Below are 144,179 nucleotides of genomic sequence, written 5' to 3' on the forward strand. Positions count from 1 at the left end.
TGACACACAAGGAAAGTGCAGAAGTTAATTTTCTCTTTGGTATTAATTTCCCTCCTTCAAATGAATGAGATAGCTTTTTTTTTCCCCTCTATGTTTCGCCACCCTGCATACTCAGGAGCAACAGTGGATGACGAAAATGTGTAGCAAATTTGATAGGTAAGGAATATTTATAATTTTTTAATTAGACTGCTGTGATTCTTTCCCCATATTCAAGGGAAGAATAGTACATAGGAAAAGCTCTAAAACCAGATCCCATAATGTCTTCTACTCTCACAGGGTGAGGATTATTCATTCTCACACCAGTTGTTTTTGTTTGATTTTTTGTTTTGCTTCGTTGGTTTTTGGGGTTTTTTTGTGGGAAGCTCCTGTGGTAGTTAAGTAGATAAGGTTAGTGCATTTTTCCTATTTTCCATTTCATGATAACAAAAAATTAAAAATCTAATGTTCCGTTTCCTTTTTTTCTCCCAGTTGTGGTAAATATTAATTATATCTCAAACTACCTTTAATGTAGACTTAAAACTGACCTTATGGCATTCTTTTGTGTGTCATTATCAGAGACAATCTCAATTTTGTCCACAAAATTCAAATATAACTAGGGTGAAAAAGAAAGAGGAAACTGAAGCCCCGCAAGTTAAACGTAATATTTTGATTATTAAAGGGTGTCTGTAGGAACAAAGCTGCAAAAGGGTACTCTGGAATTTAAACCTTACTCCTTTCTTACTCTCCCTTATTGGAAGATGATGTTCAGATTCTTTTAAAATATATCAGTCTGTCTGACTTTCTATCTATAAGGGAAGAAATAAGTGTTGTATGATAATAATAATAAATGCTGACTCATACGGCAATAGTAACAAATGCTAACTCACAGCACTTGGCATGAACGTCCAAAGCACTTTGCATGCAGGTTACAAAGTTCAAATCTGATTCAGAGTAGGCCCAACCCTGAGTGCTGTTTCAAAGCTTATGTGAAAATAATTAGACACAGGAGAATTCGTAGTAAACAAGATACAAGATTAATACCACTAGCAGTAGTTAATTTGGCATTTTTAGGGTGTCAAGGGTTTTCCAGACATGAAATTTTAAAAGACAGCCCTGAAGCCTATTGATGAAACTCCTCAAGGATGTTTGACATGTTTTGGTCCTGTGGATGGAGGAGATTTTACTATTTAGAGCTTTTAATTTTGAGAACCTGTGATTCCTCCAGAACATTAGCTTCATATTTAATAAGCAAAAATTATGATACAAAAGTTTTTTAAAGTGGTATTTTAAATTAAATATGCTTGATATAATTCTATTGAAACAAGATTCTCATATGTGTGATATTAACTATGTCAGAAAGTTTTTCCACTCTGTCTTAATAAATAATTATTTTACTCATCTAAATCAGTATTAAAGTTTTAGAAGTGCATCAGTAACTGTGAAATCTAATTTACCAGTTTTTAGGTGAAACTTATTGTTTATGAATACTTATAAGCCCCAGATTTTTATGGGTAGTGCAGGATCTGAATTGAAAGACCTCTGGAGAAGAGGGAAAATTCAGAGTGGAAAATGATTGACTAGAAAACAGGAAAGCAATTATCTAAGCTTGTGAAGCTATTTTTATACTACTTCTACACTTCAGCTTGAGTATTATTTGCTGGTTTTGTTCCCGAGAATTTCGGAAGTCTGTGTGCAAGAATTTGCCTCGTCTGTCTGAAGTGTCAGGGAACGACATAAGGTGTTATCTGCGTATCTAAACTCCTGCCTAAAAAAAGACATGATCGAGTAGGTAACTACACGGTTTCTTAGAGTGGGACTTTTCGACTTCTTTTTTTTTTTTTTAATATATACACTTATTAGTTAAGTTCAACAAATATAATTGGTACTTTTATATTTGTTGGAACTTAACTAAGTAGCAAGAAATAGACCAACACTCGAGCTGCAGAGAGACCCACCTCGCACAGACCGAACAAAGCGGCGAAAAGCTTTTTTTTTTTTTTCTGTTTGTTTTGGTTTTTTTAATTACTTCACGCATTAAAAAAGCAGAAAACATCCGGCGTACAAAAGCCCCCATGGTCACGCAGCACCCACGTGAATTACCACCTCGTCACAAGGCCAGGAAAAAAAAAAAAAAAGAAAAGAAAGAAAGAAACAGAACAGGCAAAGCTTGTAAAAAAAAAAAAAAAAAAAAGGAGAGAGAGAAAGAAAACGCAATTTCAGCTCCGAGGCCGCTCCCTCAGCCCAGCCCCGCCCACGCCTCCTCAGCCGCCCCGGGGCGGGGGGGGCGCCTCGCGCGCCTCCCCTCGCGAGAGCGGGCGAGGTTTCCGGTGTTGTGGCTGCGGGGCCGCAAACATGGCGGCGACGCTCCGCGCCCGCTCGCTGAGGCACCTCCGCATCCGAGGTGAGGAGCAACCCGCGGGCCGCCCCGCCGCTGCCCCATACCCACCGGCACCCTCCCTGTCTCCTGTCCTCTCCTCCCTCTCTCCCTCTTCCCACCTCCCTCTCTCCCCCGGCGCTCCTTCCTTCGCCGCCCGGCTAACGCGCTTCTCTTCCCCCCGTCCCCGCAGGTCGGAACGACAGCGGCGAGGAGAACGTGTCCCTCGATCTCAGCCGAGGTATGGGCGGGGGCGCCGGCCCGAGAGGGCCGCCTGAGTCTCGGTGCGGCCGCGGCGGGAGGTGTGTGGGGGGGTCGGGCGGCGGCGTGGAGCGGCCTGGTGGGGCCGCGGGGCCGGGGCCGCTGGTGAAGTCGCTGCTCGGGCACCGCGGGGCCGCGCCGAGGCCGCTGGGCTCCTCCCGCACCGGCGGGCGGGCGGGCGCTGCGCTCCGAGTCTCCGGTGCTCGTGTTTACAGTGCCCGGCCCTCCGGCCGATCGCGCCCTGCGGCTCCAGGCAACACCGTGAGTGCTCCTGCCACCGTTCCGTGTGTATCCCTGCCTGTCCTGAATCCCTGCCTGTCCTAGGCCAGCTGGCTGTGAGCTTCTTGCTCCAAGACCGGCAGCCACTCGTCTCCCCTTTGCTTGTTAAATTGCTCCGAACATCCTCCGCTGCCCTCAGATGTGCGTGTGTGTGCGGGGGGGAGGTAAGAGGAAGGAAGCAGCACTGACATCTGCTACACACCGAGAGATTTTGCCGCAGGCGATCGGGAACTCTCCTACCTAAATGTGTAATTGGTCTTGTCTTGCTGAGCACTAAGGTAAGCGTTAGGCTCTCTCAAAACAGATGGGTAAAATGCAAAAAGTAAGCTAGAATATTATTGCTCTAGAAGCAATGATATTTCCTGGAGCAAAGGATCCTAGTCTGGGAGAAGGAATAAATTTGATGCTGGTGTATAACTGTTCTGCTTCAGGAGATTCAGGACTGCTTTTACCCTGTATAGATCAATTTTATGGGGAAGCAGGCAGGGAAGTGACAGAATCAATGAGATAAAAGTGAACGGTGAAACATAAAGGAAGTACAAACATTAGCAGTATAAGTATTGTTTTCTACTTAGTAAGATGCAGGATCAACAATTCCTTTTCTAAGTCTCTTTTCCTCCAATATGAGTGTTTAGAAAGGGCTGAAAGTTATCTCCATGTATATGTATCATATTTACAAGTATGTTTTAGTTCCTGGGAAGAGAGCTAGGGTTTTTTCAGCTTAAAGAAGTAGACTCTTATGTCTCCTCTCTCTCCAAATGGATATAATTGTTCCAGTGAAATGCGGTCTTTAAAGTCAAGACAAGGGAAACTTTTGCCAACAGAATGTGGGATGAAGGCCTTAACAGTTCAAACACGACACAATTAGTACTGTAAGCAGTGCTACCTGTTTATCTGCAGAATCAGAATTTTAATCAATGGGTTTAGTAACTTTTTTATGTTGTGTAGCATACTGAAGTGTTTTGATGTGAAAGAACAATACACAGAATTTAAATGGTGGAATGGTAATTTTTAGATGTGGTCTGTTTGAAATCTTTTACTCAGAATTCCATAGGCAACCATCATTGTGATACTGATTTTTGCCATGAGCTGTTTTCAGCCACCTACTGATTTCAAGAGACCTGTAGTAGTAGCAGTAAAACTACTTGACCTGTATGGTATTGAAAAGAGGCTCTCAGGTAAGATGCAAAACATTTTTAATACCATAAAAAATATTTTGCAATGTGACTATATAGCTCCTATTAACAACAGTAAAAAAAAATCATTGCAGTGGTTGCAGTTGAATAAAAAGATGCTTTAAATTTAAATGTCATCTCTTATCAAAAAAGTGAGAGTCTTGATATTTTGTTGGAAAAACTGCAGCTTACTGGTCAGTAATCATGTAGCACTGTATATCCACAGTAGGTATTAACATCATTTTAAAGAGAAAGCAAAAGTAGGAAGCTTAAGAGTTATAGCAAGACATTAACTAAGCTAGATGATAACTTGATTTCCACAGTGAACACAATGAGTATTTGTTTTTCCAGTTGTTAAAATGGTTATGTAAGCAATTAGTTCAAATATTTTGTTACCCTAATTCGCTACTAATAGTACAGTATTTTGGTTCACTGTGTTGTACAGATCGCATAGTTTTCCATAGGGCTCACCTTTGTATTAGCTTAAAAAAACATTCTAAGGTTTTTTGTTTCCCTGTACAACTGAACTTTGTGTTGATTAATATGGAATACCTAATTTGGGCCAAGTAGAGGATCACCATAAACAGTGTTTCTGCCATATGCTTCTAGTTACAGGGGCCTCTTTGTTACAAACACAAGAAGTTATATTAGCATTGCATTGTTTTGAGTAGGTTTCCATTAGTAATGGTTTGATGAGCACGACTTAGCATACAAGTCAGTCCTTCACTCGTCTGTACCTGTGGACTATATTCTAACTATGTTCTTCCCATGCAAGGAACCAGTGCTGTTATTAAGAATTTCAAAACTAATAGTAGATGCGGGGTGAGCACTACCCCTGTTTATGCTGCTTTGGGTCCTGCTTCTTCCTGGCTTTTTGTGCATTAAGGCTCAAAGAGTGCTTTGCTGCATATGGAGCCAGTCTACGTTTCTCTGCATGTGTTTGGTTTGCTCTTTGCTACAGTAGTTTCAGGGTTGCTGATGTTCTCTCACAAGATGCCATATTGTTTTTTTTTACTATGGCTACTTTAGTAGGGGTTTATTCTTTGGAGATCCTTCGTGCTCTGCCTTTTTAAAAATGATACATAATGATTCTTATTAATGAGATTTTATATGATAGTGGATGATGGATTGTCTGTGTTTGTGTAGGTGTGTGTGAATTTTCTATGTAAAATATTAGCCTGGCAAAAGATGATAATGTAAAGTAAGTATGTGGTTTGCTGTTTTGGGGCAGGAGGGTTTGCTTTTTTTTCATTTGTTTTTGAGTGGGGGATTGGTTCTTTCTTGGTGGTTTTGTTTTTGTTTTGTTTGTTTTTTTTTTTATTTTATTTTATGTCTGAGCCACTTGGCCCTGCCTGTACCCCATCTTTTAAAGGGATTCAGATAAATCTTCTCTTAAGAAAATCAGTTTGCAGAAAGGATGATCAACTGTGGAAGAATTGTCCCCAGGACAATTTTGGGCATAATTGCTGGTATAGTAAGAAAAAACTGTACAGATACAGGTTAAATTCATAGCTTTTGTCTGCTTAAGGTCATGTGTCATGTCTTCTGTTGATTATAAAATTGCAATTAATAATTGGGATTTAGAGCACTCAGGTTTTGGCCTCGTGTTATGTTACCTACTCAGAATAGAAAAGAAAAGGAAAAGGAGGGCAGACTTGCCACTAGTGCAACTCCCATTGCAGTCATCTGGAAGGAATTAGCAATGGGATGAGAGAGGCTGGTTTAATAAGACTACTGAAATCAAGCTCGTAACTCCTTAAGGCCAGAAAGGACAATGCAAATATTATATATTTTTAGTGTAATTCATCTTTGTTTCTGGATGTTTTATAGGTATTCCAAGCTGAATCACAGCAGCTCATATACCTCCCAGAGCTTTGGGCAAGCTCTGAAAGGCATGTGTAATCCACACTTGTTTTGCTCCTAAGTTCTTTCAGGGAGTTGGACTAAGTGACCTTGAAAGGTCCCTTCCAGCCCAAACCATTCCATGACTCTTTGCTCACCTCTGTAGCTGAGTTGCCTTATGCTGCTGGGTGATCAACACCTTTTTCCTTGTTGGAGTTTTAGCTGTTGCCTTTGGGTTGTGAAGGCTGAGGTAGTTTATAACTGGCCTAGTTGAGAGTATAGTGCATTATCTGTAATCAGGCTTGTCTTCCTTCAAGGGATCCCTGTTTTCGGGGAATCTTGTAGCTTAGAGCTTGCAAAGGCTATTAGGAACTTTACAGAGCATGTTCACTTACGAATAGAGGGGTGCCAGCTGCTGATGGTTGAGTGCTGTATGTGTTCATTTCCTCCTTTTTGAGGGTAACAGTCTTCACTTTCTGATACTGTACTCTTTAATCAACTGAAATGTACCTATCTCAAACATCAGTGCTTTCATTTATTATTCGTAAACACACATAAGATAATACTTTGGTTTATCAGCTTCTTCTGTACAACCAATTCTCTCTGTTTTGTAAATGTTGAGTTTTCTAGCTATATATAACACAGGACATGTATGAACAAAGTAGCTGAGAAAACTGGCTATTTTTTTTCTCTTTGAGAGCGAGTATCACAAAACTGACTAGTGTTATCTGAGAAAATACCCTTTTCCTTTTTTACCTCCATTGTTAATAATTTCCTCCTGTCATGTAGGTAATAATAAAACATAGAGAGGTTCCATATAACATCACAGGGTCTAAATGGTGTTACTTTTCTTACTGTGCTTGCATCGCTTTAAACCATGTAGTATTTGATTCCATATTCCCACATGGCAAATCGTAGTGCATTGCATGCAGGGCAAATATCTCGGGATGCTATTTGCAGTTTACAGCCCACAGAAATGTCGGGCATTTTTAAGGGTTATTTGTGGGATAGTCAAAGAAGGCTGGATGAATTTTGTTTCCAAAGTCAGCTTGAGATTTGATGACCACGCTGTTTTCAGCTTCCTTCATCAGTATGGAAGAAGCAGGGGAGGAATACAGGGCACCTGTCTGATACTGAAAGCTCAAAGTAGTGGGGGAAGGAAAAAACCCCTTTCGGAGTGGTGGGGAACCAGTGCTGAGATGGCAGCTGGTACATACTTTTGGTGGCTCAGAGGAAGTTCTTCCATACTAATGGAAAGACTGTTGTGGAAAGCCTGTAGGTTCTTCTTTGCGTACTCTTGGGATACGTGGCCTGGCTTGAAAATATGGAGAAGTGGGGCTCCACCACATCATAGAAACAGTATTTTAAAAATAGCCAAGTAGTCATAATGTGTGGGCACCTTTCACCATCACTTTGCAGTTTGCCACCATTCTGATGGGTAGCTATAGCAGGATGTTTTGTTAGAGCAGGTCACAGGGAGCAATAGCTGTTTTTTGCTCCCTTGTTTGTGAATCTGTAACTGAAGCTGTTATAGTAGCAAAAGGGTAATTAGTAACATTTTTTTCAGCTATTCTGAGATACAATGGAGCAACTTGAAAAAAGCTATCAGAGAGAGATCTTACTCTGCTTGCTGTCTGAGAAATGTTCTACTGTGTTATTCTTGTATGTTGAGGTTTTTATATAGGGGGACCAAAGGAAAGTGATAAAGAGGGTGGCCTGCTAACTTTTTTGGCAGTGTGCAAGCTTTTGATAGGTTTTAAAAGTAAGAGAGTTAGAAGGGCTGAGTACATGCACTCCAAAATTAAGGCACGCACTTAACTTTCCTGTCTGCACTTGTGCTTGCACATGGGCTTTAGTTGACTATTGCTTTGGAATTGTACAGTGCATTGGCCTGGTTAGATTAAGAACACTTGTGTACCTTTGTCTTTGCTTCCTAAGTGCTGCTTTTATAATCGTAAGACTTCTCAGAGCTACAAACATGGTGTGTGCTTAAAATATTTTCACTTTTCATTTCTTGAAAGTAGGAACAACATTTTCAGTGAAGGAAAAATATTGACAAAAGACCACTTTAAAACCTTATGACTTGCTTATCTGTCATTAAGGTATCTCTAGGAATTGGCTACTGCTATGTCTTTGAAGATCTGCACTCATATCTGTGTTTAAAGTTCTTGTGTGCAGCATCTCTAAATTTGCTTCTGTGTGTGGGTTCTTTGTGGTTCAGAGAATAAAATATCTTGTACTTTCTGTTTTGCAAAAGAGATTATTCTGCGATTTGCATCAGTATCAATATCGTCTTCGATGTTTAGGCAATGCTGTGTTTTCACAACATTCCACAACATGCTTCCTCCCTACTCACCCGAACCGGTGAAGTATTAAAATGTCTTGCTTCCTTCTTGATATGTTTGAATCTTTGTGATAAATGTTATTCAGGTTTTTTTCATTTGCTTCCCACCACCGCACTTTGAGGTTAGCGCAATGCCTGGTTTCGCCATTTTTTTCCGTCCGAGCCTATCCATTGTAGATACTGTGTAAAGAAACACGCCCCTCATCATAATTACAGTAAATAAGGAAGCTGTGTCAAGGATAGCCTGCCCAGAAAGAAATACATCACTTGCCAAACTGATGACCTTCATGCATACTTTACCAGTTACTTAGCAATCTTGGAAGTTTTCCCTTAGTAACATAAAGAGATGCTTAACATCAGGTAGGGATTTTTCTCTTTTAAGTGTAAAGTGAAATAGTCAGTTATAGTTATACGGTTATAGTTACAACTGCAGTTTTCCTACTGTTTATATCCATACAAACTCAAACCTGCAGAGGAGGGCAAGAGAGCTACAGGATGGCTTGAGAATTGATGTTGAAATGATGGCCAACTGGCCTGGGGGAATGTACTGAAAAATCAGATAAGTTTTTCTTAACTCTTGTACTTGAGATTTCATAATGGATACTCCTGTCTGAAACTTCTTTTTTAAAACAGTCAAGTGACACAAGACGTCTACTTTTAATACCGACTATCTTCTTGCAACTAAGACATAAGCATGTGTGTTGAGGCTTTGATAACTACACAAAATATGTTATAAAATAAGAGCCTTGCTTTTCATTGGAGGTGTTTTTAACTGCATACAGGTAGGCAGATGCTTGTACATCTGCAGGTAAATTTGTACACTGAGCAGCACTCCTGTGGTTAGTTATGATACAGAAGGGAAGGTGACGTAACGTTGCTACACCCGTGCTGGCTGATATTTGTCAGTTTTTTAACTGGAGCACTCATAACTGTCACAATCAAAAGTATTTATTCCAGTTTAAAAATCTGTAATATTGGATTTAATGCAGAAGTGATTTTTTTTTTTCATTTGCTGGTCATCTGTTTGGTGATGGAAAATTTGGGAAGCAGAACTTCAGAACACGGTTAGTGAGGAATGTTTTAACTAAGATGTTGTGTCTAGTGAAGAGGAGGAACACTGGTAAAGATGCATAAGGAGAAAATGGAGTTAAAAAACCCCAACCAAACAAAAAAACCCAAAACCCAACCAACAAGAGCAAAAAAAAATGTACTTACCACTGTATTTTTTAGTTACTTGACCAAATTTTACTTTTAGCACATATCTGAAAGCTTTCTAGTATGCACCTCAATGGTGTCCTGCATAGGTTTGAGTAAATAAGTGTAATGAGGAAGTCTTTTCACCTAAATTCTGTCTGAACAGCAGTAGCTTATGAATCAATGTTATTCATTAATAAATTAGTCTGAGTGATAGAGTGTTTATGTAAGTTTTCCCAAAAGGGGAGATTTTGTTTCTAAATTTACTGGTTCTGTTCTTCTCTATCTGGACTTCTCTAAGCTCACTTTAATTCAACTGCTACTTATTGCTATGGTTTTGGCTACATATCACCATTCACTTAGGTGGTTTCTCCTGCAGCATTTCAGAACAATACTTTTTAAATTATCTATTTTTTTATTTATTTGTTTGTTTTCTGACATTCATTGTCTGACATGTAAAATTAAAAGCACAAAGATTTTTAATTCTCTTTCAGTTGGAGAAATGGGTAGTTAACATAATTTAATGCTGTTTATAAGTGATATTTTCAATAACCTTTCAAGTCCTAGACCAAAAGGATGGCAGAATGGTAAAGATGAGCAAGGACAGTTACTTGCCCATATTTGAAATGGCTCCTGTCAGTTAGCACTTGTTTGGTTGAAACGAGGTATCTACATTTCTATGCCCTATTTGCATAACTATTCATTGTGAAATGAACTACAGCTGTTGATTTAAGACTACAGAATTATTAATAGGAGGTACTTGTGCACAGAGGTAAGGTATTTAAAGCAAAACAATATGGCCTTGATTTATGGAAAAATACACAATAATTGTAAGAGTAACAAAGAATAATTAATCTCTTCATGTAAAGATGTATGGTGAACAACACAGGGATTTTATTTGGGTTTTTTAGCGGCATAAAATATTTGTTTCCTGCTTGAAGGGTACATAGTCTATAAATAAATACATATATTTAAAAATAATTACTTCAGAAAAGTAGAGGACTATCAAGAACAGCTGTTGCCTGGAAATTACTTCTTTAAAAGCAAATTATTAAATCTGTAAGTAATCTTATTCCTTTGTTACCTCCTGAGCATCAGTGAAGTCAGAATTCAGCTTGAGCAACCTCATATCTAGAGAATTTAGAATGTGTTCATCTCTTTCTTTATGCAAACCATATGTGTGTGTCATGGGTAGACTTTTTTTTTTCATGAAATACAAAAAATGAAATGGAAAAAAATTTGCTGTTTTCATAAAAGTGATGTTTGCAGCTCAGATTTTTAGGTTAGTGTGTTACCTCAGTGGAATAGGTTCTCCTAAGTTGAAGCTGACCAACAAGTTGAGTGTCTTCTATGTTCAAAGAATTGTACCTAGGTCTTGTTCTGAAATTTATAAATGACATTCCTATACCTTCTCCTAAAATTACCTTTACAGGAGAAAGTATAGAAGTTTTGAGTGGTGGCGGCAATGTGACTTTATGAGCTGTGTGACACAGGGACCTGTCCCTAATACAAGGGACTGAAGTTCCCAAGCATCATCAATCAGCAGTATTCTGAAATCTTCTGGTTATAGCATTTTAAGGTGGGGTAATTAGCATATCGTGTATTTACCACAGTTTAAAGTTTTCCTGCTGAAGTTAGTGCTGTTTGTCAATTACTTGTAGTTTCTAGATGTCTCCATTTATTGTTTGAGTATGTTATTACTTCGATGTTTCCAAATTGCTCTTTGTGTCTTGATTGGCAAATTGGGTGATCCTACGTCTGCTGATGTTGCTGGACTTCTTACATGACTCTCTGAGTAACAGGATATTTCTGGAGACAGTGGCTACCTCCTGAAAGCTTAGAGTTTATCAGAAAGGGCCAGGTAATACTTACAAGTTCAGGTTCTTGAACAAATCAAAATGATTCAGAGAAGAATCAGAATGCTAATTGAGAAAATAGTCCTAGAATAGGATGATATTTCTCCCTTTCGTAAATTTTCTTCTAATGTTAGTTATATTAACTTGCTTCTCAGTTTGATAATACTCAACAAAGTAGGTGATCAGGATTCTCTTGAGTAGTTTTGAAACCAGATTTGCCTGATCTGCTCTCTAAACAATAAGCGAATGATGTGAGGAAGGTGCACTGTATGTTTTTGTTAAAACAACTAAAAATTGATCGCCCTGAATTTTCTGTTTCTAGAATTGGTGACAGAAAAGAAGAAAATGGGTTGGAAGAACTGAAGATAATTTTCTAAGCCATTACAGTAAACTTATGTACGTCATTCAAATCCATCCTTGATGTTCTGGGAAGTATTAATTTGATTTGTGTACTGACATGACCAGTGTTTTGTATCTGGGAAAGGCTTTTACTGACTTTGGAGCATAAGAACACTTGTACTGGGTCACTCCAACCTTGGCAGCAGCTGATAATTGTTGCAGAGAAGAGAGCAGAACAGGGCAAATAAATACAGTCACTCAGTTACAAAGTGTTTCTCAGCCTCCAGCATTTTGATCCTCTGTGTTTTTTGTCTTTTTTTTTCTTTCAAATATCTAAACTTCTGAAAGTTTTAGAGGAAGTTCTTCTTGAGTTTCACTGTATTCTGGAATACGTGTATCACTATGAAGTGGTAATGAAGAAATGTTGTTAGGAAACTGTAATCCTAGTTTGGCTTTAGTCATCATAGTATACAATTGTGTATGTACTAGTGCGGAGAGATGGCATTGTGGTGGTTTTTTTTGGAGAGGGATTGGGTATAAGTTTGTTACTCTCTTTGCTGACTGCCATGAAAGAGAGGAGGTGTGCTTTTTTCTCTATTAATGAGCCCCTTTCATCTATTCATAGCTTTCTTAATTAGTAGTCATGAAAATAATCTGAGTTCTTAGCTTTTGTTTGCTTTCTATTTTCATGAACCTGAGTTACTGGAACTTACATGTATTGAAAATAAAGTGCTCTTTGTATGGTTAAAGCTAGTGGAATCCCGTGAAAGCTATAGGAATCAAACTAAATAAATCACATGAATCACTAGGTTCATTCTTCAGAAATCTCACTTTTGGTCACCTACACTCTTCAAGGGGTTGTTCTCAATTTTTAAAACTTGATATACAATGTGGATTTTTTCATCTAAAATTTATAAGACTTATATGGCAAAACATTACATTATACCAGTGCAAAGTATTTCACACCTCACTGATTCAAATGTCATAATAGAATTTTAACTGAATCTTCAGTCTAAACATGTGTTATTATGTTTTTGGAAATCCTTGGTTGACTGTAAAGTATTCATGTGCCAATATTTTTTTTAATCTGGCAAAGTGGAGTTGATGTGTTAACTTAATTCAGGAGTGATCTCTGTGTCATGCAGTTTGCTTTTTTTATGTAGCTTTCCCTTCTGTAATTGTTCTTAGGTTTTCTGTGCAGTTTCCACCTTTTGAATTAGATGTATATAAAGAATACTTTCATATCACAAAGATTACGTAATTGCCCTGATTTTTTTTTCCCAACAAGTTGATAGTGGTTTGATATGCCTTCTCACTGAAATTTCATTTCAATATTAAAGGTCTTGATTAAAAAGTGGTTTAGCAGACTGATTACTTGTCATATAGTCTTACATAGACACCTTGAAGATATTGATTTCTAATGTTTCACTGCTTTTAATAACTGATGAGTTTTTCAGCGGAAATGGAGAACAGTGCATTAATGCTTCTAGTTGGTGTGTTTCCTTCAACTTCCTTCATTTTGGCAGCATGTATTTCAATTAAGAGCAGCTTGGCAATATGCAGTGGCATAGCATTTAAACTTTAAAAATCTCTTAATACATGTAGAGGTGTACAGAAGTTCACCAGGATCATCCGTTTATATTGTGATTCTTTCCTTCAGAAAGAGGAAGATATCTCTTGTGTTCTTAGTCAACAGTGAGATGCTTGAGTATAGTGAAGTACAACTTCCTTCTTTTATGTGTATTTAGTCTTACTTCACTTTTTGGCCCTGTGATTCTAGCAGGTGTGACATCAGCTGCTAGTGGAGTCTCTCACTTGAGAGTTTACTTACTGTACATACATTGACTGCTGTGTACAGCTACTTTTTTAGCATCTACCAAGTGATGCATATGAAATACACACTCCTCAGTTTAACTCATTATGCCTGACTTCAGAGTTACTGAATTATTTGTGTGCTAAAGCCTACAATTTTTTTTTTCTTTCTGTCTTTTTTATTCACATGGCCATAACAGAATAGCAAGTTGGCATGCTGCTAGCATACTGAATGTGGTCAAACAATGCTGCTAAATCTGTCAGGGGAAAGGAGTCGTCACTTGTGCTAATATAGCTGTTGCTGGTCCTATTTCATCCCTGCATTAGATGAAGCGCTCGCTGTTTTGTGTAGATGGACCTCTGTGGTGTTCTTTCTCTCTGGAGAATGGGATCTGTCAGAACGCATCATGATTCTCACTGGGGAAAAACAATGTCACAGTCCTGAAGGGGTGAAAAATGAGTCAAGCCCTAAAAGGTCATGAGAGTTTGAAAACAAACAACAACACAACATCGAAGATTTTTGATACACATGCATCTCTGAATTACTTTTAGGCATAGGAGGTCATGGAATTCTTGAGGCTAATGTTTTGAAAACACCAGCTTTGCTCTGTGCTAAAGATTATAATTTTAAGTACTGGGTGTTAGTACAGATAGTTGTGGGTGAGAAACTGTGTTTGGTGTCACAAAAGTAAACAGAACAACTGCTGCTACTTCAAAGTGTTTGCTGTCCAAAAAAAGGCAGACAGATATTCAGAAAATGAGATAGTAATGATTAGCAAGCTAAGCTGTTGCTGCAGAACACAAGTGGACTCGTTTGCAACTTCTATATATACCAACAAGTTTTATGATGGCATTTGAGCAAAATGGCTTTGTGTACAGTAATTGGGATGATTTGCCAATTGTAAAGTGCAAATAAAAAAAAAAGATAGTTGGACATTTTTCTACTGAGCGTCTTGTGGAACAGGTACATCCTGCTTTCATCACCCTACCTGTGAATGGCTCAGTGGTTCAACCACTTCTGTGTGGATTTTGTAAGAATTCAGTTTGAGTGGTAACTCACTAGAGAACTAAGATAGCCAAAAGAACACAAAGGATTCTGCTGAGTTATTTAACAGGATAATTTGAATGTAAAGTCAATGGGTGCTGAAGTAGTGTAAAGGATAGGATGTATCATAGTGGGACGGGAGAGGGAAGGGAAGAGGTTGTGCATCTTTGGCAGAAGAAAGCTGTAAGATCAGCTCAGTCATTTTACACAACTCCACCCTCAGAAGCACTATGGGAAAGAATGTGGAGATACTTGGTTGTTGCTGTGGGCCGGCTGGAGATCACAGGATTGTCTAGGTTGGAAAGACCCTGGGTCATCGAAGCCAACCATAAATATAACACTACCAAGTCCAGCACTGAACCATGTCCCTAAGTGCCATGTGTACACATCTTTTAATTACCTCCAGGGATGGTGACTCAACCACTTTCCTGGGCAGCCTGTTCCAGTGCTTGACAATCCTTTCGGTGAAGAAATTTTTCCTAATACGAGTCAGCATCTCAGTAATAAATGAAGTGAGTCAGAAAAGAATAGGCTTTTTGAGGGGTCTTTAATAAGTAGCTTCTTAGTCTTTTGTTTCAGATACGAAAGCAGGAACTTCTGAAGAGCTAAAGAGTAAAAGCTAAGAAATCTCTGCAGCAGTAGTCTGAAGTGGGGTCCTTAAAAAAAAAAACAAAAAACAAAACAACACACACCACCACCACCAGCCCCCTTACCCCCTCACCTTATGTTGCAGTTATTAACTTCTTTTATAAGATACTTTTAGTGAAAGAGTTCTGGAGTTTAAAACAAGACTTCAACTCAAAAAGTCTCCTTTAATTTTAGTTCCTTCTGAGGCAGGATGCTGTTAGAAGGTCTTTATTTCTTTACTGCCTTATTTTTCTTAAGCGGTAGTGGTTTTGATAGAAGTGTGAGACATCTAACTTGCTGTTAGATGTCTGGAAATGTCTGTCATGTTCTCAGTTTTCTCACAGGTTTGTAGATCTTGTTCTGGAGTTCCCACTTTGCTTCAAATTACTGATTTTCTAGTGAAACTTCTGGGAAATACCTGGCTGCCCTGCTAAGCGCTGCAGAGAGGGTTTTCCTCAAACTTTTCTGTTTCTAGAAATGAGAGTTTTTCTCAGCAGAAAGAGGACAACGTGAGGAAAAGTTGCTGTAACTACAGTTTTTCATGCACAAATAGAGGAAAATTATTTTAATGCATGTTTTAATTAGGCATCCTCATCACACAGGTCTGCCATAGCTACAGGATTGTTAATGTGGGAAATTGTAGTATCATTGTGTCCTGGTTTCTTCACATCCAAATTGACTGCCTTTCTCCAAGGCAGCGCAACTCACGCACTTCTGAATTAGTACCTGCTTTCTCAGATAGCGGAATAGGAATATTGATTGCCACTGAAGTGCAAGAGGTTTTCTGGGCTACTCTCATGGTCTTTCCTGTCCATACAGCAAACTTAGTTTTGATAGAGGTTTACTGGTTTACGGCTTACCGTGCTCATGTAGCTATCTGCACTTTCAGAAATAAAACTTTTAAACATACTTGCAGGCATTTTGGAAAGTTACTTTTGCTGCTTGTTCTCCAGGGATCTGAAGTAGAAAACTCTGGAAAGCTCTAAGACTGCTCACCTGGGATCTTTGTTGTGGTGTAAAGGGGTATGTTACAGGTCCAAAAGTGATGTGAGCCAGGGAAATTCCCACACGTTACCCAAGGCAGACCAAAGTATAAATGTCAGCCAAACTGTATTTTCAGAGAAGCCAAATTATGAAAAAGTTATTTTCCTCTCCTGTTATGTACCCCTGAAATCAGGGACTATGATATAAACTATTTGTGGTGCCATAACTATGCTTAACTACTTGTTTTCAGTGTGCCCTATCCTTGGAACTGTTAAAGGCCAGGTTGGATGGAGGTCTGAGCAAACTGGTCTAGTGAAAGGTTCCCTGCCCATATGACAGAGGACTTAGAACTAGATGATCTTTAAGGTACTTTCCAACCCAAACTATTCTATGATCCTATGGCTTGAGCTGTTGCAAACCTCTTAAACAGAATTAAGCCCTGGAAAAGCAAACTATTCAGAGGAATCCTAAACTTAAGATCTCGTAAAAGTCTTACTGTGTCTAATTTCTGTGATCGTATCAAAGATTTTTTTAATTTTTTTCTGGATTGGAGGTGGTTCAAAGATGTGCATGCCCATATTCCAATTTAAATTCAGAGTTATTGGATGTTTGGTTTTACTATGCTTACTGTTCAGCAGTGCAAGTGTGTCTGTACTTGAGTATCTGATTGTTGACTTTGCTTATGCTGTCATTAGATCTGTGGAAAAGGATATTTCACATCAAGCTGGTGGTAGCAGAAATTGATGCCCAAATCTAAGAACGTATTTGCCTTCCCAAAATCTCACTGATCCTTTGTCTGAAAATTGCCAGAATTATATGGTGTGACAGTAGCATGTCTCTACATGTACTAAAGTTTCATTAAACGGTATAGTCAATACAATTGATTCAACTTAGCCTTGAGTAGGCATCTAGCAGCTCATCAGGCTAATTGCTTTTGACTTCATTGGCTGATAGACAAGATATTCATTGGCTACAGTGGATTAACAGGTTTGTACACCTTAATTCGGGTGCCTACTTGTAGATGTCATAATCTTTAAATGCTGTCTTGATGCCTGATAGTGGTTCAAGTACATGATCTTGTCTTTCCAAATATGTTCTGGATATATCCTGACAAGATTGCTAGTTATGTTTGCTTTGTAGATCTGTTGGTTTAAGATTTTAAACTACAAGTGATATAAAAGCTTGGTTTATAGAGAGGTGGTGACGATGCTTTCTTTACGTTTCCATTTCCTTTGTATAATGAAAAATATACAAGTACATCTTCAGGAAGAACAGGAAAATAAAAGACTATGTATGTGCCACGAATTCAACTCCAGCTGTTCATTCTGCAGTAGGAGGCAAGTTTCTCTTGCTGAAGCTAGCGTGGGGCACCACACACAAAAATCCTTCTCTGTCCTGCATTCCAGGTGTCTGATGTTTGGACTCTTCAGGTGTTTTCTGAAGGCTTCAATTTATGTAACACAATTATTTCTTTTTTTTTTGGTGAGGTACTACTTTCACTAGTTTACATTTCCAGCATAACCTTGGTATTTCATTTATTTCAAGCTGCTGATAGTATTGTTGTAATACCTATCCTCAGTGTCTAAACCAAGACTGCATGAGAATCCTGCAGCCAAATATATCTCCCTTTGAAAACTGCCCTGTTGCAGTACCATGATGTGCAGAGCTTACTGCAGTTTCTGTTACAGGAGCTCCCTGTGTACCCAGCCCCATTCTGCTTGTTCCATTCTGCCTAATCTTCCAACCTCAGTCCCAAAAGTGGAACAATATTGTCTCTTCTCACTATCATAGTCCCTTTTCTGTTTTCCAGCAGAATGCGGGGTCGTCAACTGGTGTCTGAATTCTGGTTTGTGGGGTTTTGTTTGTTTGTTGGGATGGTGGACTCTTAGGAAGAAAGGAGAAGACATTCCTAGCCTCTCTGTTTACCTTGTAGTTCACTTCCCATGTCACTGGAAAGGTCTGGCCCTCTATTTAAAGTTTAGGGTCATTGTGGAAAGTAATAGGGAGAGCAGAAAAGAGGCCCATGTTTACAAAATTCCAGCCCTTTGTCTGGAAAAAAAGAAATAATGTGATGTGTCAGTAACATACGGTCCTTTTCCTTCCGTCTTTAAGCTTACATCTTGTCTTTCAATTGCAAGGGGATTAAGGATAAAGTTGTTCACTTATGAGATGTACGGATTGGAGTTTCAGACACTAAATGGATTTCTTTGTCAGCTGTAAATCTAAAATACTGATTAAAATCTGCTTTAAAATAAGAGTATCTCTCCTCCATGGCCTTTAGCATTTATTTTCCGGAACGCAGGTATGCCCGCTTTTGGTTCCAAGCATAAATCAAATTAATGCTCCTTGGAGCAAAAATGCTCTGTATCCCTAACTGAGGCCGAGAGAGCACCTATTATATTTATGAAACTGCATGTTGAACACATGTTTAGGGGTTTTTTGGGGGTTTGTGTTTGTTTTTTTTTACTGTATCTGCTAATAACCTGTTTTCTTTTGCAGACCCCTGTGATAATATGAGAGAGATTCTCCAAAATGTGGCCAAATTACAAGGCGTGTCAAATATGAGAAAACTAGGTCACTTGAATAATTTTACTAAGGTAAGAGCTCAAATGATGTCATAAAACTAGTAATCCTACAGGCAAAATATTTTGTATTTACTCTCAGACATTGGCTGGGAGATTAATGAAATCACTTAGTATCATGGAACAGTACTTGAGGTCTGCATACATACTATGGGAGAAGAAGGTATCAAATAAAGACAGGAATATATGTGAATGGAGAGTTATACTAAAGTTTGAGTACATGTTCTGCTGGCTGAATTTTTGTAGTATTTTAGTGCTTAGAAGATTGAAATACCTCCCAATTAATGGGTTAAGTTGCATAAATAGAGCTAAAGATTAGTTCTTGTGCCACAGAATTAAATCAAAAATGTGAAATGCCAAACTTTCTGGATGTAAACTGATTGAATATGGTGAGTGGGGAGGACTCATGCATTTTGGCTATTAAAAGGACTCCTTGTAAGATTAACAACTTCAGCGGTAGTGTATGACATTCTTTTAGCTGGTGGGTGAGTATTGGGAACAAAATCACAATAAAAAATAAATGTATCTTCTAATGCATTAATAGCAAATGTGTAAATGCTATTTTCTGGGTTGGTTCAGAGCATGTGTAGGTGCACAGCATTCACTGAGGAACTGAACTTAGACTGAAATCTTTTCTTTGGGTCATTGCCTTGTGTCTGTCAGGCATCACCCATTGACAGAATGCTGCTGTTTTCACTGGGATTCCAAACTGTGTTGCAAGAAAACCCTTTATGCTGCTAGAAAAGTCTGACGCATAGCTGTGTTTCCCTTTTGTGATAATCTGGAAACTTTTGAATGTGAATGCTTCCATATTCTCTAGTTGTGTTAAAGAACTGGATTAGGTTTGCAGATGCACAATTCCTAATGGAAAGTCAATATTTGAAACTATGGATCTTAAAACAATGTAAATTCTGCTATTGAAAATCAGATGTTAATCACCCATAACTGGTAAATTAGTAAATAAGCATACTGTAATTGAAAGAGGAACCAAAAATTCTTTTTAGAAGATAGTTTGGAAAAACTGAATAATTCCACAATTGAATATTTGAAGAATTTTCCATTAAAAATGGAAAACACTTACAGAAATGCAGGGAAGTTTTTCATAAATTGGACTTAAGACTGGCAGGAAATCATGAGTTTGTGAGAAGCAGCTTCCTAAAATGAAATATACCTTTGAAGGTGGAGACTGTAGTTCATAACCTGGTTTTTATCCTAAATCAGAGTGACCCTGTATAAGAGAATCATACTACTGTGTTTAATATTTAACACTTGTTCTGTTTGAACACTATTTCTGTTTGAACTGTAAATACAGTTATGAGAATAGAATAAAAGTGGCAAGTTGTACTGTATTGTCTGCCTTGTGGTTGGAACAATTCTGTGTCTTTCATTCCAGTGGTTAAAAGTGAAAGCCTGGAGCTTGAGGGAAATGGTTTTATTTCCTTTTTGCACTCTGTTCTTCTACCCTGGACTAGTATAGTCTCAGTTCCCCCTTTGCGAGACAAAAGTGTAAGGTTGATGTGCTAAGAGCTGAGGATGTTTGTGTCCTGTCTTGGAATTGAAGGTGAACTTGATTTGTTTGTAAATTCTTGCATTTTATAATCCATTTTTGAAGGGCTAGTTTTTATCTAGCATATTTGTACTATGGACGGGGGAGGGACCTTTGAAAATTTTTAATAGCATATTTTAGATGAAATAATATGGAAAATCGATTAAGTTTAACTCTCTTACTAGGAATTTTCTCTTATACTTAAGAGAAAATGTCTGCAGTAGTCATATTTTCCTTCAAAGACTGAAAATCTGGCTGTTCTAGTTCTTTGGTCAGGGGAAGCAAAATGTTCATATCATGTGGAAACAAGTGATGGAAGTTAACATGGAGTTTCCTGGTAGGGATCATAATAGATACCAAATTTTGAATTAATTTAAAGATGTCTGAGGTGCCTTAGATTTAGGTCTCTTTACTTGAAAGAGGGTGGGATTTTTAAGGTGAGGTTTGTTCCCCTCACCTCCCTTTATTTGAGGAGAAGGAAAGTATTCATACTTTAAAAGTTACTGAATTAGTACTGAACTAGACTCCGGGATTTTATGCAGAAGTTAAATACTTTGATTAAATTTTTTTTAATTTTTTTTAAAATTTTTTTAAATAATGGTGATCAGCAGTCAACAGGATTTATTACTTCATATGCAAGAATGATACTGTAAAGCAGATACTTTGTGCGTAGGTGATATAAATCCCTTTTCATTTTTATTTGCCTTCAAAACTAGTTAACTAGTTAACTAGTGACTTTCACGTCTCCACAATACCGTTATTACTGTGCAAAGTATGCTGTATGCATGATATTTTACAAAAACTTACATTTCATTCATCAGGTTTTAGCTATTACTACTACTTAGCTAAGTAATTGATGTTCATGTTCTTGGCTCTTTGACTGCAGAACGTAGGTTGTTCTTGTCCAACAGGTGTTTTAAGTTTTCTGATCCAAGAAATTAGCATTCCCAGTCTGGTGATGCACGGGCTATGGAAAGGTGTGTTTAGTTCTGAATTGCAGCAGTGGCAGACTCAGAAATCTTAGCTGCTTTGAATGACAGCAGACTCCTCCCCTGCTGTTTGTCCACCTAGTAAGTGGAGTTGCAATTTTTTGGGCAAAAACTTGCATTATCTCAATCTATATTCCTTTCAAACTACCTGTATCGCTATTTAAGCTAACCTAAATTCTGACCTGAAAACTGTTTGAGAACTTGACCTCTGGTAAATGATCGGTGACACTTTCAGTTGTCATAGCAGTTCACAAGCTTGGTATGTGCTTTTAGCTTCAGTAAGCTGAGTAGGATTACCCATCTTTCATTTATATGGCCACCTACGTAGGGCAAGAGCCTTGAAGTTTCCCAGCTTCTGCTGATTAATACCAAAACATCATGGTTACTTCTTGGGGGTTTTCCCCACCCCCATGAAAAGCAGTAAGTGATAAATCACTGAAAACCGGAAGAAACAGTACAATTGCAATTACCTAGTGGAAAATATCTTTGTGAGTTGAAGTATTTATTTATAATCCTGTATTATAGGAGGTTTATCCGACTGGGAGCCTCTGAGAGATCCTTTATACCATTGTAAAACTAAAAGGGTATTTTACTAATGAACTGAGGGAAAAAATCCACAGACAATGTAGGGATTTCTGTTTTTCTTTCAAAAAGGAAGGCGCTTCTTAAAGGACAAAAATCAAACTTAATTCACTTTAGCTTAAACTTAGCAATTGAATAGCATCAGTGATACAGTGATTTGGAAAATTATGTTTTCAATCTGCTCGGAACTAATTCTGTCATTATTTAATGAAGCTCTACTGTTCTACTCTCTATATCTCTTGGCTTTTAACCATGCTGCAGGCTTTCACTGTAACATAGATTGAGTACCTTGGATATGGATATGGCCATAGAGGCTTTCACGAATCGTGTCTTGATTGTAGTCTGTGATTTTAGAGTCTTAGATTTTGCAAAATCTAAGTATGTTAGAATCTGAATGTATATGCAGACTGTAACATTCATCCAAGTAGATAAACCATTGTTGGCAAAATGTGAAATGTTGTGATGATGTAGCAAATTGGAACAGAACGTGTGCTTAGGGACATTTGGCTGTGAAAAACCTGGAGAGAGTATGTGTCTAAATCTAGAGTCCACAATTTCAGTAGGGGCTTCTCTTAAGACTGGGATCTACAAAGTAGTCTCCTCATAAATATTACCAGCGGTGGTTCAAACTGTATTTCCAAAGTTACAGTGCAATAATTACATTTTGGATGCATAGAATAATGTAATATTTTTACCTAGTAATTGCTGTGGCTATTCTAAATATGAAATTGAATGGGCTCAGTGTGCACTCCCCTTGTATGAGCTGTTGACCTCCTGTGGTTTTGTTGTTCTGAGCTACCGTTTCCAAGACATGTTGATATGTTACTCATATTACTATGACTCATCTGAGTAGCATGAAAAACTCATAGCTGACAGTAAACATGAAAAAAACCTTCACTGTAAGTTAGTCACTCTCTGACCTAGTGTAAGTACCATTTTGTCCCAATATTAAATCTCACCCTCAAAGAGTCTTTGCTGTGCCTATTCATTGTCTGTTATATCACAAAATTTTAATTTTAAGGTTGACTCATTGGCACTTTTAAGTTGCAAAGTATACTCTAGTTTTGTTTCTATATATGTATATATAAAAATATATAAAATTTACAGTGTGTATAAAAATATATTTTATATATAAGATCTATGTATGGAAAAATATAAGAAATATAAAAATATAGAGAATTGCATAATTCCAAGTATGATATTGCTATTTTAATGAAATATGTCAGTGTATGGCTAAAGGTAGATTTTAGTATTCTGGTACTGGTTGCCTACAAACTTATGCTGCAATGTTATGTATGTTACAGTCAAACATAGGACGGTTACTTAGTTTTGTCAGGAATTCAGCCTCTACAAATATCACTACACTTCAGCCACAATCTTTGATCTGCTTAATGTTGTTTGAAGGTGAAATGAGAAGAAAGTGGCAAAGTTTTTCATGTCTTTAAGCCCAGACATTTATAACTCAGCAACACCCAAAGCATTAAGACCAGCAGAAGGGTATCTTCTTCATGACAGCTTCCATGACTTTTCCGCTTTCAAACATACAGCAGTCTGGCTTTACCTTTCTTTTTTTCCTGGACTAAATAAACCAAATTTAGTTTTGAGTGCACTTTCCCTCTTTATCTGCTCTTAAAATGTGGCACACAAAATTTTGTTCTTATGGTTTTGAGAGCAGCCTGTCAAATGGGGAAAACAAAGTCTCTTAATCTCAATCATAGTGCAGTCCTATTAGTATTCCCAAACATAAATCTCCTTTTTTCTCTTAAATTAACTTTATGAATGTTTTCTGGACATCTACTGTTTCTCTACTGGACTCTTTTAATTTCTTATGCATCCATTAATGTGTGGTACCCTGAAGGATGTGATACACTCTTCCTTTTATTTAATTGAATTTTTTTCTTGAGTTTGGTCACTCCTTTTAAGTCACTGAAACATTTTTGAATTCTGATCTTGCTGTCAATCTTTTAGATTCTTTTTTATCTGGAAATCCTGTTTGCACACTACCTTGTATAAATTGTAAAGAAAGCTAATGCATAAGTATTGGTGGCCCATTGAAGTGAGAAGAAACGAGTAGCTACAGTAGCTAACCTACATATTTTTCTTTAGCCAATTTTACCAGTTCATTCTCTATGAGAAATATTTTGCATTTATGCACAGACACTAGCAAACACCTCTATAATAACTTCCATCAAAGTCAGAAATATATATCTGCACAGCGGCTAAACTTGATGAAAATTTTAACTTGTCAGGTCTAACTGTTTTGGAATTTCAAGATTAGGTCTGATTTTTTTTCTGCATCAGTGAAAGTGTGTGCAGTGGGAACACATAGAGAGATGAAAACAGTTGGTGTTGAGGAGCTAATAACCACAGTATACATATTTGCTGAGAACAACAACTAGACTAGAACTGGTCTAGTAAACTGAATGCTCTTTAGCAGTTGCAGCAGGTTAAGTGGGTTCCTTGAACACATCAGCTGCTTTAGTTTCGTCTCAGGACTGCTCAAGATGCAAACCAATGGTGAGTGTGATGCTAGGAGAGCAGATTCAGAAATGCACTGATGCACACATAGCAACTTTTTAAAAAATGTTTTTTTCCTACATCAGAATTACAATTCTGTGGGGTTTTTTTAAATAGGAAAAATAGACTGTTGAGGATAATCTGGTATGTTAAATTAGGATTTCTCATTTGTGTCTGGGGTGGAATGCTGGGGAGAGGTTTACATGTATAAATGATTAGTCTAAACAACTACTGATGTAATTGTCTGAAACTGAACAATGAACTGTTTTTACTCGCTACCTTCTCACACTGTTTTGCCTACACTCTGCCAGCCAGTTTTTACAGTTCATAAGATGTCAATAGAAATGCTAGAGCAGCAGTGGTGGCCTTAGGCAGTCTAACAACATGGCACAAAAATAGATTGATGTTAGGAAGTGGCAGGCTGTCATAACCAGTTAATGCATCAATTGTCTAGTTTTATTATCACTTAAATTTGAAAGGTGGGGAAAAAGAGGTTATGTAAAAACTTTCCCTATGTTTTATAATCATCTTTGGTTAAGAAAAGTGCAAAATCCAAAATACTTCAATTAACTTAGATTATTTGAGCCCAAACGCGGAGCTGATCCAGGCCAATTTAATAATCTCTCATTAACAGCTTTGGATATCACAATTATAACTATGCATACAATTTCATAAAATGTAATGTGATCCTTGTACTTTTTGAGCATAAACGTAAGTATTGTTTGAGTCTAAATGGTCATGCTAATAAAATGGGTTTACTTAAAAGCAGAGTTTGTGTGCAATATGCTGTTTTTTTCAGTTAGCGGTGAACAGTATAGAACTGGAGCATGGGACATAGTAAATATTTTAAATTACAGTAGCCTTAACTTAGCTGTTCGTTTTGTTTATTATAAATTTCTTATTGTTAGCAGTAAAAAGAGTGTCCCACAGTGTGATATATTATAGTACTTTTAGAGCAGAGCTTTTGACTAGTTAGCACAAACACTTCCTGAATACCTCACTGAGGAGAAACTTAATACTGACTTAGAACTGAACACATGCCTGTTTTGAAAACAGAGGACAAAGTGCAAAGCTATTGCAATCAGTATTAGTCACTTGAGTTTTTGGAAGTGCTTGGAAAAGTGCTTTGGGATTTGGGCATGATAGTATTTTATAATTTTAGCTAGGAGGTGGTGAGATGACTAGGAATTTCTTTGCCGTTCTTGCAAAGGAGGATAGCATCACCTCTTCTCACAGAACAGATTTTCCTTTCCTCAAGAGGCTAAAACATTGGCATGCACTAGATTGCTCCTTTTGAGGTTGGTTTCAGACTTAAAACCTGCACTTAAAAATTTTTTGTGTTCAAAATTAATAGATATGGTTGAAATGTTCAGAGTTTGTGATAATTTACTGCTGTCTTTTTGTGTACATAAATTCAACCTTCGCACTGATTTTCTGGAGTTAGGAGTTCTGTGCAATGGATGACAGTCCAAGACCAAATGCCAGTTACAGAACACTTGGCAATGCCTTCTGATGTTTTGTACACCTCTGCTACTGTGGCAAAACATGGCATTGGACCATCTGTGTCAGTCTTTGCTTCAAAATCCTCACCTGAGCCTGCTTGGATCCAGATGTGCTGTGACTTCAGTCATTTTTTATCTCTGCTCAGGTTACCAGTTGCCCAGCCAGCAATCTGGAGCTTAAAAACTTGACCAGTACACAGCTTACACAACTGTGCAACCTTTTCTTTGTATGAGAGGCCACAACTGTGTCTCAGTGTTTGATGTGCATAGGAACAGAATATGGACAACAGAAATTCTCAGACAAGTGTGAAGTTGGTACTTTTTTAATTGCTATGAATGAAATTTCTGAGGTTTATTTGGAAACATTTCCCAAAATCTGAAGTTTTGCACGGTCATTTTTAAAAAGCTATAAATAACAGGCATTTTCTTTTATTTCCAGCTTCTTTGTAATACTGGCCATGCTGAAGAAAAGCTAGGTTTTACCTATGACAGCATCATAATATGGTAAGTAGTAAGGAGCACTAGAGCAGTCCTAGGGAGCTTCAGTTGTTTTGGTGCAATTCAATAAACTTCATTTGTGCTTTTGAGCTAGCATTTTGTATTTACAGTGTGTTTGAAATTTCATAATGTAAGCATTGCAATGCAAATAGTTTAATGAGTAAAATCAGAAATACATTACTTTATTATGTTACTCATATATGTAAAAGTACCTCTAAATATTTCAGTACTTACAGAAAGCACTTTTAGTAAAAATGTACACCTACAAAATATGGAGCATACTCTTGATGTAGAATCAGGATTTTAAAGATCAATATTTTGTTATTTTGTTATGTGTATGTCTTTGTAGCATTGCTTTCCCTGCTACCAAACTGCTCTGTGTTTATACTCTTAAATGAAATTTCTGTTTATTTTGTGGCCGTTTTTGACAGTCCAGTGATGTGCATGTTTCCACATAGACATTGGTAAATTTGTCCTGAGGCTCAGCAGTGGTGGCAAAAACAACCACAACAAGATCTAGTATTTAATACATTTTTTGTGTTCTTTCAATTTGTTATCTCACTTAAGAAAAAAAGCTTAGAAAAGCTAATCACTCTTTAGGTAAAATGTTGGGAAATCTTGTGTAATTGCTTATGGAAATATTGTAAGTAATTTTCCTAAATAGAACTGGTGTCTTTATCTTTCTGGCTGGCTGTACTGTTTTCATTACATATCTCAATATTTAAATATAGTGATACATCCCTTTTTGGTGGCTTATTCTTTTGAATGTTGGATCTCATGATTGTGTTGTCCTTTGTAGTGGTTTCACTTTAATTGGTGTACACTTTCCTCATAAGGGAAAGTGGAGGGGCAGACACTGATCTCTTCTCTGTGCTGACCAGTGACAGGACCCGAGCAAACAGCACAAAGCTGTGTCAGGGGAGTTTAGATTCAGAGAAGGTTCTTCACCCAGAGGTGGTTGGGCATGGGAACAGGCTCCCCGCAGAAGTGGTCACAGCACCAAACCTGACAGAGTCCAAGAAGCATTTGGCCAACGCTCTCACATGGTGTGATTGTTGGGGCTGTCCTGTGCAGGGCCAGGAACTGGACTTGGTGATCCTTGATATCAAGAATACCCCTGCTGTCAGTACAGACTGGGGCATGAGCTGATTGAGAGCAGCCTTGTGGGTTGGTGAGAGGCTGGATATGAGTCAGCAGTCCCATGTCCAGTCTTGCAGCCCAGGTAGCCAACCGTGTCCTGGGCTGCATCCAAGGCAGTGTGTCCAGCAGGTCAAGCGAGATGGTTCTTCCCCTCTACTCTGGGGTCCCCAGCACCTGAAGGACATTGATCCTGTTGGAGCAAGTCCAAAGGAGGGCCACCAAAATGGTTAGAGAGGTAGAGCACCTCTGTTACGAGGAGAGGCTGAGAGAATTGGTTTTGTTCAGCCTGGAAAACAGAAGGCTTAGGGGTGACCTAATTGTGGTCATCCAGTCCCTAAATGGAGCCTACAAGAGAGACTGAGAGGAACTTTTTTATGCAGACAGATAGGGGCAGTAGGTTTAGGTTAGATATTAGGAGGAAGTTCTTTGCTATGAGGGTGGTGAGGCCCTGGAACAGGTTTCCCGGGGAAACTGTAGATGCCCCATCCCTGGAAGTGTTCAAGGCCAGGCTGGATGGAGCTCTGAGCAACCTGGGCTAGTGGAAGGCATCCCTGTCTGTGGCAGTGGGATCATTTTATGATTCTATGATTGATTTCGGTCTACAAATTAAGAATATCTTCCTCTTGTGAGTTGTAGAACAAGCTCTCAAAGCATTGATTTCTGTTGAGGAACTGTTTGTCTAAAGGTTGTTTTGGTCTGCCATTCAAGAAACATTTTCCTCTCAAATATAAAAGTAAAGTACTCTACTTGATGAGGGGAAGAAAAAGATCCAGAATTAATTTTTGCCTGTCCTAATGAGAAATGACATGGATAGCAACAACACCACTTGCATGAGTAATGGGTAACTTCTGCCCTAAAAGGAAACTGCTGAAGAGTCTTAAACTGGCATATCCAGAGCAGTTGTAAACTGTGAGGTAGATGTCCAAACAGGAAAAATACCACTGACTCTTACATATTCATCCCTCAGACTTTCACCTCTTCAAACATGCAAATCTAGAAATAAAGCAAAATGTCTGATGTAAAAAATACCTATTATCTGCTCAGCACAACTGAAGTTACTTACGTGCTTTTCTTGAATAACTTTGGAAATAAATATCTTCTCAAGTACACTTTTTCTTACAGGAATACTTTTTCTTAATGTCACAATATTGAAAATCTGTGTCTTATTTGCTTACAGCTCAGCTTAGAGTGGCACTCTTTTTATGTAAAGAATCTTATTTCATGTTACAGAAAAGATGGTCTTCCTAAAATAATTCCCTCCTTGGTGCTGAAAGTAATAATCAGTTCATCTTTATCTGCATATGACATTGCAGACCTTCTACTTTGTGTAGATATCACCTGGAATTAGGCTTCTGTTACAGTGACTTACGTAGCCAATTAATCACCAACAGACTCAAGAGACTTTTTGCCTTCCAGTAGCTGATTACCACACATCATGACCCTAGAATAAGAAAAAAATAAGCCATTAGTATAAGTAGAAATTCAGTCTCACTGGCTGAAGTATTTACATTCTTAGGTGCACAGTGAAAAATCCTACTAGAATATGTCACTGGGGGGTTGAGGATCCCTCCCCCACCTTCATGTGGTCAAGAAAGAGGGATGAATCTTTTGAGGGCCTTCAGAAGGACAGTGTGCCACTTACTGCTTTCAAACTCCATTTCTAGAGGTCTTCCATATCTTATTTCTTCTTACCTACTTTACTCAGCCTGTTAATTTTCTTGGACTAATATTGTACTCCGCTGTTTTGTCAAATAGCAAGTCACATACAGGTTTTGGTCATGTGTCATTTTATGGATGTACAAGCTGTTCTTTGGGGAAAAAAAATGGTTTGTGGCTTTTTCAGATTAGTATATGTAGCGGGTTGACCTTGGCCGGATGCAAGGTACCCGCTAAAGCCACTTTCTCACTCTCCCTCTGCAGCTGGACAGAGGAGAGGAGAAAAAAGCAATGAAGGATTCATGAGTTAAGAGCTGTGAGAGGCCACTTACTGATTGCCTTCATGGGCAAAACAGACTCAAAATGGGGATATTCTAACAGGATAAGAATCAAAGAGTGAGAAATAAAACAGTCTTAAAAGCACCTTCCCCCCACCCCTCCTTCCTTCCATGTTCTCCCTCCTCCCCCCCCAGTGGTGCAGGGGGATGGGGAATGGGAGTTATGGTCAGTTGTTGTTTCTACCACTGCTCAGGGAGAGGAGTCCTTCCCTTGATCCTGTGGGGTCCTTCCAATGGGGACAGTCCTTGATGGACCTCTCCAGCGTGAGTTCATCCCTCAGGCAACAGTTCTTCCCAAACTGCTGTCCCCTGAGTCACTCCTCCGTTGGGTGCAGTCCTTCACAAATGAGCTGTACTGATGTGGGTCCCCCACAGGGGCCGCAAGTCCTACCTGGGAAAAACCTGCTCCAGTGTGGGCTTCCCTCTCCACAGGCCTCAGGTCCCTGTCAGGACCCTGCTCCATCTTGGGCCTCCCACAGGGTCACAGCCTCCTTCATGCATCCACATGCATGGGCTCCTCCATGGGCTGCAGGTGGGTCTCTGCACCCCGATGGTCCCCCATGGGCTGCAGGGGCACAGCTGCTCCACCATGGTCTGCACCACGGGCTGCAGGGCCTCAGCTCCCGTGCCTGGAGCACCTCCTGCCCCTCCTTCTGCACTGACCTTGGCGTGTGCATTGTTGTTCCCATGTTGTCACTCCGCTCTTCCCTGGCTGGAGTTTCTTCTGTGAAACAATCTTCTTTTCTTCAATATGTTATCACAGAGGCATTACTATTACTCCTGACTGGCTTGACCTTGGCCAGCGGCCGGAAGTCCATCCTGGAGCTGGCTGGAATTGGCTCCATGGGACAGGGGAAGCTTCTGGCAGCTTCTAACAGAAGCCACCCCTGTAGTCCCTCTGCTACCAAACCCAGCCACAGAAACCCACAGTATATTATCTATATCTGCTGACAAGGCTTCTAGGCTGCACATGGAAGTATCTCAAATGAGTAGGTAGTAGCTGCATGTCAGATGATGAAGTCTACCTACTGCTTATTAGTTATTTGTCCCTCTTGTTTTCTTCATTTTAGTCTGAGGTTAGCTTTACTGAATGAGGCAAAAGAGGTGCGAGCAGCAGGATTGCGAGCCCTCCGCTATCTTATTCGAGACTCCAGTATTCTCCAGAAGGTGCTAAAGCTGAAAGTGGATTATTTGATAGCCAGGTAATTTTTCTCTTTCTTCATGTTTTAAATTGCACAGTTGTGAATCACTTGCTTTTTCACGGTTGAGACAGGTGAGAAAAGTGTTTTCATATTTTCTTACATTCTTAATAAGCAGTTTTATAAAAGCCATTTTTCTTCAATAGAAGTCTATTTCATCACAACATCTAATCCAAATAAAATTTTGTCCTAATACATGATATACTACGAGTAATCTAAAGAATTTTTTCCATCATAAATGACATTAATCATAAATTAATGAGATTGAAATACCAATAATTTTCATGTCTTAAGTTGTTGTATGTGAGTTGTTTAATTCTTTGTATTATCACAGTGCTTTGGAACCTGCAGTACAAATTCAGGGCTAAAAAGTAGTTCATGCCAAAGAACTTGTAGTCTAAGTATAACCAATGACACAACGGAATAATACCAAAGGGCAAACCAATAGTGAGACAGTAAGATCAGCATGATGAATAGATGTAAATACTTGCAATGGTAGTGCCTTCTGTATTAAAATTTTTGGATTCAATATACTGATAGAGGTGTGTGTGAATTTTTGTTTGCAGATATACACATATAATTTTAGTGTGCTGTTTAATTTTGTTTGAGCAAAAGGCTTTTCTAATCTGAGAACTCACAAAATGTGTTGATATGAATCATTACAAATACTTGGTTTAGTCTCATTTGCAAATGACAAATGCTAGCTCAGACAAATGCTTTGCCATTGTATATTTGAGAACATTCTACTGACTTAATTATAATGAGGATAACTGAAAAAAAATAAAGCAAAGCTAAGTGACCTATCATAATGAGTACGTTTGCTGAAATGCATAGTTTTTAAACAGTAAGTCAATTCTTTTTCTTCTGTTTGTTCATGTGCATAAATATTAACATGACTTGTTAACAGTTAAGGTGAAAGTTACTGTTGTTATAAACAAAATGTGTTTTTTGACTTATTTTAGGTGCATTGACATACAACAGAGTAATGAAGTAGAAAGAACACAAGCACTTCGATTAGTCAGAAAGGTAAAATCTGATATGTATGGTGCTATCAGCTGTGCCAGTCCGTTGTGCTGACTTCTATTTTTTTCCATCAAGAGTGTTTTTTCACATACCTTACCTTACATGGGAAGAAATTATAGATTTAGATAATTTGAATATGGATAATTTAAAAGACAAAATGAAAGTAATGAAGAGACTTGTTTTGATTTTAATATTTTACCATTTAGAATCTTGCTGATTGTCCTTTGATAGAAGTCATACTGGATGAGATTTGGGAAAAACTTACCGAGGAGTGAATGCAAGGGCATAAGAACAATATTATGTTTCATCTAGTGACTTGACTTCATTGTAGTCTGTTTAAGCATCTGTGAGTCAAGGATGGGAGATTTTCTGCCATTTGAGGAATGAGACAAATTTGCATCACTGTGGTAATCAGTTAAAGAATGCTTATAGCCTTATTGCTTTATTCGTAGAGGTTGATGCTACCCATGGGCATTTTTTTCTCAGATAGTCAATAAGACATGGTTAGTCTATGATGGTTACTGCACTGTGTACCCATGTATACGAGATGTTTGAAGCTATGGTAGCTACATTTTCAAGTTCATCCTTGAGAAATTGGCGTATACAGCTACTAAATGTATTTTCTTCAGTGAAGAAAGTCCACGAAGTGCTGGACTTCACTATTCTTTATCGTTCGTACATTCTTCAACTGACCTAAAAAGATTCAAGTCTGAAGTAGTTGGAAGAATTGTTCCTTGGGAGCACTGTGTATTTACAGTATATATATATAGTTTTAAAATATGGAAGTTTTCTGTATGATTTCTTTTCTTGTAATAAGCTCCTTTGGTTTCTGTCTTACAGAAAAAAACCAGTATAGTTGATTAACAATTGTGCCAAAAAAGAGGGGTTTAAATCTTAAACACTGGCCTCCACCTCCAAACCCGAACAAATGAACAAGAAAACAACCATAATGGAACGGGTCCTTGAGAAAGTTTCAATTTATAAAAGTTTTTGCTAATCTACTTTGAAATAAAGAGTTTCAATGTAAAGTCAGAATAACTGAAATCTGAAGATGGAGTGGAAACACGTTTATAATCGGTTTTATTTGGGTCAGAAATTTGTCCTCATTATTCCTGGGCTTTTTTGAGTATTTCCTACTTGAGTAAAAGCTTCTGTCTTGCATGAAAGAAGAGACAGCAAGAGAATCAAATCCATTAGTTTCATTTGAAAAAATTATGTTCATAGATAAACATTAGAGAAATTATACAGCTGACCACCAGTCCTTTTTTTTGTCCATCATTGTGGCAGGGTACTGTGCGTGCACCAGGTGTGTGCATCAGATGTACCGGCTGTACAGGGATGCTTGTGGTTCCTTGACACTGAGAACTGTGTTGATGAAAGGTGTTTTCTGCCATCTCATGCTACCTACAACATTCTTTTTTCTTGAAAGACAATCTCAGACAAACGAAAACCCCACACAACCTGGCTACCAGTAAAGTTAACAGTTTTTTCATGTGCTATTTAGGCTACAGCAGCTAAACATGCCTTTGCCATAGGTTAGTCAGTACTTGAGAGACTCTAACAAGGAATACTGTGACACACTTCCTGGATGGCACGCTCTGTATTTTCACACTTCTTATTACCCTGCTCTTACCTTTTTGTCACCTCTGTCTTCATCTCCCTCAATTTCTCAGGCTCAAGTGGCTTGATGCCAGGATTCCTAAAAGATCATATAAAGGTCTAGAGGAGGAGAATGAATGGCAAATAAGGCAAACAAAGCTAACTTAATTTGTGCAGTAGATAATTTACTGTGAGCCATGAAGGAGCTGAACTGGGTTTTTTCAGCATCACAGAACTATTGTTTTCAGTTTTCTGAATGCAATTCTTTGGTAGCAAAAGTACCTATATGAGAATAGCAGAGATTAAATTAAAACATTTTCTCACTCTCCTGTCTTCATAGAGTAGAAGAACAAAATATAAAATATTAATACTCGTTTCTGAGTTTAGAAAAGGCACTTAATAATAAATTTATTTAAAACTGTGCAGGTTAAAGTAGTAGAGGAAGATAAAAACAATTTCCTACTAAGAGCTTTACAATTTAGTAATGTCTTCAACCATGAAAAGGATGGCATGAAGTTGCTCTGGGAAGTGTTTTTCTACCTAACAGAAGTCAATAACACAATTTTTTTTTTAAAGTAGTAGGCAGGGTGTTTTCCTGTTAAAGCAGAAGTCAGGGTTAGATGCAATATGAACCACCTTCTTTCTTCCTGTTTTTTAAAGGAATCTTAAGAGACCAAATTTGTAGTCTTTATTATTATTTCATGATAGCTACTTGTAAGTAGCTCTGCATTACCTGTCATTTAGTCTTTAGAACTGCATTCTAATACCTAGCGCAGATACAAATACAAAAATTTGTTATTCTGCTAATGTATTTGGAATTGATTATTAAAATAAGTCTTTCGTTCTCATGTCTTAAAACCGAAGAAGGCAATGAAGCAGAATAGCGTTAAGAGGCTGCTTGTGTCCTCTCACTAAGTACATGTCAGTATCAGTAGGAAACAGATTACAGTTTTACAGTACACCCATTTTATTACTAATTCTTGTTTCTTCATGCCATTGTAAAACTGAAAGACTGTGTGGGTGGGGAGGAATTTGTTTTTAATTTAGAGTCCTGTCTTAAAGCTTCCTGTTTTGTTGGCATTAACATTATGTATAACAAGAAATTTCTCAAAAACATGTCTTAAAAGTAAATTTTTTAAAACTCTTCCAATATATTGGTCATTGAGATTGATCTCATTTTAACATCCGTGCAAAAAAAGGTAAAAAATTAATCGCCTTTGAACAAGTATCTATAACACATCAAAGGCAGATGTAAAATGAATATAGGACAAAACATTCTTTTGAGATATAATGAAGATTTTGTTGTAAACGGAGGGGATGATAAACCCATGGAAAACTAGCCCTGAGTTTTTAGGTGCTTGATGGAAATTGAGTATTTTTGTACATCTCACTTTTAGTGGGAAAAAAAGTGACATGGTTGAGTGGGCTATAAAACATTGTGTTGTTCCCTTTTTAAGCAGTCAGACAAAAACCTGCTTCCTCCTTAGTGATACATCTGTTTAGTGGTATTCTTGTTCCATAGTAGAGAGTATATGTATATTTAATTTTCACAAATTGAAAAAATGTGGAGAAGCTACTCAGCCTTTGTAATCAAAGCCCCGCTTGGGGGATGGTGAAGAGTTGGTGGTACTGGTTGTTTGTTTTGGAGTGGTTTTCTTGGCTTTTAATGTGTGCACAGGGTCTTGGTCCTTCATCTGGTGTGAATTCTGAGTATACCAAACTAGTAGCTGAGGGTTTCCATGGCGCAGAACATCCTCAGTAGTATAAATGAGCATTGGCTATTAAATCTGTTTTTCTATTCTGTCTCAGATTTATTTTAAGTATTTTTTAGTTGAAGAACGACCTCATTAATGGACACAGGTGTTATTTCCATCTTTGCTTTTCCATTTAGCATGTTTAAAGTGTGTGTGGTCTTCTTTTGCTATATCTCTATAACTTATGATGAAGATTAATTACGTTGCAGTTCTAGGACGATCAGGTACTGTGCAAAAGAATATAGGGGTGTTACTGATAGTTGCATTCCAAATACTGTTAGCAGCTGCTTCTGTTGCCTGTCTTTTTTTTGATTTTGCAGCAGTCTAAGGATATCTCTACAATACAGGAGATGCTAGTCTTGGCTAATTAAACAGTTGAGTAGGTATTGAATAATCTGCTGCAGTATGAATGAATCTTCTACATGAATTTGTAATCTACTCTGTGTCATTGGATAGTGTTCTTTGTCATAAAGAAATTATCGAAAACAGCTATGCAAAATGTAGTCATAATTCTAATTGCAATAGTCATCTTTTAACTCTTTCTTATTAAGATAAAATAATATAAAAATAAACAACTGGAGCGAGAAGAGAATACTAAAGTAAATTGACAGATGAATTGGCATTGAAATTCAGTTTAGGAGCAAAAGAAATAGTTATGAGGATTCACCCAATAAACCAAGTAATAGACGGAGTGGTCTGTCTAATTGTATGTAGGAAACAGAATGCTGGTGAATTTATGAGTGTATTTAGAGAAATATTATGAAGAAACCAGAGGGCTTTTTCTTTCTTTTTTGGCAGATGATCACTGTGAATGCTTCATTGTTCCCCAGTTCTATAACTAATTCTTTGATAGCAGTTGGAAACGATGGTCTTCAAGAAAGAGATAGAATGGTTCGAGCATGCATAGCCATTATCTGTGAACTAGGTAAGGTGATTTTTCTTAATTAGTTTTCAGTTTTGATGGGGTTGTCATTAGCAGTATTTGTTTAATAATTAATTAGTTGTCAAGAGTTCTTAATGTCAGTTTCATGGATTTTTGCAATTAACATGATATGAACAAAAATTACTTAAAATCCCTTTAAGAATAGTACCTGAAGGTTTCAGGTGCTCTTCTTTGCATTAAGATATGCCAATTTTTTATTTACCCTAAAAACATTTCTGTACTGCAGTTAGTGTTTCTTAAACTAATGGATTGGAAGTAGGGAGAATTCCATACACAAGATGCTGACAAATTTACAGAAGTTCAGAGAATTACAAGACATTTTCTTTTAAAAAATTCCTGGAGTGGTTGCTGTAGTTAACTGGCTTCTGGAAGTCAGTATTTGTGTCCCTGTTTAAAGGCTATCTGGACAGTGGTTTATACTAACTCCCTAGACTTTCATTTGTGTGCTGATTTTTGAAGTTTTTCTATAGTCAGTCAGAGGGAAATAACTTCAGCAATATTTTCAAGATACGAACTTCTGTTTTAAAGAAATAAACGATAAGTTACTGTTATATTCTAGTCTGTCCAGTGGGGAAATCCAGAAACTACCACATGGAAACTTGGTTGGAATTAAGTTAGGACATGGCCACATGGTGGATACTGACCAGTATTTTTGTGTTTGATAAATTAATCCAAAATCTCTATTTATTGTCAACCAGTTCCATTAAAAGCTTTATATGTGCCTCAGCGGTGTTCAGGAAGGATAAGATTTATATACTGAAGTGATGACAAGTTTATCATATGCCATGAAATGTTTTCTTTCCTATCACTGGCCAAAATGACGTGTTTGTCTTTATTTAGCACTTCAGAATCCCGAGGTGGTGGCTCTTCGGGGTGGTTTAAGTACCATCTTGAAAAATGTGATTGATTGTCAGCTAAGCCGAATAAATGAGGCTCTGATAACTACAGTTTTGCACCTCATTAATCATCCAAAGACCCGACAGTATGTGCGAGCAGATGTAGAATTAGAGGTGGGTGCAGTTTTACTTGTTTAGAGACAGAAATTAAACATTGTATTGGTAATGAAAATATTTCATTTTGTCTCAGATTTCATCCTCTGTGTTAGTGCACAGTGTTTAAAATATAATATTTTAGGCTAAGAGCCTAAGAAATATAAAGCAGCAATAATATGATGGTTTGGAGTGGGACTGAGGAAAGGACAACAGCGATTTAACTGTATTTTCATATGAAAATAATGTATGTCTTTCTTTTGTTTAGCGAATTTTAGCCCCTTACACAGATTTTCACTACAGGCATAATCCAGACACAGCAGAAGGACAACTCAAGTAAGTGTTAGTGCTGCAACTTGTGCTCCCAGTTATATTGGAGTTAGGCTATTCTTCTTTCCAAATACTAATTTTCTTGAAGTTGAATACAGTAGCCTAAAGTGCCAATTCCTAAAATACTGTTAAGCATTTAAGAATTAAAAGGGCTTGATTTGCCTAGAGAAGAGAGGGTTGGGGGACACCCTCTCTGGAATAGCAGACTTTTTAATACTTATGAAGATGTTATCAAGAAGATGTAGTGTGGCCCTTCATGGTGGCGAAAGGTGGAAGGACAAGAAGCAACAGAGAGAAATTGAAGCAAGAGAGATTTCAACTTCATATGAGGGTAGCAGGGGGATTATTTTCTGTGAGGCCAGTCAAGAGTTAGAACAGGCTGTCCAGAGAGATCCTGCAGCCTTCATTGTTAAGAGTTTAAGAGCCAACTGGATAAAGCCTTGAGTGTTTTACTGGTTTCAAGCTGAATTACAGAAGGCTTATATAGTTCCCACAGCTCTAGTTACTGTAAAAGGCATGTGTAATCCACACTGCATTTGCTAAGTTCTTTCAGGGTGGTTGAGCTAAATGACCTTTAAAGATCCCTTCCAAAGCAAACCATTCTATGATTCTATAACCTGGCTTGGTTTGATAACTGTCAACTTCTTTGTGCAGGAATTTCGACTAGAGAGAGATCTGAGATTGCTTCCGACTTGAATTTTTCAGGCTTTTTTAATTGTCAGATGGGCTTAGAAGCGTAGGTCTGGGAAACTGAATAAGGTCCAATCTTTATGTCCCTTCTGTAGACCCACTGTCAGTGGAGGTGCAGAGTGATTCACCTGACCCCATATAGGTGTTTACTTTTTGATGTTATCCTCCTGTGGAAACTCCCCTGGAAGAGGAAGAGTAACAATACTTAAAAATTCTAAACTTTTTTGTGTGTATATACATTGTGTAAATACATATGCATACATGAAATATTTCTCTTACTCTGGATTTTGTCCCCCATCTAAAATATCAATTAACTACCTTTAACTTGCTATGTTAGTAACACTGTTTTCTAGTAATTACCTGCATTGTGACATTTGTTGTTTTAATTACAGAGAGGACAGAGAAGCACGGTTCCTAGCTAGTAAAATGGGAATAGTGGCAGCATTTCGATCATGGGCAGGTAAGATTTGTTTACTTGTTTGAAGCTGGATAATTGGAAGGGTGATTTTACTTTCCAGTATAAATGATGCAAAATCTGTGTCATTTGATGTTTCTAATTTCTATCAGTACCTTTCTACAATGAATTGATACTGTAAAATTGGAGGACACATAGATAGTTTTCTTTGACTATAACATGGCACAGCTTTTTCCCTCCCTGTATAGAATACCTTATGAGTTGTATCTTGATGGTCGTACTTGACATTTAATGGGTGACAGGATGTTTAAAGTAATATCATATTATAAAAATTTGCCTTTAAGATAGTTCTGCCACTGTAAATGAGAAATGTCTATGTTAAGAGATACTGACAGAATTTAGTTTCATTAGCACCTGCTTTTACGAGCTGCCATAGCTTAAGAGAATTTGCAAGTGGATATACGTTGCAATTTTTCATGTAGAAAACATTTCTAAATCAAAAAATAGAGTTTTTTAATGTTTTTAAATTCTTTCTCTGCAATATTACAATATCTAAAATGAACGTACTGCTTAGGGACTGCTAATTTTTTTAGTCAAGACTGTGTCTTGCAAATTTTAACTAAATCAGTTAATATAACCATTTACCAAAATTTTGAGTTGGAATTTTGCAGGCTATACTTAGAAAAGATTCAGGCTCTTTTTTCACACTTTTTGATTTAATTTTTAAAGCTCTGAAAATGATCACTGAGTTTAATTTTAATATCCCAAGTATCCTCCAAGTTTCTTATGTGTTCTTTCATGTTTGGAAGCTTGAGACAACTTTGAAACTTCTAGGAAACAGTTTCTGATAGGAGTGTTGCTCCATCTTCCTGTACTCAGGCACTTAGAACTTAAAGCCTGTGCCTGAAAGTGCAAGTGACTGAAGAAACAATTGTCCTGGAATATGTTACTTGTTGTGGCACTCGTGCTGTTAACATGTTCATCCAATTTTATATGATTTGTTATGTTGGAGACTAATGTCTTAGATATTCTTACTACAAAAGTGTCCTTATGCTGTCAACCTTTGAAAAGGACATGCTTTGGGGTGTTGTTGTTTTTGTTTTGACTTCTTCTGTGTGTTTTTTCACCTGTCTGTTTATTTGCCATATACTGCTGTTCTATTCTGCTTATTTACCAGTCTGTGTTCTTCTTCTGTGCTGATGGTTACAACATGCTTTATGCTCATGTGTGATCCTGTCCTTAGAGACAAAACTGGGGCATGGAGCAATGACTGCACGCACCCAAATCTATTCCTGCATTGCAGCTGGGATGTGGCTACTGTACGCTCTTGCAAAAGGCCTCTGAGGTGCACCATGGCCCTTAGTGTGTCTAAGATGCCACATGTGCATATCTGAAGTTTTTGTGGCTTGTAATTTTCAAAATTGAGAACTTTCTTCAAGTTCCTATGAAGCACACCGTGGAAGTTAAATTTCTATTAGTGAAAATAAGTAGATGAGTAGGTGATATTTTCATCTCTCAGTCCTTTTTAAGAGCTCTGATTGGCCAATGGTGATATGGGGATGATGGGGGACTTCCTGAGGTGCAGGTTGATGGAGGACCTATGTCTTCTTTAAGCTGACTTCCAGTCCAAAGAGCTCAGCAGCATCTGCAAAGCAGGATGTTAAACGCTGCAGAGCTGCTTCTGTGTGGGCAACAAGGGCGGCGTCATCAGCATAAAGCAGCTCCCGGACAAGATGGTTTAAGGTCTTAGTGTGGGCCTTCAGTCACCTTAAATTGAATAGGCTTCCATCAGTACGGTGTCTTGCTCTATGGTGAACTTGCCACTGGCTGCCGCATGAGAGGAGCCCCGAAGAAAAGATACAAGGACTCCCTGAAACAACATCTCAGCCTTGGCCAGATTGATCACCATAACTGGTCTACTCTGGCCTCAAATCGGGAGGCCTGGAGACACACCATCTATAACACAGCTGTCTCCTTTGAGAACACACACAGGATCACTCTTGAGGAAAAAAGGCAACGCAGAAAGAACCGTGTCTTGCAGAATACACCATCTAAGGAGTCTTTCTGCTGTGCCTTTTGCAATCGGATATGTCTGTCACGTATTGGCCTCATAAGCCACCAGTGTGCCTGTAGCAAATGTGGATAGAGCCTTCCCAAATCTTCGTTCGCGAAGCCTAGCCATGATTACTTTTTAAAGAATAACAGTTTGAGTTTGTTTATGGTATCTGAGACAAAAAAGTGGGAAAATCTAGATTATTTTTGTTAATTTAAAGTTGCATTTTGTAGAAATTTGTTTGTTTTTTGGATAGTGTAATTTCTGTAAGTTTAATTTGTTCTGTGAAATCTGAAGAGAAGTAGTCAAGGAAATGAACAAGGTTACTGTCTTTGCAGCCACCTTTAATGAAGAGACTGCATAAACTGAGGCTGAAAATCAGTGTGAGCTTTAAGTGATATGCTGTAACTTGAAAAATTTGAAGGTTCTCCCTATTAATATTGAAATTTTAAACTAACAGAGTAAAATAGAGTTTAAAACATGCAAATTTTAGGAGAGACTTTTATCTAATGTTAAATCTACTGTGTTGAAACATCTGGAGATGAGCACTGGTCTCTTGGGGGAATATTATTCTATATTTAATGTTTTCTAGGTATTATCAGCCTGTGCAAACCTGGAAATTCTGGGATTCAATCTCTTATTGGGGTACTCTGTATACCAAATATGGAAATACGGGTAGGTAGTAAATATTTATTACTGATGTAGGCATAATATTGAATGTTTTAATTTACATATTCTAGCTTTCTAACAGTTCAGTAAACACAGACTTCACAGTTATGAGACCACAATCCTCAAGTTCATTTAACTCCCGAATTCAAGTCTGTAATTCCATTACAAAATTCCTCCGAGAATGGGAAGCAGAGCATGTATTCTGAGAAAATGGAGGAGAGAAAAGTACAGGAATTAATCATTACTGTGCTCCCAAATCAAAGGAAGTTTGCAATAGCGCAGTTACAAGCTTAAAGCATAGTAATCAGAGTTGAATCCAAGGGAAATAAAAACATTTCTTCACAAATTAAAACTATTAACCAATGAAGTTGATGGTGCCAACTGTGTTCTAAAAATCTGCAATCCAAGTAGTCTGAACTTCTATAGAATTCACAGTGATAATAAGGTACAGTTCAAAAGTAAGAAAGCCACATCTTCTCTTCTTCAGATTATTTCAGTTTATGAAAAAAGGAACAATTGCACAAATACACAAATGCAACACATACACCAGTTTTAGCACTCTATAAAAAATCTCAACTTCAGTATTAATAGTGAAAGTAAGGACAATTTTTCTGTACATCTCTAACATGCATGTTGTGGGGTTTTTTTTTTGGTAGCGAGGCCTGCTTGAAGTTCTCTATGATATATTTCGCCTTCCTCTTCCTGTTATCGCAGAAGAGTTTATTGAGGCGCTTCTCAGTGTAGGTAGGTATTTAAAACAGGTCACTTAAGAATTCTGTCTATTAAGCTTCTCTGCAAATTTGAAACTTTCACTGTTTCCTCTGTATTGTCAATTGCCTTATTATTTTATCTCTGAATTCATTGAGTACTCAGAAGTCCTCTTTAAAATCCTTTATCAACTGTTAAGTGTAAAGTTTGATAAAAGATCAGCAGTGGAGTGTAGTTAGGCATTTACACAAAGGATTGTGTAAACATATCTCTACAAATTAGACTTCTTTGGACTGTCACAAGTATTTATAATGCAGATGTGTTAGTGAATGTTACAGAAAAGTTGTTATTCAATTTTTTCTATATACCGTGTATCTGCTAGCTATCCCCACTGCACCTTACCAAACTTTTGCTTTTTCAAGGGCAAGTGCATGTTTTTTTATGTCTTTATATTTAACTGAGTTAGTATTTTATCTTTAGAATTACTCCTTGTAAACCCAAGATTATTCTCTGCTTTGTCCCTCAGTGCGAAAGTATGAGCCCAAAAGGAGCAAGTTTCAGCCTTTAGTGTTCCCGCAATTCTCCTTTTCAAACTCTGATTACAAATGTTTTGTCATGCAATTGATTATAAAAACTTAATCCTTTTTCCAAGTTTATAAGTAAATAAATCATTCTTTGTTGCAAACTTGCTACTTCAATATATGGACATATACTGTAAAATTTTAGGTCCTAATCGTATTTTCTGTTAAACAAGTTTAATGGGTTTATGAATTGGAAATGTCATTATTTTGGTTGACTCTTAGATACAGTCTTTATCCTAGCTATCAAGGTATGCTTGCTTTGTTCAGGAATGTGGGTTAGATGTATTGTTAAAGATCCCTTCCGACAAAATTTTTTGATATTTGAAACTGAGGTAACATTTGCTGGCAAGGATTATTATTTACCTACTGACAGCCATTAAAATAACACTATGAAAGCCAGTGTTATAGTTACCTTTGTCCATATTTTCTTGTTATAGATCCAGGCAGGTTTCAAGACTGCTGGAGACTTTCTGATGGCTTTGTAGCTGCTGAAGCTAAAACCGTATTACCCCATCGAGCCAGGTCAAGGTGAGGATTTAATGAACTCAGTCTAAACATCTTTTCTTGTTTTGTTTTTTGGTGGTGTTGACGAAATACTTCCTGTTTTCTGGCATACTTTTTTTTCTCCTCAGACCTGATCTCATGGATAATTACTTGGCATTAGTGCTTTCAGCTTTTATTACCAATGGACTTCTAGAGGTAACTAATGACTTTGAGTTTGAATAGATGCTTGCTACTTTTTTCCTATAAGCATTCAAATAAGATGTTACACATTAATGTTGTAATATTTTTTAACTTTTTGAAGGGTCTGGTTGAAGTGATCACGAGTAGCGATGACCATGTGTCTGTTAGAGCAACTATCCTTTTGGGAGAACTTTTGCATATGGTAAGTAAAACTTGTTGTAATTACTTGCAAATAGATATTTACTATCGTAGCTATTATAATATTGAATTTGTATTTCAAGCCTGGAACATGTAGTTTTCATCTGAATAGTGGATTAGTTTACATTGCATCCTTTGCCATTTCATGTATTAAAAACAGTATTAATCAATAGAAAGACTGTTTGGAAAGAATCGGAAGTGCTAGGGGTTCTGATCCAAGGATAGTCTCCAGCTCTGCCTCTCACCACTGCTCTTCCTTGCCGTAGTAACCAGTTATATTTTAAGCTGGAATCCTGCAAACTCACCTATCGGTTACTGTGTTTGGGAAAAGGACCATTGGTGATTTTTCCTTTTCTTAGAATGATGATAGGTAGCCCTCTGACAGCGTGTTTAGCTTTCTGCTTCCCAGGATAGGCAAGTAAAACTTTTTTCACATTCAGCTCCATGTGGTTTGGGTACTTGGTATTATTCATTGAGGGAACTCCATCTTGGTGGAGTGCACTTTCAGCACTGCTGTGGGTATCTCCTGCTGCAGGGAAGCTTTTGCTTTGTTCTGCTTCCGTCTACCTTATGTGGCTTTTACAGTACTTCTCTCCTTTAACCTAAACTATTTTCATATGGAGGTGACATCATGTCCTCTCAATGATGAGAATAGCAGATGCAGCAGAGCACTTTAACCAGTTTTCTTGTGTTTTTTTTAAATCTTTTTTTTTCCAGATAAACTATTTTATAAGAGTTAGTAAGATTGTGAAATATGACTTTGTCTTGCAAAAATTTGAATATGAGTTATCAGATGTAGTCTGCTTCTTTAGACTGTTGACTCCTTTCGGTGGTATGCCAAAAAACCCAAAGTCACAATCTTCAGATATAGGATTGTTTATTACTGTAGTTATTACATCTCAGTTCAGCAGTATGGGTCAGAAACACAGCAAATCTTTTTTTTTTTTTTTTTTTAGTTTTTTGAGTTGTTTTTCTTTAAATAATTGATGGAATTGCATGGATGTTCAGTCAGTCATTACAAAGTTTAAAAAGAGGAATCTGTAATAATGTTTACTATTCTACTGGTTTCCAAATAATTTTGAAATGGTTGTGACGGTTACTCACACTGGCATATTCTGGAAAGCATAGGTATTTCTTGATTTTATGAAGAGGTGATTTATTAGTCAAATATGGCTTTTATCAAGAACAGAACAAATATTTATATTTTTATTTAGTTTATAGAGATGGAAGTAATTTCCTTATTTTCATTATTCTTTAGTTTCCAAAAATATTTGCAGAACTACTTATGTTTATTAAAAGCGGTTGAACATCTAGTACCTTATGTTAATTAATCAGTTGGAGTTTTTGTGCGTAGCGTTTTAGTAGAAATCAGCTTAAATTGTATTTCTGATTTTAGATTTTTTTTAGTACTATGTGCACATAACATAAGCATGTCTGATGCTCTGCAAGTTTTTGCATGTTAACACTTAAAAAACCACCAGTGCAAACAATATGGATCATAAACTTGTGAAATCTGAAATTGTCCTAAGTTACTTTCAAGTGTATTTGAGATTGATCAGTTAGATCACAAATTCGAAATTGTATGTGTAATATGCTCTGACATTAAGTGAAAGGTAGTTTCATTGTCATGATTTTCTGAAAGTCTTGTGAAAAGTGGTAGATTCTTCAAATGTTGATCCTAAAGAGATGGCTGAAATTGTTATAATAAGTTATTCTAAGTGGTCTTTTTTTGTTTGTTTTTTTTTAGGCAAACACAATTCTTCCTCATTCTCACAGCCATCACTTGCACTGCTTGCCAACACTGATGAATATGGCAGCATCTTTTGACATCATGAAAGAGAAGAGACTGTAAGAATTCTAAGTTACATTTAAAAGGATAAAGCTCTGTCACAAAATGCCGTCTTCTGGGTCCTTTACACAATTTAAACCTCCTAATGAAAGAAATCAAATAATTTGATAGATTCACATCTTGAATTGGTATTTCTTCAACTCAGTGTCTTTAGTTGCTTTTTTTTGTAGAAGGCAAACTGAGTGTGTTGGGTTTTTGCTAATAGGAAATATTTTTGTTAATTACTCTTTTGTTAATTACTCTTCCATGTGTCCTGTCAGATCATTATTCTGATAAATATCATAAAGTTCTGTTTTATCTTTCATTCTGTTGTTAGTGATAAATTACAGAATGTTTCCAAACTGCTACTGTGAAATGATAAATGCTACTTGTAGAGTGCTTCCTAAAAGTGTAGTGCTCTTCTGCTTTTTAGATTTGAAGATTTCATATCTGTCACTAGAAGATTTTGATATGCAAAAGCACCGTTAGTTTTCAAAAAAGACATATCTGAAAAACTTCATCAGAGGATATTTCAGGTGGTCAAAGCTATGGGATGAGAGGAAGGATGAAAAGCAGAAGAGATATGCTTGTGGATTACCTTCGGTTCATTTGCTTTTTGGCATTTGTGGACATACCTGGTAGAGCAGTAAGAATTCCCGTTTCAGTTGGAAGAAAGTGATTTATAGAAGTGGTACTTTTTATTTTGGGATCTTGATATTGGTCAACACTGCATTGTTTCATATGTTGAAAAACTGTAATTCCTGTTACTGATTGAATTTGCATAATTTAGATAAGTGACCAAATTCAAAGGTATTTGTTTGAAAACAAAAAAAAAAGCACTCTTCTATACTTCAAAAATTTTTGTTTATGGGGAAGGAAGATAGACTTAAGTTCTCATTTTTAGACTTCCTTATTTTTATTTTCTCAGCAGGTGGGAGTTTTTTTCTGCTACCACTATTTTGTAATTAACTGTTCTTGCCCTTGTATCATTTCTGATACTTCCTATCTTTTCCTGTAACCCTTGTTACATGCTGCTGCTGAATTGTTTAGATATAAGAGCAGGAAATGCACTATTGGTAGTCCTGCCACCCTCAAGGGACGGGGGAAGTAATAGAATGTAAGAGAAAAACTTCATTACTCTGAGTTGAAGCTAGCCCCCTCAGCTATCAAACAGCAGAATATCGATCTACTGTGGCATCTCACAATGTAAATCAACTTCAAACTTTACGATACTTTCTGTGAGCTGTGACAGACACCACTACTTGCAGAGTAGAAGAAAAGTTATCCATAAGGGTCATACTTCAGAGGCTCTGAAAGATAGTTTTCTGTATAGTTTCAGTGTGAGACGGAGGCTTACAGGTATATGAAAACTTGTCTCAAGAAAATAACTTTCTTTGCTTCTGAATTGTTGGTCAAGTCTTTCTTGAGCTGTTTACTCAAGAGATAGTGGTGCTCTTTAGTTTGATAACAGTTGCCAAATACCGATTATGGTATTTTTTTTTCTCTTAGACGAGCAAGTGCAGCACTCAACTGCTTAAAGCGTTTTCATGAGATGAAGAAAAGAGGACCTAAACCTTACAGCCTTCATTTGGATCATATTATTCAGAAAGCAATCTCAACACACCAAAAAAGGGATCAGTACCGTGTACAGAAAGACATCTTTATTTTAAAGGTATTACCATTATTCATTATTCAAAAATGAATTTGACATTGTATTTTGGAGACTTGGATCCTGCCCTCACCCAGGCTTCACTTATTTAATTCCGAGCCATTTATGTGATTTCTTTGTAGTATTTTTTTTTATCTGTTTTGTCTTTTGGATACTTGTAGATACTATATTATATTTCCAGGCATTGATGTGCAAAACTCCAGTAATTTTTAATGATTTTTGAGACTAGTTGTGATCTCTTACTTTTAGATTCTTAATGCAGTACTATAACCATACAATTTAACTTCAAATGAAAATTATTGTGAAGCATTGCCCTTTTAATGATTGTGACATGAACAGTAAGTATATCATGTGACAAGACTAAAAAATTAATGTGAGGAAACTTATTGTAGCTTTTTGTGTCTGTATTCCAGGATACAGAAGAAGCACTCATCATGAATCTTCGAGACAGCCAGGTTCTCAATCACAAAGAGAACCTTGACTGGAATTGGAATCTAATAGGGACCATACTGAAGGTGAGCTTACAAAGAGCATGATAATATTTTGAAGAAATTGTTTGGGAAAAAGTCTCTTGTTTCACATCAGAGCTTTGACTTTCTAATATTAATTCTGTAGTACATCCAATCATCCAATCAGTATCAGAGGGATACTGCTTTGTTCAGTTTCATAGCAGATTTTTAAATTATATGAGCTGAAAGTTAAAGCCAGAGATGGGTTCTAGATCAAACTTTAGATGCTTAGACTGAGCCACATATCAAAACTTCATTGATATGCAACCTCATTGAATGTTTTGAACTAATACAAATACTCCTGTAGCATCAGGTTAATTATGAAATTACTTTGGTTTTACAACATAAAGGTAATACCTGAGGGGGGGCATTATTTTAAATATATTTAATGCACAGGTTTTAAGATACTGCCTCTTTTTGTAAGCAGAAAATTTGCTTTCTTTGAGTAAGAAAACTCTGAGTACTCAGTATAGTTCAAACCAAAATAGCTCCTGTCATTCTGTGCATCAAAGCCATCCTTCAGCTGAGTAACATTTTCTTACTGTCTGTACTGTGTTGATATGAAGATGGTGAAAGTACAAAAAAGGATTAATGGTAACAATCATAATCAAGATTATGTGGGGTTTTGGGGGGTTTTTTTGTGTTGTTCATTTGTTTTTTTAAAAAATAAAAGAAATTAAGTATTTCTGTGCCTTTCTTTCAGGGACCGATAAACTTGAAAGAGCAAGAATCTTTCTGGTATAAAGACCTGTATATGTATATGACAGTAGCTTTGCTCCACCAGATTTCCAGGCTTTTTTTACAGCAATTACTAGATTTACTGGGTTATTAGATACCTATTATTATTAGTTGTAGATATTTTTACCTTTGATTCAATATTAAAGATATTATCAGGAAACTGTTTTTCAGAACCTCACTGTTAATTAGTCTATATAGTACTTTGACAGTGGAAGTTTTATTTAGTTCAGGTGTTTGAGTTTTATTGAACTGCAGTTTGCACCAAATGGTCAATTTTTCTGCTATATCAGACCTCTCCAGCAATGTATTTTCTAGTGTTCTGTCAAACAGTTGCTAATGTCTCAAAACTGGGGAGTTCTTACAGAATGAGAAGTGTATGTGTTTTCTGGTTCACTTTTAACCACTTCTGTTCCTGTTAAACTGCACAGCACCAGCATAAACTGAGATAATGTTATCAGAATGATCCATCTTTAGTCCTTAGACAAGCAGGATCCAGATTCTAGTGTTCCGAATCTGCTATCTCACCTGCCTCTTACATTTGTGGAGCATTAGCTCTCTAACCACCTCACTATGTGCATCTCGTGTGGTCCCTTACTGCCTTTTTTACTTGCCCAGGTTGCTGTGTAAGCTGCTAAAAGAGCTTAGACAAAAGTGTCAACCTCATCTGTATCTGACACTATTATTGTAGTCAGTTTTACTGATCATTGACTAGTGCATTTTATGTCTTAATGCATCTTACAAAGTGTCAACAGGGGAGTTTGAATTCTGTTTTAATAAGCAAAATTTAAGTGAGCTATAACAAAATAATGTTTATTTTTAAAACAAATCTTACAAATATTGGAAACAACAACCCAAAAATTATTTCCCTATTATGCATATCAGATTTTTTTTATTTTCAGAGAAAAAACTGAGCAAAATTGTTTATTTATTTTTCATCAGCTTTTCACGGTTTTCTGTTTTCATTAGAATTGTGGCCTCGTACATGTAGCATGTGACCAACATTCCTTGTTTTCTCTAGAAAAAATTAAACAGTTCTTGAAGCAGGAAGTGTGGGCTTTTCAATAAACTAAGTGCTTTTTACAGATGTAACGTTAGGTGCAAGGAAACTTGTATTTCTAATTAGGTAAATATGACTGATAGAAGTACATGAATTCTAGTGACTAATTAAGGACAAGTTTCACATAATGCTATATTTGCTGTTTTTCTAGTGGCCAAATATAAATCTAAGGAACTATAAAGATGAACAGTTGCACAGGTATGTAAAAATTATTTAGACTTCCTTTGAAGAAAGAAATTTGAAAAAAATGGTTTTTACTATTGCAATAAAATATTTCTTGGATATATCACATTTCTAAAACTTAATCTATAGATAGGCAGAGAATCTCTACTGAAAATTTATTCATGTGAAGCAAAACTCAAGCTACATTGCTTACTGTGATTTCAGACAGTGAGAGTCTGTGTTTGCAATCATTGTGTTATGTTTCAAAAATGGTTAAGTTAGGTGAATGAAAATGCTGTTGCTGAATGAATAAGACCATTTCCTGTCAGAACACAAAATTGTGTTTTTTATGGTAGCATTAACTGTTATAACTGGAGAAAACTCAGGTTGCAAGATTCTCTTTAGCTCTTTGTTAGTCTAGATAATATAGTCTTTGAAACTTGCCACAGGATATATTACAGCAGAATAAATTATAAGCATGAGAATGAGAGGGGAGCTATGTCTCCTAAGAGCATAGAGATTTTAAATTCCTTTGCTTATATTAAGTAATGGTTTAGACAACCCTTTATAAAACACAGTACAGCAGCATCTCTGATGTCGTCTGGATAAACTCATTGCTGTTACCTGCTACTCTTCTAACAGATTTTGAAAATTTATTGCCAATAAACCAATTTAATGATAACCTATTTTTTCTCCCAGCATTACTGTGTCTTGTGAGTCTGTCCTTGTCATACTGAAAAATAGCAAATTCTTTTTTACTTTCTGTAGGTTTGTAAGGAGGTTGCTGTATTTTTACAAGCCTAGCAGCAAACTCTATGCCAACCTGGATCTGGACTATGCCAAGGCAAAGCAGCTCACTGTCGTGGGCTGTCAGTTTACTGAATTTCTTCTTGAATCAGAAGAGGTAATATATTTTCAGCTACAGGACTGGAGGTAGAATGAGTAGTCTTGCTGTGTGCCACTTGGAGTAAAAACCTTAATTTTTGGTAAAGGCTTCTGAGACTTGGGATCTTAAATCTAAAGTGACAAGTGTAAATAAGAAATACAATGTAAAATACTGAGAAAGATGACTGTGATTATGTAGAAGTTTTATTAAAAACAGCTTTGTTAAATGCAACTTAGAGTTTGGAGGAATTTTTCTATTATTTTTGCTATGTATAGCCTTCCTTTTCTACGTCCTTTCTTCTTTAGTGCTAAAGACTTTTATGCCTCAAGTCAGAGGAAAACATCATAGAATAATACTTTTCCCTTTTACTGGAAAGAAAGAATTAATTCCTAAAATACCTCCAAGCTTAACTCCTTTTATTTGCCTTGAACCTTCTTCTTTAGTCTGAATTGATTATCAGCCTGCATTTCTATTTTGTGTCTGTGTTGTGCTTGTACATTTTAAGAAATTTGAAATTATGGGTTTCAGTACAGAAAAGAGACGCAGTTCTGTTACTTACAGATGTTACTCCTCTTTGTTTTGTTAGGATGGACAAGGTTACCTGGAAGAATTGGTTAAAGATATTGTACATTGGCTCAACTCTTCATCGGGAATGAAACCTGAACGTAGTCTTCAAAATAATGGGTTACTAAATACCCTTAGCCAGCACTACTTTCTGTTTTTTGGTACTTTATCTTGTCACCCTCACGGAGTGAAAATGCTTGAAAAATGTAATGTGTTTCAGTGGTGAGTGGTTTTTATCCTGTTTGAACTGTGCTTGTGCTGTAAGAGTTATGAAAATTGTAAACTGTGCATCAGGGCCACCATCTGGAAAGCTGGGAACTCTGAAGTTATTTTGGTTTACTTGCAGGTAAAGATCCTCCTTTTTTTTTTTAAGAGGGGATCTTTTAGTCTGTCATAATAAACAGATAGATATGATTGTGGCATAAACAGCTTATTTTTTCCTATCCACACCTGTCTGACAGAGATCAGTCTCAGGAAGGATTATAGTGTACTGAAAAGACAGGGGTAGGGAAATAGACAAACAAAATCTAAAACACACAAACCACCAAAAACTGATGTGCTTCATACTGCTTGTGAAATATGTTGATATGTGTTGTACCTAATGCCCAGTCCATTATACTGGAGTTAAGTTCTGAAGTTCAAAATTTTGTTCAGGTACAGATAAACTTACCTTCCTTTGGGAATGAATTGGTTAGTGACTAATACCAGTTTATTAAATATAGTAAACTACAAGCAGAAATGCAGGTGTTCGGATGTACTCCGTTTTTTCTAAGTTGGTTTTGTTGATTATTAGAAAGCAAGCTTTTTACTGCCTTCAGAAAACCTGATTTACAATAAAATCTAGACAGTTAATAGGACTAACTTTATGGCAAACTTTATACACAGCGTTTTGTAATGAAGAGTTGTTCACAGAGCTTCATGAACAATTTCTATACTCATAATCACTAAGTATGCTGACAAAATTTTTACAGAGCAGTTACAGAAAAATGTTAGTTTGGGGTTTACCCTACCCCCTTACAGTTCAGTGCATTATTTTGTCCTCATTTGACTTTACAGCTATAACAGTTTATAGATACTCCATTTCATATGATAATGAATTTTGTGATTATACCTCATATGGAAGGATAATTCAAAGTGCTTAAGTTTAAATTATTGCTTGAATAAATAAACAGGTTTGAGTGAGTTCAAGTACTAATTTTATTCTTCCTCCCTTTTCTGCCTCCAGTCTTCTTAACCTTTGTTCTTTGAAGAACCAGGATCACTTGTTAAAATTAACTGTTTCTAGTCTGGATTATAGCAGAGATGGATTGGCAAGAGTCATCCTTTCTAAAATCCTGACAGCAGCTACTGATGTAAGTTCAGTTCAACGTATGTTCCTTTAGATGCCATTAGACATTTATTTTGTTATTCAAGGTGTATGACTTTATTTTTAAGCTATTATATATACAGGAAGGTTTTTATTTTTGTATTCTGGGAAATGAAACTCCTACTCGTCTAGCTTTTGAATTTGTTGTGAACTTCACACCCTATATTGTATTTGTGCTCAAGAAAAGTCATTCAATTAGAGGTTTCTCTTGTGTGTGAAGGGGGTTAAAGTCTCAATATGTATAAACTAAGTGTAACATTATTGTCTAGGTCAGTGGACATCCTAAGTTAATTGTGAAGGCATTGTTATCACAAACAGAAGTCTATATTTCTAGCACTATTAAGAAGGTTAACCTTCTGGTAGTAGATACTGTTTTAGTAATGATTGAGGTTACTCAATGTGGTGGAACTGAGCAGAAGCTGTAGCTCCTGGAATGAGGGGTTGTCCAGAAAGAGTCACTGGGATTTGTTATCTTGAATCAAAGAAATTGAGTGGGAATAAAATAGAATTACATGGACTTGGGAGAGGAGACTCTTGAACTTTTAAGGTGTAATATTATTAGACAAGCAAGTGTTGATGTCAGGGAAATGACAATTAGTAAGTTGAAATATAACTAGGAAAACATTCATTACTTAAGGGGGGGTTGTTTCTGTCACCTGAACAGACAGAATGTATTCTAGAGTGGATATGAGAAAGAATAAAGTGCTACCTTTAAGTGTCTCATGGTGTTTTGGAAGAGAGGGAAGGGAATTCAGGATATTTCTCTGAGCCTGTCAAAGATAAGATGATTCTTATGGACAAACAGTGGAATCTGAAAGTAATGAAGATAGTTGAGGTTGAAGGGTGACTCATTGAAAGAAGAGGGTGAGGCTCCTTACTGACTACAGTTTTTTTAATTGGGTTCTCAATTCTGTTTAAAAGCAATAAAAATATATGGGAGTTGACATAATTTCTGAAAAGCTATATTTAGGAAGGGGGAAAGACAATCTCCAGTAGGTTTGTTTCTTTCAGAAGTCTTAATTCCCTGAGAGTGTCTCCAAACAATAAAAATTAGTTTCTCTTGTCAACTCGAAATTAGAAGGGGAGAGTAGCATTTTGGGGTGACTGTATACAACAAAAACATTTACAGAGCAATATCCTTACAGATCAGTGAAGGATAAGCACATCTTAACCTACTTTCAGATGTGCTTTGGTCATTCATGTTAAAACAAATTAATGCTGCCTCAGCTGCCTTTCTGCCAGTTCATGGTAGAAATAGCAGAGTAGCCAGTGTGTCCTCAGGTGCTGCAGTTCATGACCTCAAATTTTATCCTTATAGGTGGCTGGGAGAGGGAGAATTACCCTACATCTACTGGTATCTATGCTCTGCTGTGTGTAGTCAGATGAGCAGTGACTTCTGACTTGCTTCATCATTTCTAGGGGTCTTAAAGCCCTGTAATAGTAAAAGTAAGAACCTTCTGACAGATTAGAGCTTTATCTATGTTTTTCATGTAGTTCATGCATGAGGAAAAGAGATGTCCTCTGCACTGGTTTTCCTGTTCATTCCCATCAAAAGTAAAAACATTTTCAGTATTTTCCTTCATCTGGAAAGGCAATACTGGGCTTTCCCTCTCCGGTTTTTACCCTCTTCTCTTCTCCACACTGAACAGATAAACTGATCAATTTATGCTGTTTATTCAGTAAGTTTTGAACAGCAGTACAGAAATTGACAGGGTACTTGGTTGGTTATGCTGTCACTTGGTGATATGGTTTGAAGCTGGCTCCCTGCCAAGTCTCCAAACCTTACCACAAGAAGTCGTCCCCCCCCCAAACCTCAGGGAGAAGAGGAAGAAAAACAACCAAGAAAACCCGAAATGAGAGAGAGACAGCTAAAGTGATATATATAAATATATTTACACTTATGTTACAGGTATATTTCACAAGGGAAGGGGGAAGGGAAAAGGAACAAAACCAAAATAATATATATATATATCCCAATTAGCAACCCAATATCTATCCACTAAAAGAGTTAGCCAAGAAATATCTCACTACTCTCCTTGGGACAACCGAGAGTCGCTCTGGAACGATCACCGGCAGCCTCTGTCTCCCAAGGTCGACAAGGCCTTACCAGGCCTCGCTCCCCAACACACAGACTCAACAGCAGGGAACCTGCACCTCCAAGCCTCCGGAAGGAAAGAGAGCGAAGGCCTCTCCTCCTTTCTTCTTATAGCCTGGCTTACGTAAAAATCGTAGGGAATACTGAGTAAATCTGGACCCTTCCTTGGTTACAAACTGGTCACCAAGGAAGGCCTAGACCAAACCACCACACTTGGAGAAACTCATAGTAGGTTTTCTAAGAAGTTTGAAAGACCAAGTATTTTCAGGAAGGAAATCAAAATTTATAAAAATAAGTTTCCCAGAGGTTTTAGTATTTGATTTTTAAAGTCGTCTGCAGACTTGTTGCACTGGCCACTTGCAAGGTGTATTTGTTGCTAATTCTAATGACTTTGTATGATGCTCTCACATAAGGGCTTTCCAAGCAGACTCACAGTGACCAATTTACTTGTGATTTCAGACTTGATTTTCCTATTTGATAAGATAGAAATAGCTCTAATAAACTGTAATTTTAATAGATAAGGTGTTCATCACAGCTGCTTGCTACAAGATATGGTAATTGAAATGTCTTTGTAAAAGGTAGAAACTATTTAACTGCATGAACTGTTTTTCTTCCATTCAAGAAAGCATTTTCCTTGCTTTGCAGAGCTGCAGGTTGTATGCAACAAAACACTTACGAGTATTGCTGAGAGCTAATGTAGAGTTCTTCAGCAACTGGGGGATTGAGTTACTGGTGACCCAGTTACATGATAAAAATAAAACTATTTCTTCTGAGGCACTTGATATTCTAGATGAGGCATGTGAAGACAAGGTGAGCATCCTTTCCCTTTTTGACCTCTTTTTGGTATGATACTCTTAAGTCTGTTCCCCACCCCTTTCCCTGGTAGCAAAGTAAAAATATGTAAGAAGCTACTTATGGTTGCCTTTCTTGGTTGTCATTGATGGACTTAAAGTAGTTTATAGACCCCTTTGATGAAAACACTGCAGTAGGATTGACAGGAAAATGCAGACTTCTGGAGTCTGCGTATTTTAAATAAGAATTGCAAAAAATTCAGCTGTTTTGTTAATGATATTTTTTGTGACGTAATATATATTTAATGACAAAAGGTACCTAAAATTGGTAATATCAGGATACATTTGGTGCTGTTTAATACTTCCTGTTGTGAAAAACCTGCTGCTTCATTGCTGGCAGATTGATGTAGTTATTGTAGTTTTCAGAATAACATAGTGCTCAAATACTCCTTATGTGTTCTTAATTATTTTAGGCCAATCTTCATGCCCTTATCCAAATGAAACCAGCTCTCTCTCATCTTGGTGACAAGGGTTTGCTTCTGCTCCTAAGGTAAATGTTGAATACTGTGTTTGACTTCACACCGTAAAAACAAATAAGTGTTCCTTTTTATTCAAATTGCGTGATTTTTTTTTTTTTAAGTAGAGTGGTAACTGTCTGATGTTATTTTACAGATTTCTGTCCATCCCAAAGGGATTTTCTTATCTAAATGAAAGAGGTTATGTAACAAAACAGATGGAAAAGTGGCAAAAGGTAATGCTAAGAAGAAAGTGTGCTTGATATCAGGAGGGGGAATGGTGTGAATGTGGGTTTAGGCAGTCAGAGATCCTTAAAAATATTGTATATTAATGTATGTGCCTGACTAATGCAAATATATTTATTGCCTCAGTGACTTAACGGTTTTGCTGAAAAAGGTTGACAGGGGCTTAGAGTTGCATAGGTCCTCTGTACCTGTGGGCTTTTGATTTACCGAGGCCTTTATTTCAGCAAATATTTCAGAGTGTAGTGACATCCTAAAAGAGGTTGGTTTGTAAGGTCTTATCTAGCGGAGTGTGCAAAGGAATGCCACTTTTCAAGATAGCTGTTACCTCTGGTTATTGCTAATTATAGTTAAATGGGGAGCTCACGAAGATAGAATTGCTTTACTCTCTTAGGAAGTAAAGAGGAACACAAGACCATTAAAAATTCGTAATTGCCATAACTTGAATAAAACTCTCCAGACCCTACTTTGTTTTTGTAATTGATTATAAGTGGTTGGTCTCATTCCCATTTGCAATTTTTTTTACTAGTTTAACTGTCAGTTCTCAAGGAGTGCTGAAGTGCGTGGTGGTCTATTGAGATTATTTGAGTTTGTGAGATGTGAAGTATTTTCTTCCTTTTTTTAACAAATTCACTGAAATGGTTATGGAATCAATTGTTGACTCTGCAAACTCATTGTATGTATGAAGTGCATTAATTTTGGTGAGCCCCACCTTCAAATTATAGAAAAATTCAGCCAGCCTTAAGGAGCACTTTAATTATTTCTTCCTTATAAAGTATCATGCTATAAGACCATAAACCACTAAATGTATTGTGTCAACCTTTGTCTTCTTATAGGAATATAACCTAAAGTACGTTGAATTGATTGAAGAACAACTTAATGAAGCACTTACAACATACCGCAAACCTGTTGATGGTGATAACTACGTTCGTCGGAGCAACCAAAGGTAAGTTTGGGAAAGTGAGTCTTGAGGCATAAGTTGGTGGGACTGATCAAGAAAGCTGTAAACTAGAATGTATGAAGGAGGGGCATACTGACAGGGTTTCAGTTTACACTGCTCCTGGGAACACAGGGGTCTCAGGAGCTTATCTGAAATGCTTCTACAACATGGTAGAAGAAACAAACAGGATGAACTGGAAGTGCTGGTCAGTTCCCAGAGCTTTAATATCAATGGTATTAGCAAGACTTGGTGGAATGAGCCCCATGATTGGAGTGCTGGGATGGTGGGCTACAGGTTGTTCAGGAGGGATATACAGGGTGCGGAGCAGGTGGATGCGTCACCCTATATATAAGGAAGAGATTTGATTATACAATTAGTGATGATGTGATTGAGAGCCTATGGGTAGGATTAAGGGGATGGGAAATAAAGGAGATGTAGTGGGTGTCTGCTACTGATTGCTCAGCCAGGATGTTAGCACTGATGAGTCATTCAATAGGCAGTTAGGAGAAATTTCTGGATCTTGTTCTTATGGGCTTCTTACACAAGACTTCAACTTCCCAGGCAGAAACTGTCAATATCATACTGCAGTAACAAGCAAGCTTGGAAATTTTCAGAGTCTGTAGGAAATACCTTCTTGACACAGGTACTCAGTGAGCCAGCTAGGAAAGATGCCCTCCTAGACTTGCTGTTTGTGAATACAGGAGGACTTGTGGGAGATGTGATGGTCTTGGCCACATGGTTGAGTTGAGAATTTTCAGTGTAGTGAAAAAAGGGGCAGCAGAGCTGCTGCCTGGAACTTCAAGAGAGCTATTTAGCAAAGTACCCTTTTGAGCTTTTGAGGGCCCAGGACTCCATGAGTGCTGGTCTGTGTAAGAACTGCATTTTAGAAGCACAGGAGCAGACAATTCCATTGTGTTGTATGTGAAGCAAGCAGGGCAGAAGATCACCTTGGCTGAACAGGGAACTTCATGGAGCTCAAGTGGAAAAGAAAATGAAATTATCTCTGGAAGCAAGGTCAGGCTTCACAGGAAGATTATAAAGCTCTGATTCACGTAAGCAGGCACAAAAGGCCAGAGCTCATTCAGGACTGAAACTGACCAGTGTTCTGTCATACAATAAGAAAGGCTTTTTTAAGTGCATTAGTGGCAAGAGTAGCTCAGAAGAAAACATTGGATCAATACTATTCGAAGATGGTCACCTGACTTGTAGGGATGAAGGAAAAACAGGGATATTCAGTGTTTTGTGTCTCAGTCTGCAGCAATATTGATAGACCTTGGTCGTGAGTTGGAGGTCCACAAGTATGGGAACTGTAACTTTCCATTTGTGGACACTAAAATTGTAAGGGACCAGCTGTTATCAGCTGAATGTTCACAAAGCCATGAGGCCTGGTGGGATTTCTTCCAGAGTACTGAGGGAGCTAGTTGATGTTGTCACAGGACCCATCTCTATCAAAGGTCTTAGGAGCCTGGGGAAGTCCCTGCTGACTAGAAACTGTTATTCAAGTTTGCAAGAAGGGCATGAGGGAGACCCAGAAAACTGAAGACCTGTGAGTCTAAACTGGGTTCCTGAAAAATTATGAATAAGTTTACACTGGAAATTATTAAAAGGCATTTGTCGAGTTTGGAGAAAAGGAGGCTGAGGGATGATCTCATTGCTCTCTGCAACTTTATGAGAAGGGGAAAGGAGAAGGACATGCTGATCTCTTTTCCGTGATATCCAGTGACAGGATTCGTGGGAATGGTTTAGAGCTGAAGCAGAGGAGGGTCAAACTGGACATAAGGAATCATTTCTTTATCACAAGGGTTGTGAATGGTCACATGGTGGAACAGGCTTCCTAGAGAGGTGGTGGATGCCGTAAGTCTGTCAGTGTTCAAGCGGCTTTTGGACAGTGCCCTTAGTAACGTGTTTTAACTTTTGGTCAGCCCTGAAGTGGTCAGGCAGTTGGACTAGGTCCTGTCCATTCAAAATAGTCAATTCCTTTGTAAATGCCTCTAAAGAATTCTCTTCATTTGAAAAAAATCAAGAGTAACTCATTGCATTACACTGCAGCTTCATTTATTTTAAAAGAAAATATTATAAGTGCTGGGAAACCTACATATGATTTCTCTTTCTGCCAGATTGCAGCGACCACATGTGTACCTGCCAGTTCACCTTTACGGCCAGCTGGTGCACCATAAAACAGGCTGCCATTTATTGGAGTCCCAGGTGAGGATAATATTTGTTTATAACTTTAAAATATTTTTAAAGATCACTGTAACCCTTTTTAAATATGTCTTGAAAGAGATGGCATTTAAATGGTCATTGCAAAATAAGTCAATTAGGTTGTTGTTGATTAAGTTGTGAAAGTGTTTGCCATTTAGTCTCATGTTAAATTCCTTCCTGATGCCGAAATGTCAGCAAAGTACCTTGTAACATTTTTCTTAAAATGACTGGCAAAATCTTAGAATGGAAAGCAATTCATAAATGGTAAAAATTTTTCACTCTCTGCGAATTGTATATTGACAAATATACGTGCAGTAAAACTGTGCCTGTCCTTTTAAGCATGCAAAAATATGGAGGTGAGGAAATAGAATCTTTTGAATATTCTGAAAATATAAGAAGAAAAACCTTAAGTTCATAATTGCTTAAATTTGCTTTCAAAGTGGGCTTGATTATGATCATTGAAAAGTTCAAGAGAAAACTTATATATTCCAGTGTGTTAGTTTGACTAATCTTTTATCTTCATAAAATCTGAAATAATGTCATGCAATCAGTGATTTCATTTAGATTTTCTTCTTGCATTATCACGGCTGTTAATTTATGGTTATAATTCCAGAATTACCACTGTTCATCTTGGGGTACATGCTTTAAATAAGTGCTTTAACTTTTTCTATAAATGCAAGAGAACCTGTTTAACTGAGATCTCCTTTTCATTTTTGACTTAATTTCTTCTGTTTTTCTCCTTCAGAGTATTGTTACAGATCTAAGTTACACTGTTCGTTCCCCAATGCTGGATAAATGGGAAGGAATTAAGCAGCTGAAAGCAGCCCTTTGGGCTTTGGTTAGTAACAGATTTACAAACCTTTTGCAGTTGTTTAGTTATGACTCTTGGTTCTGAAATAACCAAGCAAAATTTCGTATAAATAATGAATTAGGGTTTTTGTGAAAAAGTATGTGATTTTTTCAAGTTGGAATCTGTACCATAACTGGACTTTGAGTTGAAAGTGGTTCACTGCACTTGTTTTGTTCTGAGGTTTTTAATAATCACTTTGTCTTTTTTTCTTTTTAACAAAAAAACCTCCACATTGCCATATGTAGCAACAATATTAGTATGGAACCAGTAGTTACAATTTGCTGTGGTCTGATTTTAATGTATTCACTGTGGTAGTCCCTCATTTTTTCGGAAGAAAGTTGGCTGCCAGTGTAGATGCATGAGAATATAGGCAGTCATGACACGCCTGGTACTTGGGACATGCAAAAACCTATTATTGGTGTAAATCCAAGCTACACTTCTAAATTTGCTTTGCCACCTCAACTGTTCACCTGCTTCTTTCTTGTAATAAAATGGCTGTGTAAGAGGAATATAAAATGAATAAACCCAGATCATACTGCAGAGTGTAGTAGAAGTGGTAAAGTGAGGGATACATAGTAGTTGTAACTGTGAGCTGATTGAGGTATTATAGATAGTGTGCTGAGTCCTTTTTTTGGATTTGCACAACTAGAAGATGCAGACAGGGTGCTCAAATCTTGTAATTGCTTTGAGAAGATATGGTTTGAAACTCTGTCAAAAAACAAAGATGTCAGAGTTTTACACTGACAGTGCTGCAGATCACGTCAAGATCAAAACTTACTTGACAAATTTTATTCCAGGGCAACATTGGATCATCAAACTGGGGTCTTAACTTGCTTCAAGAGGAGAATGTAATTCCGGATATAATGGCACTTGCTCAACATTGTGAGGTTCTGTCTGTTAGAGGGTATGTGTATCTGATTTATACATAAAATTTCCAGATGGTAGTTGCCATCAGTTTTCAAATAGCTTTACCTCATTTACATGAGTATATTTTTGGACTTTATTGGAAACCACCTATTAAAAATCACTGATGATTGATACTCAATCTCAGTTTGATGTAACAGTAGAATTGTATAAGAAGTCTGAAAGAAAACGCAGTAAACAAATGAAACCTATGAAAAAAGATACATACTACTCTTCTCCTTTTTTTTAAAAAAATAAAATATTTGCTGCTTATCTCTGTGAAAATTAATTTATCATTTCATTATTTTTATTGAACATCTTTTTGAATCTTTAAAAGCATAAATAGATGGTATCTTGCCTAATATTGCTATTGCATTAGTGTTTGTCCTTTTTTCAAAAGGTACTTTTCTACTTTATGTAATAAGGCTCTTGTGAGAATTAGTTTTTATTTTTGAATAGTTCTCAGATGCTTCAATGCATTTCTTAAGCTTCCAGTGATTTACAAATAAAAATTAACAGTATACTAGTTGGCAGTTTTGTGAAATTTCTGCTGAATTGTTTTGAAACTTTCAAGAGAGAAATAAGGTTAGTTAAATGAGATGCTATTATTGTTGCTCTTTTTTCTATATGTACGTTAAATACAGAACCTGTGTCTACGTGCTTGGTCTAATAGCCAAAACTAAACAAGGATGTGACATTTTGAAGCATCACAACTGGGATGCAGTTAGACACAGTCGTAGACAGCCTTGGCCAGTGGTCCCTGATGACATGGAGCAGCTCTGCAATGAACTTTCTTCTATACCCAGCACTCTTAGCTTGAACTCTGAGTCCACCAGTTCTCGGCACAACAGTGAAAGCGAATCTGCTCCTTCAAGTAAGTAACCAGAACACCAAGACAAGCAAACGAAAGAAAAGCAAATGGAAAAAAGCCCCAAACCATGATAAAATGGCATTTTGGTGTCCTTACCAACCTTCTGGCAGGATGAGGTTCAGGCAAATGGTGTAAAGGTGATAGTGCAGTAAAAAGAGTTGATAGTGCAGTAAAAACAGTGCAAGCAAGAGGACAGTTATGTGCATTCAGAGAGATGCAGACAAGTGAGAGGGATTAAACAGTATCTTAGCTTCACATTTGGGGTAGAAGAAAGAACTTTTAAGATTAGGGTAAGTTATTAATTTTTTATGTCAAGTCTTGGCAGTTTGCTATATCGTAGCTAGGCTTCGCGAACGAAGATTTAGGAAGGCTCTATCCACATTTGTTACAGGCACACTGGTGACTTATGAGGCCAATACGAGACAGACATATCCGATTGCAAAAGGCACAGCAGAAAGACTCCTTAGGTGGTGTATTCAGCAATACACGGTTCTTTCTGCATTGTCTTTTCTCCTCGAGAGTGATCCTGCATGTGTTCTCAAAGGAAACGGCAGCGTTATAGATGGTGTGTCTCCAGGCCTCTCGATTTGAGGCCAGAGTAGACCAGTTATGATGATCAATGTGGCCGAGGCTGAGATGTTGTTTCAGGGAGTCCTTGTATCTTCTCTTTGGGGCTCCTCTCATGCGGCAGCCAGTGGCAAGTTCACCGTAAAGCAAGATCTTAGGGAGGCGGTGGTCCTTTGTCCTTGAGACGTGCCCTGCCCAGCACAGCTGAATTCTCAGCAATGTGGTCTCAATGCTTGTGACTGCTGCTTGTTCTAGAACAGATGTATTGGTCACATAATCTGACCAGTGGATGTTTAGGATTGTACGGAGGCAGCGTTGATGGAAGCGTTCTAGGAGTCGCAGGTGGTGGTGGTAGATGACCCATGATTCAGATCCGTATAAGAGAGTAGACAGCACTATGGCTTTGTAAACACTGATCTTGGTGCTTTTCTTCAAGTGTTTATTTAAATCAGTCCAGCAGTTTACCTACCTAGGTAGCCTCATCTCCTCAGATGGTAAGATTGATGGGGAGATAGACAACAGGTTAGCAAAGGCATATAGTGCTTTTGGAAAACTCCATAAAAGAGTTTGGCGAAATAAACACCTGAAGAAAAGCACCAAGATCAGTGTTGCTATAGTATGCTGCAGAAAACTCTGTGCTTAGGTATAAAGATACACTTGGCTGTAGTCAAAGGAATATTCTAGAAAATAGATTCATGTATTCTCTAGGTGTAGATACATACACAAAGTATTGCTGTATTTAAATCATTGTGTATTTCGAGTATCTAATGCATTTTATTTTTGCTATGTGTAGCTGGGATTCAAATCCAGAAGTATATCATATTTAGATATCATTAAAGGAGTGCTTCTGTTGTAATCCCAGTAGGTGGTTATTTGCACTGAAATAAGATGGCGTGGCTTTTCTTTTGAAGCAGTGAGACCTTCACCTCAGATACTCCTCAAGTAGTTAATTTGCACTACAATATGCAGAAAAAAATTATGAATTAAAGTAGCAGTAAATTGCATAGATTCACACTTTAGCTTCTATAGAATGGCTTCCTATTTTGCAACATAGTTTCTACACTCTGAAGAAATGTTCATTTGCAGTGACAAAGTCTCCTATAATTTCAGGTATGTTCATCATGGAGGATGACCGTTTTGGTAGTACTTCCACCAGTACATTCTTTCTAGATATTACTGAAGATGCAGAACAAATATTTTATGACAGACCTGGACCTTCAAAGGACAAAGACCGTAGTCCCTTTCCTTTTTTTTCTTCTAGTAGACTTGTGAAAAATCGCATTCTAAACTCTCTTACTCTACCTAACAAAAAACACAGAAGTAGCAGTGATCCGAAAGGAGGAAAGCTGACATCATCTGACAGTAAATCAGGCCTGAGGCGAAATCGTACAGTAACAGAACCTAGTGGTAGCATAGACTTTCCTGCTGGGGAAGAATTCAACCCTGTTTTCAGAGTTCCAAAAATCCAGACTTTACGATTAGAAACTTCTTTTGTTGGAAGTAAACACGTAGAAGATACTGATAGTACCCCAAGTATTGGAGAAAATGATCTGAAGCTGCCAAAAGGTCTTGGAAATGAAATTCATAGGGAAAACACAAGCAAAGAAAGGCTGATAGGAGATGGTACTACACAAACACATTTCAAGAGTCGTAGCTTAAGTTTTAATACAGATACCACAACAAGTGGCATAAGCTCAATGAGCTCCAGCCCTTCAAGGGAGACTGTAGGTGTGGACACTACAAACGTAGATACTGACTGTGGAAGTTTGAGTACTGTGGTAAGCACAAAAACAGTTAAACCAAGTCACTGTTCAACACCACAGTCTAACCACCTGCCTCTCTCAAAATCCAACTCTGTATCCCTGGTACCGCCAGGGTCTTCTCATACCCTTCCCCGAAGAGCCCAGTCTCTTAAAGCTCCTTCACTTGCTACGATAAAAAGTCTTGCTGACTATAACTTCAGCTACACGAGTTCTCGAGATGCCTTTGGCTATGCTACACTAAAGCGCCTACAGCAGCAGAGGATGCATCCTTCACTGTCTCACTCAGAAGCCCTGGCATCTCCAGCAAAAGATGTGCTGTTTACTGACACCATTACCATGAAGTCTGGCAGCCTGGATTCTCGGCTAACCCCAAGCCGGTAAGAGATTATTATGTGCTCATTTCTTACTTCAGTGCTGTAAGAATCAGTTAAATCGGAAAAGTATCTTTCTAATACTTCTTTCTATCTGTGCCTAAAAGGGGCAGTTGTTGCAAGGTGATTCCTAATTCCACTGAAAGCAGTACCAGTATTAGGAGAAAAATAGAAGAATAATGATCAACTTTGTAAGTGCTGTCAAAGAAACCTGGCTTTCACAGCTCTGCCTAGCCCCTTTAATGCTGCTGGTGGCAAAGGAAAATGTTTCCTTTTATCACTTCCTTCCTGTTTTCCATGGTATAAAAATGCAATTGCACTGCTAACACTGTTAAAGTTGCAAACACACCAAATTGCCCCTGAAGTCAGAGCTGTATTTAAGAAGCAAATTTTCTTGATGTCACTGGGTGAGGTTTTAGGACAGGGACTCCTGCCAGTATGCTATATTTGTGTTCACTGTGGCATTGAGGCCAGTGATGAGATACTGGTGCCACTGATAGGAATGTCAGTTTGGCTCTAGCTGCAACAGAGCAAAGATTTACTCATAGCATTTATTTTTAGATGGCAGTGTCACCTCTTTATTTTTGAGTGATATTAGATGTTCTGAAGACTAATTAGAGAGTTACATAAGATGTCTGGCTCTTGACATTGACACTGTTCCCAGCTGCAGCAGTCAGTGCTTAACAACTTTCACTTGAAAGGCCTTGTGTCAGATTTTTCCTTTCACATCATCTTACCTCGTGTGTTGGATTTTCACACTACTGTTGAAAAGGAAAAGACACTCTCTATCTCTGTTCTTTCCTTAACATCATCTCTCAGATGAGAGAAGGCGGAGATGCTACCAGTACATGCGTCATCTGCTTATCACACAGATCAGCAAATGCCCCTGAGCTGCACTCCTCACACCCAACTGAGTGTATACAGTGCCTGCTTATTGCTCTGCATTTTTGGCCTGATAAAGAGCAACATTCATTTGTTGATATTTTCACATCTTTCTGAAAAGATGCCATAAAAGATAATTTCTTCTCTCTTTGTGCAGTTATGTTAGAACTAGACATGAGTGTGTTGATTAAATTAAGAATGATTCAGTAGTTAATGTGTGCTGTCCTGGAAATTGAAAGTGCTGTTCCTTGCTCTGTCATGGGCTTCCTGTGCTAATGCAGGAACAAATCGGTGTCATTTCAGTGGTGGTACAGGTTCTGTTATGGCTGTAAGTAATATTGTACCATTCCTTGCAGTCGTGCCCTTGATATGCAGAGCAGCCTTGCTGCAGTGGACTTTCATCCAAAGACTCTGCATGCAGTGTCATACTGACAATATTCCTGGTACTTAGCTGTTCATGTTCTCTTGTATCAGTGGATAGGCTCAAGGATTTGAGCTGACCTGTTTGACACTGAACTGAAATGTCTAGAGTGCTCATATCTCTCAGAAGGTTAAATAATTGCAAACATACATGCTAAAAGAGATTTTCAGATTGTGTTGGTCACTGATATAATTGATTGGAAGGACTGCAGTGTAACTAGTACATGTGTTTTTCTTACTGCTTACAGTTGAGTGTCACTGCTGAATAATTGTGGTCCTTATAATTTCAGATTATGTTTACTAATAATTTCAGAGTAAGTTTACTATTTCCAGCTAAAATTGTCCTTAACTGTTGTTTAAATAATAAATTAGAAAGAAATATACTGTCTTTTTTATCTACCAAAGCTATTTCTCTGTCAGTCTTCAGAAAACTTTTGTTTATGATTTATTGACAGATTTATGTGTTAGATTTATTGTTGTGATGATTTTAGTTGTTCTTTTCATTCAGAAGGTTAAAAAGCCTTTTTATTTGGGTGAATTATTTTGTAAGGCTAAATTTCCCACCTTTGACTTCAAAGACCAACAAAAATGTTAATGCACGTGTTTCAAATCCCGATCATGGCTCTCGCCCTATCACCTGCAGACATTCCTTCATGAAAACTTAGTAATGTTTATAAATACTAATGATATGTCTGTTAGCTTTTCTAAGAAAAGCAGGGACAAACATTTAGGATTAATACTTCTATCTTTAATTTTGAGAGTCATTGTAGCATGTTGTATTATGAAATAATTAATACAATTGGTAACTTTTTGAGTTTATAATCATACAATCTTTTTGGTAGGAAAAGTCCTTCAAGATTGAGTTCAGTTACTAACACAAGTCCACCATTAAACCATGTCTTTAAGGGCCACATCTACACACCTTTTAAATGTCTTCAAGGACAGTGACTCAGCTGCTTCCCTGGGCAGCCTGTTCCCATTCTTGACAGCCCTTTCAATGATGAAACTTTTCTTAATATCTAATCTAAACCTCCCCTGGCACAACTTGAGACATTTTCCCTCTCTTTCTGAAGTATGGCTTAACTTTTATTGGAAGTCCACTGCTACTGTCATTAGCAATGGTCTGAATAAGTATCAAGAAAAGTATTGATATCCTGTAAATTGTTTCATGCATTTTTATTGCTTAATAATGTCTTGAACCATACATGGTCAAATTTTGGTAATTTAATTTTATCTGAATATCTGCTAGTCTGTTAGGGATAAGAAGACTTTTTATTGCCCTTCTAAAACAAAAAATTGATAGAAAACTATTTTGAAGGCAAAAAAGAAAGCAAATGTTCACTGTACTTTACCTTCCAATATATAATGATTTGCAATAAAAGTTTACTGTTCCTGATGTATGTCTTGTTATTAGGAAGCTTTAATCCACTGCATATTGACCATCTACATTATCATCTGATTAGCAGAAAACATTTATAGATTTTTATCTTTGATGAGAAATAAAATGACAGATGGCCAAATGTGAGGTTTCCATTACTAGGGCTCTGATCAGCACTGAGGACTTGTTCTCCTGCCTCTTCTATCCCATCTCATTTTCCCAACCTCTTTGCGTCTTCGTTCTTTGAGGTATTTTTCGCAGTCAGCTCTGCTTACTGTACAGGTTTAAGTTTGTTCTTTGGGCATTTGTTGAGCAAATACTTCCTCCATGCTTTGGTGGCCTGGTGGTGGCACCTTCGGAGTACAGGAATAAAATATTCCCTGCATGCATCGCTGGTAGGCTCAAGGTCTGCCTTTGCAGGGATGTACCTGCTCAGCTCAGAGTTTGAGAATATCCAGGAAATACATGTTCAGTGTATAGGTACGTTTCAAAACGAGGCAGTTAGGCTATTAGCCTAAATCATTACTGGCTCCGTCTGGGCTGTAAATATTCAAAGCCTGGAAACTTGGAGAAAATTTATAGTTTTGCAGGATTAGTTTGAATTCCTGTACTTGGAATTACAAAGAAGAAATTTTTACTCTAGGAACTGCCAAACCATGCAATACGAGGCAGAAAAAGCAATGAGCCTGTAGCTGTAATTTGTTGTAACAAGCTCTGTGATCTACAACGGGATGATAAGGATAGTCTTACTTTTAATGTGCTAGAATGGGAGAGTTACTAAAATTGTGATTTATTGTTTCCATGTTGCAGGTTCATGAAAGCTTTAAGTTATGCTTCATTAGATAAAGAAGATTTATTAAGTCCTATTAACCAAAACACACTTCAGCGTTCCTCTTCTGTTCGCTCCATGGTTTCTAATGCTACTTACGGTAGCTCTGATGATTACATTGGCCTTGCTCTCCCGGTTGATATCAATGAAATATTTCAGGTATGTATGCATTAACTGATTTGGTTCGTATGCATTTTCGTACTGAAAGGTAGGTAGTCAACTGTTGCCTTTCCATCAGAATAGATTAAATCTAGAGAAATGAGCAAAAACGGATGTGGTACTTTCAAGAAATGCATTTCGGAGAACAAGAGGTTTTCTTCAAACCCTGTTTACGCAAGGTCACTAGTCTGGTTTGCATTATTAGGCAAATAATGAGACACACTATGTTAGAGGAATGTTAAACAATGGTGACATAAATATGCTGTCATAAGGTTTTTATTTGACATCTGACTTTTTTACTAAAATTAGCATAGTCTGTGGACATTTGTTAATGCCTCTTTAGCCAAGTAATTGATCATCACGATGACCATTTATGATCAACCATAAATTATGTGCATAACCACACAGTTAATTCCCTGCTTACCTTGATCTTGAAATATATACCAATATTTTATTATTTAATCATCATAGTATTAAATTATATTGTCTTTACTTAACCTTAAAGATACATATTTTTAAGTTAGAACGGGTTATTTTAAGTGTCTCAGCAATTGCTTTCCTCTTTCTACTTGGTAGAAAACACATTCTGGTTTAACAAACTGATACATCACAGGGTTTAATATTCTGTTACTTAATTATCAAAACCAGGGCATGGTCTATGTCAAAAGTAAATCAGTGGGCTTCCTTATGTTTACTTTACTTAGTTGTTGCCTTTCAGTTGTAAATCACTTTCTTACTAATCTTACAAAAATACAAAACCAAGACCAAAGGCAAATTTTTCTTTAATACCTGCTTCTATTTTCCCTTTGTGATATGATTACTTTTTCTTTCTCCTTCACAGTCTTTGTGGCACATTTATGTTGCTAAATTTCTTCTCTCTTAAGTGTTTTTGTAGTTGAGACATGTCTCAACTCTGCATCCTACAGACAGCATGTTAGATGTCCTGGTTGTTTTTGCACTGGATTTCCAAGATCTCCAGTGCTGTAGAGTCATCATAGGCAAATTATTAATAGCCATTGTGGGTCACTGGTTTTCTTGCACCAGCCTATCACCACTGTTAGAACATTTACTGACTGGTCATAAGCCTTACTTAATAAACATTCATTCACAAATGTATATTTTTCTCATTTGGCTTTTCTTCAGTACTTGGGAGCTTATTCTTAATTTTCTTCTCTAATTATATCTTCTTCCTGAAGTAAAAAAATCAACAACATTTTATTTCCTCATAAAATCTCTTTTTCCTTTGTGTTATGATTATCACCTGTGCTAATTTTAATTTTCATTTGAATATTCCAGGTAAAGGAAACTCCATATTTCCAGAAGAAAACTACACCTCCACTTGATGACCGTGGAGCTAGGGTCTTTGCTCCTGATGCAGGAGGTACTGGTTTTGTTCCTCTCCTGCATGTTTCTGTTGTTTGTTGGTACATTGAGTGGGTTGTTGATTTATTCGTTAATTTTTCATTAGAGAAAAGCGTATTTATTAGCTGTTAAGTTTTGAGAACTGCATTCTGGAATCTGGATTGCAGGCCATGAATTCCCTGTTTTATTTAGTTTGAGATAATACAGTATTGCATCCAAGTTTGGTCCTGCTCTAATGAAGGGAGGAGGAAAGTCTGCTTATCTCCGTGAGCTAATGCTAATCAAAGACTGGTAGTGATATTGAATTAAAGGAAGTAACACTAGATAAAATATGAATGCCACATTTTGAACTGTTACATTTTGATTTCTCTTTGATTAAAAATGAGTTTATAGGAACCAGTAATGGTGTTCAGTGTTTATTTCAGAAAGTAAATTTTGTCTTTCTGTGATGTGTCCATCACAGTTGATCAGTGAAGGTGATGGGACATGGTACAAGAGAACTGCAAGTACTCAAATGTGTGACTTGTTCTGGAATGCAATTTCTTTTTACTCCAGAGAAATTTGTAGGGTCTCAGTATGTCTGTTAAAAAGGACAACTGAAAAAAGAAGCCTTGAAACTGGTCCTCTAGTAGTATATTAGGATAGCTGTCGTCCTGCCTCCTGGCTTACTGGTGTTTCCTTACAACCACTTTGAGCATTCAAAAAGACACACTTTACTGATTTTTTTTTCTTTTGTTTTGTTAGCATTGTATATAAAGCTGATTTTCCTGGAAATGTTTTTCTGTAGTTTGCTAAGTTTCAGTGTAAAGTAACTCTTGTTCAAAATTGTATTTGTTTTTTCCCCCCAGGAAAGAGCATGTCACTAAAGTGTCTTCTGTTTGTTTCTGCATTGTTGACTCTAGTTTCTTCCTGTCATGACCACTAAGTTACAGGTTTTTAAATAGCGTTTCTATATGCATTAGTGCGTGTGTAATTTAAACATCTGGTATATTTTATTTATCTTGTTGGACACTATGAAAATTGGTAATGTGTTTAGTGTTACATAGGTATTAGTAATGTTGATACTATGTCAGGATTTACCACTTACCATCTTTTACAGTATGTGTGTTTAGAGGTTAAACTCTGTTCTTTGCAATGTTATTTTATGTCTGGTAAGTTGACACTAAAATGTGATGTCTACTTCTCAAATGCTAACAGTGTTGGGAGCTTAACCTCTCTCAAAAAAAATAATGTTACAGGTGTTCATGTGCACACACTCCCCAGCCTTAAAAGGCTTAAAAGTGGAAATTGATTGAAATAGTGCAGGTTGCTTGGTTTTGTGGGTTTTTTTTAATAACTAATTCTTATCTACAGGTCTTCCATCAGGTGCAAGTGATGTTGTCAAAAGCCCTTTCCAGATGCTACGACAGCAGATCAGTCTCACAGAAATCATGAATACCAGCCGTTCAGACGCCTCTCAGTTTTTAGAAAGTACAGAGGATACTGGTCTGCAGGAGCACACAGATGAGAACTGTCTTTACTGTGTCTGCATTCAAATTCTGGGTTATCAGCCTAACACCAAAGTGAACTCTGCATATAGTCGTACAGGTTAGTGTTCCTTGTGGAGAAGTGTGGTAAAACCAAGCGAACCTGTTGGATTTTGTTCATCTTTAAAACTAAATAATCTGTAGGAGTTTTTGTGTAACTGACTATTGACCTTAAAATTAATTCTCTAATAAGCTCACTCTGCAACCAGTGGTATTACTGTGGTCATTTCCAGCTTTTCGGTTTTTAGTATTATGATTAGATGCCTGCATGTATTTTTTAAGTATTTCTGAGTGTATGTTAAAATATAAATCTTGAAACCTTATTTGGTACTTAGAATCCGTTTCCTAAAAATTGACACCTGCTGTCCAACTAATGAAAAGTCTGACTTCAAGTCTGTATCCTAAAATACAATGAAGTAAGTCTGAGGAGTTGGTTGAAGTTGAGCTGTAATTTCTGGGATTTAGTCATCTTCCCTCATATTTTGAGTTTCGGATGAGACTCAGAATTATTTTTTGTAACGTCTTCTGCAGAGCTTGCATTTACATGCCTTTTTACAATGTCTGTGGAGAAAAGATAATCCAGTAATGGATGCTTAGTAGGAATCCTTACTGTTTGACATTAGTGTTACACATTCAGCTAGTAGCACATGTTGGCAGGGGGCATGATACACAAAATGTGAGGAATGGCTCAGAGAGCTGAGCTTGAGGTTGAGTTCAGAGGCAAGAAAGGATGGCAAATAAAATCCCAGCTGTAATTACAGGTGCAGCAGAGCCAGGCTCTTGTCAGAGACTTTTCTACAAACTGTGATAATTGTATGAAAAAAAGTATGCATATGAAAGAGCATCTGTATTGTCATATAAAATGGAGCTTCATGTGTGAGCATTTTAGGCTTCCATCAGTGTCTAGAAGAGTTGACTATTTTCACTGGAGTATTTTAAGATTCTAAAAAAGCAATTTTTAAAGATTTTAAGTATGATTTTTTTCAAAATGCAACATGTACTTTCCAGCTGTGCATAGTAATTAGTGCATCAGTGTCTTGCATGTTTACCATTGTTGAAAAATAGCAAAAGCATGTGAATTGAAGAAAAGTGTGAATAACAAAGATGCAACATTTTGTTTATGTCAGATTTTTCAGACATTCCATATACTGACTGGTGTGGGCAGACCATTCACAATCACTTAGACGTCCATTCCTCCAAATTCTCTGGAATTTCGGGCTGTAGTGATGCAGTATCCCATGGTTCGGCTAGCAGCACCAAGAGTACAGAACTTGTCTTAGGTAAGTTTGAAAGCCTTATGATTATTAGAGATTGTAACTCCTGAAGTATGTTTTAGGTATTGTGGAAAAATTATATTTCGCTTATATACACTGCAACTGATTAATGCTCATTATTAAACAAAAACTGAACAAATCTGGATAAAAACATCTCTGGGTGGGAGAACGTAGTTCTAGACTCTTCTTTTGCTATAAGCATTTCTACAGGCTATTCAGTAGCTCTGTATCTGATGTTACAAGCAAATTGATTGCCTTTTTTCGTAACTGATATTAATTTAAAAAAAACTTTCAAAAATGATTGAATTTCTGTAAAGAGACATTTTTTTTTTATACTTGCATATTACATTTTGACTTATCATTTCTTACGAAGTAGCTGGTTGCTGAATTCTTCAGTATCTGAGAGAAACTCATCCAGTTTGCTACATGATTTAGTGATAGAGAGAGCACTGTGACTTTATCTTAGAGGATATTCCAGTTACAAAGTTTTCAAATATTTGAAAAGGTTTTAAACTGTTTAAATTCCTGAAAATAGTATTTAATTTTAGTAGAAATATTTTTGATCACTCAGAATAATAAGTAAATACGGATGTGCATGTATGTGTATGGAGTGCTAAAACAGACTTTCGTGGCATAATATTAGCACAAAGACAATTTTGTTTAAATTCCATACTGTTTAATTTGTTTTTCCAGGAGTAAAATCAATCCCAGATGATACTCCAGTGTGCAGAATACTTCTGCGGAAAGAGGTCCTACGTTTGGTAATCAATTTGAGTAGTTCAGTAGGAACTAAAGGCCATGAAACTGGACTTTTGACGTAAGTTCGACACATTCCAGATGTTTTAGCAATATTTAGTCATCTGTATTCTCTAAGATGTGAGGGACAATGAATAATTTAACTTCTCAAAAAATTGTCAAGGAGGTATGATTTACTGTCATGTAAAAGCTAAACAAATAATTTTAGCATTTTTGCTCTGTGTTTAATACTGTACTCTTCACCAGACTTTTTAAAATCAGTGTCTTTAAAAAAGAAACTAAGTTTTTTTATTTATGCTGAATAATAAATAAGCACAATAACAAACTGAAAGTAACTTCTTGAGAAACACAACTCTGCTTTAGGCAAGAGTACAACTACTGAAATTAGTTTATTTTAAAAAATGTTATAACCTATAGGTTTCTGGACTAGTGACATTGAAAACTGGCAAATGCTAAAAGAAGAGTTCTACTTTGTTAATGATGATAATCTAATTGAAAAGTTTCTTTTAAAATATTATGGAAATCCACTCAAGGCTTATAAATTTTGTTTATTCTGTTGTTCAGAATTAAGGAGAAGTACCCCCAAGCATTTGATGACATTTGCCTTTACTCTGAGGTGTCCTACTTGTTAGCACATTGTACATTTCGACTTCCATCCCGAAGATTCATTCAGGAGCTGTTTCAAGACGTTCAGTTCTTGCAAGTAAGTGGAGGGTTCACGTGCACTGAGTGTACCAAAATATGCTAGCTCGGTGCAGGTTTCATGTTCTGAGTAAAAAATGCTTTCAGAGAGGAATGTCCTAAAGGAAACCAAAGTCTCTAACTATTAATACTTCCATCTTTTTCTTTTAGATGCATGAAGAAGCAGAGGCTATTTTAGCAACACCAACAAAACAGCCTGTAATCGATGCATCAGCTGAATCCTGACCTCTGCTCAAGCAGTGCATTTCATGCAGACTTTCTGAAATCCTTACACAACCTACGACTGACTGGACAAAAAAGGCTTGGAGCACCATCTTCTAGACTGTTCCAGAAGCTACTGGTACCTGAAGACTGAACTGAAAACATTTGCTTCCTCAACCAATTACTGCCACAGTGATTTGAGCCCTTTGGGGATTTATTAAACATTACATAGTTTTAATAATAGTAATTACCAGTATATGCAAGAGCCAAGCACTGAACGCCTCCACAAGTTTTCATTTCATTTTCTACCATACATTAAGAAGAAAAAAGACAACTTGCAGAGACATTATTAATTGACTTACGATTCTGTTCCAGAGAAGCAGAACGATGCCTTGCTTTTTAAACCCTGAATACCAGGAATCAGAGAGATGGGAGTGCATTCCACTGCCAGCAATGGGGAGCCATGCTGTAGTTGTGGGCACTAGGGGATTAATATTAGCCCTTCTCTGTTGGTTTTTGTACTGTTTATAACACTATGAACATGGGGATTTTTAACTTCAGACAGAAAGAAATGCCTCTGTGAATCTGAGGTTTCATTAAGTTATTTTAATATTGCTATAGTTGTAAGACATTTTATTAGCAGTTTCTTCAATTTCATTACATTTACGTACATGTATCTTGCCTGAACCAGTTAAGGATTTTCACTACAATTTGATTTTCAAAAAACCAAATAATTTAAATCTAAAATGCTGAAATGAGATTGTTTTCCCTGAATATTATGCATGTGTTTGCAGTTTCTACATTCATGCTCATATAATACAAATGTGCGTCTTACTCTTAACTACAATTGTTTAAAAAGCATGATTTGTATCAGATAAGCAAATATTGTATGAACTAAACTTGAAGACATTTAATCATTGTAGCTTTTGTGAGGAGACATAACATGAGTGTTTTCCAAGTTCCATGGAAACAACTTTTTATAAAAACAAAGGTTTATTTGAATTTTCAATGGATTAGTGATCAAGTGTCTGATAGTACTAATAATTGTAGTGAAAAGCCTTAAGTAACAAATTTTGGAGCAGCCGTACTTATAATTTTGTACTGGTATTTAAGACTTGTTGCAAAAGTTAAATGATACAGTGACTGATAATGACTGAAGTAGTTGCCTCAATCATGTTACTAGTTAGGTTTCTAAACTAATAAGTGCAAGCTTAAAAGAAAAAAAAAAAGAATCCCTGTCACTTTTGTCATGAATCTAAAGATTCAGAAGCCTTTATACAAAGGTAGTATAAATATATGCAAATGTGTATATATAGTAGCATGGCCACCTTTGTTAGAATGCCTGTAATAGAAGGGATTACCCTTTGATTTTGATATAGGTGAATAATTCAGCTGGACTGTACTGAGTAGAACGTATTTTTATCCATTCACTTCTACCATTTTTTATAATTGTCAGATTAATACTTAACTGAAACTTATCCTGATGCTCATAACTCTGTTCTTACTAGCTATGCTACTGGAGATTTCAAGAAGTAGTCCTGTGAACGGTAACACATGATTCCTAGTGAAACATAGAATTTATTTCTTCTTATTGGAAATTTCACCATGCCATATAAGCACCGCTTTGCAGCTATCACTTCACTGAGTTCTTGTGTGCACTGCATACCATCAGGTTCCAGTAAAGCAAATTGTAAGTTGCTGCTCATAGTCAAATTTAGTTCCTAAGATTATCTTTTCATGAGTTCCCACTGAAAGAAGGAGCAAAAAGAAACTGATTCAACTCTTCTGTGGTCGTTGACACAAATAATACATCTGTGTGTCAAGACATGTTTGAAATGTTCTGAAAACAGACCACACCAGTAACTATTGGACTTATGGTCATAAGAAATAAATGCTTCTGTAAAACCAAAATGTCAATCACAGTAGACCAAATAGTGATATAAACTCCAAAGGAAAATAATGTAGTTTTCCCACAAATGGGGATAGCGTATGTTATACAGTAGTTTCAAACACTACCTCAGTTAGGCTAGAGTAGAAGAGATTTGTTTTAATAACTAAATGGGGTTACATCAAACAACTCCATGTTATTTTTCTGCAGTTAAAGCAAAATAAACAAGTTTTATCACCTGTATTTAAATAAAACACCTCTGTTCATTTGTTAAGTTTAACCCATAGCACTTAATGTAGAAAGGCCTCTGATTATAAAAAGGTAAGCAAACCTACTTTTGAAAGAATTTCCATCCTAAAATGCTTATGCATTCTGAAGTACTTGCTTGCTTGTATGGGGATCCATGACAACAGAAACTTGACATAAATAATTATGGCTGCAAATTCAGTTATAAAGTGTGATTTTTCTTCTGAAAATGTATGAGTGTCAGTAATTTCAACAAGTATGCATCAAGGATATAAAGTCTGTACTGTACATAACATACAACATTTCTAGAAAATTAATTTACATACTGACATTAAGCTCATTGATGTTTCTGTTTAATTGGCAAATGAAGGGGATACTGTTTTTGAAGGAAATTTATATTGGCCTAGTTATAAACTGTGAATTTCTAAATATATAGATCTCTTTTTTTCAAATACTGTTTTTAAAGTCCTTGTTTTGGGATTTCGTTTGGTTCATTTTAAAGCTTCAAAATTAAAATGTAGTAAGCAATGATTGTGCTTGTATTAGCCCTAATAAAGAATTTCTTCCACTTCTCCTAGGGAAGCTGACAGACCACCCACTTTTATATTTCAAGTCTGAATGATACTGTTGAATAAATGGCAAAGTGTGTAATGTTCACCTACACTATATACCAATGCGATTGGGTTGCTGTGGCAAGGAAAACTTTCCCACATGCTCATATGCAGCTCAGAGACAGAAGCCGTTGTGGGAAGGAGAGGCTGCTTGTGAAACCAGTCACATTTAGTCTACTGCACTAGCTGTCCAATTTACTTTGTTGGCTTTTACAGTCAGTGGAAAGGGGCAGCCCTTTGCAAAGGGCAGTGAACTGGTGGGGCCCCCAGGTACCTCCCCGAGGGCCTCTTTCTCTCCAAGGAGGGAAGGAGGACATAGCTGGGTGCTGAGAGTCTCCTTTTGTAGAGAGAGACCTTTTCAGTTCTCTGAAATTCAGACATGCAGCATGCTCCCAGCTGTTGCAGACATCAGTTGGAGCTGGAGATGGTCAGGCTTTGAAGTGGTGAACCTGTATGTGGGGCCCCTGGCATATTGTGCTTCAATCAAGTTGCTTTTCCTCATCTGACCATTCTTATTTGACTGACATCTGACATACCTACCCAAAATGTGCTCTCATTGCAGGGTGGTGGTGTTTTTTCCCAAGTGGAGTTCTAAACGATTCGGATTCAGTAGTTTAGGGTGCAGTGGCTCAGCACGCTGAGGTAAGCTGCCATTATAAGGCACCAGTGAGAATCCTGCTGGGCTCTTTGTCGTCTTATTTTGAAACATACATAGTGATCTTGAATGCGATTTAATTTGCAGTGAGACTGAAAACAAAACCGTTAGCGCCTTTACTATGTGCCTGAAGAGTAAGGTAGCTATTCAAGAAACAGAGAATAATCAAAGCCTCGTGAGAGTTGGAAGAGTTGTTGCTGCTTCATAGTTGTGTCCTGGTCATGGTATTTGGCTTTTTGGGCTGCAGGAAGCTGGTGTTTCCCTGTAAGGGAACATAAGCTCCAGTTTAGCAATGGCAGTGGAAGGCTTGTTGCCAGTCTCTGGAACATCTCCCTGGTTCTGCTCACCTCCCAGCAGGGCGGCACACAAGTCTTGTTACTCTGAGCTTTACTGGAGCCAGTTGAAAGCAGGTCCAGTAACTACTTTTTTTTAATAGTTAAAAAAAAAACCTATTAGAACACTTCTATTATTATGTGCTTATTAAAGATATACTTGGTGAGAGTAAAACCTGAACTGTAAAAGAACTTCGGGGACATGCTAGAAACCATGTTTGTATTTTTCTAGAGGGCCTCCATCTCCTTGTTTTTTGTTTTAAATCCTCATGGTGGTTCCGTAGATAGTTTTGTTTTCAACGGATTTATATTCATTAAAGAATGCGGAGTTTCTTTGGGCTATTTTTGTAGCACAGATGGACAGCAATGCCACAGCATGCAGAAATTGCACATTTTGAGTTGCTTTGTAAAATACACTATTTTATTTGAGAAATGTGATTTATGCCAAAAAATGTAACATACCATTTTGCCACTGAATAGGGTGTCTCAGCACAAGATGCAATGTCTTAAGGGGATAAAAGGCAGACAATTTTTAGTTTTAATTGAAAAATTGTTCCAGTACTGGGCTGTCAGCATCCCTAAAACTTCATTACAAGAGATTATCTAAATTAATCATTCTGATCTGAGGAAAGGGATCAAGGAAAATCTCAATACTTATTCTCCCTGTCCTGTGTGGTCTTTTTTTTATTTAGTAATACGCTGCTACATATTTGGAGGTTCTAGTGTTTTAGGTCACTGAACAGACATTGAAATCTGATTTATATTGTATACCTGTAACATAGAAAGAAAAAGTATTTATATATTTTACGTAAGAATATTGCATTGAGCTGTGTATAATTTAAACAGAGGCTTGTCCCAAAATGGTATTGCCCATCTTGATTTTCTTCGTGTTTTTCTTTTTTCTTTTTCTTTTTTTTTTTTTTTTGTATACTGTGTACAGTTCATGTCAATGAGCATTAAAGGCCTCCTGAAGCGTAGTCTTATCAAAGGGATGCGTTGTTAATAAAATGTACTTAAACTTCTAATAGTTGTTCTGGTCTCTTATGTACCTCTCAGCACTAGAAATGGATTGGAATTTTATTTACATTTGTAAGTTACTAATCAACTAGAATGACCAGAAGCTTTCTAAATAAACTTTTTTGTCAAAAACATATTTTATATTAATGCTTTGTAAGATATAGAGACTCTTTAATAGTTTGCACACCATTTTTATTTTAAAACTTTATCATGCTGATACTGAGAATACTTTTCCATTATGTGATGGTTTAAGTATTAGCATTTCAACAACAGCTGTGAGAGTTGAATTATTAAAAAAAAAAAAAAGAGGATTACACTTTTGAACTCATTCAACCATTAATGCAAGACAGATGTCTTAGTATATAAAAATTATACATGCTTCCCCAGCCATGCAAAAATACTTTCCTGATCTTCAGTTCTGGCACACAGACTGCACCTTCTGACTGGCACAGGGGCATTATCCTCCCTGGAATCCTCTGTTTGTGCGCTTTTATGCACAGGTGGTTTCACGAAGCACCACCCATCAGGGCCAGGAACCAAAAGGGTTTACGGGGAAAGAGCAGTTGGCTTCTCCTTAGCTCACCCAGCAGTCTGGTACCCAGTCAAGTGTTTCATTGTGTCCAGATAATGAAATTTCAGCAGCGCAGGATCTCCCTAGGAAAGACCAAGGGAGCTGAGAGGTGAACAGGTTAATGTGTCTCACCCCACCATCAGGAAGGCACAACTGGCTGAACCCACACACACACTCACACTCCTCCATTCACTTCCTGGGCGGAATTGCTGCAGCCAAGCCCCAGTGACAGCAGCTTTTTCAAAGTAGGGATTTGTGCTTTGTTGCAGCTGTCCCCTCTGACACAAGGAATTGCAGCAATGCCAAATTTTAACATGTGTAGTGGGATGTTGACTGACTTGTCAGAATTCCTTAGCTACGTAACTCTTGATTTAGGGTACCTTTCAAACCTTTTTGAATAAACAGGCCTTTTTCTGAAATGCACAGCTCAGAAGTTTTATATCGATAGTGACAGAACAGCTCCCTTCTGTTTATTGGCCTTTTCTCCAGCAGCAAAACTTTTAAACTACACAAGTACATACAATGTGATGAAGCACTTTGGAGAAGGAAATGTTCCAAGCTGTAATGATACTGTGGTATCAAGGTTTCAAATGCACTGTAACCCAGAGGTAAAGGGAAGAAAAGTTTCTTTGGGATGTTTCCATTGAACAGCATCAGCCTCCTCCCTTACCTCCCTGTTCTCTTGTCAAACTGCCCTTCAGCAAAATGTGCCCAGCCACATTTCCTTACTCCACTGGCTGAAGGCTGACAGGAAGGACTCCTCTGTAATTTTTCTTTTCTTGTCAAATGAGTCTGTGTGCCATCTGTACACACACAGCACAGTGTGCGTGGACTGGACACCTGACCCCAGCTGGCCGTCCCTGTGTTTGTACCTTTGTCTGTACCTCGCCTTTTCCTGCCTGAAAACCTCTCTTTCTTTGTAGTGAGTGCTTGTCTCAACTATAGGCTAAGGTCTTACTGGTTTTCCTGTTGCAACATAGCTTGTGGACATTACAACAGTATCTGTAATCAACAGTGTAAAAACTAGATGTGGTTCAGTATCAGAACTCACTTGTGCCTGCAGCTGCTTTAGTTCCTAGGAAGTGTGATTAGCTAGCTAGTTAAACACAGGGAAGACAAGTGACTGCATTTTAGCGAACTAACTGAAGATCAAATTGGCAGAGACTTTCCATTTTTTTCACCTTTGATAACTGCTTATTCCATGCTCCTAAGTTGAAACCATGTGACACATTCCAAACTGCACCGTAAGGATGAAAAACTAAAGGGTTCCTTGTGCACTGAGGAGGTTAATCTAATGAGACTTTCAGTACAGTTCCAACTATACTGCATCATTACAAATTTATGATTTTTTGAAATCAAAGTGAAAGGCCAAGTTCACTGCTGCCTACTGTAGAGATTCTGAATGTTAAAATAATTTCATTAATGGTTAGTTTTTGTTTGGTTTGGTCTGGGGTTTTGGGGGTTTATTTGGGTTTTTTGGTTTGGTTTGGTTTTGGTTTTGTTTTGTTTTTTAACACATGCAAAAGCAGTGTTGGGAGATCTAGCTGATGCAGCCTGAATATGACATTCTTCACAAATGGGATACATACACCTATGCATCTGACTACCCTGTTTCCTTACATGGTTGGTGGTTTGGAGTTTGCTATGGAAGTACAGGAGTTAATGCCAAAAGAAGTTCAGTTCATGTGCAAAAGCAGAGAGACAATGCATGGTACCACCTCTGCAAACAGCTTTCCTGCTGCAAAAAGAACTTCCCACCTAGCTCCCCACATTTCTTTAGTGTATAGTTAAGACAATTTTACAGGGTCATTCTTCCAAACAGAGAAGGCAGAAGTGTGATGAGCCCCAGTGACAAGAAATGGAAGCAGGGGCTTGTACTATAAAATATGTTTTTTGTGCTCTTTCACCCAACAAGTGCCATTAGGACACAGGTGCAGTGAAAGCATGGCAATTACTGGATTTTGGTGCTCTGGGCAGCTCTCCTAGAGAAAGTCAAAGTTCCTTCAAATCTTCTAGTAATGTGCCACACTGTATGCAGGTAACCTTTCCATGATGATTCCTTACATCACTTAAGAGACAGAAAATAAAACCCACCCCTCACTATCACTGGGCTGGGTAATGCTCCATGCCCAGCAGCACAGCACCCCTGGCTGGGGTGGCCAGAGCATGTAGTAGTGTACTGCAAGTGAAATAAATTCCTTGAGCACAACAGCCTATCCCCTTGTTTAACTTGCTCCTCTATGAATAAATTTATCTCTGTCAAATACAGCAGTTCTCTGCATCAGGCTATGACAGACTGCTGTGATCTAGCTTTCTACACAATACAGGCCACAAAACAGCCTATAAATCTTATATAATCCCCATAAACTTGTAATGAAACCATAACACACATTGTTCCTGTGTGCAAGCCAGTACTGAAAACTAGTTAAAGTAGGGCAGTTGAGTTTGTGAGAGCCCTAATCAAAAGAAGTTCTCATCTATATTGTGTAATCAAACACTGGATGGACTGAATGGAGGAGAGTACATCAAAGCCTTCTCCCCAGGCAGTGCACATCTCTCTGTGAGATATATCTCAAACCATTCTTTCTGCCAGCTGTTTCTCTGGTTGCTGAGGCTGTGTCCTCATTAAAAATATCAATATAGCAGTGTGGCTGGTATAGCCCTACTACCAGCTCTGTCTCGTTCGCTTCCAGTGTCTCCGGTGTTTGATAGGGATCAGATTCAACATCAAGATGAGAAAAATAAGCAAAATTTTCAAACCAATTATGAGTTTGAGAGATAGGTGTGGGTGGAAGGTCTCTCTCTACATTTTCCTTAGGGTAAATCCAGGACGAATTGTGACCATCAGTCTTGTCTTCTGTTGGTACTGAAGACAACTTGCTCCATGGATGTAATTTCTGGGCTTCAGCCTTATTGTCCATAGCCAGCATGTCAGGAATGCAGTCATTTATTTTTAGCACTTTCTCAGAACCAATCTACAAGAGAACCATTCAACAAAAAATGAAAATAAAAAAAGTCCAGAGTAAAGAAAAGGGAGTGATCACTTCAAGGACTTCTAATATTGTCTTACACATATTTTTTTTGATTTGGACTTTTCAAATAAATGAGAATTTGAAGGAAAACCTATGGAGAGAATGTTCAGTGGAAGTGGTATTTTATGTTGAATCTATCAGACTATTTATTTAGAGAATTCTTTTTTTAAAGTAAATTCATTACAGCTGTATTTGAAGAAGGAACCATGCCCCTCTACTATGAAGACTTTGCCAGGTTTTTGATGCGGATTGGTTTTAGTCTTAACCAGAGGCAACTGGAAGACAGCGGCATGGGCTGATAGGTGTACTGACTCCTGGAGGCCTCTGACCAATCCTCTCCTCCCAGCAAGACCTGGCAGCGCCTGGCAGAACCCCCTGTGTTCTCCCAGGGGCCAGCAAGTGCATGGCTCTGCAGTGCCCTACTGCAGATGGGTGTGGGGCAGAAGGAGAGGCCGGACACAGCTCATAGACTGGCATGTGGGGGCAGGAGGAGCGGGCAGGCACAGCTCACAGGCTGAGATGTGGGGCAGGAGGAGCAGGCACAGCTCATAGGCTGCAGTGAAGTGCAGTATTGTCTGGTCTGCTGCATTCAGTGTGAGGGCTTGAACAGCAGTAGTGGAGGAATCACCTACTGTATCAAAAGATTTCCTTTATTCTCCAATTATGCACTGGCTTTTTGCAGTAACAGACTGCAGAATATAAGCTGGTCCCTGCAGAGTCACATGAATGCCAAAAAAGAAAATTCTTCACTAAAGAGTATTATTAAACTATGTTAATGTTTTTATAATGGTTAAATGAAGTAAACACAAAAATCAAAAATAAGTTAATTTTTAAATTTAATCAACACAAAAAGAATATTTTTTGAAACTTTGATTTTGAAATCAAAGAATGGACAAATTAAACACACTAGATTTTCAGTGATCTTACCTTAAACTCTTTGAATGACAGCACTTTGCTCTTGTTAGGACTAGGTATTGCAGGACAGCAGCACTCCTTCACCCTGGAAATAGGAGAGCAAAACAAAAGATATTTTTGTTCTCTTATAAAAGCACATTCTACCAGCAGAAGCCACACATAGATGTGTACAGACACAGCAGCAGAAGATGAGTGTCTCAGAAATGCCACAAGCCAAATACAACATCCACACAGTTTGACAGGCAAAGGAAGAAATGAATGAGACCTTACAGCAGGCTGGAAGCAACAAGCTGCAGCAGTGGTTTGTGAATTAGGTTAGTTACATTCTCTGTCTACAACAGAAAAATGCTTTATAATTTACCACTTCTTCTTCCAGTGGCATGCAGCTGCTACAAGGGTTGGAACTATCACGAGCAGGAATAGGAAGTACAGCATGTTGTCTGTGAAAGAAAAATACTTTTAAATTTTGCTTTTAATTCCTCAGATGTTAGAATCAATACAGCCTTTCTCGGGCAAAAATAACACCAAGCCCATGTGGGATACCTGCCACTAACTCAGCAGTAAAACTGTGTGGTCCATGGTCGAATTATTATTAGACTGCTTTTTATTTGCTCTCATATTGGCATCTTTACTGTGAGAGAAAATTTCCAAAACCTAAGGCAATGGTAACTTCACTTACGTATTGTTTTAGGTTTTCTCTTGGATCTCTAAAGAAGACAGATTTTTACTGTAAGAAGTGGAAAGAACATCTGTACTTCCATTTTGGATTGACTATAGCAAGAGAGACACTACACTGTGTTCAAATTTTCTAGGATTTATGTGGATACAAGGATCTCAGTATTTCCTCCTAGCTGGAAGACACAGCCTCAAGCTACACTGTTCACAAACACTTGAGGCTGTAAGTGGGCTGAGGGGGAACACTAGTTAGTGCCAGCTCTCCCTCTGCTCTGTGCCAGAGAGTTCGTGTGTTCCTACCACACACCACAGCAGGGAATGGGCACATGTTACGTTATCCTTTTATCTCTTTTTTTGGGTCAGTTAAGCCCTCATTTTTATTCTCTGCATGGCTATACAAATGTCTTGCTGGCTAATGGGAGCTGGAACATGGAACACAGAGGGATGCAGAGGCAGGACTGTGCCTGTGAGGTACCATGGGGGTTTAGACACTGTTCTGCTAGTTAGCCTAAAGCATGAAGTCTCCTTGCATAAGCCAATGCCTCCCCCTTTCCTATCCCTCCCCCTCACCTCCAACCCCAAGAAGTTTCTCAAAACCAGGCATCTCCAATTTGGATCATAAATTTCACAACCATGACTGCTGACTGGTATTTTCAAGGGAAAAGAATTACAGCCAAGGGATTTCCTCTTCCGCTGTGGTGATCAAATCTGCCCATTTAGCAAAACACAGTGCTTAGGCCAATAAACCTTCCATATCAGTTTATGAAGTAGTTAACTTGGCAATGGATTTAAGGACTGATGAGAATAAGAAGTTCCAAGAATCCATACAGAAATTACCTGTTTGCACACAAATCTGTAGTTTCCGTTTATTAGAAAACCAGTTAAATCCAAATACAATTCTTCAATGAGCTCTAACAAACAGGACTCACTAGGCATGCAAGTGTGCATATATTAAGCTATTTCCCAGAAAGATACAAAAGACTTAAATAAGGATATAAATTAATTTCATTCTAAATTTTTTTTAAAAAAACCTATCTACTTTAAATTATCAAAAAGCCATGTCGGTACGCACATGTGATTTCTCAGTTGGATTCTTTCTTAAGTGCACTTTGCATTGAATTACATGTTTTTCCTTGAAAAAGGGAGATTATTATCAATAATCTCATGAAAATTTTAAATCATCCCATCCTTCTGCTAGAAGACATTTTCCACAGCCAGTACTCACAGTTATATGGTGTCTCTATGTATATAAACTTATCAATGAGAGTCTCTCCTCCACCTGTATATGCTTTAACCCCAAGTTTGTATTTTGTGTTTGACATCAGGTGTTCCACAGTGTATCTCTTTTCTTCTGGATTTTCAATTGTGTATTTACATAGCTCTGAATTATCTAAAATGAAACATAAGATAGAATCATGAAATCACAAAATCAACAGTATGGGTTGGAAGGGACCCTAAAGATCATCCGGTTCCATCCCCCTCCGCCATGGACAGGGACACCTCCCATTACACCATGTTACTGAAAACCACATCCAGCCTGGCCTTGAACACTTCCAGGGATGGGGCATCCACAACTTTTCTGGGCAATCTGTTCCAGTGCTTCATTACCCTTATGGTAAAGAATTTCCTCCTAATATCTAATCTAAATCAATTTTTTTCAGTTTAAAACTATTACCCCTTGTCCTGTCACCAGGCCCTGGTAAAAAGTCTTTCTCCGTCTTTATCATAAGCCCCTTTTAGATATTGAAAGGTTGCAGTAAGTTCTCTTCAAAATGTTACAAACCCGCTTATGCATGGCCACTGAAATAAAGAAAACATTTGTAACCTGCCTTCTTTGTAACTTGCACACTTTCTTACGAGAAGGATGATGCATCCTGACTCACTGCCACAGGGCTGAAGTCACATCCCTTCTAGCTGGACTGTCCAGCATTGCCCATCCTCTCGCAGACACCCAATAACTTGTTGTCAAAGGCTGCAACTGTTTATTTTCATTTCCTTTCACTAGAGCTTTTAACATAGTAATTTGAGTTTTGCCATTTCCTTTTTTTTTTTTTCTGCCAGAATTCTGTAGCCCTTAAGCTTAGGTCAAGTTCTTTGAAGATAATCGAAAGCAAGAAACTTCTGCCTGAAAAAACCCGCTCTTTAACCTCTCTTGTGCAACTCCCAGACCCCAGGGAGAAATGGGTTAGCTTATTTCTCCAGTCACACCCCTTGTCTGCTAGCTCTGACAAACAGGGAAGCAGAAAAATCTTTGATTTAAACTTTTTAAAGTCTAACTGGGATTACTTACAGAATTATGGTACTTCTATAGTTAGTTTAGTTCTGACAGGAACTCCTACATAAGCTTCCCTCAGTTCAAAATATGCTTTTCAGTTTGGTACTAGTCTAATCAGCAGAAGGATCACGGGACATGACCCAAATGGAAGAAGAGGTAAAGAAAAAAAGATATCCTTTAACATAATGGAAACATCTGAAAATCATAATGGATCAAAGTCATCTGGAGCAGTTTTGCATGTGGAACAGGAGGGTCAGATATAAAAGTTTAAATGTGGCTTTGTGCCACTTTACAGCTCACTTCAGCTGAAGAAACTCCACTGTAGAACACAGACACGAATACTGTCACTGGAAAAGAATAAACTCCACTGTAGAATACAGACACGAATACTGTCACTGGAAAAGAATTTAAATGGGGAATTTACGCAGTGTTCCAATTCTGAAGGAAATAAATTGCATCCCATCTGTTTCTAAAATAGCCCAAATCCTAATAAGACTAACATGCTTCCTATGACTCTCATCCAAGCAAACCACAAATGTTTTTTGAAATTCATCCAGAACTCCCATAACAAGAGGCAGAAACTTACATCCTCCTACAGTACCAAAGGAATGTTTTCTGGAGCTAAAAAGGAGCTACAGACAACAGGACAGGGGCTGTAAATCTCTATAAAGCCAGGGCCCACTTCTGCCTGTCAGCACCTCAAGCACAGAGGGGAATCAAAAGCAGCAAGTGTTGAAATCTGTAGATGGCCAAATTAGCCAACTTGACTGCCTAATGTGAACCTTCTAAGATGCTGCAGTATGAGCAACCTGTATCAACGGCCCAACTTCCTACATTGCAGAGCTTGGTTACCTGGAAGAATGTGCTTTTTTGATCCTTTTAAACTGCAATTCTCTTGTATAGGTGACACATAGACATGGTAGCCTCTCACAAAACCAGGCTGTGACTCATTTGTGAGGTAAGAATCCCAAGACAGTGTTACTGCATTGAAAGTCAGTTCAACTTTGTCCACTACAGGGTCAAGAAGAGGAGCTGGAAGAAAGGAAATTCAAGTTAAACTCGCAATTATTCTTCAAGGATGTTTTTATTTGCACTTGAAAAATCTACACTCCCATGTGGTGTTTATGTTTATATCTTACTTGTATTTAAAATTTGAACAAGGCCAAAGTGCTCTACAAACACTGTCACCTTCACAGAGCCTTCATGCATCCTCATTATACACAAAGTAGTGACTGATAATCACAGCTTTGTTTAGGTCTTCTAATACACATGGACTCTACCTGGTCACTGCACTAGCCAGATATCCTCTATGGAGGGTCTGTATGTTGATATACAACTGATGGTTCACTGATGATATAGAAAGAACATAGAAAATAAAATTTTATGTAGCTGTGGGAAGAAGCAATTCTTCTAGTTGTGACAGGTCAATTTAGCAAATACACAAACCCTAAATATGTTGCCAACTTACGTAGCTCCCTGAGATAACCAGTCTTCTTTTCCAGTAAGGAGGCTCTATTAGCGACAGATCCATAGATGTGGAAGTTGTATCTCACCCCCGGAACAAAGGCAGCTAGAAAACAGTCAAACTGATTACAAAAATAGGTTATGGTTTGTATTTTGGTGTTGCTTTTGCTGAGCTGCTTTCTACAGAGGTCAATAATCTATTAGACGTCTTCTCCATGTGCTATTGTGCTATTAAAGCAACTGAAGGAGACAGAGGGTAATCCAATTCATGGTATGCATACTGTGAATTAAACAAATTTATTCTGTCTGAAAGAGATAATGGGGGAGGGATTTATATATTTTTTTTTTGTTGCCATACAGTATTCAAGGTGACTGCACAATAGACTCTGAAAGAGCAAGATAATTTCATTTTACATTTCTGATGCAGGAAAAGGTCATGTTTTGACTGTTTAATCCAGATGCATATCCGTGCATCAGGATTCCACATTATCCTCAGTGACATTCACTCCCATTCACATCAACCACGTGCAAACCATGAAGAATTGGACAGTCCTTTTCCCATGTGTTACCACACTCCACTAAGAGTGCATATTCCCACATGTTTGTGTGAATTACGGTGCAGTTCCTTTATTGCATATTGAAGTGTATTCAGTAAAATTTTGTTCAAATATGTTTCATTCCAAAATTAACTCTCAGTTTGAGAGACTCCAGAAAGGCTAAATTCTTGCAGCTGTGGAAGTAATCCAGAAAGGATTTACATCTATTGGCCACCACTGGGATAAAAAACCATGCAACTGATCCTAAGCAAGGACTGGTGCTGAGTCACATAATTTGTGGCACACTGACAGCACTAAACCACTGTGGGTGTTAGACTGCCTGAGTCTAAACTTCTGATCCATGTTACAGTTAAGGCAGAGCTCCATTTTGTATCTCTTCTGCTCAAAGATTTTTAACTCCTTCATTAACTTCACCATCCTCCTTCAAGATGCTACTACAAGCCACTCGGAAAAGGTTTTTTCTAAAATATTGTGCTAACTTTCCTAAAACACTATGCCGACTTCCAAGGCTTAATGGTGCTGGCACATTTGTGGTGTCTAATTAATTTGGTAGGCAAAAAAATGATGCCTCTGAAGAATTACACCTGGACTGCACAGACTTCGATATTCCACATGATTTGCTTCCCAAATTCAATTAATGCCCATAGCATGAAGGAGTGCTACACAGACATCAGAACGAAAAGTTGTTTGGCTTTCACCTGAGTTAATCACAGCACTGGAAGTGTTGGGCCCAAATCTCTTCCATTGCAAATCACAAGGCTGCAACTTTGGAAAGTTACACCACTCGATAATGTAACTGTCATATATATATCTGGGCTTCCAGGAAATAAAAATGCCATCATCTGTACCATTAACCTGTTCTTCCTTAAGCTCTTCAGTACCTAGAATGAACGAAACAAATATCTATTACTTTCATGAATGAAACTTACAGATTCATAAATGAAGATCAATATAGTTTCTATGCTAAATTGTGAAAAACAATAATAAAAGAGTTGCATTCCCTCACTACGTGACATATGGGCTCTTTCACATGTTGAAAGCTGATCTCTCTGTATGCTAAAGGCTGATAGCTCAGAACCCATCCAGTAAGTTACTACATATTCATAAAAAAAACCCTCAGCTGCAGAAATGTAGAGTCAGAGAGCCACAAGAGGCTGATCACACACAGAGTTCCCTGCAAGCACTGGCTGCACCTTCAAGGTATCTGCCACAGGTCTGAGGCCCTAGTTTTAGGCCAAATGTGTTTTGTTCTGTGGGCACTGTGAGCTTAAGGTTAACACACATACAATTATCACCCTGTAGGTGAAAGTACAGTAATAATTTCCAAACAGCACTGATGTGAGTTAAAGGCCAGGTTAATTTATTGCCCAAGATGATAAATTATGACTTCACTTAAAATAGGCAGAAACAAAACTATCACAATGGAAATGTAACTGAAAGTACTCTTACTGTTATCTGTAGCTCTAGAGATGACCAGTACTGAAGGAAGTGAAAAATTAACATCATTCATTGCCATGATGCTGATTTTATAGGAGTGGTTATCAATGAAAATCCTGGTGCTATTGTAGACTGATGACAAGGAGATGCTTTCAGGCCTGGAGCCATCTTCTATTTTTTCCCAAGTTACTTCATATGAAATACTTCTTCCATTTGCTCGAAAACCTGGTGTTTGCTGGGAAAAAAAGTTACAAAGGAAGAGAACAATAACTTCATAAATTTTGCTGAAAAACTACAAAAGGAGCATTTAGAATTTTAAATTACTAACCGGGTGTATTATTTCTATAAAAATATAAACCTTTTTTTCCATACACGCATACGCATACTGGTTGAAATGGAAGAAATCGCAGTAATGATATTTGTCATATTATAATACTTACAAGAACAGAATTATGTCTGAAATGCCAGGACAGCACACCATCACAGCTACATATGTTCTGAGATACATTATATATAATATCTGCCTTAGATTTATAAAAGACATTTTATACTGAACTGCTATTAAGTACAAACAAACTTACTAAAGTTTATGGGAAAAACTTCCAATCCCTTTATAAAGGGTTTTGTTACTATTTCTGTAGTGATGTCTCACCTTCCAGAACAAGGTCACATTCCTTCCCCCTAGAACTGGTGTAATTTCTCTCCACACGTCCAGTTTCCCTGACGGAGCTGCAATAAACATAGCAAAAAAAAAAAAAAAGGATGCTCTAGATCCAGAAAGAATAGACAGTTTAATTGCTTCCTTCCACTCAAAGAAATTCCACTCCCGACACCTCTTTTTCCCCATCACTGCCAGGTCTTGCCCAAACTTTATCCTTTAACATCTTTTCCCTTCATTCTTTTTTATGGATGAAAGTCTGGTTAATTTCCCAAGAAAATCTTTGCTTGCAATTCCCAGATGCTTGTTCCTACCTCTATACCACTCCTCCAGGCCACTAAGGGCACTGTAACTCTGTCTGTCCATCCTCCCAGTCATCTGGATTTCCGACTGTCTGCGCTGGATGAAATATCAGAGACTAGCGGGTAGAATCAGAGCTATTTAAGAAGTCACCTTCTGGAAGCTTGCCTAGTGTGCTTCTCTTTCATGCATGCAACAGGCCTCTGCTTTAGATACACAGCAGAAGAGTAACAACAAATAGCAAAGACGTGTGGCAAGAAAAGAATATCCCTCAAACTTCCCTTCTCAGTAGGTGGGACATACTTGCTTCCTTTGTTCTGATAGTCCGGGCTTCACTCCACTCACTCCACCTCCAAAAATGCTTTGCTGCCCCGCAGCGAACCCTTGCTGTGTATTCCGTGTAGGGCTGCAGCCCACCTACAGTGATGCTCCTGTGAGGGGAATGCATGTCTGAACTATTGTGCTGCAACACAGAAAAACAGAATAGTCAGAGCTCACTTCAGCCTCAGCAGCAAGATGGTTTTGTCTTAAAAAAATACTTTTTCCTCTAGGTCCTGCAGCAGCAAGTTAAGCTTGACTTGGGAAAGGTAATCATGAAACAACAATCAAAAAATAATAATAAAAAAAATGCATGAGATGAAGAGTCTGGGAGATCCCAAAAGAGGTCTGAAAGTCACCTCTATGTAACTGAGTAGGAGTCACAACCCTCCAAATGAGTACTCTTTACATCAAGGAGGGAGTTTACTGAGATCTTGCCCTCACAGAGCCTGAAGCTATTACTTTATGTAGCAAGATGCTGTTCCAGATCTAGGCAGAGCAATCTACAGCTACCTTTTCTTTCCATTTTTTCCCCAACCTTTTCCCATACTCCCTCCTAATAGAGTTTGTTCTAGTAGCTCAAAATAAGTGAGCATGCTTTTAAGCCTCTCCTCAAAACTGTCTCCTGCAATGGCCACATTTGATCTAGACCTCTTAAGTAATATTGACACAGAACACAGCTTGATTGTGATCTTCCCTATGCCTTTTTAATGTGCTAGAGGCAAGCTGCCTTTCTAAGAAAAGGACTACATAGAAGCCTCACTGTTTGTTAAAGAGGTGGAACAAGACACATGTTTTTGTGTATGACATTCAGGTCTCATACCAGTTCAACTTTCCCATCCGGGTGGACTACTTCAGTCTGACAAAAGAGTTCAATTCCATTGCTTTGATAATTCCAATGTAATGTGATTTCTGTATCTGTGCATTTTTGCCACACCGGGAAAGGTGCAGTGGGATAAACTGCAAATGGAAAATCTGAGTCAGCTCTTGTAAAACATAAAATATATGCAAAAGTATTTTAAGGTATTTTAGCTGAGCAGTAAAAGCAAATAAAAAATACATACTTAGCACATTAAAATTAGCAAGATTTTTTTTTTCCACTGATGAACTATTCTACCTCCCTTACAGTAGGACAAAGGACATTGCTGTCCCATATGAGGACCAAGACAGGTTAGCATCATCACTTCTTTCCTGGCAATAGCTGCTTACACCTGTATCACATCTCATATCATACCAATTCCCAAGTAACCTACACAGTTATTTTCTTAAACTCCTTATTTTAGATCCTTGCATCATGTTGCTTTCTATACTATGAACTAGCTTCAGCAAAGCAGAAGATTTTGAAGTATTAAGGGTCATTTCAATAACCAAATCTGACCTTTGGAGTGAATCTGTTTTCTACCATTAATATGACTTTCCAGAGCTGAAACTGAAGAGAGAGCAGATAACTATAGGGACAGGTAGCAAAACTGGGAAGTTAAAAATCAGTGGCCTCCATACTTTAAACAGGGCACTCAAGGTATCAAGCTTAGAAGGACCAAAAAAAAAGCCCTCAACAAAGATATAGAAAAGACCTTACTTCTGTGATTTACATTAAAAACATCCATGGCAGTTTTCTTTCCCAGCGGATTTTCCACAGTCACTGTGACATTCCAGATCCTCTGCTGGCCTATCTCCCAAGAACATGCACACGTCTTGAAACAACTTCGTGTGCACTGAACCATTTTCTGGGAAGATCTATCAAAGAAAGGGGAGGGTGGGACAGCGGCAAAGAGAGAGAAAGATGTTTTTCCATAATGTACAATCAACACAAATATTGAAATTTTTGATGTTCAACTAGAATGCAGCATCATTAAAAATAAGGCTGAGGAGGAATATAAAAAGCCAACCAGTTCTTTCCCTTAGCCTGAAGTAGGGTGAATAGATAGGTATTAGAAGAAAGTTTTCTTCAAAGTCTATGTTTGTCTTTTTACGATGCAGCTAAATTAGTGATTTCCTCATAGAAATTCTAAACCAGGGACTTATTTGCCAGGACCATTTACACATCCACCATTATGTTTTAAAATGAAGCTGTAATTTCACGTGCACCTTCTAAGCTTCCATTTTTAAATTACCATCATAATATCTTAATAGAAGTGAATGATGCAGAGACCATGAAGGTACGTGCAATGATGACCTGTCTTCTGCTGACATCTATTGATTAAAGTTTGCTGTGATGATGAGGTATCTGTCCCGCTTAATGAGTTTCTCTGCAGGCTCTGGGGTAAAGCCCCTCTTCTCATCTGAGAGCCATGTCTGATTTGCCACACCTTGACTCAGAGTGCTAAGAAAGAGCTGTGAGAAAGTCTGCAGAGAAATCTTAAAAAAAAACCAAAAAACCAAAAACAAACAAACAAACAAAAAGTAAAGAAGCCAGCTGAAATTACAGAAATTATAGACACAAGTAGTATTTTTGAGATAGGATTGTCACTAGCTCAAGGACTCAAGAAGGAAAACACGAGCACGTAAAGTCCTAAAATCCTAAAGAAAAAGAATTAGGGAGGTGAATCAGGCTAACTAGGAGGTAGCTGGGAATCATCAGTTTTGAGTCAGCATTATTGTCAATGGATTGTTAGCACACTAATAGTCAGCCTACCAGCTGATTAGATCTAGTTGTCTGTTGTGTACTCAATAATTATGCTACACTTTTAAGTTATCTATATCCTGATTTCAGGGTGTCTTCATACCTACTGGAAGATATCCAAACAAATTAACCCAAAAGAATGATTAGAACAAGCTTTAGCAGGCAGAACTTGGTCTAAACGACAGGCAACTTTATATAATTAGTCTAAATCAGAGCAGTTCTGCATCACTCAAGCTTTGTTAAATAAGTGATCGGTGAGGTGGAAAGAGGCAGGCAGCTAATTACAAAAAAGAAAAAAAACATTTCCACAGATTCTAAAGGAGAGAAGGTGACCGTTTTATACAACACACACCAGAGTTAATACAACAACAAGACCTACTTTGCAAACAAGGTGTAGTTTGATGAATGCTTTCCATAAAGATAGGTGCTTCTTCCTTGGCTCCAAGTACATGTTATTATTCTCATATCTTGTGTTTGGCAGGAAAGATCTTTAGGTATATCAGGTGCTCCTTGTCAGAGGGAATAACCAAAAACACACCAATAGCATGGCAGTCAAGGCAAAAGTCATCAGTGTTTAATATATTAACAAGCTACAAATAATGGATAAGTACAAAGTCTGGTTTATTACAAATGTTATTGAAATTACACTTATTCAATGACCAGTTTGCAAGATAGTCAGGATAATACCATAAATTAATAGCAATCCAAACACTTTTGTTATCATCTTTTGTTATATTCATATATCCACTAATTTAATCTGTTTTGTTTTCTATCTGTAAAAACCGCTACTCGCCTTCAAAATAGGGACTGTGCTGAGTTTTGCCACAGGCACACAGACAGTGAAGCTGAACTCCTAAATGGGTAGGTATATTTAAGAATCAATCACCTGTCCAAGGATCAATTAATGGGATTAATTTGCACATGCTTGATGCTATTCTTTAATGATTTCTATACATAAATTTACAGATCTCAAGTCAGATATTAACAGAGATCAGCTGGACAAGACAGGGCTATGACAACTTACAGAAGGCTTTTTTTTCCTCCCCCCACAGTCACTCTTGACTTAATAACAAAGGGAAAATAGATCCGTAATAACATGTTCACTTACTACCCACAAGGAAAGCTGCATGAGCTGGGCAGTGATCTTGACTGTAAGAACAGCAGACATGGATCTGAGGCCTTTTGTGATGATATCTCACATTTTCCATAGTGAGAAGTCCGAGTCGACTGCTTGTGCGATTGAAAACACGAACAGCTGGGAGCACAGAGAATTCTTTAATGATTTGACCTTTCCTTCCAATGCAACAAAAAGTGGTATCAGAGCCTTCCTCTAAAATTATTTTCCTTGGAAAGATTTGTGGTTCACTGCTATTTGAAGTGTCCAGGCCTGAAAATTAATACATAAAAAAAACCAGTTCAAGATCTGCTCAGGGCAAAAGCCTTCAAACAGAACACATAGCTAAGCATTTATTCAAGAAAGTGTTAATGTTTTATTATCCATTCACAGATTTTTATTTAGTATTCTTCCCCACAGAGAGATGAACTTCACGTGCAATAATACCTATATTTGTCTTAAACTCACAAACATATAACGTAGTCCAACAAGATGGAGACTAAATCTATCTCTCTGCCTTTCACTGGAGGCAAAAAAAGTGTGTGGTTAAGAACTGCCTTTACAGAGGAACATTACCTCCTGTACCTATGCCCAGACTGATGTTTTACAGCCAAAATGCCTGCTCTGGAAAACTATGAATAGGGGGCTAGAAAAACCTCATGTTCTGAAGCTCATGCAGAGCTCAGCTAAGAGGAGTCAACACTGACTGAATCAGATCAGTAAGGAGACACTACACTTGGAATGAGATTCCTATGGCTTTTAATGTTGGACTGCTTGCTGGATGTAAGAATTAGTGGAATTTAAGTGACTCACAGTCTTTTACACATGTTGCATGGATAAACTCTACTCTCGAGAATCTGATACAAAAATCTGATGACATCTAGGATTACTATGTCTCAGGGAGCTCTAAATCAGGTCTGTAATGCGGGATCATTTTGTGACTGAGAAATAGTATTTTTGAACCCTATCAAATTTCAATTGAAAAAGATAAGGTCTCAAAGACTGAGGTTAGTGAGACAAAAAGGGAGTCTTGCATCCTATTTTCTATTATATAAGGAGAGGGAGATGGACAACTTAAGTATCACAATCCAAGTCTAAAGACCTGTGATGCTCTTCCTACCATGATGTATCTCATCTCAACTAAAAGCCTTTGCTGCTCCAAATGAGAATAGTGTTTCATTATAAAATCACTGTACCAATTTTTTCTAAAGTAGTTACCTATTTTATTTAAACAAAATTCTCTGGAAATCAAACTGTTCTAGTAAGACATGGTAATCTTAAAAAAAAAAAAGTGTTTTCTGATATTATTAATTACATTATTGGTTCAGTCCCTGTTTACTCTCATAGAATTCATAAGACATTCATTCAAAGTGACATAAGGACCTGACTTGCTCCTTCATTCCAGGTGACATGAGGAGCTGACTCACTCCTTTCTCTCTGCTTCTGTAATACTAATCAAAGCTATGAAACCAGACAAAAGCAACACATGCATCAGATCATGTAGTCATAGCAATGCGCTTCATCTCCTCTCCATGAGTCTGGGGCAGGGATGTATTTGACCTGGTGATAGATTATGCTACAGCCTTTCCAAGATCCCAGGCCACTCCATATACTGCATTTTTAATGCATGAGCAAAAAAAGCTCTGAAACTTTTGGTCTACTAGTTCAGGAAGATAGTCTGCAAATTCTAACAATGACTGAAGCACTGCTATTATTGCCAACAAAAAGTAAGGAATTTGTTAGTGTTTAGAGATTAATGAGTTCAAAACGGATTCTTGATTTGATGTCACTTCTCCTGAACTGTCCTTCACAATTACAGACAATGGTGAATTACAAACTAGGTTTGTACTATAAAAAAATAAAGCAAATATTGCAAAATCTTGTTTTACTTACCCAAGACAGTCTCCCACAGACTCCACTCACTCCAGATTTTTGATGTTTCTGCTTTGGTCCTGATTCTCACTGCATGAGACATACACTCCAAAGGTATGTCTGAATACCATATCCAGTGAAGAGGCTTTCCTAATTTATCAAGTGTGACATTACGAAACTCCTACAAACAAAGACCAGGAAGGCAAAGTATTGAAAACACAGCAGTGTGTAGACACTCTGTAGACACAGTATTTGGAAACACAATCAAAGGCAGTGAGAGAGAGAAAGCTCAAAGGAGGAAAATGCTTTTGAAAAACGAAACTCTGAAATCCCACTCACTACCTATGATCTCATATTAAGTAACCATTAGCTAATTAACTACTTACAGATCTGTACTGGCAGCAGTAGGGTGACTGATGCGCTGACATATTTGTGAGTCAGGCCTTACCTCTCATGATGTGGATTCACTGCCAGAGACTTTAAGTAGGTTATTTGTGCCTGATATTACATGAGTAGTATCATGCACAGATGCTGCTGCCTACAAATGCATCCTGGGTTACATATCACCATTCCTGGAGTGATTTAAAACACACGTAGATGCAGCACTTAAGGACCTGGTTTAGTGGTGGACTTAGCAGTGCCAGATTAATGGTTGGACTCAATGATCGTGAAGATTTTTTACAACCTATAAGATTCTATGATTCTATATATTTTTGTATTTTTTAAAGCAACCATACCAGATTTTCATCACATAGACCCATGCTATTTGTATGGGTTGTACTGAAGCCTGGGCTCACACTGACCACTAGAGAATTGCTCTCTAGTACTGCTTCCCATCAGCAACACCTGCACTTGCATATTATTACTGCTCTGAGAAAAACTCTGCAATCAGTTCAAAATTTACTTTCTCAGTTACAGCCCTGAGAAATGTAGTCACTGATTTGGAAGTTATAGGGGCTGTTTGTGTTTTGGTAGGAGCAGACTCACGGAGTTTCTTTATTGGTACATATTCTTCAGAAAAACACAGAAGTAAATAGGTTCTTGTGTGGTAGTTACATCCAAAGTAACCTGTTTGTTTTCCTTGTCATGTTTATTACGAGTAACAGAACACACTACATCATTGGATTTGAAAAGCTCTTACTTCCTACCAGCAAGTTAATAACAGTTTATTGAAGGATAATCTGAAAAAAACAAAACTTAATTGTTTGTAGCTGTAAGGCCCCAGTTATTGACTTCAGGGTTAGATCTACTCATGGGGTGTTAAAAACCCTATCCAATGTATCAAAGTGGTAAAAATCTTTGGAACTGCACAGAGGTCATCTGCAGTGAAGATGTGGTTCTTCTGAATATTAGATCAAATACTACCAGCTAGGCTGATAAGAATAAATTGTGATTCTTAACAGTGCCTATCTTATTTTATTGATCACTGATTTCTGAAAAAATAAGCCCTTCACTGTTTTATGTGCTTTTTCATGAACAGCAACTTTAAATGAGCCAGAGCAGTTTTTCAGTTTTACTAAGTTTTAATATGCACGTTTCATATTCTTCCATAATCCAGGTGACTCATAATAGGTTAAAACATGACTAAAACATTGCCAAAAGATTTTGTCAAACTCAAAGGAAAGGAAATTTTCTTTGGAGACTGTTCTCACACTGAAGTCACAAAGAGGGGAAAACACCTGGAACAGGCCTAAGCCTATGAATTGGGTGATCTCCTCCTCTTCAGAAAATTTGGCAGATCTAAGTGTTAAGGAAAACTACTACGATAGGGACTTTGCAAAGAGACATCACTACTTCTTCCTTTCCCTTTAGCTTCCTTTATATTGTAAAAGACTAGTATACTTCTTTTCAAAGTACACTTACTGTCAACACAGTAGTAGAAGTAGTTTCATCTGTTCGATTGACTTGTATTTCAAAAGACATTGCCAGCTTAGCATCATGTGCTGACTTGACAACATCCCATTCCACTAGCAGCCGCTGGAGAGCCAAATCCTTGGAAACGTTAAAGTAAGTTACTGGAAACACATCAGATTCTAGGAGCACAAAAAGGACACAAAAATATTGCTGTTTAGCTAAATTACAAAGCAGATCTGAAACAACAGTGGTTAGAGGTATGATAGGTTCCACACTAGATGGTTCTGAAGGAAAAAACCAAAACTGATCAAGACCCATGCTGCTGATAAAAAAAGCAAAGATAATTTTTCATCTTAAAGAACCAGCAGGCTAAAATGAGAATCTCAGTAGTCCTTTCTACCATGACATTTGGTATGCTATTCAATTTCTTTATGCCCTCAATTTACTAGCTATTTTATGGGAATACAAATCCAACCTTTCATATTTTTATGAAGAGGAACAACATAATGTATTAATAGGGATTAAATTCCAAGAAATCCCAATCCCAACAAGCCTACTTATCATTAGGGCAGAAACTTTGGGCTCAGGTTTGATCTCTGATAAAATGCAGATTAAATTAGTTAATGCAAAACAAGTATTTGAAGAGGATAGATCAAGAGATTCCCTCCAGTAGCTAGCTCAGATGACATTCTAGTATTAAGCACATTCCTAGTTGTTCTACACAGAACTTAAGCACCTTAGTTGGAGCTGTGGATCCTTCTATTGGAATTAAACACCTAGTTTTAATGGCACATCCATCTATGGGTCTGGAGTTAATTCCCATAATAAAATAAAGTTTAAAAGTCAGACTAAAGTCTCTTTTGTTGCTGGGAAAGAAAAGGCCCTGTGAGAACATTATTCTGCTGAAAACTACAGATAACTTCATAAGTGGTTCCTCTTTTCAGATGTTTGCTTTGTCACCCCTCCCAAAAAAACCCTAACTCTTGGAAGAGATGAAATATAGTACTCGCTGATTTGTAACTTCTTTCCTTCCTGAAAAATAAACAAACACAAACGCCCTAAACTTGATCTGGTTGTTAATGAAGCCAGGGAGCTGGAACGGCCAACTAACTAGGCTCTTTCTTTTGCCACAATTGCTTTCCAAGGTGCTTCTGCTTGTTACAAATGACAGGGGCAGAATGTTTATGCTGACTGGGACACAGAAAAGAAGTCTCAGAATTAGCTGCATCTTTTGATGAAACAGAACTCATTCTGTGCATTCCTGCCACACCACAGTCCTCAGGGACACAACAGATTGAGAGACCTCAGCAGATCCTTCTCACAAAGTTGCCACCTCCACTCATCAGCCAGATGTGCTTCACCAACTGAATTACCTGAGCCTTTCACAGAGTATCACTAGCAGGAAACATGAGCATTCAGAAGATTTAGATTGAGAATCTGCATTTTGATAGATGCTTCTGGCAGACATCAGGTATCCAAACCACTCTGCAACTTATCTTGTGGTGTCTGCTCCGCACTAACTTCTGTGCAGCATTTTCCCTACATATGGATTTTTTCATTAGCTGTAGGGAATGAAAGGCTCAAGAGAAGCTGCAGTTCTAACAATCTGTGATCACTCAAAGGAAGCAAATAAAACTTTATAAACTTTATATATTTGTTAATTATGAGAATACAGACACTGACACAGCTTAGTTGCTTATACAAGTCCAGCCTATAATTGAAGAATAAATGGAGGAAATAATGTATTTTACTGTTAGTTCCAAGATACTAAAAAATGCTAGAAGAAAGGAAGAAACAAATACACCTAAAAGAAATGCCAGCCAGCTGGCAGAAAACACTTCCTTTTTCAGGGTGCAGCACTAAAACAAACCCCAGCATATCTTCTGAGTTTCCCCATCCTTCTTCTGCTCTTTCTTCAGCCAATTCTAATTGCAAGTGTCACTACTATGCCTATTGCACTGATGATGAACCTTCCTCTGTTCTCTACATCTGTCTCGTTTTGTCCAAACTAAAATATTATTGCTTTTTTCACGATGGAGAATATTTTCCCCTGCCACATTTAGTTAACTTGATAAAAACCACAAAGGTCTCATTAGTTTCTGGTTTTTAATCCATCTGTACAAGTGTCCCTCAACTATCTCTTTTCAGCTAGGTGACATATCACTTCAAACCTCACACAATTTTGTTTTCCACTTACTCTGGCATAACACAGTCTAGATCACCAGTTAGAGCTTATACACAGTACCAACAAAGAGAAGAAACAATATAGTTAAGGTTATATCCAAGATCTCGATGGCCATTGAGTTACAATGTGGATATTAAAGAATTTTTTAGCATAATTTTAAGATGCAGAAACATCTGTAGCATTCAGTTATAATATTCTCCTCCTAACAAACTGAAACTATCAAGGCCTCTTTAAGACTTGTTTTAACTTGAAAGCTAACTCAAGACTATGTGAATAGCTTAATGATTAACAACAGAGATGAATTTTATGCCTAAAAAATTGCATGTGAAAACAAGTGACCAAGTTATGGTAATGCAGTAACCGTTTGGACTTGCCCGCATTACAAAGTTTTGCCACTCTAGGAGCACGGGTAACAGAGCCTCAAAACTGGGAACTGGCACCTTGCATGAGTGGTGTGTGAACACACAAATTTCAAGGTTGAAGAGAGGCAAAATGTCTGAAACTCCCTTCAGTATTATAACAAATATATTTACACAAACCCCCCCCATCTCTCTTCTTTCTTTGCCAACTTAATTAAGGCAATAAAACTTCCATAATGCAGACTAGAGCCTGGTAAGGTCTGCCTTCTTAATGGTGGTCACAGAAAAGTCAGTGAAAATTTTTCATCTCTTTTTTTTTTTTTTTCTTCTAATGGAGTCATTAAAAAAAGTAAAAAAAAAGAAAGAGGGGAAGCAAATAAATAAATACACTTTGACTTCATATCTTTGCAAGTCATCGATTCAACAGGCAATTTTGCATAATGGGGTCACAAAAAGTAATAATACAAGTTGCTTTGCCACCTTAAAAAAGAAAATCATTTGATTAAGTGTGTAACATGTTGCTTAATCACAGACTTAGAAGTAAGCAAGTCCAAAGCTTCAACTGCTGTAGATTGGTTCCAAATAAAAAAAAATGTACGTTCAGACACTTACCTTGCTGTGAGTATGTAGCATAGCAAGTCTGTAGGGGGAGCAGTACTGCCAGAAGCATGAAGTGATTCATCCTTTGTCCACCTTTTCCTGCACAAGACTTATCAGCAAAGAAGACATTTTTAATTATTTGTCTTTTTAGGAGAAATGCATGCCAAACAATAGACTAGACAATATTACCGTATTTAAAAATGAAAAAATAAAAACCTAATCACATGAACTCCAGTTTAAGATAAATTCAGGAAGAACGGACAAAGAAAGATAGGGAATGAAAAAAACACTCTTGGTTTTGGGACCTGGTTAGACATAGAGAGAACACTACAATCAAAAATTTCAATTGAGTTCAAACTAATAAATCACTAAACTAATAAATTAAAGTTTTCCATCCACTTATTTCAAAGAAATATTGAAACAAAAGTTTCTCCTGATATATTTTGGCTTTCCTCCTGCACAAGAAACAAGATATCCATCCTAACAAGCCAAAAGAAGGTATTAAGTAGGACACTATATGGAGGGCTTTAGCTAAACTGGAGTTGAAATACACATATCAAAGTCTTAGCACATTCCATTCCCAGAAGGACCATCATCTCAAGCAACACAGAGCTCTATCTAGCATTCCTTTTGTAGCTTTTACACTCATATTTTGACAGTATGAAAGAAACTGTGTCTGACTTGCACAGCCCAGGTCTGAAGGACTGATTGTATGTCAGATCTCAGAAGACATGAATCACCTGCAAATTTCCCCATGCAGAAAAGAAAGGAAAATATTCAGCACCAGTACGGTTAAAGCTCTCAGGCACAGAGGGTACTGGAGTACAAACAACAGGAACAGGACAATGGATATAGCTATCTTTAGCTTAGAACTTCTACGTTTTACATTTCTGGAGCTGCGTAGAACACCGATAAAGTGAGTCTTCTATCACTGCTTTCATAACAGAAGTTGAAAACACTTAGCAGGAGATAACCAGAATGACCCATCTCCATAAAATTGAGCCAAGGACAGAACATTTACTGATTTCAGATGGGCCAGAAATTCTCTACATAATTTATTCCTAGCAGAAAACCTCCAATTTAATACCTCAGAGCTACAGACTGTTTAATAAGTTTAATTACATTCAATGGTTTTGAGAAACTCTGAATTTCTCCAAAGGATCAGAAGAGAAGATTCTATTTTTTTTTCAGTATGTTTTTAAAGGTTACACGAACACTGTAGAGAAGTCCTGCACGCAGCGCTGCAACCCAGGGCTCAATGGGTTGAGCTGCAGCATTCCCCAAATTCTCCTTGTGAGTTCAAATGCTTCACATGGAGGGCCCTGCACTTAACATGCGAGAGTTGTCTTGCACAATGTATAGGCTTCTGCAGTCTTTCTTGCCATTATACTAATATCCTCAAAAGTGTTTAAATAACGTTAAAATCAACACGTATGAAGAATCCAAATATTTTTGAGAAGCTAGGCCTAACTCACATGCAACTAACAGACCATTCCAAGAACTGATTTAGGGAAATCTGATTTTTTTCTAGATTTCTAAATTTAAACTCTTTTGTCACCTGATCAAATTTTGTATCTTAAAGGGAAAATAATTTGTTATGGTTTTTCTGGAATAAACAAGATAGAATGGCTCTTTCTTACAGAGCAGAGAGTGTGAGTGACACAAAAAGTAGATTATGTCAAAACTTCTGGTAGCTCTTCAGTAGATTGCTATTCTTTTGAATTGTTTGAAATTAATATTGAGACACTTTTTTCTTTTTTTTTTTTCCTTCTCTTTTCTTCAGAAAAAAAGGTGAAAATACAACTGCCTTGAAGTCAAGGGAGTCGACTTCTGCTCTAAGACTATTTAACACAAGGGTGGTCGGCTGGGTTCAGCAGCATATCTCCTGAGCTAATTACATCAGCATGATGAAAACCTGGCCCCACAGGACTCCTAATTTTGTAAACGTCTTTGGGGTTGGACAGACAAAATTTGCTCTATTTATTATGCATCATTTAAATTCAACAGCAAATACAGTGGGAAGGTATTGTGGAAGTAATGACATATTAGACTATTTGTTTAAATTACTTCCTATTTAGAAAACAAATCTAAACTCTTTTACACTCTTAAGAGGCATTCTCTACTGTTGTCATGAAACAAATGCCTAATGTAACTATCTTGCTCTAGTCATTTCCACTGTCAGTTCACTAACGACTCCACCTAGATCACTTTTATTGATGCAAATGCCTTATGCTACCAAAGGGCAGTGTAATATAATAAATGATTACCAAAATATAAACGTATTTTGGATTATGACAATGATTTTCACTATTCAGTATGTTATTATTCTAGTTTAAAACTGCATAATAAATGAATTGTGGTAATACGTGCAATTGTAGGTAACAAAGCAGTTGTCATCAGGAAAGTCCTAAAATCCACTAACAAAAAGTAAATTTAAATACATGAAACATTAGTTAAAAAAAAGAAATATGGTCCTTAATATATGAGTAATATTTTGCATTACATCATCTTTATGCAGAAATATCTGCCTGAGACTAACAAATTAATCACACGTCGTATTTACTACCAACTAATGTCAAGCACTTACTTTGTATTATAAATAATTAAGTACTTTTATAAAATAATAATTTAAAAATCTGCATCTTGGTTACAGCTTTATAAAATACATTATCAATTTCATCAAAACAACAACAACAACATGATGATAATAAATTAACAACATCCTTGCCAAAAGTGAAAATAATTGAACAACAAAGGGAACGAAAACAAGTAGCCAGGGAAGGTTTTTAGGTGTCTAAGCAATTCACCACCCTGAAAGAGGCCAATCTGAAGAGATATGAATATCACACCATTATGCCACTGTTAATCTAAGAATTAATTACTGGCGACTCTTTCCTTTTAAGCCTAAGAGAAGATATGTTTTGTCACTATGCTCCAATCTGGAACATCTGTGTACTTTGGTCCACGAATTGCAGATAAGAACAAGAAATTCTTTGTCAGTAATTTTGAATATTGTCTAGAAACACATAATTTTAATACTTTTTTCCCTTTCTAGCTACTTTCGTCATTGACATAATTTTGCAAACGCATTTTTCAGCCTATCGCAGAATCACAGAGCAGTTTGCCTAATTGCGTTTTCAAGAACTCCAGGGATGGAGATTCCACAACTTCCCTAGGTAAATTGTTGCAGTGCTTAACCACTCTCCCTGTGAGGGTTTTTTCCTCCTTGTATTCAAACATGCATTTTGTCCTTATGTTCATTTAAAGAGAATATCTTTTTATATTCTCTTTATATTCCTATTTCTCCTTATATTTTCCTTGGTGCAAGTTACACCCATTTCCTTTGCCCTTTGTCTGTACACCTCTGCAAAAAGCTTAGCTCTGTCTTTTCAGCTTTCTTTGTACAGTGAGCCCAAAACTGTACACAGTCATTTACATATTGCCTCATTTGTGCCAAATAGAAGGAGATAATCACTAAGCTCCAATTCTCTGCCATCAACAGCAACACTAATTACAGCTCTATTTTCTGTGTTGAACCTGGTTTTTGAGACACATTGCAAAATGATCTATAAAATGGGGGATAACACTAAGTTGCAATCTGAAGTCAGTTGGGCACAAAATAATCTGTCTGACCTACGGAAGTTAGCTGACCAATAAATCTTGCATTTTACCCTATATTCGTTCCCCTTTTAAAAATTTAAAATCTGTGGGGGGAATAAAGCAGATCAGTCTGTAGCCTAAATCACTGATAGATTTTTTTAAAATCATGACTGTATAGTCTACTGGTAATTCTTCCTGTTGGAAAAATGTAACCTGGGGTGTGACAAAACAGATACAGATGGATTGAGGTTTCCCTAGCCTAACTTGAAATTAATCAGGACTGGTAGATACTTCAACAGAACAGAAACATTTTGGGGACCTGACAGAAATTGCAATAATATTCAGAAGAAACAGGAATTGTTCAGAGACCTGACAATTAAAGAAGAATCACTCAAGAAGTAAAGACAGCATAGGAGCAAATTACCTTTGAGTAAATGAAATCTCCTTAAGTAGATAGTTTGTGAATATTTTAAATAAATTATCTCCAGGTAAACTATTTCTCATTCAGAGCAAAATTCTGGCTTAGATGATCCCTGTAGTCCTGTCCAGGCCAATGCCAGGGATGAGAGGAAAAAGAAATTCTCGTTATTCATCTGCAAAACACACCTAAGATAAACATTTCGTCAAACCCCTCCTCAAAGTCTTTGAAGCACCAAAATTCAGCTGAAACCTCTTACCAGATCAGGCTCGCAGTGTCCAGGAGTCATTGGCCGGGAGCTGGAGCCATACAGTGCAAATATTGTTTCAGCACCTGGAATACCTGTGTGTGTAAGAAAAGGAAGCCCCTGCTATGAACATATTATGAACATCATAGTTAACTGCAGAGTTAATCTGTTTTGTAGCAATCTTCCTAAAGGCACATATTTCAAATCATATTTCATATAACTTTCCTTTCTCAGTGTCCTTTTCTTTGCTTATTTAAAACTGCCCTAACATGGCCATAACAACACAAGCCATATCCTTAAATGAACCACAGGCTGGGAAAAGAAATGTTTCCAGGTGCTAGGATTCAAAAAACCGAATCTATTTAAAGTACTAGAGTATTAGATAGGGATATCGAGTCATAACCACCATGAATCAAATAAATTTTTCTAAACCAAACATGGAAGAGGACTATCAATGAGGCAACTACAGAAATAATACTACTTTGAATTTATATAAATCCATAGTTCATCCTGTGTTCTAATTTCCTCTACTTCATAGACAGACTGAGGATAGGAATCACAATCCAAGCTCCTACTACACAAGATTGATAACATTTAGTGGCATTTTAGTGTCAAAACCCAATAAGCTCTTTCCATAGCCTCCAAACTCCCTAGAAAGTAAGGCAGCCCACAAGCAGATTAACTTATCCTCCTGATGTGTTTCTTTTCCTCTTAAATAAACAGATAACTAGGTAAGTGTCAAAAGGACCAGAAGGCCCCAATGATTTGTAAAAGACCCTACAAAGTAGTGTGCCTCCACTCTCCTGATTCCTGCCATTCCCAGTATATCCTTTGCAAAATCAACAGTGCAGAGCTGACATCCAGCTCCGGCAGCTTTACTTGAAACAGTGAGCAATGTCTAACCACCAGGAAATTAGGGAGTGTCGGTAAAGCCATGCCTGCTGAAACATCCTACAACTAAATAGATCCCTCTTTAAAATAAACATCATACTGTTTACAGAAAATTTGATTTTCAGTTATGGGGGAAAAAAAAAGGAACAGCTGAGATACCACATTCTAAAGTACATGAATCCTTCCTTTAGTCCTTGTACTTGCGTTCTTCTTTTAAAGATGTTTTCAGTTACACTTGGTGCACAAAATACATCTATGTGTAAGACAGCGAAAGCTCTTGATAAGCCTTTGAAATCTAATGGGTGAGCAACAAATTTAAAAAGCTGCACTTGGAAGAAAGTAGTTTCTATAATTAAGGTCTGATATGCATGTAATAATTTGACCACTTAGAGGTAGCTTTATTTCCTGTGTTTTGGTAAGTAGAAAGCTCTTTAAGCTCTTTAATGCATTCTGTTGATTTTCTAAAAAGCTTTGCCAAAATAAGAAAATATGTACTTCAAGGTCCCCAAAAGACTAGAATCTGAAGAAAAAAAGCAGTAAAAATAGGGGGGGAAATGGGGTCTAAAAACATAAAGCAATTAACAAACTGTGTAAAACTAGTTCTGCTCTATCAGGAAAGGAATGTTAATAATTGTAGAGAAGGAATCACATAACAACAGAAAAACTTGTTTTACCATGTTTTTCAGGCATCGACTCTTAACTTGGTTAGGTTTACTGCCCTGGAGTAGGGACTGGAAGAGGCAGGAAATATTCAGATAGAAAGAGAAATAAAAACGTTATGCGCAAAAAAAAAAAAAAAAAAAAAAAAAAAAAAAAATCAAACTAAAAAAATCAGGAACCACACTAGAATTTATGATGTTTTCTCACTCACTCCAATGATTTTGAAATTAAACTATGGATTTCATCAGCTTAAAAGAAAGTAAGAGCAAGAATTTTCTCTGTATGATGCCAGATTCAAAGATCCTGAAGTCTTCTTGAATCAGCAGGAACAGGAGATGCTAACACCAAACCTAATCACCTGGCAGGTGTAGCATCCTCGTCCCATGAGGTACCTCACCTAAGTAATTTTTGCTCAGGTCAAATCAGGAGCTTTTAATCTGCAGCTAAGCAGTAATAGCTTGAAAGCAGAAAAGGCTAGGCGGTCATTAACCGCCTTAAATTCATCGGGGTGTGATGATGCTGGCGGGGTTTCGGGAGGAAACTACGGCTCCCACCACTCAAGAGCACCCACTCGTGCCGAGGGGGTGCCTGGAGAACACGGGCTGAAGGGCAAGCAAAAGGCAGAGAGGGCTTAGGGGGCACCAGAAAGGCTAAAAATCAGAGTAAAAACTCCACAGCGCGTTTCAAAACAAGCGCCGGGGTAGAATGGTGGGTGTTCCTCAGCGGGGCAGGCTGAGCGGCGCTCGCCGAGGGCGAACGGGACCTCCGAGGGAGGGGAGGGGAGCTTTGTTGAGGGAACGAGGGACAAGGGGACACCAGCATCACTCACCTGCAGCCGAGAGCAGCCACCTCGGGACCAGCAGACACCTGGGGGCAGACGGGACCCCCAGCGCCGGGACGCGCCGGCCGCTCGGGCAGCGCAGGGAAGCGGCTCGGCCGCCCCTCCCCGGGCAGGGCGGTGTCTCCTCCCACCTCGCCGAGCCGGCTGAGCCGAGTTTCGGGAATTTCCCCCCCGCTCCGGGAAGTGCGGCCTGTTCCCTTGGCTGGCTTCCCGAGGACAGGATGCGGGCTGCCCTCCGTCCCCTCCTCCAGGCGCCCGCGGTGCCCCCGGGGCGTGGAGGGGCTGCAGGGTCCGGGCTGGGACCCGGGGGGGCCGAGCAGGGACGGGCAGGGGACAGGCAGGGGTAGCCTGAGATGACCAGGGAGGGCAGAGAATGTACATTTTCCCGGCCCCTCCAGTCCCCAGCAGACAGAAAGCGCAGGCAGGAATGATGTCTCAAAGGCTGCTTTATCTCTTATGTCATGGCCCGGGGTACCTATGTCTCCCTGGTCTGGCTCCGGGAGGCAGGAGCGGTCACTTTGGTCACGAAGGCAGAGGGGGTGAAGAGGTGGCCTGGTGGTCGCAGCAAGGCTCGGGGTCGTAACCGTTCTGGTGCAGCGCCTCATTCCCTCATGCAGCTGACCCACGGAATCTCTCTCTGAAAATACGTTGAGTAAGATTAAAGTCTTCAGTCCCAATATCACATAAAGCACGAAGGGAGACCAGGAGCTGACCGTATCTGTTGCCCTGCCCTTCAACTGAGGGCCCCCAGCTGACTGGTCTCAGTCAGGGAGGTACAGCGTGACACAAGCTGCCTGGCTACATCAGAAGATGTAGAGAAAGTTTTGCTTAAAGCTTTTGCTTATCCTTGTCAGTGTGTCCATGGTGAAGGTTTCTCCAGTTTGTAGCACTGAGGTCTTCTGTCTCTTACTTTCTTTTTTTTAAGCTACATTTGTAGGTTAAACACAGTGTACCTATTAGGATACTGCTTTCCTTACTTTCTTTTGGATTACCTCATATTCTTAAAGCTTGGTTGCTTTTGGTCGGGAGGATGAGATCTGCAAAGTTCAGCCTTATAGGCTATATTACTTATTATAGCTCTCAATATATAGTTTGCCAATTTTTTTGTAATAGAATAGTGTTGCTCCCTTATACTTTGCTTCTGAACCACTTCAGCACCTTGATCCTTCTTTTCTGCATTGCTGTCTAGCCAATTGTTCCCTACCTCATTTTATTGCAGTGATTTCTCTTACTTCCCTCTATTAAGTGACACCCTGTTTCTTAGTCAGGTATTCCATTTTCTTATTATGCTTTTGCTTTCTAGTCAAGCAAATTATTTCTAGTCAAGGAATAGTTCTGTTCTTCAGAGCCTTATTCTGGAGAATTGTGTCCATTGCTTCAAGAGTTCCTGTGCATGTTGTGTGAATCATGGAAACTGAACTTTCATAGAGGGTCACTAGTTACTCCTTTTTTATTGCCTCTATGCTGGTCTAGAGGCACCACAACAGGACATTTACTGTTGTGTCAGGACTCAGAGCAGTACGCACTTGAAAGGTCACCTTACTGCTTAGTTTTACTGAAAATGCAAATCACAGATATCTAAAATTGGATGCCAAAATTTTTGTGGGTTTTTTTTCTCTTATGTTTGTTAACAATTCTCTGCAATATGCTAATAAGTTCTTTCCTCTAATATTTCTAGACAGTATAATTGGAAAAGCTTCCTGAAAATTTACCTGTTGTATGTTTGAAAGTGGGATTTGCAATGATATGCAATACATAAAACATGGGGTAGAAAATTTTTGCACATACTATTTTAAAGATAATGTATTTGTTGATTTTTCTGCTTTGAGCATTCTTTTTTTCTTCTTTTAATAGAAATACCTGTTAAAATCCATTTATATATTTAATATTTTCTGAGTGATTCTAACTCTGCTGTGGTTCTCTCTTGCCTCTCTGTTTGGGTAGCAGCAATGGACACTGATGCTGCTTTCACACTGATCCAGATGATCCATAAGATCCAGAATGAACAATGTGTTAGCATATTCTTTGAATGCTTACTTATGAATATATGAATTCACTGCTATTTAGAAATACTGTTTGAGGTACCAATTAGTACCCAGAACCCCTAACAAGTTATTGAATATGTCGTAAGGAATTTCATGCCTGGTCATAAAGTGTTTCAAAATGCAGGTTACCAAGTTTCTCGTATTTGAGAAGAGCAAACTGAAGCAGAAGGCAAAGAACGAAGGTAAATCCACAAAACTGCTTGGCAGCACAATGTGTCAAGTGTCATAGAATCTACAGAATCTAAAATCCCAACTTAGATACAAAAGTTCTCTGTATACCAAATCATAGCAGCCTAATTTGGAAAGGCCTAGAAGACATCCAGTCCAATCTGGCACACTCCTTCTCTGTAACCACAGCTCTGAATTTCACCCCACCTCTCCTAGGTGCTGAGTTGCCTATGTTATGTGTATCCGAAGACCATCTCTGATATGACACAGCTGCATAACCTTGATCCAGACTGCTATGAAAGTCTGTCATCTATAGAGAAATTTGAAAGTTGGGCTGTTGACATGAGGTTGTTTATGTTCAGAGGTTTCAGAGGGAAAACACCAGCATGGAAAGGTATAAAATCACAAAGGTAAAAATCACCCGGAGAAGCCTGGTCAAGCTAGCCAATCTAACTGGGGACTAGCTGTCAATCCTTATGTTATGTTATCAGTGTTGGTGGAGGATTGCAAGTTGACAGTGCTGGGATTCCTTTCCAGACAGCCATGGATAGTGATTCCTCTTTTGACTCGTGTCTGCTTGCCCAGCAAGACCTTCTTGGGTAGGTTAATATGAATAGCAAGGATACTTATGCTTTGTCTAGTAGCTCATTAAACTCTACCTAGCTCTTCTGTCTGTTAGTCAGTAACTAACTGATTTATTTTGAATTATATGTATTATATATATTATTATATGTAATTTCTCTATGCCTGGCTAAAAGTACCTGAACAAACTGACTGAGTGTGACAGATGCACTGAACTCTTTAACCAGACTAGGGGTAGCTAGTACAGGCTCCAAAAGGAGGTAACAGGCTAAGACATAACCGGGCCGAGAACTTCTGTAGTTCCAATCTGTTCTCTGAAAATCCACAAAGGAACAGAGTGACGCGGGTGAGCATATGAACTTGGATCACTGATCATGTGAATAACACGTTAATAGCGGGTGACTTTTCTAAGACTCCTTTGTCGAGGAACAAAGAAAGTTGTGGATGCAAGAAGTCTTACGCATACCCTTCCCATTGCTTACAGTTTGGCTACAAGCCAGCCACTTTATTCCATAAATATGACAGCCTAAATGAGCATTCTTTGAGCTCTCCCTGCTGAGCGACTGGCTGCATGGGATCTTCCCTTGAGCTGGGACACCTCTCAAGGTTGCTCCTCACGGTGGAAAGACCTCCCACCAACTGCAGATCTTTGGTAAGTGACAGATACTGTGCATTACCTGGTATTATGGAACACTAAGATTTCTGTATTGGCACCTCTGATTTTTCTATTGGAAGATTTGAATCATTGTTACATCCTTTGTGCAGTAAGTGATACAATAAACCTTGTTGTTGAATTTTTTGGTAAAAGTTGCATTTTTACAACAAAATTCAATAAATCCACTTTTGCAGATACTTTTGACAATAGTTCTTTATTTTTATTATTTTAACATCAGCTGTACCTAAAATAGAATATTTGCCTTTTCATATGTCAAGTTTTTGTAGCTTCTTGGCATCAAAAACTGATTTGTCTCTATTGAGATCTGTGTTCAAAAATGTTCTTGTAATCTACTTGCATCATTTACAAAATTACCACTGGTATTGTATACTAGTAATCTTTACCCACACTGACTTATACAGTGCAGTAAATCTGCCCCTTATGAGTAATAAAAAAGTAATTTTCTTATTCCTCCACCCTTCAGGAAGAAAGGAAGCCATTGGAACAATGCTATCTATGCTAACAGGACCATTTCAAAGGAAAATAAAAAAAGAATCTGCAAACATAATGTGCAAAAGACAATTCCCTCTGTCAGGCATTGAATCAAAGACTTGTAACAAGGAAAATGGGGTAGTTAAATGTTCCTCGTTAACAACGCAATGAAGGACTTCTCTTTACTATGTTACTTAAAGTAAAGCAGAAATATTAGTATGTATTTCAAAAGTTTCTGACTCCAGTTAGTTAATGGTCATATACACGAGTTTCTGGACAGTTTACCAGAGATGTTGATTCTCTTATTAAAAGCCAGTAATTTTTATGAAAAGAAATCTGAAGTTCTTTCAGTTGTAAATGAATATGTAAGATAGTGTGAAAGGTGCCATCTTTATCCCCAAAGCAGGATGAATCATACCCACATCCTGATTCAAAGAACTTTTTCTTAAAATTTCCCATTGCTGAGCTGCACTGGACTGAACAATTTCAGATGTACTTTTTAGGGCAGCCAGAATTCCAAGAGGTTTTCAGCAGTATTCATGGAGTTTCTCTGGGAGTAATTTTGGTCATCCCACAGCTGCAGAGGATTCATTGAAACTGTAAAGCCATATTAGTGTTGCACTGAGCTAATATTCTTTGCTTTTCAATAGGCCCCTCAGCTTGGAATCAAGCTAGAATTCCTTGGTACCAGCCTGAACTGTCTCATGAAATGTAGGAGGTAGGAATGATGCAAGTGTCTGCACTTGTTTTGCAGGTGCATCCTGAGTGCACTTATTTGCTGCTGAGGTTGTTTGCAGCTTAGAGACCAGCAGTTTTCAAGAACTTTTAAAAGTTCTAGATACTTTTCTGAGCAGATAAATTCCAACTTGATCATGGTCCCAGAACTATTCTTTCCCATTGGATTGGATGAGACACAAGTAGTCTGCCTCTCCAACCCCCACACTTCTGTGTCTTCCCATACAGTGACAACTTTAACTGGAGGGCAGTGGCTGTATGCATTTACACTACTGTTAAATCTGTTAAATTCTTTTTAATAATTAATTAAATTAAGTACTGTTTATATATTTGGGGTCATTCCAAGCATGCATTTGAACACTTACAGCTGAAGAGAGAATTGAATTCTTCTCTTTACTTTCAGGTTGAGCACTCTGGTCAGTAGGCTATTACAAGAGGGCTCTGTGCCTTAACATTCTAAAAGAAGGTGTCTTAAACCTTTCTGAGAGGACAATTGTATGCAACACGAGATAGTCATACTCTGAGAAATGAACTTCCTGGGAATCCTCACACATAGTTTTTGATCCCAAAAGTACCTTTACAGCTGCATGCTCCTCACACTGTAACAGTTCTCTGTATATGAAGTCTAGTTCTTCAAGGTATTGGAATGTAGAGAGGCCAAGTGTATTCAGACTTTCAGGTTAATGGATAGCTAGATGGGATTCCAGAGGGGAAATTACCTTCTGCCTAAGAGCCTCAATATGTGTAGTTTCCAGGCTCATCCAAAACAGAGTAAAACCAAAAACATGCACTCTCCTGGTCCCAGATGTGAGACACTTTGCGGTCACATTTTCAGATCAGTTTTTCTCGGGAGAAACTCTCTACTTCCATCCTGTGGCAAACTAGAGGGAGAGACATAAAGAGCAAACATTAGTCTATGTGGGAGTCAAGAGTTAAAATTCGTTCTATATTTGGAGCACTGGACTAATAAAACATGGAGAGGGTGATGAAACATTTCAGAATAGAAGAGTAAACAGCACGGTGTGGGGTGAAATCACAGCCCCACAACTGAAGTTTGAGGAGTTTGGAGTGTTGCGGGGTGTTGGGCTGTTTTCCATGGGAGCAGTGAAGCTAACTAGATAGTTCCCATGGACACAGCCTTGAGCTGTGTGGTTGAAGTGCAGGTGCGCATTCCTCAGTGTCTTTGTGGAAATATGTTTGTGTTGTGTGTGGGGGAAAGTAGAAGTAGGAGAACCTAATAAAAGGCTGCCTGCTGTGCTGAGCAGACAGACATCTCTTTGTCTCACCATCCTCGTGTGTGTCGTCTGTCCTTCTTCCCCCTTCACACCGGGACCCTTCGACAGATACCCAGCGACAGCACGGTGTGCTGGAGCACTGCTCACTGTTATATATTGGGATTGTGTGCTCAAGTATGCCGGATTTGTTTGGTTTGTTCCTTATTTTTTTTTTTTTTCCTGTGAAAAAGTTTACTAGGATGAAAAAAAAGGGCCCAGTATTTCTTCCTGTGTGATTGGGACATTAGTTATAGTGGTAGCAGGGCTACTTGAGGACCTTTATGGTTATATTAGACAGCACTTATTCAGGGTGTGCATACAGTATTATTTCCCATGTCCAGGTGCAACAGCCTGTTTTGAGTGATTGGGTAATGGAGTTGGGCATATTCAGAAGAAGGATAAGAAGATTCCCTGTGGACTTTTGCTGTGCTATGGGCCTTCACTCTGATGTAAGAACAGATGTGAAGTTTTCTGCCTATTTTCTGATGGAGAAATCACATCAGTGTACAGAGTGCAAAATCCAGCATGCCAGTTGGAGATAACAGCTAGCGAGATGACACATAGGTTACTTATCTGCAAAAGTCCCTCTGGTAGCATGGGACTAGCCTAAAACCATTTCTGAATTCTGGAACACAACAAGCCACTGACATGACGAAGTTCAGGCACAATTCTCTGCCAGACAAGTAAATGAGACTGAGGCAAAGGACTATTTCCCACAGGGTGAGTGTTGCCTTGCTACCAAAAATAGTTTTTTCCATAGATGTTCCACTTTCCTGAATTAATACTATACTACTGTAACCCATAAGACAATTATTTGGTTTACACACAGTTTCAAGGTATGTCTACTCTAAACTGAACTGACAAATCTGAACTAGAAGCTTGCATGGGCTGCTGCAACCAGGTGGTTTTCAGGCTTCTCTGTTAGTTATTTAAAATGAGTGTGGGGATTTCCACTGTATCAAGCATTGTGGGTAGTGGAACAGCTCTAAACAATCTACAGATTTTAATTAAATATGATTACTAGAAACTGCTATGTCACTTGGACTGAAATTTAAGAAAACACACAGAAGCCTACAGCAGTCAACTGTCACAGAAAATTTTAACCCAACTGAATTTTTCAACTGAATAAGTAGTTGGCAGTTTCATCTTCAAATGGTAACACTACTGTTGTAGACCTGCTTATTTGTCGGTTCACAGTAGTCAATAAAAAGAATTCAGAAAAGGCTTTGAAAACCCATTGGTGACACAAATGAAACAAAAAAAGGGTTGTTTTGTTCCATGTCTTGCCTTTGAATTGTTGTATTCAACGTTCTTGTTCCTGAAAATGTTGTTCAGTAGAAAGTCCATGGGAAGGAGAATAAAGCTCTAAAAGAGGAGGTAGGCTTTCTTAGGTGTAACTCAAGATATCTCACAACAGGATATCTCAACAAGATATCTCACAGCAAGATATCTCAACAATCAGGATTCCTTACAAAATTTTGAAACACCCTGAATGACAAACCTAATACATTTCTTGGAAAAATGAAAAGTGCTGGGTGGTATGTGAATGTGCCAGAAGCAAAAATTCAAACTCCCACCAGTGAGAATCAAGTTATTTTTTCCTCTTCCCCCAAAATGTAGAGTATGTGAAATTTAGAAAGAACAAACTGGCAGGAAGGCGATCTTGAAATCTTAAGTATGTTAGTGTCATATACTATTTCTTCAATAAGCTGAGATTAATTTAAGTTACTGCTTGCAACTTGAGTGTGTATCTAGTGAATGAATAAGGTAATTAATCAATTAGAAATTAATAATTAATTCACAATAACAGATGATATAATATGAATGCATGATGTAATGTATAAAAGGTTTGCTATATTATTTAAAGAAAATTGCACCTTTTATGCTTTTTGTACTTAGGCTCAGTGGTTTGATGGCTGGAATTTAGTGCAGTATTTCCTATCTGGCACACAGAATAAAAGGTTCTGTGGCAAAAACAGTGTTGCACAGTGCATCTAGGTGAGGCTGAGGAAGCCTGGCTTGTGGAAGAGGAGGCATTAGAAGCACATCCTGGAGTAGTGGACTAAGAGCACCAAGCAATCAGACACTGCGTGCAGTGCCGGGAGTTTGGATCTCTGTGGTTGATAGTGCCAATTAATGACCATTAAGTAGGGAGGAGGCAGACTCTGGAAAGAACAGCCCAAATAATATGTCATTAGAGCTGTTCATGGGCATAATCACAAGTATTGTCCATGCCTCAGGGGGATATGGCCATTCCAACACCAGCTATTCCAGCCCTAATGTTGTATCAGCAAAGCTCTTCCTGGAAATGGAATTTTGGGATGGTATAACACCAGCTGGCAGCTCGGCACCACTCAGCCTCTCACTCATCCCCCCTGCCCCAGTGGAGTGGGAAGGAGAATCAAAAGTAAAACTTGTAGGCTGAGATAAGAATAGTTTAATGATTGATACAGAAGTAAAATATAATAATTACATTAAGTAATAATGGTGACTAAAAAAGAGAAAAAAATAAAACTCAAGGAAGCTGACCAATGCCAGACCCTGTCCCCACACCCAGATCAGCCCTGCTTCCAGGTAACTCCCTAGTTTATATTCTGGGGATGGTATTCTAACTTGTGGAATGTCCCCTTGGCCAGTTTGGGTCACCTGTCACGGGCGTGCTCCCTCTCAGCTTTTTTGTGTACCTCCTCACTGGCAGAGCATGAGACACAAAAAGAAAAGGCATTAAGTTAGGATAAACACGATTTAGCAGTAACCAAGACATCAGCGTGTTATGACATTATTCTCCTACTGAACCCAAACCTAGCACTGTACCAGCTACAGAGAAGAAACTAACTCTAACCCAGACAAAACCAGGACAAAAAAGTTCTGTTGTCTTCCCTGTTCACACTGCTTCCCTGAGAAAAAGAAGCGCTGGAATCCAGTGGCTTTTCTGCTGATGTAGGGCGTGTTTGCACAGGTTACACTCGTGCCACTTAGCAGTATGATGGGTTTTCCTCTGCTGAGATGTGTATAGTGATTTGCAGATCAAGTCTTTTTTTGAAAGGGTAGCTTTTCTGATTTACCTATAAAGCCTTTCAAGACAAGAAACACAAGCTAGAAAATATCATGCTCATACTAGAGTGTTTTACCCATGGAAGTACTTCACCGTGTACTCAATATTTAAATACGCTTCTTGACTGATACGCTATTCCATGACAACAGATTCCAGGGGAAAATGTCCACCAAGTAACGCTAGGTGGCGCAGTAGGTTAATGCATTAAAGTTTTTCAAACTTTTTAAGGTCTGCAAATTCCTGTAAATTTCCACAGCCTCATATGTTTATTGATATATTGATGCACTGATTAATGTGTAAGAACGTATTGTTTTTTGTGGGTTTTTTGCTTTATGATTTTTCATAGTCATCCAAGTAAAAGTCCACATAGGAAAACTTCCAAGGTACTTCCTGGACAAAACAATAGAAACACTTTTCTCACATTTTATACCTTGCCTTCCAAACAGAAGTGTAGCAGAGGGCAGAGTCTGGCTGCTTATAATTTGGGAAAATTAGAGTTTATTTCGTTCCTACTGCCCTCTTGAATACCACAGGAGTGTGTTTATAGATGCTTTGTATACCAATAAACCACTGTCTCCAAATACTTACCAAACATTAAGAAACCTTCAATGTCAGCTGTTTCCTCTATGGAAAATGAGAGATTTCTGAAAATACATTATTAGTATGCCCTCAATACTTGTTCCATCTATGATGAAAAAGAAAGCTGAGTCTAGCAGTGAAAAATCTCTGTTTTCTTGAAAAACTCAGAAGAACTACCTGGATAGTTTTGTGAAGCTGCTTACTAAGCATTAAATGGAATTTTTTTTTGTTGCCAAATTAAGTTGTAGCAAACTGCTGGTTCCTCAGAGAATATTGTTTACATAAAAAGTTCACGATAAGTATGTCTCATGCATTGTTATTTGCAGGAGATAACTGAGTGATGATTAATGGGCAATTTATATTATTTAGAAGAGGTCAGGAGAAGAGTTACCAATATTTGAGCAGCAGCATGTGCCATTTTAAATAACCCCAATTTCAAAAGAGTTGAGGGTAACAGTCAGATGGTTAATGTACTGAGCATTTAGCATCTGTTCCTGTGAGGTGTCAAGTACCTTTGCAAGGCACTGAGTGCACTCAAATTATATTAAAATAATGAGGGAATTCACTTCCAGGAGATTCTCAGCCATTGGCAAAATAAAGCTATTATCATCCAGGCAGTAATGGATAGTAGGAGAAATCCATTTCCTTCTTTTGATTTTTTTTTTTTTTTTTTTTTTTTTTTTTAGATTTCTTCTCCTGAAATGCCTTGTGGAAGTTACCAATGCTCCGTAAACACCAATCTGAGAGCTGAGTGCCTGCAAGCAAAATACCTCCTGTCTGCTCTGAGACATAGGGGAAGCATAAAAGCTGAAGACAACAGAGGGAAATTGAAGTGAGCCAAAGGCCATGAAAAGCTTTATGTGGTAGATTTAAGCCCTTCACTCTAAGGTACTTCTATAGCATAGGGCAGCTCCAGACATCTCGGTGTGATTGACTCCTTTGTTTGCGGACACATTGGTGTCAGCTCTCTGCTGACAGCCTTTGCAAGCCTTTGCCCCGAGGTAGAAACACAATTGCTTAGCAGCCCAATTCAGCACACAGCTCCTATCAGCATTCACAGCTCATATTTGTAACCTCTTCCAGGATAATCTGCTTGTCCTGTCAGGGGGTTCAGGAAGGTGCTAGTTTAGATCCCCTTTGGTGGTAGTCTCTATAAATAGCAAGGGCTGTGCCAGTTTCTTATGGTATTTTCAACCACTACAAAGATGTTTTCGGCAGGTTTAGGCCAAAAGGAAAGTAACAATGGTATTCCATAGGAAAGCAACGGCAACTTAAAGAACCTACACGGGCATAAAGAAGTGTGAACTAAGCTCATGCTGCTTTAGAACAGCAAATACCTCCTTAAGCATTTTTATTGAGGCAATATCCACACACATTATAAGGTGTAATCATAAGAGATCCATGCAGAAGCCTGTTTGAGGAAATATTCTGGAATTCGAATGGTAAGGTATCCTGATGAAAAAGCCAGCAGCAGGTAAGCGTTTAAATTATTGAAAAAGCTCTCTCCTGGAACCTCAGTGTCTTCTGTGCCAGGTCCTGCACATATACTGGACAAAATAAATGTAAATTCCCAACAGTTGTGGAAATTTGACGTAAAAGACAGATGATGATTATATGCAGAAAGGGAAACACAAAGAAAAAATATTTGTCGTGTGATAAGTAGCATTAGCAGGATTATATGACAGCCTAGCTATTATTGAAATTTCAACAACTTTATGATATTGAGCATGAAGTTGCTCTGGGGAAGCAAACATGCATTTCTCAAGCTATTGAAACATGGCTTCCATTCTAGGAAGTGACATCTATGTGATGTCACTAGGGCTTTGGTGGACCAGGCTGCTGAGTATTCTCAGGTCTTCTCTGTGGGAGAAAGCCAGCAAGGGTTTCTGAAGCTGGCACTATGTGATAATACCCAGCCTAACCCCAAACCACAGACAGAACTGTGGGTCTTCTGGGGAGCCACTGTCATCTTCACAGAACTATGATCTTTCTCTACTCAGGTCTCTGAGGGATATGGTGAGCGACTTTTGATTCCGACCCTCTGGTTTAAGGGTCAGCAAGGTTGTCTGTGCTTGGGTTAGTCCATGAAAGCCCTTGAAAGAAAAGATATATGGTATCACAGGGAGGGGAGGTCATTGGTGTGGTAATGAAAGAAAGGTAACCAGTCAAAATGAAAGATAAAGACAAAATGCTAGAATAATATACTGCATAAATATGAGCAGGTCAAGCTGGGCAAGGCCGGAGAGGGAAGTTTCTTAGGGGCTGATATGAAAGACAGCAGTCTTTTTGGAAGAGTTTTAACTAGCTCTAAAAATAGAGGAGCCTAAGTTGTGGAAATGTTACATGGAAAGGATGCTTAGTTTTTAGATCTAACCTGCAGTAAATACTTGAGAGAGTGTAGTCAATGATAATTCTTAGGTTATTGACTTGTGAGACTAAGTGATGTATCTCAGAAAAATAGAGTGTGGGAAGTGTAGTGTATTTCTGAGAAGGTTCAAGTGCCATCAAATTTACCAGCAAATGGTTTAAGATTGGAAAAAAGGATGAGTAATATGGCGACTTAAATGTCAATTAAAATAACTGCACAAATTATTTGTATGTCTGGGTTTATTCTGCTGAATGGGTTAGCTTGCTGTAAGAACAGCAAGCTTGTTTTTACAGATTGAGTAAATGGCTTTGGCTCATTCTCTAGCCAAGAATTGTTCTTCATATTCTATGGTACATGGTAACATCAAGACCATGCCAGGGAACTCATGGGAACTGGGGGTTTGCTACCATGTTTTATAACTCAAAACACTCCTGTTAATCCCATTGACATAATTGAAACACCAAGTCTTACTCGCTGATGACACAATAATGTGTCATACTCTTCTTTCACTTCCCCTTGACAGCTTTCTCCTCTTCTTTGCTGTGCTGTGTGATTTTCTGATCAATTAGGACAATACTTTTTGTATCATTACTGATCCACTGCTCCACTATCAACTTCTGTCTCCTGTCCTAGACACTGAATGGCTTTCTAATTTGCGTCTTATAAATTTACTTGCATGATAGTTTGCTCTTATTCTTTTTTACACCGTTGAAAGTGAGCTTTCTTATAAAAAACAAATTTCTTTTGCTTACTCGTGCTTCTGAGTAATTATCCAAAAAGAAAAAAATAAGCACTTCTTCATTTGATCAGCCCACATATAAGGAAAGTACTCCTTGAGCAACCCTGTGCTATCTACTCTTTCTGACTATAATGCCACCTCATCTGCTTTCTCGCTAATTCTGTTCACCAAGAAAGTTTTCTGAAGGATGCATAAATCCTGCATGAGAATACATGAATGACAACTTGATAATACCAGTTTTTTGTTTTTGAGCTCAGTGAATGTCATCTTGTAGCAATCCCAAACATCCTATGTGGGAAGAGAAAAGGAGTAGTGAGAGACAAGTTACTTCTTTCTTGTGTAGCTGGTGTTAATCCTTTGAGCATCTAGTGAATGTTTAGATGTACTTTGAAGAGTTTGTGGTTGCACTGGGTTTGGTTAATTTTGACTCATGAGAAGGGATCAAAGGATCACGGTAACTCTGTTGTGGTTGCCCACAGCTGCACGTTTTCTTTGTGGTAACATGCAATAATAAAATGCCTTGAGTGATAGCATGAAATTTGCCCAGTGATGTACTTAATGGTGGATTTCTCACATTGTTGTACTGACAATGAAGAGTACTTGTGCGAATGTTGGGCAAGGAAGACATCATGGACAAGAGACAGGAGAAAATAAAGATGTTATAAGACCAGCAAACAGTGAGAACAACATGTGGGGTATTAGAACTAACAATTGAAAGGAAATTCTTTATATCCAGAAAGTTTTTGATTATATTCAGACTTCAAAATCTGTATGACCCAATGTGTTAAAATTTAATTTCATAACTCTGTGTGATCTGGGTTTCGCAGATGCATGGTTTGTATTTTGGCTAAAATTTTCTTCATCTGTCACAGTCACCAGTTACAATGGAAGGATATCAAAGGATATCAAAGATATCTTGTCTGTGTTGCTGCTTCTGTGTCATTTGAATCCCCTTCAGGTTAGTATAATGTGAGTAAACCATTAGGTTGTTATTACTTTTATGAGTACTTGGGCCTTTCAAATCTTTTGGGAGTAAGAGGTGGGTGGATCCAGGTTCTGGGCTGCTTTGAATGACCCTATGCTGGTGTAATACCTCCCTCAGCACTGGGTATTTCCACTACCAGTCAAAGACTTTTTTGAGGTACCTTTCCATAGCTTGTCAGTTCTTCAAATTCTCCTTAAAATCTGGACTGTAGAGCTGTATTATTTTGACATCAATCACAGCAATTTACATATAGGAGCCGGATCTCAGCAATTTACATATAGAAGCAGTACTACTAATAATTTTCTTTGTATTCTTCCTCCTTCTTTACTGTTCTGTCACTGCATCACTGATGTGTCTGGTGAGTTCCTTGTCCACGTGGTCCCATGTCCCTTTCAACCTTTTTGTTCTAGGAAACTTACCCTCCTTTCATTCATCTAAACTTAAATTTCTAAGGTGAAGGAATCCAGCTCACCCAAGTGATTTGAGTCTGTTCTCTGCCTACCTCTGGTTTTACTTGGAATACACCTAATTTTGTGTCACTCACAAAAATGATTTTGTATTTGTTTTCAAATTAAAATTTCTGAAAATGTGAGATAGCATCCAGTCAGGGAAAACTGATGAAAGCAGTTTGATGCAAGCTTTTTTTGAATTTTAAAAATGTTTTCTCTGCATCTGCAGAAAGCATCCAGAATACATCTGTCAACACAGCATATATGCCTAACCATTAAAAGAGTTTCTTATTAAGTTGAATGTTTAGAAGTCTTTCAGTATAATTTTCTAGATGAGCACTCCTTATGGACATTCACCACCTTCTAGGGGGTTATATTAGTGAACATCCATGCGTGTATTCTTTGGCGTGTGAGGTTTCAGTAATTCCAGAGTAATTAATCTCTTCTGCACAAGCCTTTTCCATGGGCCCTACCAGTTATAGGGTGGTTTTACATTTCAGTCACCTGGAGTTCCTGCTTTAGCATGTGAACAATTAAGAACTTTCTTTGTATCATTAGCCACATGGATTCAGTTTCTCTATTAAATACAGACTTTTAGCTTGTACTGCACTTGGTTCCCTCTTCACGTTCTCCATATCTCTGCCCCTTTTCAGTGCCTACCAAATGTATCTGGTGCTACCAGCAGTTTGGATCAGAAGGACTTTTAAGAAGCACTGTGGTACAAGGCAGCTGTGATAGGATTTTACTGAAGGCAATTGGAACATTTTAAAGCACATGGAAGTCAGTTTCTACCTGGAATTACAAACTCAAGCCAAAACAAAAAATGGCCACAGTCAAACCTTATCTGCAATAGGCTGATTGTAGTGTATGAGATTAGAGATGCTGCATTGAAAGAAACACTGTATTTTCTTCTCTTTAGTACATGGTTGTAATGACGAAGCAAGCAGAGTTTTCCAATGGTCATATTGTTCTTTGACACGTAGACAGCTTGGTAATAGTGAATGAAAGTGAAATTACAGAGCTGATCAGTTTTCTTTAAAAGTTGGAAATACAAATGTATACAGGGAGCATTTTGACTGTGCTTCTCAAATATGATATTAATTTGAACTTTTATAACCACTGCTCTGTCTCCACAAATCAGCACTGCAAGCATTTAAGAATCACAGACTAAAGAGGGAAGTGTGGGATCAGTTTATTTTCTAGACGAGAGTTGAAGGAAGTTTAATGGGTCACCTGCAAGTCTTCTGAGAAATTAAGAATGGTAAAGCTTGCCAGAAATGATTGAATTTTTCATCTGCAGTTAAACTGCCCAGCACAAATGTCATGTCTCATCTTTATCAGCAACTGCATGTGCGAGCAGAAGATGCTACAGGATATGACCTGAAAAACTGAAAACATTAAGAGAGATCAGTGCTGAAAACATTGAGATATCAGTGCTGCCAAAAGTCATGGATCTTGCATGACATTTCTGTACACTGAAGACTCGTCATGAGTTGTTCAGTCTCAGCAGGATTCCTGTGCATTTGACTAAGCTTCTGAAGACTTCTGACAATTGTGTCCAGGTCTTTATCTCAGTCCACCACGGACAGTGCAGCCTTTCTATCTCTTTAGATAAGAAAAATGCAACTCAGTCCAGTCACACAAGAATTAAGAGCAGACAGGAATGGATCCCTTGCAATTCGATTTCCTTAGTGACTCTCATATTTGCACTTTCACAGTGTTTTTTTGACTACTTAGTTCAGCATCCACACAAATTCAGAATTCCAGCTTTGTGAGAAAATGCATTTGTATACATGAAATCGCAGTCTCATATAAATGGCAGCACAGAACTCTGCAGCAGTAGGCAGAAGCCTTCACAATTTTTCACTGGAAGCTTCAGTCACAGGCAGACAGGAAAGCCAGAGGTAGAAGGCTTTCCAGAGACAAGGAAAGGTACCTCAAAAAAGTCTTTGACTGGTGGTGGAAATACCCAATACTGAGGGAGCTATTACTCCATCATAGGGTCATTCAAACATGCAGAAGTGAAAGGCATATCTGCTGCCTTTTATCTTCAGCACAAGAAATGATTGCAGTCTCTCTTTACATACTCAGATCTCACCAGTTCAGGGAATGGTTAGGGTGGAACAGGGAGAAGCTGCTCAAGTTCTCAAGGTTGCATGTGGCCTAGACCCAATCTTGTCCTTAAATTGGGCTTAATTTGTCCCATATTTATGCTTGGAAAATGGATTTGAAAATTATCATTTTTGTAAAGACTGTTTCTCTTCACTGTAGCACCTGGAACCCTCTTTTAGGAGCACGTGCAGGATGAGTGTGTGTAATGGTTGGAACTTGCGTGTTAGATCTGAGGTTGCAGTGTGATAAAGTCTTCTCACAGCCCTGTTCTGATGGCACCTTTATAGTTACTGAGATTGCTTTTCTTTCTAAGCACGCAGTGCAGTCACAAAGATGCAGGATTTCTTGCCAGAAACAGTTGTGAGATCACACCATTGCCATCTCTTCTGAGGCTAAGCTAAGAATGGAGGGGTTTTTTTCAGCATGAGTCAATGCCATTATTTGAGAAATACAGTCTACCTTTTGAAGTGCCCCTGTTCATGACCACAGACTGCCTTTAAAACAGCAGATCTCAAGACATAAACTTTAGCTGACATGCTCATGATCTGCTTTTGCTTAATTAGTCACAAAATCCTTCTCCTCCACTTGCCATACAGTAGAAGAGATTTATGACGTTACAAACCCCTTAAAACCTGTTAAAAATGTACGTCTGAGATTTTCATGAAAGAAAGGAAAGTCTTTTGGGCCTTAAATACTACTAGCAGGAGTGAATTTCCTATTTTTACACTAGTACTCATAAGCCAGTCACATGTGGGCACTTCTGAGGGGTAGCATGTGGGTAGTCAGTGGGAAACTCTGGACTAGTATATGGGACTTGAATGAGTGAAGTGGAAACATACTGGCTACAAGAGTTTTGCTATCTTTCTTTTTTTTAATTAAAAAAATTGAAAGAGCATATAGGAAATTTTTCATTTATAGCAGAAAGCAAAAGGTAGGCTAATTTTTAAATTATATTGCCAGCATTTGTTTTATAAAATGCTTCCTGTAAGAAAGGGACGTGAAGTTTATTTCTAATTTTGTAGTATTAAGCAGACACTATTCCCATGCAGTAAGACCTAAAAATTATGTGAAGCCATCTAACTTCCTCATCCTGTTATAAAAATACACCTATGGTTCTCCTGTCTATTTTCCTCTTTTTTCCTTTCTTTTGTGTCTTCACTATAAAAGCACTTCTTCCACTTTTTTTTTTTCTGGCCGTACAGATACAAGCTTTCTTTGGTAGACATCATTACTAAAACCTTCCATTTGTCTAGTTCTTAATAAATATATATAAAATATATTAAAAAATAAAATAATAAAACTTGGTATGCAACATAGATATATCTGCAGTGGAATACTGGTTTTTATTAATAAAATAATTATGTCTTTATTTAATTTGTCTATTAATACATTTTGAATGCTGACTACTATACGCAATACCTTTCTGACATTTGAATAAGTATCCTTTTGCTGGTATTTTGATTTCCTTCTCAATGCCTTTGTCTTCTTATGGGCAGAGGGAGAAATCAGTGTTGTATTTAAGAACTTACTGGGTTTAGATTTGCTCCAACTCTAACTAGGAGCTGGGGATTGTCTTTCATGACCCCAATCAAGTTGCTTTCCCCCTCTACTTTAATCTTTGTAGGTAAGACATTTTTTGTAGCATACTCCTTACCCACAAAAATCTCTATAAAGCATTTAGGTCTGTGGGACATGTTTTGTGGAAAATAACACTGATGCCAGATCTGAAAAACATTGACTGTAGGTTTTATGGCAAGACCTGACATTTAGCTTCCAGCTGATGAATGTCTCTGTAAGCTCTGTTTTTTTCAGCATTCCTTCACTGATTGTCTGTGTTATGAACATGACGACTCAGTCATGTTCTTTTCAGCATGAGAAATGTTTATTTTGTCCTAATAAATAGCCTCCAGCTTCTTATTTTTAGGAATTTACAAATTAATTTTCTATTTATATCTGAGAACCTTTGCTACACTTTAGCAGCAAGGATTTAGAAATGTTCTAAATGTCCCGCTTTAGCCATTTGGGTTCTTTACAGTCAAACTCACTGAAAAAGAGATCAAATTTCTTAGTACAGGTTGCAAAGAAAGTTATTGATTGATCTGGAGTGAAGTCCTCACACTTAACCTTTTTCTGGGCCTTTTCTCTGACCAACAGTCATGTTCTCTCTCCCCTGACAGGTTTATTTGGAAAGGACTCATCATGCTTTGAAGTGTTTAAGTCTTTTGCAGTACCAGAAAAAACAATAGTGACTTTTATACCAGAGTTTAATTTGTTTTGGCGACAAAACAGCACAAATGCACATTCCAGCAGCTTAACTGTATCAAAAGGATAAACTCGCTGATAGAGCTACTTGGCTGTAGACTTGCCAATTCACTCTTGATATAATGGGCACTGTTAACTAGAGCTGCTCAAATGGTGTCGTAGTTCTGGTTTTCTCGAATTGTTAGGTGAAGAAGGTGACCTTCCTTACTTATCAGTGTAATTACAAGAAAGAAATGTGGGGACACCTTCAAATGGCTATAAACTTTCCATGGAACAGCAAAATCATTCTGATCTTCCAAAGAGACAGTCAGGAGAAACCTGATTCAAATAAATTGAGTTCTTGAGTTTCTAATGTTTTTGAAAAATCTGTTATGGCACCCAAAGCATCTAAATAATTTCATGAAAATAAAGTTTGTACAAAGATCCTGACAAAAGAATTTTTAACATTCACCCTGATAGTGTTCTTGCGTCTCTCAGTTTGGTCTGATTTTGAGGAACCATCACTCTCTTCAAGAGTAACATGCAAGGCTCAAGCAGAGGACAAATGGTCAAACTCAGGGGCAGCGGCATAGATCCTAATAATTCCTAATCCTATCTTCTGCTTTTTTTGTAAGACAGTCTTTGGGAAAAGTCTGGACTGAAGGAAAAGAAATACGAGAAAATTGATCAAAGAAAAAAGCCAAATTGTAGCTTAATTGAAATAGGATTTGATAATAAGTGAGACCTATGTTTTGCATTCTAATAAGAAAGGATAGAAAGAGAGGAGGCTTGAAAAATGTATTACAAGGACTGGAAGCAGAAAGGCACTCAGCTGTAGGTAAGAGGAGAGAAAACAGCTCCAAAGAAGAAATCATTCAAATTTGAAGAGGTTAAGGATACTTGTGATTCCAAAAATAAAAATAAAAATCTGGATGTTTTCTGATCCAAAAGCCAGTCGCTGTTACTTGCGTCTGAAGGCAGCAGGAAAGGTGCCTGTGTGGGAGTAGTCAAATGTCTATAAATAAGTGTTGAAAAAGGATGTTTTAAACATAATCTCACATTCCCTTATAACATTTCTTTACAACAAAGTTTTCATCATAGAATAATGTTTACCCCCTAAGCACATACCCTTTTCCCTGCATACTTTCTTTCTAATACAGCTTTATTTTTTCTAATATATTTTTCCATTTCCTGCTGCAATGAAGCAACAAACACTATTTTTAAAAAGGAACAATAACTACCTAAAAATCTTTCCTTTTTTTCTTATTTTCTTTTTTTCCTTTTCTTTTTTTTCTTTTCTTTTTTTTTTCTTTTTGGATGCTGAAACTGAATTTATTAGCATTTATTCTTCAGATTGTCATCTGACCAGATATAGGTACTTGCTAAGTGTTGTTGCTGTCAACATTCAGAAACAGAGACAATGGCTTGGCTAAAATCCAACTGTCATTAGAAAACTCTTTCTAAAAAGAGCTCTGTGGGATTTTCTTTTAATTCCATCTGGCCTTCTTCATGACTTCAAACATACTAGTATTTCTAAAAGCCAACTGAGTTCCTTCTAGGTCAATCATGATCTCTAGGGAGAAAATGTAAAAAAAGAAAAGCTTTAGCTGACAGCTTTATCAATGATATATGAGGAAAAGCAGAATTCGGTGTTGTTTTTTATAGCTGCATTAGTTATGCACTGCTGATAATTAAACATCATTTTCAGCAGTAAAATAAGCTAACAACAGAGCTATGGGTGATCTCTTATCCTTTGAAAAGCTTTCCCATACTGGTGGACTGCAATCACTGCCCAGTTTACTATCACAAAAGAGAATAAAAGGGAGCTGGTGTGAGAAATGCATGAGACAGGATGGGACAGGATGGGACGGGATGGGATGGGATGATCAGAATGCTGGCTGGATCTAGACAGAGCTAAAACCACTGCCTTATACTGGGTACAGATCTTTCTACAGGTAGTTAAAAAGTGATGACTGAGGGAAAGCTGGTGAAACTTCCAGTGTTTTCCCTGAGAAAGGAGAAAAGAGTATCCTCTGAGAAAGGGTTGTATTTGGGGTGTGTAGTTTCTCCAGGACATGGTAGCAGTGGGCTTGTGCTGTACATACACAGCTGGAGTAGAACAGGGGGGATTTCTAAGTGCTTTGCTACTTGAGGTTGGTGGGATCCCTGAGGGTGGTGGGATCCCTGAAATTGGCTCTCAGTTATTATTCAGTCAGTAAACAGGACATACATCACTTTCACAGGGTCTCAGCTGAATGCCAGTAAACCAGCCACACTTCAGATCTTCAGAAGCTCAGCCTGTGTGCAGTGAAGCAACGCTACTTGAAACAGCCAATCCTACTGATATTCTCTGAAGATGGTACTTTTTGGAATGAAGGGTGTTGAATGGGACACAATATGGAAAAGGGAACAGGGGAATATGATCTAGAGGATACAAGAGCTTAGTTCTGATACCAATGCTAGACTGCAAGTGATAGTAGCCTTTTACTTTTGCAGGTAGTGAGATGCCTCATCATTTGGCTTTGGCAACCAGAAGCAAAAGATTTCTTGTCCACAAAGACAAGAATTCTTTTTAAGTGTGCCAAATTTATTTGTGTTGAAGAATATTATTTTTTTCTTGGCTTTTGTTGAAAGCTGTGGCTGCCCTTCTTGGGCAATTGAGGTAGTGTCATCAGCCTTAGGGCTGTGAATGAGAGCAGATGTGATACAGCCTTTTGGGCAACCAGTGGTTTATGCTTTAGTCTGGGCTTTCACAAGAGGATAATATTTCAATTTAAGCTTTCACTGTAAAATTACATTATTGTTCTATTTCAAGATTTATTGAGCACTTGAGGATAAGTATTATACAGTAGCCTGCAAAAAAAAAGCTCCCCAAACCCAATCTGATAAATATGGGGGAGCTTAACTAGATTTTTCCAAGAAGACCAGAGAGAGAAGTAAAGGGAGGTTTATGGCCGTGGGACCCACTGAAATCCATTTGCTGGTTTTGGGCTAATCTTGACTGTCCTTGAAGGGAGTGATTCAGTGCAGGAATGTAATTTATTTCCCCAGCTGATTAGAGAAGGTGGAGTTCAGGCTTTTAACATAGGATCGAATGTTTTCTTGAAATCCCTGGGTCTCATTTTGAGATTTGAGGAGCTTGGAAGATACTTGTGCTTCTCTTACCTCCAAGTTTATGCAATCCATATCCACTGATGCCCTCCTAAAATACAGAAGCCCTCCCATATAAATAGGGGGCATTTATGCTATCAGTGAAGATGCTACAGTAGCAAAGATGTAACTTTGTCCTATTGGCTTTAGTAGGACATTTTATGGATTCAGCTGCTACATGACACACACATGGGATTTTTATGGGGTTTCGACAGCCTCACAGTTCTGTCAAGCACAAAGAAGAGATAGTGATGTGAACTACTTCTGAAATCCAACTTTGCCTGAACAGAACTGCAAAGGGTGCTGTATCAGCCTGACTATATCAATCATTGAAGCTAAAATAAACCTTGGATATCTGTATTTAATGTTGTTCCAGGGCTGAACTGGGCCTTTTCTTTTGGAATGGTGACTTAAAAATGTTTTCTCTCTTCCCACATAATGTTTCTAGGAATGGAGTCCCTACCTGTGATATTCTACCAGGAAGAAAACCACATATTCAAAGTCATGACTGCCATCCCCATGCCTGCTGTAGGACATGACAGGACTCATGAACATCTAAGGAACCTGAAGGTGCACAAGTCCATGGGACCTCATGAGATACATCCGCAGGTCCTGAGGGAACTGGCAGATGAAGTGCCTAAGCCGTTAACTATCACATTTGAGAAGTCATGGCAGTCCTGTTAAGTTCCCACTGACTGGAAAAATGGAAACATAACCCTCATTTTTAAGAAGGAAAATAAGAAAGACCCAGGGAACTTCAGGCCAGTCAGTCTCACCTCAGTGCTTGGTGAGATCATGGAGCAGGTTCTCCTGGAAACTGTGCTAAGGCACATGGAAAACAAAGAGGTGATTTCTGACAACTAACATGGCTTCACTAAGGGCAAACTATTCCTGACAAATTTGGATGCCTTCTACAACGAGATAAGAGCAGGGGTGGATGAGGTAAGGGCAACAAATGTCATCTACCTGGACTTGTGCAAAGCATTTGACACTGTCCTGCACAACATTCCTGCCTTTAAACTGGAGATATGTGGATTTGGTGGATGGACCACTTGGTGGATAAGGAAGTGGCAGGATGGCTACACTCAAAGAGTTGTGGTCAATGGCTCAATATCCAATTGGAGACCAGTGACAAGTGGTTCCTCAGGGGTCAGTACTGGGGAAGGAACGGATGCCATCCAGAGAGACCTGGACAGATGTGAGAGGTAAGTCTGTGCAAACCTCATGAAGTTCAACAAGGCCAAGTGAAAGGTCCTGCACCTGGGTCAGGGCAATCCCAAGCAGAAGTACAGGCTGGAGAATGGATTGAGACTAGCCCTGGGGAGAAAGATTAGGGGGTGTTTGTGAATGAAAACCTCAATATGACCCGACATAGGCATCTGCAGCCCAGAAGCTGGAGAGGTACTATTTACAAGAGAATGTAGTGACAGGACAAGGGGGAATGTTTTTAAACTGAAGCAGGGTATTTTTACTTCAGATATTAGGAAAAAATTACCATGGCTAGGGGGTTGGGACTAGATCAGCTTTGAGGTCCTTTCCAACCCAGGCCATTCTACAATTCTGTGATTCTATAATCTGTGTCAACTGACCACCAATATCTTGCCATGCAGCTCACCTTTCAAAACTCCTAAGAGCTCAGCTTACGACTTTTTAGTTGCTGAGCTAAACACCAATTCTGGGTGTCTATTTTTCAGACTGGGTCCATTTTTCACTGTCATGACTAATGGCAATGCTGCCACTGACACAGTGAAATGACTGCCTGAATTTTTCTCTAAATATTTGATGAAAAAAGAGGGCTTTTAATTTGCCAAACAGTAGTTTCATAATGCAAAGTTTAGAGATAACTACCACTTCCATCTTTCAAACATTTGAAGTATAATTAGATAAATCTTAAGTACTTCTGAGCACTCTGTTCCAGGATGACAGCCCTGATGCCATGTTAGAGCACAACTAATGCAAGCCTCTACATATGCCTTTGAAAATTGGAAGAGGTTGGCAGAAACATCAAATAATGATACTTATCTCTTGGAGCACTTTTTGGCTGTAGATAACCAGAAGCTCTCCAAGTATTGTTGCAGCATATTGAACTACAGATGATAAGCACAGGTACCCCCTCCTTTTTCTCACTACTCTGGCACTAACAGTAACTGGCTCATCTCAGGAAATTGGTCACAATGAGGAATCAAAGCTCCTTGTTGTTGGATGCCAGATGGCTTTGTTAAAGGACATTTTTCTTTTTAGAAAACTTTGGTGCTCATGATGCCTCACTCCAGGGAAGCATGCAAAACAGAGACTTTTTTGTTTTCTCTTGGATTTCACTTTACATTCTCGTGCAGGGTAAGAGGGAAAACACATAGCAGCTGACACAAGTAATTCTAGCCTGTATACAAATTCAGGAAGATGTATAATTAGGACCATGTCCTCCCATTGCATGTAGGCATCTGCATAACTTTTATCCCTACATAAATATCCATACATGCTTCTCTGAATGCCAGAAAATGCCTGGGAGCAGTTGAAGGTGCTCCTGCAGAAAGGTTGCTTTTCATCGCTCCTCCAAGGCCTATCAGAGCCTTCCATCAGCTTCTAAGACAGCTTTCCCTTCCTTATCCTGGTGTTCTCCATAAACCATATTTCTTCCTTTTTTTCTACACAGCAAGTAAAGACAGAAGCGTTGCTTCTCAGACACTCACAAGTCCTTTTCCTATAGACTCTGAGGAGTCAGAGAGTAGCAAGCTACATGGTGAAAATAAAAGTTAACCCTGAAATATTTTCATTTATTATTATTACTACTAGCCCATTATGCGCTATTATTTCAGAAGTAAATATGTGCATTGGATTCCAACAGTTTCCACTACTAATTCTCAGCTCTGCTTGATTCTTGATCTACTTCTGACTCCTGCTTTATTTCTCAAATAAAATATCTTTCGCTGTCTTGTGCCCATTTGAACATTCAATTTGGCACCTCCAACCATAGCAAGATAATCAGAGCATGCTTAGAAGACCAGTAACTCCCAGAAAATCCTGTCTTGCCCTTAAATGGCTTCAGAAAGCTTCAGTAGTTTCAGAGAATGAAAGAGTTCTTCAAAATTGCCTAAATATCATTAGCATATTCCTCCCTTCAAATGCACGAAGCCTCAAGTGTCCCAAACATGCAGAACTGTTCTCAAGAAGGTTGTCAGAGCTGCCACAGGAAAGCTAGGGAGAGCTTTGCCTGCAAGACATCTAGAGCCTTTCAATACCTCTTCTTTTCTCTGGCAAAGTTCAGACACATAGGTTATTGTTCTTTTAGGAGAAGTTCAGAACCATCCATAAAACTGTGGGTATTTTCTGCTGTACAGAAACCTTAAAAAATATGATAAGTATGTTTAATATGGTGTAGCCACCATATAGAAACATCTTCATTTGCTTTCAGGATAATTAGAATTTTATGCAAGTTTGATCTGCATCTGGACTAGCAGAGAACTGAGTCAGAGGGTTCAAGTAACATCACCTTTATGAAAAGAAAAATCTCTTCCGAAAACCTGAAAGTAATAATTTGTTCAGAAAATTCAAGACAAAGCAAGTGAAAGTCCTGAGTAAGTGAGTGTTTTAAGAGAGAACAGATCTTGTGGGAAGGTCTCCTGGGAAAGAATTGTTCCAGCCACTGAAAGCAAACACTGTTTTAATGTTTAATAACATGTTTTCTTTCCTTTGGTCTGGCTTCCCTCTAGAAAATGTTACAGTGCAATTGAGTGGTAAGGAAAAGAAGCTGACTGTCTTGGAACAGTTTTATTTGTCCTTGTATTGCAGTTATGTACCGGACCATGGAAACGCACAGTTAAGGTCTCACCTATGCAAAAGAGACGAAAGTACCTTCTATCCCCCTGCTCTTCTAGTGATCTCAAAATCATCCACCACTGCAGTCAGGAGAAGCTTTCACATTTTCTGGATGTACAGATTGCCTAAAACATGTGAATCACAAGGTGGTGTTTGAAACAACATACATATGAAACCCCTGCATATCTGGGTCCTGGTTCTACTTTGTGCAAATATTTTCTACCAATTTGTTCTGTTTGAGCAGCCAAAGGCTTAAATTCAGCATCCCCCACAAACCCATTACTCGGATTATCATGTAGCACTGCCTGTGCTTCATCCTCTTAACTCTGTTTGTTTTTCACCTCTTCAACCCCTTAGAATTCATTTCATGCATGACTAGAACTACCTAACACTGATAGCAGTGATAATTCTGATCTCCATCCATAATGAGAAATGTCAGTGTGCTAACATGGAAAAGGACAAGGCTTGCAGGAAAAGCTGTTGAACTTGACAAACCACACCAGAGAGGTTTAATTTTCTTTTGGGGAGCTTAAAAGATGCCAGAGAAAAATTATTAAAAATCCAGGTCCTTTGACCATGCTTTCCACTTGAGTGCTGCTGAGCACTTTTACATGAACAGCGTGTGAATTCAGGTCTATTGGAGGTCAAGATGTACTTGGCACCTGTCAAGCCTGCAAAGGGCTTCAGCTGGAACTCTGAATGCTATTAGATGTCCACACAAAGGACCATGGGAATTCCCAGTAGGAGGTGTGTGGGGCTTGACTGTGCTATGTGCTGCTCAGATGTATTGGGAAGAGGATTAAGAAGTTTATGATAAGATGCAACAGAAGATTAAAATCAACAAACTGGCAGGCTGGGGATGAGCAATCAGCAACACAGGAGCATGGTTTTGACCGAATGATTTGTTGCCTCCACTGGGCAGCCAGCCTAACCTTGGTATATCTGAGTTGCATCATTTCAGGGAATATTGTCCTTGAGTGATTAGTACTGCAATGAAGTTACAGGTCAAAAGGTCTGAAACATGACCTGTTTGGAAAGATGGAAAAAAAGGCAGTTGTTTAGTCTGGAGGAGGAAAGGTTGTGGGAAGGTATAATACAGCTTCAAATTTGCAGAAAAGAGGAAAGGAATAAAATGTTGCAGAGAAGACAGGAAGTAGTGGGTATGAGTTGCAACAATGGAGATAATGCGGTAGAAGCATTAGGTAGTCTGTCTCTTGCTTAAGTTGCCTAAGATAGTGTTGAATCCTCAACAATTAAACTAAAAATAAATTAGACAAGTACTGAGCGACATGGATACTGTAGATGGGGAGGCAGATGACCTAGCTGACCTCATGCTTTATTCTGGCAGTAGTTTCAGTAATTTCTGTGCTATCTCTGTGTACTGAAAATACACAGAAGGCTGTGTATTTTAGTAGCTATTTATGAAGGGCCTCTCCTAATTTTTAGGGCTACTTGATTTTAGAGAGCTGCACTGAACATTTTGCACAAAATAACAGGGCACTTTTTTCCCTTTCAACTTTTTTTCAGCATTCCATATTTGAGGGGAATATGGCAGAGCTTTGCAATTTTAGCACTTGTAATAAAAGCGGCTTATTATTTTGTTTCCTTCCTTGTGTTTGCAATCTCTTGAGTTTGTTTTGCTAGCATTCATTGCCAACAGATTCAAAGCAGAGAAACTAGTCAGAAGAAACCTTGTAAAACACTGACAACTGCTCATCATAATATATCACTGACTGCAGTTTGTAAGGTTTTTTCCTGATTCTCAGGACTGTATATGATAAACAAACATACAATTACTATAGTCAAGACTTGTCTAAGCCCAGTCAAGAGCAGCTAGTCACAGTGTGTAGAGGTTCACAGGGAGCAGAGTGATCAGGGAGGCGAGGAGCTGTCTAATTCCATTGTTAAGTAACATACCAAGAGTACAGTACTGACAGCTTACTTTTCACTACTCGCTAGTGTTTTAATAGAAAGAACTAGGTCTCTTAGCTGTTCACTGCAGTCTTTTCCTGCACAGTCTATTTCCCTCCTGACCCCCATGATTCATGTTTATGAAACTTTTTAAATCAGCGGTGTGACTTTCTGCTTAAGAATAAGGCTTTCTGCCAGCTCTGATTAGGGGAAATGCTTGAATGTGAACAACCAGATGGTGCTTGCTTGCTTTACTGACACTGTGCAGAAATTTAGGCAGCAGTAGTCAAAAGGTGCAAATGCAATGCAGTGCCTCTCAGAGACACTGGATTGGGACCCAAATAGCAATGTTTGCATTGTGTTCAGACCTAGTTCAGGTACTCCTAAACTTTCCCATAAATGACATTTCTATTAGTTTGTGAGTTGGCCAAATCTGAACAGATTTTCACACAAGCAATAAAAGGTCTAATATTCTCAGATTGTCCCACTGTCATATTGCAAGACTTAGGGTAAATTTTGAAGTTTTTGAAATGAGTTTTTAAATCTAATATAGTCTGTTCTCTCCTTATTTGATTCACAGGAATGGAGGTGGTGTTTTGCCAAAACTAGAAACAAACCAGAATGTTGTGGCAACACTCCTTAAATGGTAAACACTTGGCAAAAGAAGAAGAAGGTATGTAATAGTATAATTGAAACAAGAATTTGTATTGCCAGCTCTCTTGCTTATGGTCAGTATCATTTAAGATCTTTATTTTATAAAGAAAGGACAATAATAAATCAATTGACTGCTGGTTCTTAAAAACGTTGATAACTTTTAACTTGAATTTTGTATCTTACTCTGATGAAAAGTAAGATTTGAACGTGATATGACCTTTGTTATTAATAACATCACGTTACCTGGCTGTTATAAGAAATGCAAAGTATTTAGAAATGTTGTTCTAGTTCTGGGTAGACAAGTGGCATGTACTATGTTATCAGTTGGCTCTCTCCTGCATACCTTCTTAGGGAAGTAAATAGCTGGCACACTTGGAGAACTTGATTACGATAATCTGGGGACAAGAGCAAGGGAACTGGAGGTGTTGGAGATAAATAGGCATGATATCTAGCAAATACCTGCCTATATGATTTGTGGTTATAGCCTTAATTTTTTATTCCTTGCTAATCACTAGCCCTGTCAGGAATTTTAGATGAAAAGTTAAAGGTTAAGGGCAATTCCTTTACCTTTTTTTGCAGCTGGTAATTCTAAAACCTAAAGAATTTCTATGACAGTGTGATTCAGGGGAGAGAAGGAGAAAAAGTAATCTGAAAGGACACTGATATTTGCTGCTATATTCTTAGAATGCAGAAGAGCATGGTAGATGCCCTCAGTGCCTGGCCGCCTTTAAAGAGATACAGAAATGAGTGTGAGTCACCAAAATGTTTTTAAAAAGCTAGTAGGAGTTTCTTCCATTTTTGGTGTACTCTGCAAGATGTACTCTGATGTACTCTCCTCTCCAGTTCCATCAGGGACACATTCTGCTGCCTGTCCCCCAACTGCAGAAATACACATGTGTTTTATACATCAGATTCTTATAGAACTGAGCTTAGCACAATGGCCTCTCCTCACACCAGATGCAGCTGGTTGGTCTCATTTTTGCTCCCTTAATCAATATTCTCAGCACATATGGCCCTGGGCACAGTAGTGATCATTCTACAGTGCTGTAGCCCAGGCAAGAAGGGAGAATTTGCCTGTACCTCATAGCACGGCCCTTGAAATAAAAGAGCCTTGCTGGAGGCACATTGCAGAGCTGCAGCCAGGCTCTGCTGCACTGCACCACGTGTGGACCCTTTTTCAGGGAAATACTTCACATCACGTGTCCTAGCATGCCTCCATCTGTCAGTGTCAAAGATAAAGTCACCTGCAAGGTCTACAGATGTCTTATGGGGAACAGTTGGTTTACTTAAAATATTGAGTCTTTCCCTTCTTCTCTCAGAGAGTTTACAAAAAGAACAGCCTCTGACTTTGTGAAGTAAATTGTATAATGGGCTAAGCTCCAACATTAAATATGAGCCTCCTGGGCCATGCCAGCCACAGGTTTTACTTGTGATACCTGCATCCTAATGTTATACAGCTAAAAAAATACAACTATCTATGGAGAACAAAAAAACCCTAGCTTGCTCTGGCATAGATTTTCTCATGCCTATATTTGCAAAACTGATAATAGCAAGTCACTTTGGGTGGATCTCATATCTTTTTTTCAAGGGACAATTTTTTAAAATATCTCAGGTAGAAAAAAAGGTGAATTATCTCTGCATGAAAGTAAATGCATGCATTACTAAATACTGAAAGATAATTTTATGTACACTTTGCTGTGCTCCAGTACCAAATAAATATCATAGAATCATTGCATGACTGCACACAATTGAAAAATATGACAGGTAATTTCTTTGATGTGTATTGCCTTTGGGCAGGGACTGTCTGTAAAAAGCTTGTGATTTTCTAAAACTGAGTCGTCCTTTGTAGGCAAAAGGGCTAGAAAATAATATTAGAACAGAGACTTAAGGCTTATAGCTTTCTTATATTTAAAATCCTTTTTCTTCTTAAGAGGCCAGTGTTTATAAACACATGACAATCCTGAAAATGTGCTTAATAATAAGACTATACTTCAATTTGGTATTGGTTAGATGAAATTAACAGAACACCTCTTTGGCATTCTGCTACCCATACCCAACATAGTAGGCAAAACAAAGAATACATTTTCCCCTTTGTCCTTCTCCCTTGAAGGTCAAATTGCTACTCTGCTTAAAAAAAGCTGTCCTGCTGACAAGCCTGTCAAGCAGACAAAACCTCTTGCCCAGTATCCTGCCTCTGACCAGGACCAGTAGCAGATGCTCAGCAAGTGCTAGAACAATGTGACCTGCTGCCTGGTACACTGTTCTGGCTGGTCTTTCGCAGCTTAATGCCTTCCTGAGCCTGGACAGTGCCTGACAGCCACTGACAGATTCAATAGTGTAATATTCTTCAATCTTTTCTTGAGCCTGCAAGGGTTGCAGTTTGCTATATGTATACTTTGCTATAGCTTTCTGTGCATTGCTCTGAGAGAAGTAAGTCAGGTAACAAAAAGGATGTCTACTTTTCATGGCCTCTCCTAGAAGGGCACCTGAATGTTCCTGCCAGAAGCAGGACAGAAAGATGGGCAAAAAGCACTTCCCACAGTGGAACAAGCAGAAGAGAAGAACCAAGGCTGTATTTCTGTTTATAAACGAGACAGATTTAGGAGAGGAGCTCAAACATTGAGCTGCTGCTTAGCTGCTAGCAAACTCTGGTACAGTTTTGGCCTGTGTCAGTTAGCACTGTCTGAAATACTGCCTGACTGTTGTGCAGGCAATAGCACATGCCAGGCTATTCTCAGGCAATTCCCAATAGGCATTCATATGCTGAAGCCCTACCCTTGAACACGGCCCTTTTTCTATTCTTAGACAACTTAAATTGAAAGAAAAAAACATGCAAAAAGATTTTAGAGCCACATAATCACCACATGGAACACAAAGAAGACCCAGAGCTAGCTCTGTGTAGTGTGAACACTGCCATTTGGCCCATGGTATGGGAACAGTCCCTGCCCTTGTGTCACTTAACAGAATGAATGGACACAGAGAGGCTGGGAAGCTGACAAGAAAAGCCATAAGCACACCCCAGTCAGAGCTCAGAGGTGGTAGGGAGAGTGCTTTCTTTATGAACCTGAGTAGTTGTGTGGAACTAGTTGTATGTCAGAAACCCACTACACTGATGGAGTAAGACTAAGCCTGAATCCAACACCAAGATAATTGGGATGCTTTTAAACCTTCTTATTATCTATTATGTCTCAGTATGACCTTCTCTACTTTAAAACAAGGCTATTCTCCTAGTTTATTCTTTTCATCTCAGAATTCTTAAAGCTTAGCCAAACTCAAACTAATGAAGCCTTCACAGAGTCATCCTGGGGTCTCCATTAGACCCACACTTTGACACACTCATGAAATACTGGATAATGGAATCTGTACCTTAGACTTGTACCTTGTTCCACAGAAAATACTATTAGTAAAATTTTAGACACTCCTCTCTGTGTGAGTTGTCATCTATACTACTTCCTTTTAGTCATCATTAGACTTCTATAGCATGGTGCTCAGGAATAGGGCCTGTGTCACACAACAGCAGTCTTCAAAGGCTGATAGACAAGAGATGTGATAGACAAGTGGCTTTAATCACAGTTATAGTGATCATAAATTTCTCCTCAAAAGGACACTGATCTTCCAAATTGTCTCCCCTCATAATCCTGATTCAACCAAGTTGTGCCAAGCTGTGCTAAGCACCATTTTCAGACAACTCAGTTTGACACCCCCAATTTAACTCCATCTCTCCTAAGACTCTTCATACTGGCTAGCACTAGCTACACGTGGTTAAATATATGCTGGTTCTTTCAGTTCCTTGGTTTCAGACATCTGAATATAGTTTTTTTGGAAATAAAAAAGTTTTCTCTCAGCTGACATAAATTCCTGTAACCACATCATATGTCATTCAATTCACACATTTTGCATAACAGGTCTCACAAAAGTTGATTTCTTGGCTCTTTAATAAGAAATATTCAGTCAGAAAGAAAAAACAAGAAACATAAAAGCAATTAAAGGGAGAAGATGCTGAAAGCACTGGATATCAGGCATATGTATAACAAATATTCACACTTTTTCATTCATCTTCTCAATGGCCATTTCAATCCTACAAAGGATAGAAGACAGCCAGGATAAAGATAGAAGTGTAATATGAGAAAAATAAGAAATTTCGATGGTGCTAAATATATTCACCCTATAAATCACTTCAGATGCCTTTCTCTGAATCCACAACCCTTGTCAGTGCTTTCCAACACTTCATCAATTTGTTGTGGAGAATGAAATGGAATGCTAACTTGGGATGGTTTCTTTTTTCCATTGACATCCTCTGTTGCCAGTAAATCACTTGCCCCCTAGGTTGTCACGACAGAGAAGTCAACATACTGAACTTAGTTAGACAAACTGGGGCCTAATTTGAAGGGTTCAGCTGAGCTCATATTCCACGTGGGGAACATTTGTAGAGAGAACGTTAATAAAATTCATGCGCATGATGAGAAGAGGCAAAACCAATCCCTCGAGTAAAAAAACTGGTTCAGAATAGTTAACAACATAGAGATTATTTTTCTCTACTGCAAGTGGCCTTTGCTAACATGCAGGTCAAAGCTGACTAATAGCACTAATATGTACTCCAAGAAAAAAGATTTTAGATGTTCAGAGCCTACAATATGGTGAAATCACTATTTTCACTCTCTTCCTCAATGCATCTACAGAAGAATAAAGCCATTCTTCATAGAGTACATTAGCAACTTGATGCACAGGGACCTTATACCATGACAGCAATTAAACTTGATAAAAGTTCTACAGCTGAATTCCCTCGTGCCCTCAGCTGAAAATGTACTTCTAATGGTGTTTGAACTCATTTCCCTCTGTGAGTTTTTCTCTATAAGTTTTTTACTTTTTTATGTCATTAAGCAGCACAATTTGTATGTTTTAAAGTCACTATGTCCATGTTTCCTAATCATGTGGTTTTCCTCCTTAATTGAGTTTCAACAGAATTACTCTGAATGCTGTGATGGATAGGGAAGAAAATGTTGACAACTGCATTGATCTCCACTACCATCATCACCTGCAAAATTGGATCTTGACTTTGTTCATTTGTAGATTATTTTATTAATTTACTTACTGCTTTCTAACTATGTTTTGCATCTTGTTTTTCTCTAAGTGCTTTTCTTTTCTCTCCTTTCTACCTACTATCTTGATTTTCTTTTCAACTGTAATCAACAGAGTATTTTCTCATTATATATTAATGGCCTGCATGTTTCCAAAGCTTTTATCAGATCTTTTTAGTTGAAAAAAAAACCCAAAACCAAACATGTGGGGAAGCCATATCAAAGGCCTTCAAAATAGACCTCTTACTTTTTGTCAGTGACATATACCCTGTTTATTTAGCAATTTACATAAGATTATGTTCCATTCTGGACAAGTTCTGGCTGCGTGTAAGTTTCATGGTGTACAGGAGAACGTCAGGACATTTTTCTGTTTTTACAATGCAGATGCTGAGATTGCATTTTGGCCAAATGTATTGAAGAGAAATGTGCAAGCAGTTATTAAAAAGGACCACTAGTTTTGGATTTGATCTTACATGCACTTATTCTAGTAGGGGAAAGACTTGTAAAACCTGGTTCTGTCTTGTGTGTCAAGGAGTAGACCACTCTACAACATAAGACAAACCAAGCCAAACCAATCACAACAGTCTGGGCAGACTGTTCCATCAAGAGCTCCACACATGGAGATGAGGTGAAGAAGGAACCATCCAGGTAGTCTAATCTGGAGCAGCAGGAGATGGGACGAGTGAAAAGACTAAAGCAGGCTATGGCATAGGACCAAGAGTCATTTAGGAGGTAGGGCAGAAGGCAGGAATAAAAGGGCCAGGTCTGAACCTACAGGGAGCTCCTGGTCCTTGGGCAAAACCTCATCTGAAGGTCCCAGGTGAGGCTGGTCAGAGCAGTTAAGACCTACTGGTATAGTCACAGTCCTAACAGTGGGGTCTTCAACGAATTTCTTAGCGCCAGGTTTTTCGTCTATTTCATCTAATTCCTACCTACTTCATAATTAGAATCTAATGAGCTGTTTAAATGTCTTGCTGCAAGTGCAAATGACACTTAGCTGTTAGGCTCCTAAGAAGCTTTCAAGTATATTCCTGAAATCAGTGAGTCCATTTAGCTGGTCGACAAATCTTTGCATTGCATTTTGGCTTTAATTCCTCTGTCTCTTAACTTTGTTGTCTTTAAGATGGTGTTCTCACGAGGATTAATTAGCTCACGCCGATATTGCATGCGAAGAGCAAAAATTTCTTCAAACTGCCAACAGTTATGCTAGGAGTTATTTTTCATGCTAATCATAACATTAGAATCGATCTTCACATCATATAAACAGGTAGAAGAGATCCAGTAGAATTTCTCCGCCCTTGTGCTGTAACCAGTTTGTTCTGCACTAACAAGCATGGGGAAAGTCAAAATCGGAAAATTTTCCTTGAAGTGTTTGAGTGGGTGAAACAGAGGAGCGAAACTTGATGACAGATCTGTAGTTTTTCAGGATAAATAACCTGACCCCCCACAGTGCCTCATGAACACTTCAGGACAGACAGAACAGAGCACATGAGAGCACAAGAATGAGTTGAGACTGATTTCAGGTTGAATGTACTTTGCAATAGATAGGGACTGCTCCTCAACATCCATGTGACAGAATGTTTTGCATTATTGATCTTGCAGTTCCAAATGCCATTATCCCCTTTGATTTAAGAATTGCAGCTGAGACATTTGGCAAGGTATGGTGGGCATCTGAGTACATCTGAGTACTGTCATACTCAGACAGTAAAAACGGCCAGGAATATAGATCAACCTCTAATTCATTCCTTGATGTCTATATCTAGTGAATATTATGCACATATTTGTCATTTCAAGATTCATTTTGGATTTTTAACAGCTCAGCTATGTGGCTGTATAGCCGAGTTACTAATTTTGTAGTACTGGTATCTTTGGAAGGGGATCCATTACCAGCTGATTGCTATAGCAGTATGTTGAGCCACATTTAGTCTGGCTAAATGAGTAGTTGAGCCCCATGACTGCTTTGCTCATGGTAGCCACACAGGTCTGTTTATGGGGTTTTCGGGCAGCAATTCACATTTTCTCAGTGCTGAACAATTTCTATTTTAGATCCCTATATCCAGGCTTGGCTCAACACTGCATTACTCCTCAGTTATGCTGGTAGAACATAGGCCGGTATTAAACTGGAAGAACACGGTGATAAAATAGGCTTCCTGTTCTCATTTTCAGGACGGTAAGACTACCTCCCTACGATAAGGATGAACAGAAATATCCTGTTCCAAATTGCTTCCTCAGCATGTGTTTTTCCTTTGTTGTTTTGAATCTTTGAAGCTTTTAAATATTTGCTGTGTGTTTCTGAGCACCCCTATTGGAATAGTCTAATTTGGTTTTTCCCACAGAAAACTGACATTAAGTGGTTCTTTTCCCAGAAATAATAATCTCGTTTACTATAAATTATTTTATTTGTAGTACCTTGGAGACACCCTAATGTTGTTATAATGAAAGGACCATTCATTTATAAATATTATAAAGCTTGTTTTCAATTTTTTCTCATTTTTGAAGTGGAAATCATTGAATTTGATGGGGAAAGAATTGCTGTTACAAAAGAAATAATTTATAAAAGTGTATGTATAAATTATATAAAGGCAGAGAAACAAGGATATTCTGTTTCTTAAAAATATAAAGGAAAATATGAACTTTGTAAGGATAAATTAGGTGAAAAGTACACAAAACAAGAGAACTATGCACGAGGTTGAGCTTTCCATTGACATTTACATTAAAATGTACAGCTGTCTGCATGAAAGAGATGTCTGATAATAAGGCAGGTTTTCAAAATCTAACTTGCACCAACATGACTTCAGTTTTTCAACAAATCTGTCTAAAGGGAGGAAACTTTAAAACCAAGTAATAGAAGGATGCTGAGGTAATGATACAGGCATTTGCCCAATTTTTTTTACATAAACCAAGCAACAGAGCAGGTAGGGCTGTTCAGTATATACTGGTGGTAGAGTGCACAAGGTAGCACAGCAGCCTAAAAGTAAAGGAAATCAACTTTGTTTTCCTCATGTTTATGGAATATGTTGAGATGTGGAATTATTCTATGACCATCTACACTTAGCCCCAGTATACCTTCTGGAGAAGTGAATCAGCTGGCCCAGTCCAGTTCCATGGTTGCCACTGAAAGGCTGGGACCTTCTTTGGCAGCTTGTGCCAGACTAGGATTTCCAGGGTGTACCTCTAAATGAGCCATCCTCTCAAGCTGCA

The 144,179-nt window shown here is 38.1% G+C and overlaps 2 protein-coding genes across 4 annotated transcripts; one reads left to right on the forward strand and one right to left on the reverse strand.

The window, feature by feature from the left end:
• Positions 1-2,238: 2,238 nt before the first annotated feature.
• Positions 2,239-78,432, forward strand: RICTOR (RPTOR independent companion of MTOR complex 2). The gene is made up of 38 exons (XM_064641604.1): positions 2,239-2,380; positions 2,547-2,594; positions 18,611-18,708; positions 26,269-26,333; positions 30,532-30,663; positions 31,623-31,686; positions 35,835-35,961; positions 36,820-36,989; positions 37,237-37,304; positions 38,381-38,448; positions 41,049-41,131; positions 41,782-41,869; positions 42,852-42,942; positions 43,047-43,113; positions 43,220-43,300; positions 45,044-45,144; positions 46,634-46,796; positions 47,207-47,308; positions 49,249-49,295; positions 50,028-50,163; positions 50,732-50,931; positions 51,935-52,061; positions 54,816-54,980; positions 55,435-55,511; positions 55,634-55,712; positions 56,556-56,665; positions 58,777-58,864; positions 59,607-59,699; positions 60,509-60,615; positions 61,259-61,488; positions 63,163-64,192; positions 67,677-67,854; positions 69,151-69,235; positions 70,570-70,803; positions 71,870-72,022; positions 72,710-72,833; positions 73,337-73,475; positions 73,625-78,432. Exons 1-38 carry the CDS (start codon positions 2,332-2,334, stop codon positions 73,697-73,699), a joined length of 5,142 nt encoding a protein of 1,713 aa, XP_064497674.1. The 5' UTR covers positions 2,239-2,331; the 3' UTR covers positions 73,700-78,432.
• A 162-nt stretch (positions 78,433-78,594) lies between these two features.
• OSMR (oncostatin M receptor) lies at positions 78,595-108,009 on the reverse strand. Of its 3 annotated transcripts, XM_064641606.1 has the most exons (21): positions 107,879-107,997; positions 105,511-105,593; positions 105,258-105,374; positions 101,915-101,973; positions 101,246-101,342; positions 98,099-98,268; positions 96,257-96,416; positions 94,358-94,636; positions 93,629-93,758; positions 92,206-92,363; positions 91,450-91,586; positions 90,612-90,771; positions 90,003-90,079; positions 89,363-89,585; positions 88,612-88,794; positions 87,361-87,462; positions 86,745-86,924; positions 84,843-85,007; positions 83,304-83,382; positions 82,955-83,027; positions 78,595-81,970 (listed from the first exon to the last, which is right to left on the reverse strand). In XM_064641606.1, the coding sequence occupies exons 5-21, from the start codon at positions 101,313-101,315 to the stop codon at positions 81,521-81,523; spliced, it is 2,796 nt and encodes a 931-aa protein (XP_064497676.1). In that variant the 5' UTR covers positions 101,316-101,342; positions 101,915-101,973; positions 105,258-105,374; positions 105,511-105,593; positions 107,879-107,997; the 3' UTR covers positions 78,595-81,520. The 3 variants fall into 3 exon arrangements, with proteins under 3 accessions (XP_064497676.1, XP_064497677.1, XP_064497675.1); XM_064641607.1 differs by lacking the exon at positions 101,915-101,973; XM_064641605.1 differs by lacking the exons at positions 101,915-101,973; positions 105,258-105,374 and having other exon boundaries at positions 107,879-108,009.
• Positions 108,010-144,179: the final 36,170 nt, after the last annotated feature.

The sequence above is a fragment of the Pseudopipra pipra genome, chromosome Z, assembly GCF_036250125.1.
Source record: "Pseudopipra pipra isolate bDixPip1 chromosome Z, bDixPip1.hap1, whole genome shotgun sequence".
Taxonomy (NCBI): Eukaryota; Metazoa; Chordata; class Aves; order Passeriformes; family Pipridae; genus Pseudopipra; species Pseudopipra pipra.

Coding starts and splice junctions, on each gene's coding strand:
- RICTOR (XM_064641604.1), top strand. CDS start 2,332: ATGGCGGCGACGCTCCGCGCCCGCTCGCTGAGGCACCTCCGCATCCGA. Junction 49,296..50,027: donor AAAGATGAACAGTTGCACAG/GTATGTAAAAAT, acceptor TACTTTCTGTAG/GTTTGTAAGGAGGTTGCTGT. Junction 54,981..55,434: donor ATGAGGCATGTGAAGACAAG/GTGAGCATCCTT, acceptor TAATTATTTTAG/GCCAATCTTCATGCCCTTAT.
- OSMR (XM_064641605.1), bottom strand. CDS start 105,540: ATGACTCCTGGACACTGCGAGCCTGATCTG. Junction 98,269..101,245: donor TGCTACATACTCACAGCAAG/GTAAGTGTCTGA, acceptor TTGTGCTCCTAG/AATCTGATGTGTTTCCAGTA. Junction 83,383..84,842: donor CATAGAGACACCATATAACT/GTGAGTACTGGC, acceptor TTTCTTTCACAG/ACAACATGCTGTACTTCCTA.